At 46.0% G+C, this 132,690-nt stretch overlaps 1 protein-coding gene across 10 annotated transcripts; it reads right to left on the reverse strand.

Annotated features, from left to right (window-relative positions):
* Window positions 1-43,640: 43,640 nt before the first annotated feature.
* KTN1 (kinectin 1) lies at window positions 43,641-121,684 on the reverse strand. Of its 10 annotated transcripts, none has more exons than XM_037394862.1 (44): window positions 121,527-121,683; window positions 97,235-97,688; window positions 95,381-95,518; window positions 92,745-92,912; window positions 90,268-90,398; window positions 88,079-88,195; window positions 85,414-85,554; window positions 83,201-83,307; window positions 81,485-81,617; window positions 80,378-80,465; window positions 79,917-80,083; window positions 79,205-79,273; window positions 77,343-77,380; window positions 76,650-76,740; window positions 76,239-76,307; window positions 75,469-75,506; window positions 75,262-75,352; window positions 72,854-72,922; window positions 71,489-71,523; window positions 71,267-71,357; window positions 70,309-70,377; window positions 69,378-69,415; window positions 68,658-68,748; window positions 68,429-68,497; window positions 66,785-66,822; window positions 66,033-66,123; window positions 65,853-65,930; window positions 64,912-64,949; window positions 63,781-63,871; window positions 63,609-63,677; window positions 63,149-63,186; window positions 62,125-62,215; window positions 59,895-59,981; window positions 57,995-58,084; window positions 56,776-56,856; window positions 56,244-56,333; window positions 56,063-56,155; window positions 54,663-54,734; window positions 54,119-54,202; window positions 53,846-53,929; window positions 51,376-51,459; window positions 49,949-50,041; window positions 45,346-45,469; window positions 43,641-44,162 (listed from the first exon to the last, which is right to left on the reverse strand). In XM_037394862.1, the coding sequence occupies exons 2-44, from the start codon at window positions 97,647-97,649 to the stop codon at window positions 44,158-44,160; spliced, it is 3,984 nt and encodes a 1,327-aa protein (XP_037250759.1). In that variant the 5' UTR covers window positions 97,650-97,688; window positions 121,527-121,683; the 3' UTR covers window positions 43,641-44,157. The 10 variants fall into 10 exon arrangements, with proteins under 10 accessions (XP_037250759.1, XP_037250753.1, XP_037250754.1 ...); XM_037394856.1 differs by having other exon boundaries at window positions 97,130-97,688; XM_037394857.1 differs by lacking the exon at window positions 121,527-121,683 and adding an exon at window positions 101,228-101,320 and having other exon boundaries at window positions 97,130-97,688.
* Between the last annotated feature and the right edge of the window lie 11,006 nt (window positions 121,685-132,690).

Consider the following 132,690-nt stretch of genomic DNA (forward strand, 5'->3'; position numbering starts at 1 on the left):
ACTCCTGTTCAAAGGTTTTCTACAGTGCAGCACTCGGGGCTGTTGCACAACCCTGGTGTCTTCCTTGCACAACAGCAGCTATGAAGGAAGGCTGGAATAAAGATAATCCAAGTGGATGGGGAGAAGAAACCCAGATTTCCCAGAAAAGGGACCCTGCTAGGAGCATGGTGCTGACACCACCTTGGTTTGGTCCTCTCCTCACCTCTGCGTTTCCAGACACATGGTTCCCCTCCTCGAAGGTGTGCATCCCCACCACCCTCATGTCAGAGAGTTCTGCACTTGCCGGGGATGTCCTGCACCCACCACACTTCTGCATTTGCTTGTCATGGATGTTGTCACCAGAACATCTCCTCCTGTCCAGCCAGTCTACACAACTGCCTGCTCAGACCATTTCCACCACCCATGAGCTACATCCATGTCTGGGATCCTGCTTTTCTACCAAACCCACTCCCAACTTCTCCCCTCTTGCTGTCATCAACCCCCTTTCTATGCAAAAGCTGGGGGCTTTCTAGCCCAGCTTGGGGTGACTTTCTGTGGCCAAGAAGGAGGCAGGATAGGCACAGCTTAGCCCAGGACAACCTGCAGCCTGCCTGGCTCTGGGACCACTCAGTCCCTCTGCAAGGATGCCTCTGCTTCCCATCCACCAGCTGCTGGGAGTGGTGATGCAGGGTTTTAAACCAAAATCCAGGACTCCCTTGCACACAGAGTGCTGCAGACGGCACAGGTTCAGGGCCAGCATGAGCGGTGATCCCTTGCATTGGCATCCCCCTTTTTGCAGAGTTGAACAGAGGTCAGCATTCAATCAGTGCCTCAAGCACCTTCAGCAGCAGCCCCGGGCTGGTGCAGCACAGCCTCGCCAGCTCCACGGGAGATGTTTGCCAGGAAGAGCACGGCAGGCTCAGTTTGTTTTGTCTGAACTGGTAAGTCTGGGAGATCAGCTCAAAGCGTTCCAGTTCGGAGGCCTATTTTTCATAAGCTCCTAAAGCCCTTTTCTTCCAGCCTAACCCAATCCAACACATTTGTTACTAGGCCACGATCCAGCAAAGAGTTCCATTTTGAATGCCAACAGCAAATTTTTATGACCACAAAATAAACCTTGAAATATCATATGTTTAGATAAGCGACGGGAATGCTAAGAGACTTTCAGTGAATTGAATCAAGAGGTGTGAACAGTCCTGCTTAAAGAACATTCAAAAATAATGGAACCGGGGCTGTGCTGTAACTTCCAGGAGGAAACAAGCTAGAGGCAACAGTCAGCAGATCATAATAGTGCTCGTTTGAATTATGGCTCTGCAAAGACATGCTACACAGGAGCAAGAGGAGGTGCATTATGATCAGGCCTGAAGCAACGACGAGGTCCCAGGGAGTTCAGCCCCTGAAGACATGGCCCAAACCTGCCTCCGCAGAGCTTCTTCCAAAGCTACCACATGGCACAACTGGTTGCATCGTGGCTGCCTCCTGTCACACAGGGAGAGAAACCTTCCCCTGCACATCCACATCAAAGTGGCCTTACATGTCCTACTTTTTTTCCAAGCATTGGCATTCCCATGCTTCTAGATTAAATGCTCAGCCCACTCCAGTGCTTGACCTGCTCACCACCACTGCCCACATCACTACCACCAAAGTAGTCAGTGTTGGACAAGATCAGCTCCTGTCTGAAGGTAAAACTGAGAAGTAGAGATCATTTCGGTCCCTGGATATCCACTAAGCATGTGTGCTGTGTAGCTAGCTTGGAAGGGGTACAACATACCTCAGACGGCATAGGTGGATGGTGCATGTGGGCTGCCCAGGGCTCCTCAAAAGTCTGGGGCTACAGCATTCTTCTCTAGGTGCCACGTAGTCCAGGCATAGCCAGACGCATCCAGGATTTCTGGGCATAGAGCAGCCCTCAAAAAAACCACAGTGCTATTGTGGGTTCTCACTGCTAATGCAAAACTCCACAAATACTAAAGATTACAGCTGAATATTTAAAAATACGCAGAATCTGCCCAGAAGATATTTCCTGGTGGAAACAGAAATCTTTTGCACCATGTAGCCCTAGATGAAGCAGTTCCAAGGGAGGAAGAGCCTGCAGCTGTTTGCACAGTCAGGATATCGCTGGCTCCTGATTTCCCATCAATGATGAACTCAGCCACCATGGCAGCACCCTGCAACGGTTCCCATCATACTGATGAGCAACCACCCTGCCCAGACAGGCAGACAATGACCTGTCCTCAGGCAAACTTCTCGCCAGCTCAGGGCTGAATTGCAGCTGTGGCACAGACCCAAGCCCAAGCCATCAGCAATTTGGAACCCCCAGGGAACTAGGGATGTTGCAGCTCATGTCCTCAATCCTGTCCTGTCCTCCCCTCTCAGTACATTCTTCCCCTGGGGATTCTGGGTAACCCTCTTGATCTTTGAAGCACCCCATAGTCAGGTTCCAGACCAGCTGAACAAACTAGTAACAAGCTAAATTGTTTGCCAGTGATGTTGCTGGCAGAAGGGCAGAGCTCAGCTGTGCATTAGCAGTGCTTTCTCAGGGGAGTCATTGGCGATGGGGATGAACTCCTCCAGGAACCATCACAGACCTCCCCATCGCGTGCAAAGGGCATTTGCTTACCTCAGCAAGGCAAAACAACACATTCTCAAATTAACAGAAACAAAACAACACGAGTGACTGCTCCTCTCACTCCCAGAGGAGAGGATAACACGACAAACATGGAGCAGATGTTGGCCACCTGGCTCCAGGCATGACGTGGAGACACTCTGATGTGGTGCACCAGCCTGTGAAACAAAACGTGAGCTCTGACAGTCCAGTACTTTCCCTTAACGTTGACATTACCAAAGGCATTGAGGAAACAGGACTCAGTGTCACCTACCCTCCAACTGAGGTGCAAGTCTCATCATGGTTGATATCATAATTTAAGCCCCAGGTTTTGGAGTCAACGTGATAATGGAGATGGCTCCACTCTACATTCCAACCCATTTTAGCCCTCAATGCCTGCCCTGAAGCTGGAGACTCAATTTCTTAAATATTTTAACAAATCTGTATTTTGAACTCAGCCCCAAGGGCAAGCTGGAAGCCACCCTAACGAGCTGTATTCAATCAGCCGGGCCCCATGCATGGCTCCAAGACATATCAGGTATCCTGCCCTGGCACTGAGACCCTGCCTGGGTGCCTTGAGCCTTGTGTTAGCTTTCATTGTGAATTTTTCAGAAGAATGAACCCAAGCCTGGGACTCCTTTCTATTTTTATCATGTTCCATCAGTCCCAGCAAGAACCAGACAAACAATCCCAAGAAATGCCTCAGAAAGTCTGGAGGACAAAAATAAATGCCCAGACTGTGGTTAGAGGGGCTGAGCTTGGCTGAGCCAGCTTGGGCTGGAAAACAAGCAAGCTGTTTTCTTTTAAAATAACACTGATGCCCAGAGAGGCTGGAACACCATCCTGCGGGATCAGGGCAGCACGGATCTGTGAGGTGGGAGAGAAGGACACGTCTGGAGAACCCTGGCCTCAACATGCCCAGAGAGTAAAACTCCCGTAATCCCGATGTTATATTAAACAGCTTCTTTCTCTCCCTTTCTGCCTCTTCCTTTCCCTCCACCTCTCAGCCAAGCCTACATCTGGATGCACCAAAAATAGTCTTGGAAATCCTATTTTCACCCAGCTTCAGCCACCCACAGGCAGGGCTGGAGAGCAGATGTGGGGCATGGTGGCTTTGCAATACTGTAACCCAGAGAAGACCTGGGTTTAGTCTCCTGCTTCACCGCAGAGCTTCCGTGCAGCCCTGGGTGGGTGAGCATGATCCATCACCCTTTGGAACATCTCTTCCCTTGCATGGAGATGGCAGCGCCATCTCTTTGGGCAATAAGAACCACCTTATTGTCCCAGTTGCTGAAATTTTGCAGGCTGAAATAGAGAAATTTGATATGAAAAAGACAATAAAGTAAAACTTGTGATTTCTCCAGACCCAATGGAGGCAAAAAATTGCCCCACCAATGCCCTACAAGCCAGTACACTGAATTAAGCAGCCCATGGCCAGAGCCAGGCTCAGGGAAGGAGAGACACACAGACCTGTGCAGGGCATAGGGAGCTTTCCAGAAATAGCTTCATCCTTTCAGGGTGAGAAACCCAGGTATGTGGGTGGGATGTAACCCAGGAAGAGGTTTTCTAGAAGCTGAGATCAAGAGCAGAGAGAGGAGGCACCAACATCTCTTTAGCAAGGAACAAATGCCTTTCTAAGTTAGGAGGGTACTAAAGTCCCTGGTAAATCCCCTGCTGCACACAGGATCGATCCAGAGCTCTTCTTGCGAGCATGGAAAGTGCCTTGAACAGGGATGGGAACGGGGCTCCCAGGTATCTACCCACCCCTAAATACTATCCTGTCCAGGACTCTGGGCCACATGGGGATCTTAGTAAAGGATCCAGGATGCTGGCTCTGAGCCCAGGTTACCCCTCCAGCTGGCCTTGCTGGCAAAGCAAAACCCTCCTGCTCTTTATCTATCATAAATAAAGATGCAGCCTATCTCAAGTCTTCTGTATTCTTGGTGGCTTTTAAGAAACTCATGCAATCCTTAGTAGTCAAAATAATGAGATTGTGTCCTAATGTGAGATTTCCTTTGCAGGATAAAGTACACCTAAGGGCTGCTGATGTAATTCTCTCATGCTAAGCTGATTAAATGCTGAGGAGTTAGAGCCTTTTATAATTTTATTACATTAGATTCCAGAGATGAAATGAATAGAAATGACCAGACACTGAAGGAGGCAGAAATCCGTGTCCACAGATTTTAGAGACTATAAATTACATTCGGCCAATATAGCTAGGTGTAATATAGCAAGAATAAATCTAATAATAGAGTATCCGTCTGTTCGACAATATGGATAAACTTGGGCTATCGGTATTGTACAATATTAAAAGGAGAATTACAAGCAGGACCATAGAGAACAAGTAAAGGTCGTCGTATCCCAAGGATTCATGCCATCCCTTTGAGGAAGATCAGCAGCCATTAGTACTGCTTAGCAACTGACTGCAGGATATTATTACCACTGCTAATTATTTGTAGTGAGAGATGAAGGTTTGCCGGACTGGACTGCGGCTGCGACATGATAACTCCTTCATCCATGCCCAAAAGGTCTGAACTGCACCCAGCTGGATCATACCTGTCTACGGAACCTAGTAAAGTCCTAGATTTGGCTGACTTTCAAGAGAAATAAGGATTGCAGACACGCCTGAAGAAGCACAGATAACTCTCAAAATCAAGGCAGAAACAGCAAAATGCTTCAAGGTGCAAATTGAGATGTGGCATTGACTTTGGGTTAATTGACTCATTTCAGCCACCCCAGCACAAAACCCTTCACACCACTAGACTCTGGCTTAGACGAGTCAGCTGGGGACACAGATTACAAATGTGGCATCTGCTTGTTGAGCTCCTTCCCGTTTTCCTTCACAGGGAAAGCTCAATTTATAAGCAGCTTCCGACCAGGTCTTCCTGCCCACTCTTGGGTCTTGTTGGCCGTATTGGCCACATGGCCCAGTTTGCAGTTGCCCAACTGGGTGATTTATGCAACTCATCAACAAAGCAGCCAGTGTCAGCCAGGCAACCTAATGTGAAATTCAAGGGATATTCATGCACTGATGTTTTACATTTTCCTCCGGGCACCGCTGTCAGCAAAATGCTCCAATATTCAGATGAGGGTCCTATAAAAGGTCAAACTGAAATTTGCTTGCATATCTGAACAAATATTTGTGAACAATTTTCCCCATTATTCTCTCAGCTTTACATGCGGCCCGTTCAGCTGAGAAGCATGGCCCTTTATAAAATATTGCTAGAGACTGCAATGACTTTAAAACTGCCTGAAAGCAATTAAGAAACTGACTATTCAAATGTATTTTCTGCAAACAAAAGTTTATTTGCTATGTATAGATAAATGCTGTCAGTGGGCTAATTTGGAAGCGTTGTTGATTACCCATTGTAATGAGGCCTATTACATAATTAAAAGAGTTTTCTCCTAACTGCTTTTCCTGCTAATTAACATTTTATGCCATCTACAATGGACACTTTGGGCTGCATCAAAGACATTATTATGCAATTTTATCCTAAGAGCAGTCTATGAATTATTAATTAATATCAAATCTCTTGATTAAAGGGTAATTTGTAAGTAAGCCAGTCAGAGCTAGGAACATGCTTTGCCCATCAGTATTCCCCTGAAACATGGTCCCAAATAATATGGACTAAACAAAAGGTAGAAGAACATTGGGAGTGTGAAATACGGGAGACTGGGATAATTTATGAGAACCTCTGATGTTTTTCCAGAAATTCCAGTTGTTGGTGTTTTAATTAAATAGCATCTTCTAAAACGCTCTATCATGTCCCAGCAGGATTCACAAAGTGAAAATGGTAGAGCCCTCCCTCTTTGGCGCAAGTCAAACAACAACAGAAACCTACTGTACAAATTCACCGTGACCTGGAAGTCCAGACCAAAAAATACCCAGGCAGGAGGGTGGGGAGCAAAAGGTGGAGGCAGAGACTGGAGAACATCTACAGAAATGTTTTTACCACAGTATAACCTCAAAAAATTAAATGTGGGCCAGACCAAGGCTGCAGTATGGACGTGGGGAGGGTTGCCTTCCCGCTGGTCACTTATACAAGTGCATTTGTCTAAATATAGGTTCAGTTGGCCAAACCAAGCTGTCAGTTACTGGGCAAAGTCTTGGTTTACTGGGGTTGAGAGCAGACTCCCTTCAACATGAGTCAATTCATCAACCAAATAGCCCACCATGGGCGATAATGTGCACCTGGTCCCCTAACATCGCATCCAGCCCAGCTGCACCCCCTGCACCTCATCTGTAATGAATCAGGGTCTCTGGAGGCCAGCATTAGCCACTGGGCTTCCCGAACTGCCAGCTAGGAGCCACAGCCACCCCAAAATGTCAAACCCTGAGGCTTCATCAAAGACCAGGCATCTTGTAGAACCAGAGCAGAAGGCTGAGGGGCACCCACCCACCCCACGCTGCTCGACTGCTGTGGAGTCAGGGCTCATTAATCACTCGAACCAGGACACAGCATCATTCCAGCTTTCAAAGATGAAGGCACTGCCCGATGCGCCCTCCCTCAGTCCCAGCATCTGCTCACTGCTGCAGCAGCTCATTTCTGCTCTGTGCTCAGGCTCAAATTGGCTGCAGCAGCTCCTCCTGAGGTCAGGAATGGTGGTAGAATAATAATAATAATAATAATAATAGTAGTAGTAGTAGTAGTAGTGATTTTAATATTTATTACATTTATTATCATTGGTGTTGCTACTGTAATCGCCAATAATAATAATCAGCCTGATGTGCATGCTATAGCTGGAGATACCTGAAATGCTCTCCACATGCTGCACAGAATGCATCTGGGCATGGAGAGGTAACCAGACTGATTTTCTCCAGCAAATGCCTGTTGGGGAAAGCTACTTGTAGCAGTCCTGTTTACTAGCACGAGCAGGCTACTGGAGTGCTGTGTGTTACTACAATGGGTATGCTACTATCAGGCTTTGTGATTCAATTATAATAGGGGAAGGGGAGAGGGAAGCACTGGGGGAGATGGTGGTGTTTGCAGTGTGGTACAGCCCCAACTGTGCAGTAGCTCACAATGTGTCTCACACTCAATGTGACCAGAATGGCACATGACTCGGGCGAGAAAAATAGCAAAACGAGTCATAAATAGAAAAATAGGTCAAGCAAACAGCCATGCTTCAGGTCATGGACATCTGCAGATGTCTTGGATGGAAAGGGCATTTCTGAAAGCTAAAGGGGTGTCCATGACACCGCTCCCTCAAGACCAGTTCTAACATATTCCCACCCCCAAAAAGGTGAAAATCTCCCCAGATTCCCCATCCCCAACCCCAGAGGTGAAAGTCCTCTTCCTTCTCATTGCAACAGCCACTTCTATGGACTCGCCCTCTGCAAGCCTGTGCCCGCACACAGCCTGGCCAGAGGCATGTTGCTGGCTCCTGTGGTACCCAGGAGCCATAACAAAACCCAGGACCAATTAGTCGTTGTCCTCCTCCCAAGAAAAGTACACAAAGAAAATAATTGTTGGAATTCATAAGACCTTGGATACAGCAATGATTAATGAGAGCAGCTAACTATAGAGACCTGTAGAAAGGCACAGCTATGTTTACATCAGCTGCCTTCATTATGTTTTTCTCCTTTTGACTTCTCCCATTATTTTGGAAGACATAATGAAGAGCTCCTTCAGTCATGCAAAAATGAAGCCAGGCAGTTCCTGAGGTTCACAGTTCCTAGGTTCCAGAGAGGATCTGGAATACTTTTCTTTACAAGCCTGGGTTATTTTGAATGCAGACTGAAGGAAAGGGGTGATCACATCATTTCTTTACACTGTATGTAGTTCATCTCACCTTTAGCCAGTTTTGCATTTTGGGTTAGCTGACAGGTCCTACCTCAAGTGAAAACCCCAGTGCAGAAGATATTGGTGATAGCAGGTCTCCCAGGTTTGGGTGCTTTTCCTTGGTCCCCAGCGCCTAAAGCCCTGATGTACCACAAAAACAAGGAGGTGCTCCCCAAAACTAAAGGGATGTTCACCCGTTCCCCTCAGTGCCACACCAGCACTCATGGTTTCTTTGTGAGTACCGCACCATCTGGGGCCATGTGAAGAAGACATCTTCTCTTCTAACACATTTCTGGCCATCAGAACTGCAGAAGAAAGCATGAAAACATTAACTGGGTGCAAACAAAGGCTCGGATGCTGGGAAAAGAGCCCCTTCGTTACTCTTTTTCTCAGATTTTAAAAGCAGTGTCTCACCTGGCTGATTTATGCTCTTTAACTACAAGAAGTTGGAGAGTATTGGAGTCCTCCATTTACCATCCAGTGTCACTCCAGCCTCAGCATTTCCCCTCCTCACTGATCAGTCTCACAGTGAAACCAGCCCATTCATTTTTAAAGCCATGAAAATGCAGACAACAGCCACCTCTCCCATCCTGGTTAGCTCTCCATGTAGTTAAAGCCATGCCGTATTTCCTGCTTCAACCAGACTAAGCTATGGACTTTTTGACCCTGGCCATTGGCAGAAAGCCAGGCTATCCTATGGACTACATTTAAAAAAAAAAAAATATGTTTCACATATGAAAGCCTATAAATATCCAAGCAATTTACTGCAGATTTACCACTCTCCATTTTTCTGATCTCAGCTATGGTGCTCAAAGTTCAGCCCCAATTCAAATTAATACACAGCAGTAACTTTGCATGTCAATTAGAGGGAGAAGGTTATTTTCTGGCCCGACCTCTGAGATCAAGTGCTAATGCACTACAGAAAAATGCAGTGATCTATCATCCAAACTCCAGCCAGGACCACTTATTTCTATGAGAAGGACTTGCAGTAACGTACTCGACACCATCAGTCATTTCTTGGCTGTCCTCTCGGGGGCATTCCCGGTGTTACATCCAAGTGCTGCAGGACCAGGAGTTTTCAGCCCCAGACACTGATTAAACACGACACCTTATTATTCATTTTACGGTACCCAGGTCATGGAGCAAGCCCCAGCCGTGGAGAACAGCAGACCTCCCGCCCGGAGACTTTGCAGTTTGAGGATATGCTGTGTTTTGATGGTGGTGCAATAAACACTCCTCCCTATGGAAGGGTTGCTGGAAAGGGCAGCGTTAAAGGAAGGAAAAGTGAACTGGTAATGAATTATGTCTGGAAGGGGTCAAACCCCAATGTTTTTAAGCACTCCACCTCTTTGTGTCATGCATATTGGAAATCACCGTCCAATCTGTCTTCCTGCACAGACCAAGTGGGGAGGCAGCATCAAATGATCCCTCAGACCACAGAGATGAAGCTGTGCCCCCAAAGAACGAGCTGGCCATGGGGCCACAAGGAGAAGGGAGGGGGCATTCATCACTGCCATCTCTTCACCTTCCTTTTGCCCTCCTCCTCTTCCTCCTTCAGCCCCAAACCCCGCGCTGCCCCCATGGCTTAGCAAAGACCTGTGACTCTGCTCTCCTGCTCTACCGCAGCCCCTTGTCTCACTGGTGAGCCCAAGCCCATGCCTGTGCGTGGCTGGGACAGGCAGTGGCTGTCAAGATTCTGCCATCAGCCTCCCCTGAGATATAGAACAGTTTCCACCCAGGTCCCATGCACACATGGGAGATTTGCCCTTGCCTTCCCGGGTCAGGAGCTGGCTTGCTGGCGAGCGGTGGCTGGGCTCACTGGAGGCCAGCACAGAGCACGGCTAGGCTGATGTCCCATAGCTGCAAGGATGAGCTTTCAAAAGACCTGCTGGAGCCCAGCATAGCTCAGGATATTCTTTCAAAAGGAATATTTGAGGGGGAAAAAAAGAAAAAAAGGAACAATTTTCTCCCATAATGACCTTTGCTTTCCTGCTTTTCCACCCATTCCCTCCTCCTTTCCCAGCTTTTAGGCTGTGAACAGGTGAAGAGCTAGAAAGTCTTCCTCCCAGCACAGTAGCCAACACTGAGAACCGATGGCATCCTGTCCCTGTGGGTAACATGAGCTGGGAAGGGTGCCAAAAACCTGGGAAATATTTCCAAATACCTGCTGCACTGTGCAGTCTGTGCATCCTCAGACTAAAACAAATCTGTTCATCAGAGATGCTCCTGTGAAAGCAGTGGTGGGAGACGGTTTGCAGGGAAGGAAGGACTTCTCTGAACAGAATGGTCCCTAACGCTGCTGCAGCTGGGAAAGGCAGCACGTGCCCCTTCGCTTTCAGGAGCAAAGTGCCATCCCAGGTGTCCTTCAGGGTGGCTCAGAGCCTTGTTTGCCTTATTTCCCCAACTGCATATTCATCTGCTTAGTTTGTAAATCCCTGGAGCCTCATTTGTCCAATTAGTGCTTGCTGAGTCTCTTGCTACTGGCAAATAAGAGGCTCTTCCATACGCTATTGCATTACCCAAAAGAAAATTACTTGGCAGCTAAGAACTGAGGTGTCTTAGTGCCATGAGGAATTGAAGGGAAGAGATGCAGCTCCTGCACCTTAACTGGCCCTGACGTAAGCCCTGCATGGACAGGAGGGCTCAGCCTCAACCCTCATGGGGACGTGAGGTCATTTTGGTGCTGTTTTGGTATTCCAGGATTTGAGAAAACCTTGCCTGATCCCTCCATATACAAACTGCTTTAACTTCACACCTCTTAGCCTTCCCATCACAGGCGCTGTAGCATCCCACAGCTCCTTAACGGTTCCTTGCTTTGCTCCCCGTTACAGCTCACTGTTGGTGAAAGTTAATCCGGGAGCCTCCCCTCCAGCCAGACCTTTTGCAGAAGAATAAACCATTTGAGTGGGTTAAAAAAAGATTCCCAAGCATTTGAAGAATGAGAACATATTTTTAGCAACAACAACAACAAAAACCCAAAACTTTTTTCTTCCCCCCTCCTTCTGTTGGCGCAGTTAATCACTCAGCAAGAAGGCTGTTACCACCACCAACACCCAGGCCCCTCCAGCCCACCGGACAGGTGGCTGCTCCCTGTCTGCTGAGTGCAACGTTAGCGTGAGACTGCAGAAAATCAAATTAAACCCTAACAGACTGCCCTGCCTCACCTTGAGCAGATCATCCTACTTTACTTACCTAAATCTCTCCAAATCTGGTCCATGCATTTCTGGGTACCCCCTGCGGCAGAACTGAACGCACCAACATCAATGTCAGAAACACGGGTGGAAATTAAGCAGCAGACCTTGACAATTGGGAGCTGGGGCACCTGACTTGACAGGAGGGCATCTTGCTAGAGACCTGCCACTTAGTTTCTTAGCAGGGGAAAAAGAAGGGGCAAAAAAGCAGCATCCAGACACAAGAGCAGAGAGGGTGGGAGATAACTAATTAAATCAGCCATGCTGGGAGATAGCAGGAACACATTGCTCAGGCTTTCTTTCCCCTAGCCTGACATTTAGGCTAGACATATATATTCCTTGACAGAAGTTTGTGAGCAATTTGACCTGTGATAATTCTTTACCCCCAGCTGGGAGAGAGCCACACACCAGAAATCAATCTGTCTTGCCTCGATTTCTTGTCCAGCTGCATGCAGTTCCTTAGAAAGAGGCAAGCGTGTCCTTCCCTGATTTATCATACAACTTTAATAAGTGCATTTTATAGTTTAGGTCATATCCTTTCATGAGTCTCATTATTTCAGACAGGTTTTGTGGCAACAAAAATGTGCCATAAAAGTGTCTTTCTGCAGTGGAGTCAACCAGCCCTTCAGTTTAAGCCCCACTTGTGACTTGGAAAGAAAGAGTTTTGTTTGACAGTGTTGAATAAGACACCAAGATGACAATACGAGTGCCTAAAAAGGTGTGAAAAGTAATTGTGGCTGCAGTTGGAGTCTATTGAGTGTGGCTGTAATATCGCTTGCTCCCCCAGGAGGGGTTTGGATGTGCTGCCTATTTACAGCTTGCCAAATCCTGTCCCTGGAGAAGGCTCTATGCCTGGAGGACTGTTCTTCCTTTGGCTCAATTTTGGCTTTACAGAGGGGTAAAGGAGAGCAGGTTTGGGCTTGGATCTGCTGGCAGACTGTCTGCCCACAGGCCAGCCTGGTATCAAGTGAATTCCAAGCTCCATCAGACTTCAGCAGGCATTGGGTCAGACCCTTAGCTCTTCTCCAACTAAAACCAACATTAAAATGGGAAATAAGCCAAAATCAGAAATACTTGACCAAATTTCAGAATAAGCTGAGTCTGAACCCGGTTCCTAAAACCAGGACTTCAAACTAAAGCAGGGATTGAACTGAGAATAAACTCCAGATCAAATCCACCTGGATTTTAGGGACAGCTTGGCAGTTAACCCCACCACGTGGCCTCCTTGCTAGGCAAAAACAAGACGGAAAGTCAGACTGTCCTTACCTGGCTTTTGCAGGGGCCGATGACTTCCCCACGTTGCTCCCTTAGCCATCGCTCTCCTAACAGACCAAGTACCTCAGACTGAAACCAAAACCAAACTGAAATTCACGTCTCCACAGACGTGGGGGAGAAATCAGCACATCCTTGGCCGGTGGTGTTTGACAAAGTCCGGATATTAGGACTCAGCCTTCCACCTTTACTTATTTCTGCTAAAATCTGTGCATCCCCAGTCTTTCTCTACCTGTATGACCATGCTTTGTGCTCTCCAGGTGCGTTTAGTAGGATCTTCTGTCTCACCTTAAACTAAGTAAGTTTAAATCTGGGCTTCCAGATTTGGAGGTTCTTATTTGGGACAGCAAACTCTGAATATGACAGAGGTGTTCCCCGTCACTTTTTGCTTTCTTCCAGGGCCAGGGATCAGCCCTGACCACTGTTTAGCACCGGTGGAAGAAGCACATGATGCATATGAGGTATCTGACCCTACATCTCTTAAAATGGGTGTGACACTAGTGAAGGGAGGGAGGAAAAAACACATACAACTCTGAGTGGAGCTGGATCAGAAGCTGCAGAGGACTGGAGGACATAGAGCAGTGAGCCACAGCCTCCAGAAGAGCAAACCTGCAGGAGGTCCATGAGTGCAGCCCCCAGGCTCCCACCCCAGCACTGAGCCCCATCCTCCTCCAGCCAGAGCACCACCACAGCCCACCAGCATGTCGCAGACATTTCAGGAGGCCATTCTGCCCCGAGGCGGGATTGCATGCTGGGGCACCAGGGAGAGACGCAGGACCTTTCAAGCAAGAGACCATGGCATGAGATGGGGATAACCCCATCCTCTTTTGAAACCATGTTTCCAGCTGGACAGACAGAGAGGAAACAGCCCTAAATTTAAAAAGACATCCCATATTACCAAACCTGAACCAAGCCAGACTGAAGGATTGAATAAAATAAGACAAAGGCTCACAGTGTCTGTTAACCTGCTCAAGGCAGAGTAAATATTTGCATGCTAGGTCTGTTCTGCTCTTCCAGCACACACCCCCCTGTCAGCACATAAGCCAGGAGATTTTGTCACTCAGAGCATGCTCAGACATCTACCTCCACCACAAGGCCTTCATGTGGATCCTGCCTCCCTCTTATCTTTGCCTTACTCCAGAAAGAAATGAAAACCCACCTGCAAAGGACACATTTCCTCCATTTTCTGCACCCTGGTGTCAGCATGGCTAATGGGGCCAGTGAGTCACAGGCTGAGCCCTCCCCATCCACCCATGGATCTCCTTGAGGAAGCATTTGGTGGTCTCCATCCCACTCATTCAAAGATCCCTTTGCAAGCAGAAGATGAAACCCACAGGAAGGTGTGTTTGCTCCTTCACATTGGAAGTTTCACATCACCTATGTTTCTCGCAAGCACAAAAGCTGAAAATCTGCATTTCTAGTCAACTGCCACCCAAAACTCTTCAGCAAATAACTGAGAACATAGGCTCCCCTTCAATTAAAAAGCAGCCAAGCTCGTAATAGACATAACGTTTACTGAGCTCTACCTGAATTCCTCGCTGGGACTCAAGCCACTGGTCCCAGGCTGCACCTGCCTTTGTGAGGCTCCAGATGATGTCCTCTCTCCTGGCTGAGCTTCCTCCATCTTCTGCAAGGGGAGCTGTAGAGCAGAGGGTGGAGAAGAGTTGAGCAGGTGTTTATGGACAGGATTTTCCTACTGAAGAAGCAGCTGGAGGAGTATCTGGCATTAATGCACTTTCAAAAGCACTAGGGTGTTTTTCTTTGAGATCCTGCTATGTTCGCTGGGAGCACCACCAGGAGCGGCAGGGATTGACTGAGTTGGCACTGACCCCCTCAGGTGGGGCATGTTCTGCCATGCAGTGGACACCCTTGCATGACACAGTGAATACAGCAAACAGGAGCGATCTCTGGCCCCAGGGAATGAAAACATACAGCTGGGTCATGGCAACAGTGCCTGCAGATGGTTCTGCAGATGCTGGGTGAAACTTCATCCTTGATCTGACACAGATAAAGCTATCGGAGATGGCCACTCACCTGTATTGAAAAGATGCTGCCTGTGACAACTGGTGTTTAAGGGTCCTTGCTCCACAACAGCACTAAGACAGCCTTTCCCAGGCAGTGGGAAAAACCCCACTATTGCTTTTGCAGACAGAAAGGAGACACCTTGTGTTATTTCTATAGTCACATAGGAGAGGAAACAGGCAATAAAAATTTCCGATGTGAACTAATAGGGTATACATAGAGTCAATCCCAAACACTCTCCCTTTAGCAAAAAAACAAGAGATCTACCTTTGAACCACACATTCAGCATCACATGACAACTATTCCTCATGAGCCTAAAGAACCAAGTGAGTCACAGCACCATTGTGGAGTCGGCTTTGCTCTATTTTGCAAATATTTGCTCTTGAGCAATACCGTTACTTTTGTCACACCTGCAGACTGGCTCCTTTGTGGAAGGCATCTGGTTGCAGGCCAGAAGATAGCTGCTAAACTAGAGAGGGACAAAAGACCTCAACAAGTGAGCACACACCTATGGGGAGTGGTCCAGGCCGTGCTGTGCTGGCTGCTCTGCGCTTGCAAATCACATGCTGCATCCCAGCACGAAGCACTGATGAGCAAAACTCTCAAGGACCGCTGTTCTCTCTCTGGAGGTCTTCTTCGAGCTCAAGCTTTGAATTAGGTGGGTTAAATACTGTTGCCTCCACAGCCACACTGTTGCCATCTGCCTCCGTTCTGGTAGCAGAGGAGGAGAGGCCGAGTCCACCCGAGTTGGATCTAATTGTCGGTTGATGTCACGAGCCCATAATATACTCTAGACGCAGATCCCAAGATGTCAGACACTGGTTTAGGCACCAAAATGCTTGGAGAAGTAACTGCTCCGTGAAATCATGGGTTTCAAGTCTGTGCATAACGGGTGTTTCAGCACCATGTTCTCGACTCCGAGCTTTTGGGAAGATGAGCTGAAGCCATGGCTTTTGGGAAGATGAGCTGAGCTCATGGCTGGATCAGCTCTTGGCTCTGTGGGAAAGGCTGCATCCCAGATGTTGTGCCTTCATCCCATGATGCCATATTCTCCCCTCACACACGGCCGTATTCCTCCATGCCTGGAAAATAGCAGCTCCCCTTTCCTTCCTTTCCAGCTACGTTCAGACCCACAAAGTGCCCCACATGGACCTAGGGAAGTCTGAAACATGAACCACATGGAACTAGGGAAGGACCCACACAGGACCTCACTGGTGCCATCACAGACCCTCTGGCAGGGCTGGTCCGGGTCCATTGTGCACCGGCATGTCCCCTGTCTGTGGCAAATTGCTTTAGGAATAAAAAAAAATCACCCAGTTTGTGCTAAGAACAGAGAGCTCCTGTTCCTAACGCCGCATTAAAATGCTTAGCTCAGTGCCGTAACAGGTCTCAAACATTTCAGGCTCTGTTAAAATATTCTAATAACACTGATAATATTTATCATGTGGTTAGGGATGTTTGGGCTAGAACAAGACGTAACTCCAGCTGGCAGAAACCCCAGGACCCAAATAACTCTCTCTCCATGGTGAGCTGACGTCCCTTGCTCGCATGCTCCCCAGCCCGTCCCCAGTGACGGGAAGCAGCACTAAACCCTTGGGGAAAAGCTTTTTTAATGGCCTAAATGACTTAGGCTCATAAGACCACACAAAGCCAAGCAGGCTTAAAGCCAGATGTTTTAAAGCGATTTCGGGGTGTACCAAAGCAAACATTCCCATGAGGGTTTGAACCGAGCCCCTGGGAATTACCTGGCAGGAAAAGGTGTGACAGATCCTGGGGCATCACCTGGAGCAGGCACTGAGTGGGATGGAGAGGAGGTGCCAGATTCAGAGAAGCCGCCAGGTTCAGAGAAGCCATCGTGGCCACTGAATGCCACCACCCCACTCGCTGAGAGCAGGTGCTCCTGCTCCGGTGGCTGCAGCGATTTCCTACATCTCTTATCCTGCCAGTACTTCGCCAAAAAGCCTTATATTAATAATTACTTATTAGGACAACTATTTCAGCTCCCTAGGAGATCTCACTCAAATGGTAGCAACGCTTGTTGGAACATACAGCTTGCCGGTGGAGAGTGGGGGTTTAGGTAAACAGGATATTCCCTGTGGACAGCACTTGCAGCTACATCCCCCAGCAAGCAGGAAAGAGGCGGATTCCTGGAGCAGAGTATTTTCCACTCACTGATAGAAATAGGTGGACAGAGCCTCAGGCTATTCTTTTCCTGTTATGTGATCAAAGTTTTAGGTGGTTTTTGGGGGTGGGTGGTTTTTTTTTCCATTGCTTTCAGACATTCCAGATCTATTTTGTGGATTCAGTGGAACATCTAAGTGTGCCACACCTATTTATTGGGATTTTCACCCTGGCTTCAGGATGTATGATGTCTATATATCTGCTTGTGCACGTACATCAGACCAGGATGATTTTCACACTACGTGAAAAGTGCTCACTGGTTAGGAAGGACTCCCAGCAAAGACATCAGCATGGCTCCATGTGGTGGAGGAAATACCACCAAATAGAAAATTGTCAGCTGAAATCTTAGGTCACATAAACAACCACACATACATCCCCCTTTTTTTCTGGACCATTAGTTAGGGATTCACTCACAGGGCATAAGCAGCATCAGTTGGCTGTGTGCAAACCCATTCACTTGCCATCTTCACCTGTATTTCTAATTTGTAGTCCGACTGCTGCCAGGGCCCTGAGCCCAAAAGAGAAAGCTTGATAAAAGCACAGCCCATCACCCAGGTTCCTGCTAAAACCATCCCACTGGCCCCAGTGCCAGCTCCTAGGGGCAATCCAGGCTGGTGGTGCTACTCCTGATTCCCATGGGGTTGCAGGAGATAAGCCAAGGGGAGAGGTCAGCTCTACAATCAGGTCTCCTGCAAGGTGCCGCAGCATCTTAACCGTATGGTGCTCCTCTGGTGGCTGTGCATGCTATAATTAAGCCATAAGGCAATCAGGAGAACAGGCTTATTAGGAGATGATCACAGTCCCAGGACATCAGCAGGCTGTAGGCCTGCCCAGGGGGATCCAACCCCTTGGGAAGGAGATTAGCAGCTGCTAAACAGGCCTGCAGCAATTTACCTGTTTGCACGGTAACCAAACTGGGAGGAGATGGAGAGGGGAGTTAGGGGGCTGAGGGTAATGTCTGCCATCACATTTAGCCATGTGCGTGATGCACTTGAAACATCTCCTAGAGCAAAACACAGCAAAGCTCGGGTTAAGCCACTGATTTTTTTTTTTTTTTTTTTCCTATAAAAGCAGGGACATTCCACAATGGATTATAGGACCTTAGCAAGCATGTACCGTACAGTGTCTGTGGAGGGAATGAATTCAGCAGGAAGGGGAGAGACAGGAGGTTGAGTACCAGGAGTTAGAGCCTCGACTGGTCTAAAATTGGCTTTGGTAGAGCCGAAAATCTGAGCTGAGATGGGAAGGAGCAGCCAGCAGAGAGGCATGGAAAAACTTCCCTGCTAGAGGCTGCTGCAGTTTTGGAACAGGGGCCCAGGGTGGCATGTCCCTCTCTGGGCGTTTTCAGGGCTCAGCTAAATAAACAACAGAAACCAGCAAAATCCCATTTCAAGGAACAAGCTGGACTACAGACACACCCCCTGACACCCCTCCCCACCAGCACTGGTGTGATCCATGATTGTGTATGTGGTTTGCTCTTGAAGGACACAATATAAAGTGACTTCTTCCCTGTTATCTTGTCCCCAGCCACCCCATGGTACCAACCCAACGTGGCAGCACATTCCTGTTGCATGTGCTAAAATTCTTCCTGAGATGTTGTTGACATATCCAGACCAGCCACCCATCCTGGGTCTCCTTTTTGCCAGGCCCAACCATGTGAACTGTCCCCTCATCAAGGCAGAGACCCCTGTGGTCCTTCAGCAAGCCCCGGTGTGACCACTGATCCTGGAATCTGCTGCCACACCAGTTATTATCAATAACAAACCCAACAACAAGCTGATGGATGGTGCAAAGCACACCGAGGGGCTTTCACCCCACTTTCAGTGAGATGCAAGGAGCAGAGATGGGGTCCCATGGGCAATGCAAATCCCAGCACAGCCAGGGAATGCAGGCACTCGGTGTTTGCAGCTGCAAAACAGCTTCAGAAAAGCTGATGGCTCAGCAGACCCACTCCGGCTCTTCTGGCCCCTGTGCAGCAGCACTCTGCACCCTCCAGGCTGAGCTTTTTGGAAGACGCAGCTCCTCAGCCAGCGCCAGAGGCTGCAATGCTGAAAGGAATCTGAAGCAGCATTGAATTTCAACAGGATCTGAGCCCCATCTGCCTCAGGTCCCTTTCCAAACCCCCAGCCAGCAGAAGCAAACACAGTCCTGGGAGAGCAGCGTCACTTTATCATCAGCAACTCCTCTTACAGATCGGTGCTGGCCCCCCAGATCCATGCACCTCAAAATACTCTGCTCCCAGGGCAGCCAGCTCCAGCAGGACATCTTTCCACTGTGGGTCCGTGTACCGATGGACCTGATGCTGCTAATTACCCTTGATATTAGTGCTGTCAAGAGCTCATAAGCCTGTAATTAGAAGCAAAAGGAGGTGATGGATTGGTGACGGGGGAAGACTGGGAAGCAGGAGATGCTGCAGGTCAGCAGGCAGACTGGAGAACATGTGCAACAAGAGACCTCCGTGGGCATCATTAATCTGGATCTTTTAACTGGGAGATTGGAAGAAGCCTTTTCCATCTGTCTTTAAAGGAGGGCCAGAGCTGGCCCGAGGAGGCTGGAACAGAATGACTAGCAGCCCCTGCAAGGCTGGCATCAGCTCTCATGCAATGATTTCCGTCTTCCCTCGCTGAGAGCAGCCTCCTGGACTAGAGACACGTCACAACATGTCCCTGGCCCTTTCCCTCTCCTGTGCCTGCTCAGCCCTGCAGCCCCAGGGGAGGATGAATTTCCATTACTGCTTTCAAGTCTTGCTGCTGGTTATTGCTTACCACTATATCAGCCATCAAAGTTCCCATGAAAACACTGAATAGGACACAAATTGCAAATTAGGCTTTAATTAGAAGCTGGCACCTGCTTTCTGACCAAGAAATACAATGAAGATGTCTATATGTTGCTATGGCAGTCCAGAAACATAGATTTCTGTTTCAGGACCCTTTGAAGACAAATTTACTCAGCACTATAAACTTGTATGCCAAAGTGATTAACACTTTAATGCTAATATCAAGCTGGACCAGTTACACACATTTTATTCATTAGAAGGCATCATTTTTCAACTGTGTCTTATCAGTATGTAAATGAGATTTTGACTCAGTCGTTGTCTGCTCCCAAAAGCGCAGCCAAAGTGAATTCAATTAATGCGATTTACATACCAATGTGACACATGAGGCTGTGTGGGGCTTGATAAGGCAGCCAGATGGGAGCTGGGCTCCCGGCACAGCCGTGCCGTAGCCCTCCGCCTCCTCCTGGCTCCCCGTCTCTGCTGGGCACCCCCAAAACAAAGACACGTGGGCCAACTGCAACCCAAACCGGATTGTCCCCTCCTTGATGCTCTTACCGGCATGGGACATTCTGTCTCCTGCCACCACCCTGCTGCTGGAGCCATTGAAAGGGCACTGAAGCCACCGGTGCCAGCCCACGATCACTTCACAGTAACAGAGGACAAACTCCAGCCTTTCTTCTCAGCTCAGGCAAGCCCTGCAGATGTGCAAAACAGCTGGTTAAGCAGATTCTACGGCAATGATAGACTCTCAAGAGATCCTAGCTCCCCCCTTAAAAATCCCTCTAGTTTTTCCCTGATTTGGGCCAAAATCCTGCTTTTGCTTACACCAGGGCCAGACCAGAGGAAGGCTGCTGCTTCTGGCACTATACCAGGCACCAGCCACAGATTGTGGTGTAAACACCAAGGTAGGAGTGATGTACACAGGCTTGGGCACTGCTCAGCTGAGCTAATGGGAGAAAGACACTTATTATCAACCCTGACACTGTACAGCATCGTTACACATGGTCATTTTAGCCAGAAACCTGAGTTTCATCTCATAGCTCAGGATTTTTCTACGGGCCCCATGGCTCTTGACGCCTATTTGGCCAGAGCTGGCTCAGAAGCAGGGAAAGCACAGGCAATCCCCTCCTGAGGACGGCCTCATGGACATTTTGCCAGTGCCTGGTCAAAATGGGATGTGATTCAGTCTAAGAGTTATCTCAAAGCCCTGAAAACAAGGCTCGGTGCCTGCTCTTAATGCAAAATGCAGTAATTTTCCCAAAATTGCTACTGATATGTCATGGTGTATGCAAGAACACGTACCCAAAAGCCTGGGAGGAAAAAAAAAAGAGAAGAGCCTTTTCCTTAAGTGACTGAGCTTCATCTAAAAATTAAATAGGTATTCCTGCCCCTGCTCATGCCAGGACACTGCCCAGACATTGCATGGAGGCACCTCCTTGGCTGGAGGGCTGAAGGGCTGGGTACAAGGCTGAAAGCCATCAACACGTTACTCACCAGGCCAACCTGCGCACATTTTCTTCTGAGGGAATAAGCCCTTGCTAACCTTTCCAAAGCAGGAATTATTTATTGTGTGGTGTTTATATGAAATGCTGCTTGTATCCGGGTACAGCATTGGCATCTCTCCTGACCCCAAAGCTGGCCCCGACCCTGATCCGCGCTTTGCCCACCACCGCGGATGCTTGCATTTGAGCGCAGGGTGAGTCCCCAATGTAAATCCAACACGTGGCTCTGAGCGGGCACCCATCCTGAGCTGGCAGCTCCAGCCTGGCTGGGAAACACAGCGGTCACAAAGCCCACACGTCCATGACAGCTAATTAATCCAGGGAACGTGCAGCCCCGCTCTCGGGGAAAACGCAACGCTTGGCTGCACAGGAGGAGGCAGGAGAGCAAAGTGGTGTTCAGCTGATGCTGTAACAAGAGCTGTTCGCCCTCTGTTCACAGTTCTGCAGGGAGCTGGATTTGTCCCCAGCATCCCCGAGCTCACCCTGCTGCACCCTCCGTCCCGCCAGGGTTACTCTCCCTGCCTCTCCTCTCTCAGTCCCAAAAAAGCTTTGCATTTCTTGCGGCTGCATAGCTCATTTTCACGATTGCACAGTGCAAGATGGGAAAGGTTTTCCAGGCACCTCCCTGCCCTACTGCTCCACTTCAGCTCCCACCCAAGCACAGATGCTCATCCCCTGCCTCCCAATACTCCCTGGCCAATTTCCACCTCCCCCATCCCCACAGCCCCTTCCCCATCACCACCCCAATGCACCTGGCTCCCCCCCAGCAATCACCCCACCATCAGGGATCCATCCCAGCCCAATTTGATTTCCAGGCATGGATTTTGATGGGCACACCCAGTGCGCTGAGCACAGGGGCAGGGAGCTTCCATTAATTCATGGCATGCCACTCTGCAGCCAGCCAGCACTTCGTTATCTCACCTGTGAGCAAGGTTAACATTTTCCACAAATAAAACTTTCCACAATAATTATTCACTTTAAGAGAGTGATTGCGGAGGGAAGCAAAGAGGAAAAGACATTTCTAAAGAGGCAAACTCTGCCTGGGAGCTGGAGCAGTCCTCATGACCCCAAACACAAAGTCAATTGTTGCTCAAAATCTTCCTTTGTAGGGTTCAAAGGACAGGCAATAAGCAAGCTCAAATTATTGCCGGGCCTTAATGAAGTTGCATTCAGCCTGAGCAGAATTGCCTGCTTATTCATGCAAATTCACTGTAACCAGCTTACGCACATTATCCAGCACCAGGACCTGTGGGAGATCCTAGTTGCCTGGAGGAGATTAGGAGAGAAAACTCAGGACCTTGTATCAGCGTGAGCAGCTAAGGTGCTTCCAAATATCCCAATTAATTCCCAGATTGGCCCCGCATTAAGGCAGTATAATAGGCCCTTATTGTCCAAGTGCATATGACTGTTAATGATGGGCAAAATCCCCGAGCGCTTGGGACAGCCTCCAGCTGAGCAGCACTGTGCACCTGACCGGGGAAAACCAGCACTGCATTGATCAGCCGCTGCCCGAGCCTTAATCAATACTTGCTTTGACTACGTGGAAATGCTCATTTATCTGTCGCGTGCAGATAATAATGAGATTGTTGAGGTGGCCGGCTGAAATAAATGCCGGAGGATGGTAACAATCCCCGCGGTACCGACATCAGCGGGAATTCTCATTTCTCATTCCCGCATGGCTGCAGATTTTAGATACAAAACCTCAGTGGCACCACAAGCACCGCTTACCAGAGCACGCAGGGGCAGGACCGTGTTTTGCACAGACCAGGCAGGCTCCCAGGGGTTGCTTTAGAGAAATTTAGGCACCTGGCACCAGCGACCCTCACACCCAAGTACCCTCCCAAGCACAGCTGCACCTCTGCCTTTGGGAGGAAACCTGCATAAATCGCGGCAATTTCATATCAGTGAGTCCAGAGCCCGCCCTGCAGTCATCCAGGTGGGACCAACCTCATCCAAGGCAGACTTCTCCCCCAGTGCTGGCCACCAAGGCCATGCCTGCCCCGGAGGGAACGGGCGCTGCTCACCTTGTGCTAAGACAGAGGTGCAAAATGGGTCAAGCGAACCCGACGAGGGTTCATCTTTCATCAACGGGATGAGCCAACCATGGAGATTTACATGCAGGTACTCGAGGGGGGGGTCCTCCTCTGGTGGCCATGAGTCCAGAGACACCTGCAAGAGCAAAGGGAGTTACTCCAGCTGCAAGGGCCACAGTTTAGCATCGGCTTTTAGTTACTGCAGGGTAAATCCAGAGTGACCCAAGCGCACACCACCACTCGCGTGCATCTGCAGCCTTGCAAGTGATGGCAGTTAGGCCTCGCTGGTGAAGCCCTGTAGGAAGAAGCAGCTAGAGGCTGCCCGGGACTCGGGGGATGGAGGAAAGAGTGAACAACATTGGGCTGGGAACTTCACAAACCTCCTTAAACTTCACATCTGGTATAAAAAAAAAAAAAAAAGCCAACAAAAAAGGGAGATGAAAGCACATTTAGCTCAAGGCTGGGGTTGAAGAACGAGAAGAGACAGGGCAAAGGAAACCCTGGGGCACAGCACAAGGGGCAGCAGCCAGCACAGACCATTTGCTCCCCAGTTAGCCCCGTTCCACCACCAACTTTTCAGAACAGACAGCACAAGTCTCCAAGTGGTGCCAGGGTGTTCCCGGCCAGCCTGTTCACCAGGGAAAAGCCTCATTCCTTACAAAATAGATGACCAATGCTTGCTCCTGCGTGGCAGGAGAAGAGCCAGCCAAAGCAATTCTTTTGTAGCTTCAGGAAAGAGGGGTACCTTCAGAAACGTGTTATTTTCCTATTTAATTAGGCTGTTGCAGGGATGAAAATATCAACTTCCTTTTCCTTATCAGCTGGGGGGGTGGGAAATAACAGGCTGCTGACCCCAGTTAACTCCTTCCACCAGCGGTGGGGTGCTGGACGCGCACTGGCTGCATCCCCTGGGGTCAGTGGGTTACAGCTCTTCCCAAGGGTGTCCATTTCAAATGCACAAAATATCTCCGGCTGCCACAAAACAACAGCTGAAGGGGAAAGGGGGGCTGGTTTTTAACTGAGCCCGTTAAAACTGTTGGGTGTCGTGAAAGTAAGAGCGGTGTATTTCCAGAAGCAGCTTTGTGGACCTCATAACTCAAAACTGGCTCAGATTGAAGAGGCTAATGTCTTCTTGCAGGCTGTCTCATAACCAGCACGGATAGAAGGATGGGCAAGGAAAACTCGTAGTGCTTTGTAAGAGAAAGCTAGAGAAATGTTACTAAATCATCCGGACTCGTCCCACTAGTTTTCTCCTGTTTCACTGGCATGTAGTGTGCCACAGCCCACCCAAAATCCACCCTCTTCCACTAAACACCTTCAAACACCCTGAAAACTGCAGGGCCAGGGTGTTGACTGTTTAAAGACGTGAAAGGCTGGACAGAAGATGGGTAGGATGGCCAAGGCCTTCCTTCACTACAGCACTGCTCTAGGCTGTCCAGGGGATGGTGGGATCACCATCATTGGGAGTGGTTTATGGTTTTCAAGACCCTACAATACTCCATCCCCATTGCATTCACCTTTCCTCCATGGAAATGTTTCAGTCACACAGTTTGTGTCCCTCCCAACAGCCCAGAACCAACAGCCAAGCTAAACTCTGCCACGGCCCAGGCAAGTCCCACAAGGAATTTCTTGCAGCCAAGGCCAAACTCCAGCTAATCTAACAGAATGACCAGGCTGCAAAACATACATGTGTGGGTATAACCCTAGAAAGCCAGAGTTAATTAAGCCTCTCACTGGCAAAAGCTTTTAATTGCATATCAACAGCCTGGCTGGAGGCTGGGCGACTTGTGCGTACCTGCAGGGAGACTTTCCATGCTCAGCCTGCCGTGGCACACAAACCCATCCATCCCCTGTGCCAGAGAGCCCAAAGCAGCAGAGGAGGCAACTGCCACACAGAGGTAGACCTAGAGCCAAGGGTCTGACCCCTCTCCCCAGGCTAACCTGCATCTCCAGCCCCTGGTTCAGGTGAAACCCTGGAAAGGTTTGCAACCCTGACTTCTCTCACTGGCCTTGAGCAACCTCCCTCCAGGAGGACGGGTAAGAGACCTCCTCTGTCCCTTCTCACCCCAAAATACTGCTCCTGCATGGCTGGCATCAAACCCATTGCTCTTCCCTCCTTGTGTCTTTAGGACTGGACCCACAGAAATGTTTAAGCCCACCCAGGATGGAAGCGCTGGGTGAGACCAAAGGTCCCTGTGGGTGCAGACCAAATCTCTGCTGGCGCCCAAAAACTCAGCGCCGAAGGAAAAGCATGATGGCAGTGTTCCTGCTGGTGCCATAAACCACTGCCCCACACTCTGCTGTGCCTAAAATCCCCATCTTCCCCCACTCCAGAGCTGGGAGCTGCTCTCGCTCCACTCCCTGACCAGGCCACCCCATCTCCAGGTTCGCACAAGCAAGATGTACTGAACCCTCACACCTGTATGCTACAGGGAAACACAGAATCCCTGTCCCTTTAGCCCTCTCATTTTCAAGTGCCTGCTTAAAGATTAAGCCATGTTAACCCCTCGCCATGTCTGTCTGCCATGACCTCCCCAGCTCATTCCCACCGTCCCTTCCTAATTACCTCCAGTGCCTGGACTTGTTCAGTTCAGCCCTTGCGGTGGCTTGTGGCTGTGATTATCTGCAGCTCTTTTAAATCCCTGCATAGCTGCAAGGCTGGTCCCTATCCAGGGAGAGGAGAGGGGAGCAGATCCCAGACAGCTTATGGCCAGCAAACATGACCTCAGGGTGGCATAATGAGGGTTATTAAGAAACGAGACACTGGGACTTATCAGCTGGGAACAGGGAAAAGGAGATTCTCCAGTGGTGGAGTTGAGGGAGAAGCAAGATGCTGCTGGGTCAGCTGAAAACCTGAGGCCACTGGTCACCAGCTACAGGCTCAGGCACCAGCTGACCCTGTGCCCAGTGCCTTCCCCCTTGGCTGCCAAGTCCAACGCTCTATCTGTCCCAGAGAACCCACTGCTCCTGAAACATGGATGATGGAGCAAACTCTGTTTTTCAGAGCCCATACAGAGGAAAAGGAGGAGTTGGCATGTCTGGATGCTCTCCTTCCCACGGGGAGGCATGGGAGAGATGGAGATACAGGGATGCAGCTCCATGAGACTGGAAGCACCAGTATGGAAGACCAGTAGGGTCATCCCAGACACGCTCCCTTCCCAGCCAGGTCATGTGCATGGAGATCCCAGCCTGCTCAGCCAAAACTAGCCACCAGCGCCCCATCCCTACATCTCCTTTTGCCACGTGGTTTTGGGTCCCTTCCCCCAGCCCTAATGCTACAGGGTGAAATTCAGTCCGTGCCTGCCTCCGAGCTCCGAGAAGATTTCCAAAGGGTACCACAGCATCGCGCTGGGGGCCAGCTCCAACGCACAGCTGCCTCTCACCCGAGATGCCACTCACCACCCAGCTCCTCCAGTGTAACAAAAACAGCCTCCATCCCCCAAAACAAATGCAACCACATCCGATGCCCGCTCCACTCTTCTCCCCCTGATAACCAGTGCTGCAGCCAGTGGGGACAGTGCTGCTCCTCTGGGACTGTCACCACCTCCCTGCAGCACCCTGGCTACATCATGCACAGACCAAAAAGAAGCAGTGTAAGTTGGGCATCAGTCTGTGGTATTAAAACCTTTCCGGGGTCACCATTGATGAGTGCATTGATAAAAAAGGGAGATGGTGGGAGCAAGTCTTTCTGCTCTAGTTTTCGCAAAGAAGCAGAAATAACATCAGTTTATGGGCAACACCAAATCAAAGAGGAACATGTTTTTGCCTACAGGCCAATGCTGCCTGCTAAGAAACCCACTGCTACACCGTAATCTGCCTTTTCCAGCTTTCGGGGATTTTACTGTAGGCAAGATGTAATGGCAAATCCAATGGGAAAAGGAGCCGGGCAGCTGGGACACTTCCCTGGCCCATCCACACAGCCTGAAGGCAGATACTAAACAAGTCCCTTTGCAGAGGTTAACTTTGTACATCCCTGAAGGCAGGCAGCACCATCATCCCTCATCTTCCTCGGCCCCACTGACCCTCCCCACTCTTGACCCCTTCCCCAGCACCCGCCTCCAGTCCCAGCCCACCATACGTTCAGATCTCCATCCCTCTGCAAATCCCACAAGGATTTTACATCCTGAAGCGACAAAATACCTCTGTTTTAGAGAAAGAAAGAAACAAACAAACAAACAAAAAAAAAAAAATTAAAAACTCAGTGCTTACGTGACAGGCAAGAACAGGCCAAGCTCAAAGCACGAGCGCTTTCTCCGGCATCCTTCCTTTCCAGCGGCAGCGGCTGGACCTGGTGCTCCATTGAGGCTCCATCACAGCTTAAAGCTAAGGCAACCCAATGCCTCTCTGCACGTGAAAACCAAAAGCCACAAGGCAACGCAGAGTCCAGCATGGTGAGAAAGGCAATGCTGAGCCCTACAAACACTGAATGTGCGGCTGGTGGCTGCCACAGGGCTCAGGCTCACATCAGCTCCTCTGCCCTGAGTAGCAGCCCAGCAGCACCATCCCAACCAGCAGGAACCTGCTGCTTTAGATAAATAAGCCAGTTCAGGTCCAGCACGAAATAAATAAGCCGGCTCAGGTCCTGCAGACAGCATCCTCGGGGAGGGTGAACCTGCTGCGGTCCCACTGATCCACCGCTCTCAGTGGAAGACTAGGAGGGCTTGCTCCCATCTAAAATGCCTGTTGCAAGGAGGTTGTTTTGGGTTTGGTTTTTTCTTTTTTTAGTCGTGGGTTTGGACTTTTTTTCCTCCTTATTTCCTTCTATGCTTTCCATTCAAAAATAAATGCACTAACAGATCTTTTTAGAAGCGGAGAACAAAAGAACTGTAAAATTAGGCAACTGCATCTGAAAAGCTGCTGTCTGTGTTGTCTGGGCGCTCGGCAGCACCCCTGCTTCCCTTTTGAAGTGTTCTTGTAAAACCCCATTATTCCTCACTCAAACACACAAAACAACTGCAGCCAGGCCCCTGTTGAAAGAACAGTATTTTTGCTTTCCTGCCAGCACCTTGCCACTAACGTTTTATTGCTTTTAAAGCACCTCACAGCCTCCCTTTCCCGTGTGTTCCCCCTTTTTGTGTACCAAGACATTTTGCAACTTCCAGAGGTGAGCATGTGGGCTACAGCCCACCTGCCGGCCAGCCCTCGATCCTCCCTGGCCAGCGAGCTGAGCCTTTACAGGGGCTTGGCATGAAGCAAGACTGCTCAGCCTGTCACAGGACCAAGGCTTTAGTAGATAGAAGACCAAAAGGCAGCTCCTGGGGAAATCATTCCTCTGATTTCCAGCAGTTCCTGGGTTGAATTCAGCTCCCCTGCTCTAAACAACCAGCAGTAGCAAGCCCAAGCCTCGCTCTCCCCACCACTCCAGAGATGGCAGGATGGCTTTAGCCTGCATTGATTCCCCATGTATTTTTCCAGTGTTTTCCAAAGGCAAATAAATCTTTTTTCCCCAAGGGAAAGACTGGGAGAAGATTACCCAGGGAAATCTTGGAGCAGTTGCATGCAGGGACCTACCGTAGGACAGGCTGCCCACCCCCAGCGACACCCAGCCCAGCCCTGCTTCCTCGCATCACCCATCCAGCTGAAAAGTCACCAAGGTTTCCCTTCTAAAGGCAAAATAAAATGCAAATATTTCTTAATGGAGCAATAGCATTAACCAAAACCACCATTGGCGTGGGATAACACTATCTCTGACTCCCCATAAATGCGGGGAGGGGCAAGTTATTTATTTCCAAGGCAGAAGAAATGAATCCTCCAAACACTTCTGTCACTGTGACATAATTTACATTATACCCTGCAACCGCCGGAGATGTAATCATGTCACTTGATGGATGGCAGTGTTACAAGGGCGGCGATTGCGTTATTGACCTGCTGAGTCTGGGCTGCTCCCAAGCATCGCATGCCTTGGCCAAGGAGGGACAGGAGCAGGAACATCTTACCCACCCAAGCACATGCTGCAGGTGCACAAGGCTCTTTCAAGCCTGTTTCTTTTCACGGCAGCAGTCCTGCCGGCCGGGCCCCAGCTATTTTAACACCCTGTTAAAACGCGCCGTTTCTGAAAGGACATGTGGCAGGCAAGAAATTGCAAATGAGGTTGTTGCCACCTGCTCCCACACAATGCAAACCCTATTAATGCAGGGCAAGGGGGCACCTCGGCTGCAGCTGCTGCCCACCTGCCGGCCACGCTGCCGCGAGCCCGTCGGCTGACCCAGCGCTGCACCCATGCCCTTCCCACCCGGCCAGGCTGGGGGACGCGCACCGCACCCACACACGTCAGGTCCTGCTGGGATCACCCTGCAGGTCGTCCTTCCGTGGGATGCAAAACGAACGTCCTGCTTGCTTGGGCAATTAAAAAAAAAAAAATCATTAGCCACAAAGAAAAAGAACTACGAAACCCCAACAAACAAGCCGTTTATATGGCAATGATATTGCTCTTGTTGCTGTCAGAGCGGGTGGTGTAGCCATGGCAGGGCTGCCTCCCCCAGGCACTGAGCGGGGCAGTCAGCACCCGACTGCCCTCTGCCAAGCCCTACAAGCAGGCAAGGCATTCGGGTGCTTTTTAAACCCCTCATTTATGACTGCTGCGCAGTCAGGGAACGCGGAGGGGAGGTGGCTGTTTCCAGGGAAGGAAAGAAAGTCCCGCTCATTACGTGGGCACGCCAGCGGACCTCGTCTCTGAGCAGGGCTCAGCCTCCCCTCCTGCAAACCATCCATCCAGCAGCACGTGGGGCCTCTGCCCAAATTTTTCCGGCCAGCCAAAGTCCATCACCCACTTCTCATCCACCCCCTCAAAGAGGAGAAAGAGCTGACAGCGACCTGCGCCCCCGGGCTGCGCCAGTCACGTGCAGGGGGCAGAAAAATGCAAAGCACAGTAATTATCTGTTACAGAGCCCTGTTAATGATTAAGTTTGGGAGACGCTAACAATCAAGCCTATTGAAAAGACTACAAGGGTTTCAAAGTGTTTCCTCTGAACCATGTGACGGCAAATTGTTCAGAGTAGACGGCTCTTAATTCAAATGCTCGTTGTCATGGGGACAGGATAACACCCCTCCTATTCAAGGATGCCACACAAGAAGCCTACTATTTGCTACAATAGGCTTTTTAGTTCAAGCTACACTTTATAAATAGCCAAAAAAAAAAAAAAAAGAAAAAAAAAAGAAACCCAGAGACTAATATCATGCTCACCTTTCCTAGCACAGCAGTTGAAAGGCCAGAGCTGTGGGCACACGGATGGACGGACATTCGTGGGACGCAGGTCACTGTGGCCCGTGCCCTCACGGTGTTGATGGGGCTCAGCCACGCGTGTGTGGGCGTGGAGTTTCTTTTTAATCCCCAAATGTCACTGGCGAAGTCGCCTCCACCTCGCGCTGGACACGGCCAGGCACTGGCAGAGGCAGGCTCCCGCAGACATTGGGAGGGCAGGAGCCCAGCTGTGGCAGCGGCCAGGAAACCCGATTGTCACCAAGGACCCCGGATCTGGCACAACCTCCCGTAAGGGTGTTTGTACCGGCATAGCCCGTCTCACACACGGAAGCAGCGTGGGTCCTGCTGATAAAACCCTCTGCTCTGACCAGTGTTATGGATGGGAGCAGAAGCCCCAAAGTGGAAGAAGGTGGCTTCACAGTACAAGAGGAGGAAGAGGAAAAGGAGGAGGAAGAGGAAGAGAAGGATTGGATGTCCCCAGCACCACCTTGATGCACTAGACAGCCACCCCAGATGTTGCTCCAGCCTCTCTGTGGACACATCGCTTGTCTCAACCCTCTGTGCACAACACAGGGCAGCAGGACCAAGAGCCCCTGTGGCCACCCCTCTGCCAATTCCCCCCCTCTGCCAATTCCCCTTAATCCCACCTCACCCTGGCCCCACAAAACAGCAGGGGACTCATCGGCTCCAGCTACTACCCACCACGAGCAGAGCTCCAGGAGGCCCCAGCAGCATCTGCAGCAGGATACCACATACCACTGCCCAAAACAAGGGCTGTGGGGGTAAAAGTGGGAGGCACCAGCTCATGTGTTGGGGAAGTTTAAGGCTAAGCTGAATGAGAGAGGCCATCACCGAGGGTAGAAATGTTGCCTTCACACAGAACTGGGATTACACCAAAGAAGTTCCTGAGAAAGTCAAAGGAAAAACAACAGCCAAGAGCATCTTTTACGGTATCCTGAGCAAGACGGCCCCTGGGCCTGCTGGAGTTGCATGTGACACATGTTTCTATCAAGCCACCTTGCAGCCCCAGTCCCTCTGCAGAGTCTACCGTACCCCTCGCTTCACAGGGATGACATCTCTGCCATGGGTCACAGCCAGGCACCAACCACAGAGTACTAGAAAATTCCAGGATGGGGCCAAGGAAAACCGCTGCCAGTCAACATTTAAAGGAAAGGCAGTTTTCCTCCTCATTACTCCCATGCATGGGAGGACAGAGACCCACCTTATTTCCCTTCCCTGAGTCCAAACCGGGCTATTGCACTATCTGAAACTGCCACCAGCCTCCCTTTCTAGCCCCTGCCCTCCTCCAGGCTCCCCCAACTTCTGACACCCTTCTTTCTCCAAAACCCTGGAGTGACAACCACTTGTCCTAAAGACATGAAGGAACAGTCTTGGCTTCTCCCAGAGCCAAGCACCATCAGACTAGCTGCAGCATCACCCATCCTGTTCCATCCCTTCCCACGCAGGTACCTTTGGAGGGCTCTCCAATAGCTTACGAGAAGCCACCAGGCTTTGCTACTTCACCCAACACCTATAATCACCGGGCTAACTGATTGAAGCAGCACACGTGAACCTTGAGAAGATGCTAAATCTGGTTTCTTGATGTCTGCTAATGACAACCTGCTTCAAACTACTGGAACCCAGACTGGTGTCTGAACCTGGCTCTTACCAAGGAAAAGAGCAGCACCCAAATCACACTCCGCCACGGGGAGGGGGATTAGAAAGCTGAAGCCTTTTGGCAGACTCTGCTCATTTGCTTAGAGTTGCTGAATTTGGGGCTAAAAATCAGCTGCGGCACCAGCAGCTGCTGCATGAGTCGTTCGCTCACCTTCTGCTCACAGGGGCCGTGGAAACATTCATACTAAATATGAAATAAGTTCCCAAGAGCTGCTAAAACACGCTAGGAATTTCTGGAACAAATCTTGCAGGCTTTAAGAGCTTTGTTCATGTTTGGGGTTGCAAACGCAGGACCAACAGTTGCATAGGATTTAATGATGGATCCCTACAAGTGCATGTGTTTAATCAGTGGATCTCCTTGCCTCGGGACACCAAAGTTAAGTGGGCTCCGAGGAGACTGGGTAAGTTCATGGATGGTTACCCAAATACATGGAAACCATATCCCATGCTGCAGGTCACCAGCAGCTGGGGGAGCATCGCTACAACCCTGCCCAGCCCCCGGGCTCTGCCCTGTGCTGGTGGCTGTTGGAGATGGTCGAGGGGCTTGCAGGGCTTCGGTTCTCACCCTGCCTGAAAAGCCTTTTCTTTCTTCTCCCCCACCTCTTAGGGGAAGCACAAAACCACAAATCACCCTGCTGTCTGGGAGGTATGCATGGTGGGGGGGAAGGGGGGGGCCACACTGCTCTCACCAAAAGGTCCCGACCCACTCTCGCTGAAGACATCTCTGAAAGCAACTGGAGCTTCATACCGTAGGAGACAACAGGCTATGACAGCTTTATTGTTTCCCCTGATGAGGAAGGAGGAGAACCACCACCTTCTCGCGTGGGAGCAGAGCTGAAGGGGGAGAAGCGACCTGCTAGACGGATGACTCATTTCCATTGCCACCTCCTCCTCCAGTGCTAAGCGTCCTCTAGAAAAGAACAGGAAGCAATCCTTCCCCTTCAGGCTCCCTCTTTGCCTATAAGAGCACAAAAAGAACCTTAGAGAAGCAGCCAAAACCCCATCCCTGCAGCCACAAAGGACGCTTGCTGCTCCCCAGGTTCAGCAACAATGAAGTAAAAGCTCTCAGAGCATCACCCGTACCCATCAGCATCATCCCTGGGTGCAGACTCAGACCACATCAGCAGCCACCCACAAAAGTGATTTCCCAGCCCAATGTTCCCCCTGCAGCAGCATCCTGAACCAAAAGGACAAAGAGGACAACCCTGCTCATGAGTGGCCGCATGCCCCAGCCCCCCAAAACCAGCTCCTTGCAGGCACGTGCAGCATCAGGCCACTGCAGGCCCCATGCTGGGAGGCATCTCCAGCTGCTGCGGGCTGGCTGTCGAAGAGGAAAGTCTCTATCCTTGTTACCGAAACAACTGGAAAAGGCCAGAAGGAGCATCACACATCTCCCAGGGGCTCTACCGCTCGCTCCCACCTTGGGAGAGCAGTGAGGGACAGCTCACACCTCTCCCAAATTTCCTTCCAGGCTGCTGCAAATCAACCAGGTGGATGGCTGTCTTACCTTGCAGCTCCAAGCCACCAAGAGCAGACATGACTGTGGAGGCAAAAGGCTCCTGCAAAGCCAAGACTGCCTCCACCATGTGCTCCTGCCTTTGGTAACCAAGCAACTTAAAGCCAGGTAGGAAGAGAGGCGAATCATCCAATCCCACTTAAAACTGGCAGGACACACACCATCAGCCCTACCATTGCTCTATGCAATGTGTAAATATTTCAGAAAATTAATTAAGATGCTCTGTTAAGCATCTACGCTGCAGCTCTGGGAGGCAGAGGTAGGCAGCTGTGCAATGGTGGTGCCGCGTTTTTAATTGACCAGCCCACAGGATCAATCAAGAGCCACTATGGAAAGGAAAACTGCGTGTCCAGAGTTGAGAACGTTTTCTTCTGTCAAATACCAACCCGTTTTAAAAGTTCCTACCTACAAGGTATCTCATTCTCCCCAGTCAGCAGCAACAAGACAAGACTCAGGGGTTTCACATAAAAGAGTGGGTGGGGGGGGGAGAAAACTGATGAAAATAGGAGAAAAATAGAGTGGAAAACACTGAATAAAATCAGGATGCATCAGTTCAAAGCCATTGTGTGGTTGTTGGTCTGTGTAAGCTGCTTTAACCTGAGCCCTCGTCTCCATTTCATAAGATGCCCATTGCTGTGCTCACAATGTACACAGTGCATTTGTTATGCAGCCAGTGAGCAAATGGTAACAGAATATTTTAATCAGATTTTAACAGAATTAAAGTCCATGCAACCTGAGTGGCAGAGTAAGGTAAACACCAGAAAGGAAGGCTTAATGCACCTTTTATTCCCACTAACTTCAGGCGTGCTACGTGAACAAGCGGTGCTAACTCTGCTCCTGCTTCGACAGCAAAACAACGCAGCCCCGTGCCCTTGCCACTGCGTCGCTCACTATTATTCCACCCTAACGAAGGCGTTTGGTGATGGTGGACAGGTGGAAGCAGAGGCGGAGCCTCCCATTTCCAGAGGGACTGATTAATGAAAGGTTTTTCTATTACCAGGTTATCGCTCCCCATTTTTTGTAATTGAGGTGGTGCACCTCCATCCTCTAAACTTCAAGGATGGCAATAATTAGCACAGCTAGTCTTTATTACTCTCATCATCTCTCCCCTTCAGGAAGTACAAGATCTAACACACCAGCAATGAATATGAAAACCGGCTTTGCAAAGCGCACGCTTGCAGACCTTGCAAGCCGCCCTGCGATCTTGTAATGAGCGGATTAGCACAGAATACATATGTGGCCCTTTAAAAGAGGATATTTATTAAAAATACATCAATATATCACTGCTGGGGTGCACATAGAGCTTATTAACAAGAGACCCCCCTCTTGAGCTGGCTTTTGTCAGCAGCAAACAGAGCTGTGGAGATAAACAGCAGCTCCCGTAATTAAGAGTAGCCCCCTCGTTAATGCCGGCTGCTGTTACAGCAGCCTATTGCTGGCCGCGGGGCCAGGAGAGCCGAGACAACAGCAAAGGCTGACCCCGAAGTGTGGATTTAGGTTGTAAAAGATGAGCCTATAATCCAGATCTTAAGCAAAAGGTAAAAAAAAAATCACGCTTGGAATTAGCGCCCTTGGGCAACATTAACTGCAAATTAGGAGCTAGTGTTCCTAGCCTTATGGGTTAAACACCCATATGTGATGCATATGTATATATATATATGATGTATACGCATGTATATATATCAGATCAGAACCCCAGTTGGCACAAGACATGTGAAACACAGTCACAGGGGGACCCCCAGTCCCATAGGAGTCACCCCTTTACCCAGCTATAAGGGATGAAATTGTTTCAGCTTCCAAAAGGAGCCAAGATACTGGTTACACAGCCCTGCAAACAAACTTGCCAAAAACCATCAAATACCGCAAGATTTAGGATAAACTCACCCCAACTGGCAACAACCGGAACCCCTGAGCTAAGAAAACCTGGAGACAGTTTGTCTTTCTGCCAGTACGGCCCCTCCAGCCCCCGAGCGCCCGGGAGCAACACGCGTAGATGTGTTTAAGATACACCTGTGTGCTGCACAGCTCTTCCAAAGCCACCTCTCCTCGAGTGGGCACACCAGGCACAGGGACACGGCTGCAGAGCCCCGCACCCGCCCCGCATCCCCCAGCATCAGCACAGAGCCCAGCTGCCCTCCCCGGCAATGTAACGGGAAGAGGAGGTGGCAGGGGTGCATATATGCATATATATGTGTATACAATACATATAAATCAACTATATTATATGCATATATACGCACAGATGTATATACAAGTTTCCGTTCCCCAAGAGTCCCATTTTCAGGCTTTTTCCCCTACAAACACTTATTAAAGAAAGGCGCTGGGTTCTCTCCCCGCACCAACAAGAGGTTGCTCTTGCTGTTTCCCCTCATCGGGTTTGAAAAGCACTTTGAAAGAAGAGAGGTATCAGTTTCTCCTTATTTCAGCTGGTGAAACGTGAAGCTTACGGTAACAAAACGGCTTGCAGGGTTGGGAGCGGGGCCTGACCCCCTGCTGTCGGCGCAGCCAGCAGCTTGCCCAGCCTCCTGAATCCGGGACTCCATCCCAGGAGCCCGAGAGCTGGAGATTTAGGACAGACAGCCCATAGAGGGCAACTTACTGTTTGAGAGTCTAAGTCCTGCTGCACGCCGCTTTATAAAACCAGTGACCAAGGGCATAGGCCCAGGCGTTAGCAAAAACAACTGCGTTTTTTTGCAATTTATAACTGGCTGAAGGCTGGGGGTCCCACTCAGACTTGCTGAAGACCCAGCAAACTGTCTCAGCAATGCAGGAGGAAGCAGCACTTGTAATTTCGGCTGTTGTGCTTCCTCAGCCAATTTACAACTGCATCCATTGAATTCATAATAGCCAGCCAGGACTGGCATTGCTAATACAAACCTGCTCCCTCTGCTCCTGAAATATTTATTGATTTTAAAGAATCATATCCCAACGCCTGATGCAGCTCAGGTTGTTTTCAACAGGGTTGGATTAGGACAAGCCTGTTTGCTTAAGCAAGAGATCAGGTCTCCAAGGATGGCCCCAGACGCGTTAACATACCACAGAAACACGGCTGGCTCTGGATATAAGCTCTGAGATGGTCTCGGGCTACTTCTTCACTGTGCTTTAATCCTGGTCCTGGTGGTGATGGGTCTTTTATCCTAATAGGTCCTGCAAGAACATCACAAGGGTAAAGCCCATGAACCTTCATCCATCTCATGGTTTTTGGTTCCACAGCAATACAAATGGGACCCATGGCTGTATTTGATGGTGACTTTGTCAATGTAAAGACTTGCTGATGGCCAGCCTGGAGTGAAAAAGCCCATCAGGACCCCTTGGCACATCTGAGCTGGACACTAACCCTAGACCTCTGGAAATTAATAGGATGAAATTTATAATAGCCTAAGCTGCTGGCCCAGGCCCCTGTCCCTTGTCCAGCTGTGTATCGAAGGGGACGGTGGCCAACGTTGCTCATGGGGTCGTGCAACCATTATGGTGGGGCTGAAGCTGAAGTTCAGGGGGTAGAGGCGGCAGAGCTGCACAAAAGCAAGGTTAATGCCCAGGCACCTGGGCTGTGAACTTGCCTTTCCTGCAGAGGAAGGGTCAACATCTGGCTCTGGCCCGTGCAGTGCAAGAAGAATGTGGATCATTGCAAGAAGGAGAACAAAAAAAAAAAATTAAAATCTTCAGCAACAGAGAACAGGCCCTGCTCAAGGGCCTGCGTTTTTCCCCAGTTTCATTAGCTCCTCAACGATGCAGAGCCAGCTTCCCCAGGAGCCTAAAGATGTATTTTTAGGTGCAACTGCTCCAAAAATAGAAGTGTCCCCGCAGGAAGCTGCCAGCAGCCGTTGAGGAGCCACGCGCAGGCTGCACCATGGATGCTTCAGCTGAAAACACACCCTGCATCCATCCCACATGGAGGGGAGGTCAAAACAGGCTCCCCTCGGGCAGGGACCTCAGCAACTTCCCAAACATGCACTTACAAAAAAATAAAACCAAACAAAAACGGAAACATAAAAATGAAAACAATCAGTCTTTCATAGGGATCCGTGCCACACCTCACCTGATCCACCCCAGGAGGACCACAGTTTCTCCTGGTTCCACAGCAACGGTTCTCCTGGTTCCTTTGCTGGAGCAGAGGTGAAGTGCCCCAACGCCACGCACCAGCGGCAGCAGCTGCCCGGCAAAGGCGATGGGCAGCAGGACATCCCCCATCTCCGGGAATGTGGAGACGGGCTTAAAGAAGAAAACACTCAGGGCTGTCAGGTCCGGGTTGTTGGGCAAAACCATTCCCAAGCTGTTATAAATTGTCATTGCAAGTATTTCAGAAGGAAGGTGTTTTGTTTTCTTTTCTAGAACGAACATCAGACCAAAAGGAAAAAAAAAGATATATATATCACTTTTTTCTTCCTCTTCCAACTGAAAAAGGGGAATTCAGTGCTTTGAAGGGTTGGGGGTGATCTGGGTGTTCTGGCAGATTCACTTTTCACATACAGCTGTTTTCAATTGACTTCATCAAGGCCAAGTGCAAGGTCCCACACGTGGGTGGGGGCAATCCCAAGCACAGACACAGGCTGGGCAGAGAACGGATCGAGAGCAGCCCTGAGGAAGGCTCGGGGGTGTTGGTGGACGAGGAGCTCAGCATGGCCCAGCCCGGAAAGCCAACCGTACCCTGCGCTGCATCACCAGCGGCGTGGCCAGCGGGTCCAGGGAGGGGATTCTGCCCCTCTGCTCCGCTCTGGTGAGACCCCTCCTGCAGTGCTGTGTCCAGTCTGGGGCCCCCGGCATCAGGGGGACATGGACCTGCTGGAGCGAGTCCAGAGGAGGCCACGGAGATGCTCAGAGGGCTGGAGCCCCTCTGCTGTGGAGACAGGCTGAGGGAGTTGGGGCTGCTCAGCCTGGAGAAGAGAAGGCTGCGGGGAGACCTGACAGCACCTGCCAGTACCCAAAGGGGCCGACATGGAAGCTGGGGAGGGGCTTTTTACAGGGGCATGGAGTGGCAGGACAAGGGGGAATGGTTTTACATTGAAAAAGGGCAGATTTAGGTTAGACAGTAGGAAGAAATTCTTTACTGTGAGGGCGGCGAGGCGCTGGCACAGGCTGCCCAGAGCAGCTGTGGATGCCCCATCCCTGGGAGTGCTCAGGGCCAGGCTGGATGGGGCTGGGAGCAACCTGGGCTGGTGGGAGGTGTCCCTGCCCGTGGCAGGGGGCTGGAACTGGATGGTCTTTAAGGTCCCTTCCAAGCCAAGCCATTTTGTGATTTTTTCATTAAAAAAAGAGCCTCATCTTGGCGTAAAAAAACACAAGGGCCAGTTCTTTGGTCCTGACTCTGGCTTTTGTTTTTTCCATTAAAAATAAAAAATAATAATTAAAAAAAAAACAAAACAAAAAAAAAACCCAAAGAAACTAAAAGGTTTTTTTGAGGAGACAACAGTTTCAGAGGAAAAACAAAACCAAATGGAAAAACCACCCACATTCCATCAGGCTGGCATGATTTCTTTCCCAGCTGTTGAGACCAGGGATGCCTGCAACACCTGCCCCTTGCAAAGATTTTGTCACTGGTTTGGTGACCTGTGCTTGGTTTGGGGGAATAGCTGGTGGCTGGGAGCGAGGAGAGGTAGGTTTTGAAAGCGAGCGCACCACAGGTGACCTCCCCCAGTGGTCACCCAAGCAAGTCTTGGCATTCCCATGGGCTATCCCTGTATTCCTGGTCTCTTATATAGACTTAGGGAACTCCTCAAGGTCTTTACTGACCTGTTTGCTTTGGTCGAGTCTTGCAGAGGACAAAGTCCAGATGAAGCTCAGACTGGCTGAGGCCACCTCTTGGGTCTCTAGTCCTGCCCCTGTGACAGGCAGAGCCCTCAGCAAAACCAGCACGATCTGTACCTTCAGAAAGCTAGTCCAGGCTTATTTTAAGCAAGACTAGGGGAGAAAATGCTCCCCATGAAGATACTTGGCTAAACCTCCCTCCAAGGAGCACCCCTCACCCATCGCTCCCCCCAGCCACCCCAGGATGCTGTGGCAGGGGAGCCCAGCCAGGGCTGACAAGGGATCCAAGGGATCTGTCAGAGCAAGCTAGATCTGTGAGAGAAGGTGAAAGAAAACTACTACTTTTCCAGCATTCAAGCTATCTCCGTTTTATTTTGAAGCTTTTGGAGAGTTAGCGTCCCATAGCATTGCCAGAGACCCTTTCTCCCCAAGGCGTTTCCTCTCCAGCTCTGGACCCACAGAGAAGAGTTTACTGGAAGACGACGTTTAACCAAACAAATCTGAGTCTATTGAAGGGTCCAGGTGGTGAAGGGAAGCTGCTGTGTGGTGCTGTCCACACTCACCTCGGAGTGGATTACCTCCTGACTTGGTATCCTGGCTAAGTTTAGCCAAGATATTGAAGCCAACACAGCAGGCAGACACGACGTTTCTCACCTCTGGATGCTCCCTTAGGAACTCCCACTTGGCCAGCAGCAGCACTCCTCACTCACAGCTTCCACCAAGATCTGCAGAAGAGCCCCCCAGTATAACCCCACCGTCCGAGGCGAAAGGCAGAGCCCTGCCAACACCAGACTGGCAAGAGCCTTGGTGGCCAGTAAATCATTCAAGGAAATTCACAGCTGACTACAAACAGCACTGCAAGTGCTGCAGAAAAAGGCTAAGGTCACACGCTGAGCAAGGGGGACACGGGGACCACGGTGGGATGGGGCAACACAGGGACCACCAGTGCCCCCCATGGCACCAGCTGCCCTAGGGGGAAAATACAGCCATGTCATTGCAAAGGGGTTTTATGGCAAAATGATTTGAATTATTTGAGTTAAAGTTGCATGAGATTTCTTTTTTTAATCGCAATAATAAATAGCCAAGTGAGTCACGGCCCGAGAACACCCAACAGCAGCTGCTAGCGAGCTGCTGCCACGTCTGCTGGGCACAGCCGGGAAAGGGTGGGAGGTTGGTGCCTGGGGACGAAGAGGAGGCAGCACAACTTTAACGAGAGTAAACAGACAGCGCACAGCCTTCCCCGGCATTTCTCAGTTCCATTTTGAAGAGCTGATAAAGAACAGAAAGCAAGAGAAGCCCGTTTTGTACACAAACCAGGCTCAGCAACACTCAATAGCCAGCACCACGCTGAAAGCGCTCAGCACCACACTGCACGCAGCTTACGGTGCGCAGCTTCTGCTAGTGCCAGTCACCCCGGCCTTGCAATTAACAATAAATCCATTGCCGGCATCTGAACATCCCTATTTGGGCTTTTTCCAAGAAAAGCATCTCTGTATCCATTAGCTATTGTCTCCCTCTAGCGCGGGCAGAGACTGACCTGCCTCCCGCCGCGGCTGCAGCTCCCAGCCTGGCTGGAAACCAAGGGCTGAATCTCTGCAGAGAACTGGGAAAACACACCAAGTACCAGCTCCACCTTTGCACTGATGAATCAGCTTCTCACACACTTTTGTTTGGGGATTTGTTGTCTTTACATTTTATCTCAGCAGATGCTCAGAGCAGGAGGAATTTCTTAGTGACCGAATAGGGAAGCTAGAGCCTTCCACATTTGAGATGAGTGCCAGCAACCGGGTTTTATCAAGGGCTGGAGAGGACACAGAGATGAAACAGCATCCATCCCCCTTCCCACTGCTCCTGGGGAGCCATCCTAACCTCTTCACCCTTCAGAGTGGATTAGGGTTTGCTCAGTTAGGCCTTTCAGAGGATCTTTTTACAGCTGCCTTTAACACCTCCGTACATCTCCTAAAGCAAAATAAAAAACCACACTTAAATTTCAAAATGAAAGGTCTCACATACTCTCCTGGGAGGATTTCTGCCAAGAGAGAAAGGGAATGATGCTGCAAATCTCTCCCCTTCTAAACTAAGCACTGCAGCAGTAACTTCACCCCCTGCTCTGCAGCATAACCCAACAGAAAACCCAGTGCCTGGAGACAGCCAGGTTTCCACCTCCACATGAAGACCACCTTCACCTCCAGCGGCTGCATCCAGAGGCTCTCCAGGCACTACTGTCCCTTCCAGGAATGCCTCTTCCTCAAACAAGGCACCATCGGCATTTGCAAAAGCATCTTTTTGAGGAAAGAGAGACATCGCTTCACCTGGAGATCCCCAGGAGCACTGGAGAGGGAGGCAGGTAAGATAGCAGCTCCTCAGCCTGCTCTGCCCTCCCAGCACCACACTGGGCACAGATACAGGCAGATCAACCCTGCTCCACCTGGTACCCGTGCAACCTGCGTCTCACCACCAGCCTTCCCAGGGTCTGGCAAAGCAGCCGCCCCACCTGAACACAGGGAAGCAGGCTCACGATGGAGGGAATTCACCGGTGCCCATCCCTGCACCCTCACTAACCAGCAGTGCACGTGGCAAGGCACGCAGGAAGATTCTGAGCACCCCTGGACTAGTTACCCACATATACTGGGAGAATTGTCACCTGGTAAGCCCAAGGAGGATGGGAAACAGGTCCTCATGAAGATTCCCTGCTGTCCATTGCCCTTATGGATAATGGGAAAGGAGAGGAAGAAAAAAAAAACCCCAAAAAACACAACACAGCCAAGACACAGATGTGTGGAGGAGCCAGAGGAGAGTATCAGATCCAGGTTGAGCTTCCACCTAACCCCAGCCCAAAACAGCATCACTGAACGTTGTGGGTTTATGTCAATTGTTTTGAAACAGTCAAACCTGCACAGATCCATTAAACTGCTACTTACACCCCCTCCCCCCCCCCCAAAAAAAAAAAAAAAACAAAAAACCAAAACCAAACAAAACCCCAAAATGTTCTCTAGACATCTGCCAAATGATCAGCCTCTGACCATAACCTGGGCAACTGTGGAGACCCTCCAGGGTTCAGGTTTTCCTTACATCTAGTTGCAGAGGGTGTCCCTGGCTCCAGAAACGCTTTCTGCTTCCCCTACAGAACAGTCAGGCTAACAGCATTTCAGTTTTTACTCAATGAAATAACATTTCCAAGGAACATGACAGTTGAACCGTTACAGTTGAAACCCAAGGGTAGCTTTTGTGAAGAAACAGGTTTTTCAGTTTTCTACCCCTCTTCTGAGCTATTTCATAGCTCTCAATAGGACTTGCATCATTCAGGAAACCACTGGGTCCACATAAGGAAAAACTTCTTCATTTCAGCTCCTATCTCGTCAAGGAGGTGTGTGTGTGTGTGACAAAGACCCAAAACATTAACAACAAATATCTCGCAAAGGCAAGAGTGTGAAAAGCTCGGAGTAAGCAGTTTGAACCATTTTAACTCAGCAATTAATTCACTTTGGCCCCTGTTCTTTTGCCTTCCCTCAGATAATCATGTCCTCAAGTGTAACCAAGAACTAAGCAACACCTCGCTTACTGAAGCATCTCCCACAGAACTGAAGGGTTCCTCTAAGAAACACTTAAAAATCCAAAGCGGAGGAGAACCAACTGATCTCTCCATGCCCCCAAATGAATCCCTGTCCCATCAAAGACCCTCCCCAGATCTGTTCCCAACAAAGCACCCAAGAGCATCCAAGCCCGGAACAACTCCTTCCACCACAGGCTCCCATCCAGGAGGCAAGTCTAGGGCAAAGAGAGATACTCTGCGCACCACTGGCAGCCAAGCAGGCTTGTCTGACCCTCCCACCACAGCTGGCTTTGCCATACGATCTGATGTTTCCAACCGTTCCTCCCCCTTGTGCTCCCTGATTTTTCCCCAAGACTATATATGACATGGAACCACATTTTGCATGATGGTTTGCTGGGGATTTCCTGTATTTTTTAAAACCTGAGTACCTTTTCTTACTTTCAGTCTGGAAGCACTCGTGGTTGCTTCTTTTCAAGCTTGCGCCTCCTCCTCTGCCCAAAACCAAGTACACCAAGTGCAGCCTGATGCTTGTTTCAGGGAGGGGAGAGGTGGAAATCTCACCCGAGTCACCCACTTTCAGTTAAAAGAGAGCGGCAACACTTTGAATAACAGCATCCCTTTATTTGGTGACACCATTACAAAAACTGATTACATTAGCAACCAAAAAAAAAAAAAAAACCCCAAGAGAAAAAAAAAAAAGAAGTGTTTACTTGAGGTTGAAGTCAGAGGCAGCTAATCCCAAAAATGTAATTAAGTATAACAGTGTACAACATCAGTATTAAAATGTTATATCCCACTGGTGACTTTACCATGTTGGAGTTTTCTGAACAAGTTTTATTCAGCAAAACAAGATAAAAGATTATGTGTTTACTGTCTCTCCAGGAATGTAAAGGTCTAATTATCCAAACAGGTTTGTTTTTATTATAAAACTAAACTCTGGAGGTGTCTACAGAGTTGGGTTTTTTCTTTAAATCAGTAGTCTAACAAGGATTAGAAAAGACAAAACTCTGTTCAGTGCTTCTGACAAAGTAGAAAGGGTGAAAACATAAATAAGGCTTTAATTTGGCAAAATATAATACAATGCCTTCTGCTATCCTCAAATTAACGATTCCCCCGTGACTTCATTCTGCAAAAGAAACACAAAACACCACGTCAGCCAAGCAGTTTCCAAAGGGCAGCGTACAAGCAAATCTGTGCCTTGCCAGCACTTCAGCGGCTCACGCCAGCCACTTCGTTAGCACCTGCCCTTGATGAAGCCCACAGGATCAAACCAGGGTGGTGGCGATCAAGCCAGAACAGCCTCCCAGAGCAGAGGCCAAGGTGCAGGTAGCACCTTCCCCCCATGTGCACCAGGCTCATCCTATGAGACCAGGTTTACCCCACTGTGAACATCTTGTCACCAGCCTTTAAGACCAGCTCTGCTGCCCACGCTGTATTACGGAGGCAGGAGCAGGAAAAAAAAAAAAAAAAACCCACACCACACTAAAACCCACACCTAAATTAGGAAGCAAAAAACCACTTCCCCATGCTCAGTAGACAAGAGGGAGTTCTGACACTCCTTGCAGCAGCTCGTTCAGTGCCAAGGCTTCGCTGCCTCCCAAACCGAACAGTTCACAACCCGCCTTCAGACCCAGCTCACAGCACATTAGCAGAGGCTCACAAGCTGCATCAGCTTCCTGAGAAAGTTTAAGCGTCTCGACTTTATCCAACCATTAGCTAACTTTTGGTTATTTAAGAAGTTTACCAGCATGATGCAGTCAACCATAAAGGCCCAGGTTTCCAAGCTGGCTCTATATGAAAATAGAGAGTCTTGTTTGTGTCTATAATTGGATGAAGAGTTCATGCCAGACCGATGCTTCCGATGCTCATATCCCCGTGACCACAGCAAGCCACTGCTATTAACTCACTGAAAGCCCTGTGGGTTACTTTATATCCTCCATCCCAAATCAATCGGAACATGGAAGTGCAGACATTTTTCTTGTGCAGCTGGGATGAAGGAAACAAGGCACAGGCACAACAAAACCTTGGCAACCTGCTACATGAAGTAGCAGGTAGTGGAAGGGAGGGATAAAAGAGTTACATGCCTAGAGAGGGACGCAGGGGTGTGAGATTAGTCCCAGCTCACTGAGATACGTATCCAGGGAGGAACAACTTGGTTACCTACTAACAGCTTTTGATGATTTGCACCTAGAAAGTCTCAGATTTTGACATCTGACTTCTTAAATCTGAACAGGGTCCCACCATCAGACCAGTGTTCTTCCTGACAGCCACCCCACCGGTTCAACTAGACTGCCACCAGCTGTACCTACCTACTAGCTGGTAGTGTTCTCGTCCCTTTGACAGCATTTGGCTTACTGACACAAGCAGCTTCTTGAGATGACCTACATCCTGGTTAAGATTCACTGCCACATTTAGTCTTTCATCAGTCAATTCCTGGAAGAGGAAAAAAAAAAATCATTAAAAACTCATTTACAATCTCATTACCAAGAAAGCCTAGAATTAGATCTTCCCTATAAAATTACAACTCCTTGCACAGATGGGAACATCTCTTGTAAGTCAGAGGGTTATGGCCACATTTAAAGAGAACACGGTTCAAAGTCATAAAGCTATTTCCTGTTCCAGTGAATTACCTGCACACACCGAATGCCAGCGAGAGCATCACGGAGCTCTGGCTCCCACCCTGCCTGCCCAGGACTCCACTTACTCACTGCTTCCAGGAACTGTGCTTGTAACCACAGCTGATCCAGCCTCAGAAGTTACTACCCCACAGGCCTGGCTGAAAACCCCATGCAGATGAAAGCATATGGTTTAAAATACAGGCTGCTAAGCACAGGGATGGCTTCTGATCCCCTCAGCTGTAACAACAAGGCTCCTGGACCACCAAGGACTTGGTCTGTAAGAGGATCTGCGGGGTGGTGTCCTCAGCTATATGTAATGGCCAATCCAGCTGTAAAACCACTTGAAAGAGCTGGCTGGAGAAACACACCTTTCCCCACCCACACCACAGCACCAGCGCTCCTCTCCAGGCTCAGGACATGGGCTGCTGCCCAGCAGCTGCCCTACTGGTTCATCCTCTGCTCCGAGCCCCTGAGAAATTCCTGCTTGCCAGTGACACCCACACTTGGATGAGGACTTCACAAAGCAGTCTGAGCACCAGTTAACATGGAGAAAAGGAAAAAAAGCTACCAAGAGATAGAAAACTGGTTTCTTGTGCTGAAATGAAAATGCTGAGCTTGCTTTTTTAAAACAAGTGCTGCTTTTCTTTTTTTTTTTTTAAGGCGTTCAACAGTTTATGAATAGGGAAGTGTCACAACTCAAAATGGACTCTTCCCCTCTTACCTGTCCCCCTCTCCAAAGTCAGTCTTGCTAAGCTAACAGTGATATACCACCTGTTTTATTACCTTTATTGATTAGCTCCTTCAGAGACACAGAAAGAACTCCACCTCTAACATGCACGTTTACTACTTCTTATTCAGCTCATAATATGGACACGCAGATAACCTGCAGGACAGCTTTCCTTCGCAATTTAACAGCTAAAAATAAACAACTCTGCCCTGGTGTCAGTGATACAGAAGTACGCAGCTCTCAACATGAGCACAGAGGTGCTCACAAGCACTCAGCATCAGCCAACACCACTCCAACTGAAAGCAGCTTTACTAACAGAATGAGACTGATGCATAATGCTGTTGCAAATCTCTCCCCAGAGTTTCAGAGAAATCAGAGCGAGTTCAGAGAGGGCCACTTTCCCAGCTCCCATTTGGCTGGAAATGCCGCTAGACTAGCTGTAACGCAGGGCGGGAAGTAAATCAAACTCAACCACCTGCACCATTATAGACACTACTCCAGGCTCAGGCAAGAGAACAAAGCAATATATTGCAAAGCTTTTACTTGATGCAACTGGTAAACATTTCTCTATTGTAAAAAAAAAAAAAAAAAATCATCGGGAATCCATAATAGGGTAGCCTTAACCTGTTTTACCCTTATTAAAGTAGAAAATCAGGTCTGTCAAGACTGAGACTTCACTTAGCAGTCTCGTGCAGATTGATGAAAGTGCAGAGGCAAATGCAATTAGCATCCCAGCAAATGAATGAATTGCAGCACTGACTAATAGTACTGGGTATGAAAGTGCACGTGCACTAGCATGGAAACCATCACAAGCAGTGAAGAAGCCTTTCAATTCGCTCTCCGTTCATCTCTGGGAACGGCTCTACTCTTCCCCTACTTGCTTCCTCTCCCTTCTGTTCTGTGACTTCACTGATCTCAGGAGATATTTACCCACAAACATCCCCAACCCTCTGGGGCCAATCCTGACCAGGTCCCGATGGACTCGGGCTGAGCACAGCCATACTGCAGCTTCTGCCAACCCAGGAGTGCAAGGCTGCCCTTATGCAGTCACTGCTGTGCCCCAGCCCCATGCTCTCTGTGACTCAGGGGAAAGCATGTCCTTGGTGTATGGGGATGAAGAGAGAAAGACGATGGTAGTAGTGAACCCCCTGCGATCACAGAGCTGGTGCTGAACTGACAGATTCCCCTCCACCGTGCTTTACACACACGGTATTTCCAGTTTTCAGTGATGGAGTGTTTTATATTGAGATCTGGGGGGGAAAGCACATTAGATTTCATAAGCCTCAAAATAAGTATACCGCCTAAGCCAGCTGCTGAATATAAATGACTTCCTTAAAGCATACTAAAAGGCGCCCTTTAGTCATCATCTAGTCCTATAAGTGACAAGGAAGCTGATTAGAAAAACCAAATGGTCTATTTTTAAATAGAAAGAAAAGGAAAGAAAACACACAGAATGTGTTTGAGGGTTTAGGCGAGCATCATTTCTCAATTTTGTGGGTTGAGTTCCAGTCCCCAGAAGGAACAAATATGCTCATTTTCAAGCACGTGTTTTCAGGTCCTTCTTAAAAAAGGAAAGAGAGAGACTGTTGCTAGGTGGAAGTGGCTGGAAGACTTTCTTTTTTAATCCGAAAGCTATTTTAAGCTGCGTTTTTAGGCTTCTGGGGAGAGGTTTGTGGGGTTTTTTTCTCCCTAAAAAAAATGCAGTAAGAAGAGCTTGGGGAAGAAGATAAAGAAAATATTCTAATTTCAGCCTCTGCCAATGGCTACCTGTCAAGAGCACTGTTTAGACAATTTACATATTTTTACTAATGAAGGCTTAATTACAGGTTTATTATGACTGTTTTTCCACACCCCTCTTTAGAATAAAGTGATGGATATTCTGGAGGAAACCTGGTTAGGGTTCCACAGCGTGCCCACGCAGCTACAACAGAACAACGCATGATCCAGAGGGATTATGCAAGTTAAGGCTAAAACGATTAAACCTAACTAGCATACTTGGGCCACCACAGGGCACATTTAATGACACCCAGCGCAGGAGGTCTCACCAGTGTCACCAGCCACAAAATGCCACAGCTGATGGCATTGCTTAGGTAAGGTGTAGCAGAGAGCAAGCAGTTTGGCACTGGTTTGAGAAGAGCTTTTCTTCTCCTGCCTGCTGCGGAGACATAGAGCACCCAATTGTCACCATCACAGCTGGCTTCTTGCTGGGAACACAGGAGAGGGCTCACCAGACCTACCATCACTCCCAGGCAACCAGCTCACAGGGGTGGGACATCCACAGTCTCACTGCATCTCCGGCTCAGACAGGATGAGCCCACAACTCAAGTGTGATTAGTCGTGGATGCTGACTGACTCTGGAAAAGCCATTCCATTTCTGCTAATGACTACAAAGACAAAGGCTTTTTGGCAGTGCTCCTCAGAAGACTCAACATGAATTATTTGTCCTATCAGCAAGTGCTCTGCTTCAACAAGAGTGTTTCCTTCCACTCTATCACAGGTAGTGAGTTCCGCTGACCCCATTTAGCTGTGTACAGTGTGCTGGGAAAGCATCTGCTTTAGCCTTTCCCTTCCCAACCGCCTTCTGGAAAGCTGACCTGACACTATTTTGAAGCTGGTGTGAAAGCTCTCGTTTCCAGAGATGGAGAAGTCCAGTTACAAAGCCACAAATCAACTGCTTGTACAGGTGGTGTGTTTTTAGGGGAGCACTCCGAGTACCAGCTACACAAGCAGTTCTGCAATCATCCGTGCTAAGAGTAACCCACAGGCTCAGGTGAGTTACCTGTAAGTGTGAAAACAGGCCACCCCAGACAGAGTCCGCACAATTCCAGACTGTGCAATTGCAATGCCATTACTGGAGAACACAAAAACACCATCGGTCTGGAGAGTTGCCCATCCACAGCACAAGGCAGTGCTCAAGCCTGTAGCTTACTGAAGCACAGCCTCGCAAGAATTTGCTGCTGGACCACCTCAAGGTCAGCACAAACTCCCAGGAGCCAGGACTAGGCTGAAGTTGAATTCTGACACCTACCAGTGTCTAAGGACAGGCTCTGGCCCACAGCTGCAGAGGACCAGAAGGGTCAACGTTCTGGCAAAAGACATTCTCTGCCACGGTGTCACAGGGCACACAAGACTGCCTTCTTTGGAGTTACAGATGGCAGCAAGCACCAACCCAAAAGTTAGTATTTTAAGCTCATTTAGTTATCAGCAGATTTATTTTTAGCTTCCCTTCAAGAAGGGACAAGGCTGGGATCTTCCCACTTTTGCCCAAACCAACAACCCATCAGAAGCACAGATCTCCTGTCCAGAATCTCTCCCCTTCTTCCTCCTTGCAAATTTGAGCCATGGGAAAGAGGTCACAATCCAGATGACAGCAAAAGTCCCAATGCAACCGTGGGATCCAGCTGCAGGACACCACCCCAACAAGCTGTAGGACAGGAAATCTCATCAAGCCTTAATTTACCATCAGCAGCACATAACCTGTTTCTTTGCTGGACCTCGCTTCCGTAAGATCATACTTTGTATGATATTTGCATTGCCCTTGAGTGTGGGCTCAAAAGAAACACTCACCGACTCTGTGCAAACATCGCTGTTTTCAATAACATTGGCATCCCCAACAACTTTTCCAATTTCTCTCTCAAGAGATGCCAAAGACTCCTGGGCCTGTAGGGAAAGAAAAAAAAAACCCAAACCAAAACAAAACACAAAACAGGAGAGAGACAACAACTAGCAAAGGCTGAGAAGCAAACCCCCACTTCTCCAAGAGCACTAGACACACAGAAATCACTGTTCAGGAGGAAATCTGTTTTATGCCAGATTTGCTCAGGGGACCAACACATGTGCCAAGACTGACATGTCTCCTTACAATTAGTATGTTGCACATCAGCCCACTTACATTTGAGAGCAATTCTACAGGGAAGCTTTAATAGTCTCACGTAAGGTTATTACATAAAAATTGTGCCGCAAATTTTTTTGTGCAAGAGGTTTTTTTTTGTAGCAAGTGCGGGCAGGTCTCCAAAAACCTGATCATAGATCCACATTTATACAGATTATACCATGAACCACAGACACCTGCACAGCTCACTTCGTATGTCAACATCCAACAATCGTCCTAAGCAAAATGTTTTAACCACCTTCTTATTACAGCAGGTCTCCTTTAGCTTCTCACCTCCTGGCAGTGCTTTTCCATGTGTCCCTGTCCCAAGACAAGCCTTGCCCCACCAACAGCTCTCCCCACTCCAGCGCTGCAAAAACACAGCCCCATATCCTTACTATGCATCTACCACGGAAGGAAAAAGGCATTATACAGTCTGGAGCCAGAGCTCAGCTGCTCTACAGGCTATTCTTGTCTCCATTTATCAGTTCTCCTGTGAGAGGTCCGTTTCTAGGTTGACGGACAGCACTGGGACCTCTCATGCGTAAAGACTGCCCACTCCAATCCATCTTGCCAGAGAGGCCATTGAGGAAGAGCAGAGGTAACCCACCTGCTTGTCTCATCAGGCTTGCACAGAGCTAACTCTAAAGATTCGCAGTGTCCTAGGTTATAGCCTATTTGTAACCAAGTGCAAACGGGCAGATGGCTTGTAAACCAACTTGTAACCCACTGCCATTTGAGACTGGATTTAAAAGCTTCAGGCTGTGGTGTGGGCTCTTTGTTAGGCTGGGTTTCTTTAAATAAAGAGTTATTTGTCAATCCCAAATCACCACTTATTCCCACTGGCGTAAGATTATCATGAACAAGAGACTCTTTCAAGAAGGCTAATTAAGTAGAGCTGTTAGTTGCATTTTTATCATTTCAACAGACATGCAGATAGCTTGCATGAGCTACTCCTGCAGCCCCAGTCACCCAGGGAACCAGCAAGTGGAGTAAGCCACCCCACCAAGAAGGCAGTCTCCTCAAGCCACTCAAATCAGCACATTTTCCAGGACTGCAAAACTACAGATCTTGAGGGTTTCAATTACACTTAGATCTGTAACCGTTAAGGGTCTCTGCTTACCTTGGGCAGGTCACCAGCTACCTTCTGTCTCTCATTCTGATCAACTTTGAGTTTCGATAATGTTTCATTTAGCTGTGTTTTCAGCTGCAAAACAGTAACAAAGAAAATCAGTTTCCTTCACACATAGATGGATTTCATCTGTCTGTCCCACAGATTAACCCAGTGCACACTGACTGCAAATGGACTAAGATTACTAACAATTATTGCACAGACCGGATTAGTCAACATGTATGATGAGATTTACAATGACAGTCAAGGAAAAGAGACTCCATCTGTAAAGATAAACGTAAAGAAAGGAAACTACAGAAGAAGAGACATGGCTGGCATCAGCTTCGTTACACACTGTTTCAACTTCTAAACTCCATCGCCAGTAGGAATATTAGCAGTACTAACAGTACATCAGCCTCTCCAGCACTCTTACACAAAAGTCAGCCCAGACTCCAGCTTAATTCATAGCAAATATGCAAAAACGTAGAGTCATCTTCCTAATTCAGGCAAAACAGTCACTTTACTGATGAATAAACTAAAAAGCTCTACTTGTCATCTTCATAAAGAACCACTTACTACAACTATGTTGACTTAACCAGTCTGTTAATGTCACATCGAGGCATGAATCACTGACAAGGGTATATTAAGCTGTCAATTGTGTTTAGATTCAATCCAAAAAAAGTGAAACTATTTCAGTCAAGAGGGATGAATACTTCGTACTAGCTGCCCTTAAACTACAGCCTTCCAAAGGATATAAACATTTTTTAAAGAATATTTCCATTGCTCTTCAACGCAGCACACAGAACCAGTCACAGCACTTAAGGCTTGAGCCTCAAACAGGAGCGCTAACAAGAAGCTCGAGTGCCAATTTGGTTGGATTTGTGCCTCTGAAGTGCAGTGTGCTAATGTTCACTATTTCTGCTGTCAGTCTTCTTGGGAGCCAGCAGGGGATTAAAGAAGTGAACAATAGCCTACTCAGAGCCCTGAATTCTCACCGATTCCAAACCTTTGCACTGTATTTGTCTCACCCCTGGAAAGTTTCCTCCTTTGGAGCACCTGGGCTGATGGATGCTAGTTTTCTACATTTTGGGGAAGCACTGTTGAGCTCCTCTGCAGTTTCAGCTTCTCACCTTGCTCACCTTATAAATTAGTAGGAAACATCCTGAAATCCCATCGCTTCCACTCCTCAACCTCCTGCCTACAGCAAAAAAACCCACCCTCATATACACTGGACAGCATTCCTGAGCCATTTTCGTGAAGGTAGTTGTTTACCACCTCCTCATGCTCCTACCAGCACAGCATCACCAGATTGCAGAGTCAAGCTGCCCTAGCAGGGAGCTCAGCCTTTCAAGCTGCTGTTGTTACAGACATAATGGATTGTTGCCTCTTATATTCAAGAGGTTGGCGTTTACTGATTAACTCTAAGATATGCATTCAATTCCCATTTCCCTTGCTTTCAAAAGGAGAGGCTTTGGTTGCTGAGGCAGGATGCTAATCAATGCTGTACTAGACTTGCCAAGCATACCATTAACTTAAGCGGATTGTTATTGTGGTGGTGGGTTCCGTTTTATTTTTTAAAATCAACTATTTTAAGCCAGTTACGTTAGCGGCAGTACCCTGGTGAGATCAGCAGCTCAGCCTGCAGTGACAGATTGTCCCATCAACTACTCCAAAACCCAACAAAGACATAGTGACAGAGACAACCTTCCCCGATCCTGGCTCAAAAGCAAGAAAGCACTGTTCAAGCACATGCAGAGGAAGGATCCAGTGCTCCTGCAGCCTTAAAAAACACATCACTGAAACAAGTGAGAAATGAAAGGGCTTAATCCAGGAAGCCATGCATCTCCGGGTATACAGGTCTGGCCTCAGTTAATCCAACTCCTTGAGAAAACTTGGTATAGGAGCATTATTGGCTGGAGAGCATTCCTAGCCAAACACACCGTAACACAGTGCATGCCCCAAGCCAGCGCAGCTATTCAGCCACATCAGGATGCCAGCCGCTGAATGGCTGGACACTATGAGTTAATCCAACATCGGTTTGGGCCAATTTCTGTACATACAGAGGAGGATGGAAAAGGCTCTGCACAGCCAAACACAGATACCACAGTTGCATCCTCAAAAGCTTTGGAAAAAAAACCACCAGAGAATAATCCTCACATGAAACTGATGGGAGCACAGCTTCTGTTGCTCTAAGGACATTATATTTGCTGTTGCCCATGTCTACCACTGTAAAACGTTGATTCTCAAGAAGTTTCAGGAATGAAAGTCTTACAGACTTTGGAAAAAGTCTTAAGAACCAGACAGGCTATTGTTAGGAGCAGAGAAAGAGACAAATTGTAAAAGTCAGACTACATAAATGATTGCAATGGACAAAAATATCAAGCTGAAGAGGTTAGCAGAACAGACAGGATTTGAAATAAGTCTCCGCTTCATAAGTATGCTGGGAGCCTATTTTGTGCCCAGCGGAGAACAAGCTTCTTACCAAATTTAACTCTTCATTCTGTCTTACTGCTTCAGAATATGAATCATCAAGTTTTTTCTGCAATTCAGTCAACAGATCTTTGAGCTGAAATGAAGTTTAGAGTTTTAGGATTTGTCTCCTTAGGATGCCCACTTTTCTTCTGCTCAGTGAGTGTTGCTCTACCCTAAGGTCACAAGCATACAAACTCCTCAGCCACAGGGGCTAAGCATTAGATTAGTTTGTCAGCCAACTGGTAATCAAAAGAAAAATAACAGTTTGGTCAATTATGTTTACCTCTCTGACTTCTGAAACATAAGTAGATCGCTCTATTTCTGCCTTTTCTAGTTCACTTTCCAAATGTTCTCTCTCTTTTTTAAGCTAGAAACAGAAAAACAGAGTTAAAACAGATGTTTTCAATGCTTTCTCGCAGTATCATTTTCTTGATTTATAATTAGCTATAAATGTCTATCAAATATTCCATGACATTTAGAAAGCATTTGAAACCCAGTGAAGGCAAAGCACAGATTTAAACTGTTATACTTCAAAAAGATGAAAAGATAAAGAACCAAGCCCCAGATCATCACCAGGCAGTAAACTGCTCAGTCTCACAAGGCAAGAGTCCCAGTGGGTGAATACAGATGTACAAAACAGGACAGTTTCCAGCACCCAGCTTCTTTGCTTCTTAAAAACATTGGCCAAAAGATTCAGTTTAGACTGCAGCACAGGCTGTACTACTTCCAGGAGAGAAGTCCCAGTAAGTTCAGACTTCCAGCATAAGCCTAAATCATGTTTAAGTAACAGACAGCTTCAAAGACAAAAAAAAGCCACCTGCACGTACAGTTTCAACTTCTTTGCTTTCTTCCTTTAATCTCTCTACTTCATGCTCCAAAGCAATGACTGAAGAACGCATCTGCAGTTTTCAAGAAAGATAAACATATTTAGTTGGGTTGGTTGAAGACAAACTCTATATACACACAAGCCTGCATCTACAATTTAAAAATATTAGGGATGAAATCAGACTGATTGAACAAAATAGGATGCTGACTCAAATAACTCAATATACTGAGTCTGCATTAAGGACACCTTTCCTACCTTCTCCCAACACAAATCATTCTTTGACATATTCAGAGCCTAGATGCCTGAAAGATTTGAAATATAAGGACTAAGCCAGTTGCCCATTAGCCACGATAAGGGAAATACCTGTCCTAGACAGGGAAGACCATCTCCATCCACATACTGTATGTAGTAAACCCATATTAATAAAGCCTTATTAGAAGCTTTATTAAGCGTGGCAGATGGTAGCACATCTATAGTTCAAGATCCAACAGCCTTTTGTCCCTCAAGAAGATGTTTACAAGTCATCTATCCTTTTGCTTCGGACTCACACATGGCACTCAAATTTACTAAGTAGTACTTTAGAAATGAAAAGCAGTTTGACCTGCTTGAACTGTAGATCAGGAAAGAAATATAAAATGCTTTTTTCTTTTTTTCTTACCATTTTTGCTAGCAACAGAGCCTTCCTAAAAGGGAAAGCTTTGCAGGCAATTTCAATCTAATTAATTGACCACAATTGATTAAGCAGTATTTCAACAGCTTCCAAAAATTGTTATTGATACTTAAATTTTAGCACAAAGAGATTGTGTCTGTTCACAAATGCACACTGGAAAAAAATCAGGTGCTCAACAGCAATATAGTTTGAGTTGCCAGGATCAGAAAAACATACATTCCTGGGCATATTAATAGGACACATACACCTTCCTGAATCTTCAGCTTCCCATCCTGTCAGCATTAGTATTACTACGTGCTATTTGGCTGCCTCCTGCATCACCTGTAAAAGACTGACCATCATGACAAATCTGTGTCACAAAGATCTTATACCTGGGCTGTTCACTTATTCTTGCTTCGCTGAAGAAGGCAACAGGCATAGCCACACAAATCTAAAGCAGCAACAATTGCTCGACTTTTTAGGGTTTTTTTAAATGGAAATGTGCTCCTCAAAAATAAAAGTCACTCTTGGCATGAAACTAAGGATCAGAGCACCAAAAATACGATTGTTATAAGGAGGGATCATTCCTATTATAGTGGTTGCAGACTTCACCTTTTTCATCCGTTGGGCACACACACATCAAACCAGGCAGCCAGGGCTGTTCTACACCTGCCTTCACAGCGCTCAAACACCCTCTGCAACTTCAAGCAGAAACTGCCTGGCTGCCACAAAAAGCAGCTCGTCAGAAATACCTGTTTAAGTTCCTTCTGTGATTCTTCAACTTTTATCTTCCATTTGCTTTCTTCCTCTTCCACGCTCCTCTGTAGCCTTTGAAAAATTGTCTCCTAAGAAGAGAGCAGGGTTTGAAAGCTTGCAGCAAAAGAAAGGCAGCTTGCAACATCACAGGCACAGGTGACCAGGCATCCTGCTTACCGTCTCCGTCAGAACAGATTTGTATTTCTCACACTCCAGTTGCAGCAGTATGTGCATTTCCTCGGCCTCCTTCAACTTCTGCTCCATTGCCTGGCAAGAGAAAAGGGACCAGAAGAGTCACATCTCAGCTGATGGATTTGAGTTTATTATTTAACTTATTTCAGCAAGCAAGCTGGTATCATTCACTGGCAGGTCTGTCTTTCCAACCCACGCAAAGACAACAGCAAGTGCAACGGTCACCTACAACTCTCAACCACAAACTTCATTTGAGCTACAGCCGTAATTCTGAGTTGCCTGAAAAAAACAGCTACTTGGAAGAGGGAACAGGTATTTTGAATTTCATGAATGTTTGCACAACTCCACAAGGTGCTTTTTGAAGATGCAAATACCTTCCTGATTTACAAGATGCAAATATTTATAAAACTATTTTCTTGTCACCTGTTTGCCAATTTTAACTTCACAATTTGCAAGATTTATACTTGAAAAATACACTATGCCACACACAAGGAAGCTGTCCACCGTTTGTGCCTACCTTCACATCTTCAGATCCTGAAGCCTCTCTCAAGTATTCTTCAGCCATCTTTTCAAACCCACGCATCCATTCACTGTGGCTCTGTTGGGAAATGCATCCAGTTAAAGCTGAGGAAAAACCTCAGTCAAACTACCTTCAGGACATTTGCCTCCCAAGTACAGGTTTAACAGAGCAGCGTTTCCATTCCTTAATTCCCTGGAGCTAACACAGCCTGACAGCAGTGGTTCAGCTAGTACTGCCTATGCAGCTGAGCGAGCTGACAGTCAGCAGGCAGCAATCCAGGAGCACGAGGCTGAGACACACAAGGTTCACAGGGGCTTGGAAGTGCTGAAATACAACTGGGTGACAGAGGTCTCCCTGCAAGTGTCAGGGCTCTACAAGAAGTATCTGAAGGCTTAAGGGAATCTCTTCCAAAATCCCTAAGCAGTTAAAGCAGACACTTGCTTCGTAATTCGGGGGAGCTCACTAGGAAGACTGTTTTATAACCTTACAGAAACAGCCTTCCTAAAGACTATTTCTAGTTCATCAGATTAACTTTAGCACATTTGAGAATAATTTTAAATATGAGTAATGAAAACCTCTAGACCTTACAGATGAAATGCAGACCCCTTATTTCCAGCCTCACTTCACATCACTCGCACAACCCAAACCACACGAACCCAGTGCACTTCCCTTGCAAACAACTGAAAACCACCAAGAATATAGAAGTTGGAAATCGGTGCTTTTCAAAGCAACTCTGGGAACAAAACAAACCCTCTTGAACTATATTAACTGGCACTGAGGCAGCACAGCCCTCTGGAAAGGGGGGCCAGCCATTATCTGCGCAGCTGATGCAAGAGATATGGATCCACATCATGCCAGACACTGAGAAAACACACGGCAGACCTTATCCAGCCCTGAAAATTTACTATCTTGGTTAGACACAAGATAACGCAGGCAGATTAATCAGATGTTGGGGCGGTAAAAAACAAAAAAAAAAAAGAAAAGACAAGATAACGATAACTTTTTTGTTTTAACACTTTTCTTGAAATAACAGACTACAGTTTTGCCTCTGCCGCTGGCAAGTCCAGGTATTTATTACCAGAAGACGCTACTCACATCCCACTGCAAAAGCCCTGGGGCAGAGGGGACTGCAGGGAAACGCTCCAGACTGCCCAGTGCAGCAGAACCAGAGCTCCCCAGCCCCCAGTAGCGGGGTAGGAAGGGTCACTTCTCTTACCACATTAGAAGGAAGAGAGACTTTGGGGAACAGCTTCTGGAGTAGTTCACGTGTCTCCGCCTCAGCAGCTTCCAAATGCTGCTGCTTCTCCTAAACCAAGAGAAAGGCTCACATGAAACTGGGCAACACACTTCAAGAACCTTGCAATAGCCTCTTTTGTGCCTGAAGTAAAATACTTAACCCAGAAAGTATTTTTTTCAAGTGAGAAAGGCACTATAGTCTCCAAAATTGCCAGTGAATGCTTCAAAAATTCACAATTAATTGCTTCAGAATTTGGCCTTTGCATTTGTTCATGCTTAACCTTTTATTTTCTTAAGTTCTCCTCCAATCTAGCCTGTCTGTACAGAAATTACACCATCATTCACTGGTTCCCAACAAACTACACTGTGCCGAGTACTGCATCCACAGATCACACCAACCCTGCCACTCAGGCTGAGCTATCTCAAAAACAAGAAGTTTGATCAACAATTTTTTTGAAATCCATACTTATTTTAAACACTTTTAGGTGGGGGGAAAAATTACCATAAATTAATATCACCACAACAAAAATACAATTAAAGTCAAAAGGAAACTTTGTGTTAATGCACATTTGAACCAGGCCAAGAAAGCAAGACTGTAGCTTCGAAGTATTATTTTTAGGTACTCGAGAGGGAGACCCTTACATCCTCCTTCCCGAAGCTTGGATGCAATGGGAAATAATTATTAGAGCTGTGTGACAATCTCCAGGTTTTCTTTGTCATAGCTCTGCAAATGTGAATACACAGAGCCAAGGCACCACAGATTTATTGTTCCTTTTACTTAACGTTAAAAGCAGACCAGCCACAAGACGTTTGCTTGCTGTGCTTGTGGCAGATTGGTTTAATTTAGCCATATGATGCTCAGGCTCCCATATAAGTTTAAATGCAGAAAGCCTGAAACCCTGCACAGAAGGCAGCTTTCAGCAAAAATCCTTCACTAATATTCAGGTTTGGTTTTTTCCTTTGACATCAGTGCTACTGCGCCTTGCTGCTCTGAGTTCCTCTGCTGCAAGAGATCGGTGGCATTAGTAGGTTGAGATTCAGAGACAGAAACGGACAGGAGACATCGGGTTGTGAAGGTGTGCTAAGTGTGTTAGTTTTCAGCAATATAGGAACGACTGAAAAGTGGCAAATGGCTGTTTGATGAAGTCTTCCAACTGCAAGAGAAAGCAGGCAAGCGTTAGCACACAGCAAAAGCAGGTACACAACTTCTTTGAACACGGGGCCAAGCAAAGAGTGGACACATCTCCAACACAGATGCACAATCCCAAATCAGAGCTCCTCTGCTTCTAGCTACTTGACTTGTGTTTTTAAAGTTATTTTGATGCTTTTTTGAATTCTGCACAATGGCAATTAACACCAAATCAGGCTCATAAACGCAAGCACCTTTCAGAGCGCTTCACACCCCATATCATTTTGAACATTGGCTCTGACGGTACCTGTCGAGCTTCATATGCTTTCAAGGAGGAAATTCACAGTTGTGGTGACACAGTTTTCCTGAAAAGTTCCCAGTTTTTTCAATACCAATTTAGTCCTTCAGAGGTCCAATAAATTTGTTCAAGCACCGTGAAAGCCCAGTAGAAGAAAGCAGGTTGCTCACCAGCAGTTTTTATTCCAGAGCTCCCCACAACAATTCACAACAGCTCTAACAATTATGCAAACAGAAATCAAAAATCAGCATGCCCACAAACTAAGGATAAAAAAAAAATAATAAAAGAAACCTAAAGACAACAGGAAGCAGAGGTGAAAGTATATGAATGATCACTCAGAACAGACTATATTTAAATTGCAGTAAAAGTTAATGCCTCCATTTCATTTAAAGAAAACCAGCTGCAGATCTGCTTCTAGCTTAATGCATCATTTCTAGCAGTTAACATTACAACCTTGGCAGTCTTGTTCACTTTGTCCTGCAGCAATTTTTCAGTTGATGCCAATGCTTCCATTGCTTTCCAGTTTTTCTCCCGAAGGTCCTAATCATTTTTAGAAAAAATTATTTCAGTTCAGCCAATATTCAAACTGTTTCCGCTTTTACTTCAGAGATATATTCTGCATTACATTCCACCATTTGCATTTAAATGCTGGTTACTGCAAGATGATTTTGCTTGGCAAGATGACATACACTAGCAAAAGTAAGTGTTATGTTCAAAGAGTTTGAATGAAAAGGGGGGGAAAATGCCAATTTCTGCCCAACCTGCCCCCATGTCCAAAACCGATCCAAGTGTTACTGCAGAGCGTTATTGCTACAGCGACCCCACACTTTGACTGCACTTGTAAGAAGAAAGAGGGAAGTTTTCAAAAGTAGTGAGGAACACAGACACCAAACCACAGATTACACAACAGAGTGTTAGGCATGTCGCGTTGCAGAACCCAGCATGGACCCAAGTATACATAGAGGTGTACACATTTATGCCCCTGATCTTGCAGCCAGATTTAGCTGCGTAGCCTTGGGCCTCGGCCCAAACCTACCGTGCCAGGGCCGATTTTAGAAACACAAAGCTCACAGCCTTGGTTTGCAGCATTTATCCGTACAGCTCTCTCCACTGTACCCAAATAAAACTGGTTTGCTGCTCACCAGCCCTCCTGGGAGGTTTTGGGATTTCACCAGTGGCGAGCACACCCAGATCCACATGGAAACACCACTGTGCCGTGCTGCGCTCCTGCATCTTTCTTGGCGAGGTCATCAAACGTGTACTCCACAAGATGTCAACATGCAAGCTCAGTTAGGAGGCTGAGAGCTCTTATAAAAAGAGCCTCACCTCTCTTATCTAGGAAGGATGGTACATCTTGTGGGGAGGAGATTATGGTGCTTGGGATTTCAATTTTTTTTTCCCCAACCCTCAGAGCAATCAGCTTTAGCAAAGGACTATTTTTGAAAGGCTGTATTTTTTAAATTCGCCACGCAAAGTGGCATCCGAATACCAGCATGTACCTACACTGGTTTTACTTTACGACTTCCATTTGCCTGCTTTCCTGTAAGGGCTGTTTCACAGGACATACAAACAAGACTGGATAAAATTGCAATGTGGAAAGCTGGGACTTACAGGCATGGTCTGCCATTAGCAGTTGTCAGATTTCTGCTTACACCACGAAGGGTACTTAGACCTTGCAATTCCCCAGGAAACAGGCATGCATATGTTCTACCTGTCCAGCTCATCTGTCTTCTGAGGTTATCCAGCCACTTTCCCCTCTATCTCAGGTCTTAAGCAACACTACTTGCTCAAAAGCTCACATTCTCCATATTCTCCTTGTGCATCTTCCTTATATCGTCCCACTTTTAAGCAATAAAGCTCATTGCACAGTATACCAACTCTACAGGTTATCAAGGAGAGACAGCAGAGCTAAAACCCCTGTATTTTAACAGCTTTCTCCCCCATAACTTAAAATATGTCATTCTCTTGCCCTGCACAGGTAATGTATTGCAAGGAGGTAACTTCACAGCTCTGTGATGGAAGATACAGTCTTTACTTCCAGCCACAGACAACCCATACTGCACCATCAGCAGCTGCTGTAAAGGAAGGCTTTTGTCCTTCACCTCCTTCAGAAGACCAGAATTAGTCACTCTTAGGGATGGCCAGAGCCAGATCCAAGAGCCCTGAAGGTAATGCCTCCTCCCATGTCCAAGCACAAGGACCGCAACTCGGTCAGAGCACAGCACCTTACCTGCTCCCACCCTCCCTCCCCAAACTCCCTCTTCTTCCCTTGGCAAAGGACATGTTGCTGAACTGGGTTACCAAGGCTTGAGTCCAAGTCAGAAAACTGGCTGCAGGATGTGTCCCCTAGCAAGTCCCCTCACTCACATCAAATCCACAACATGTCAAAGAGCTGACAAAACTTTCAGCAGTAAAGTAAGGTATGCTTAACCACTGTCAAGAAAAGAGGGGAGGAGTGTCCAGGGGACACAATACAGCAGACAACCATCAGAAACATGTTCTCAGCAGAACGTCCTATGCATAAAGGAGCGCTGTGCACACACGTTTGGTTGTTCTTTGGGTTTCGTTGTTTTGGTTTTAGTTTTCTTGTGGGTTTTTTTATTGGGTTTTGGGTTGGGTTGTTTTTTGGTGGTTGGGGGGGGGGGGGCGGGGCAGGCACAGGCAGAGGGGAGAATCTCCTTACGTTGTTCTTTTTCCTCTGTTGCTCAAAAGCATTTCTCTGAGAGGCAAGCTCATTTTGGAGACTGGTGATTTCCTTCTCTTTTCCTGCAACCCTGAATTAGTAAAAAAAATCATAAACAAGTCATGAGAAATTTGAGAAATTTCAAGTGAGGCACTGACACCTTTTTCACATACACAACTTGCCTTCCCTTCCAGCAACACACTTGGAAAAGCTGCTCTCATTGACTTGGCAGTAGCGTTTGTTTCCTACTGCTCTGTGAACTGCAGGCTGCCAGAGAAAAGCCCATTGTGAAGCTCTTGTTTGCCTACAACAGGCATCTGCACACATTTATCAAGGCCACAGAAAGGCAATGCATTAGACGAGGGTAAGTCAGTCAGCCCACGCTAGTACACCACCACAAAACAGGCGCTGCCTGCTGGATAAGAGCATTCTTTTTCAAGCACCTAGTCCACAATTTAAGTCATTTAACTTAAAAGAAAAATAATTCAGCCAGCCAAAAACGCATGACAGCAGCAATTTGTGCAGAATAGTATAAGCCAGTATGGCATTATCTTCCACAAAGAGCTGAAGCACACTTAAGAACTAAGTCATAACACAATTCTACCCCTAGGATTTTCCCTGGGAAGAGATTTCCACCAAACAATTTCATAACATGAACAACCCTCTACTAAACTGAGGTTCCAAGAAAAAGCCTGTCACTTTTGCTTGAAACACCAACATTTAACTCTTCAGACATACAGATGAGCTAGCATGCATTTAAAATTAAATCAGTCATGGCTTGCTTACATTGGGGGCACAACATACTGAAAGCACTGTCTGCAGAAGTTTGCAGCTGAGGATTATAAGTGTGAGCAGAACCTCTATGTTCAAGTTTTATTAGATTGTAAAGATTTATTTTTTTTTACTGGCCACTTCTCACACACCAATATTGTACTTTTAGCATTTATTTAATCTTTTAAATTTTCTGAGCAACAAGTGAAATGAAGCACTTATCTATCGCATCCAGGTTTTGGGCAGTACTCACACTTGCAGAAGCTCCTCACTCTGGACAGCCAGAGATGCCTGCAAACAGATCAGAAACACATCAGAAGCAGATCAGCCACAAAGACTGGTGCAGAGGGCATGATGTGCCTTGTTAACCAGGCACTGCTGCAACACTAAGCAGCTGCACTCTTGGCCTTCAAGGGAGTTGCATCCAGCCTCCTTTGGCCAGAAACCTGGCTGCACTACAGCACATAAAGACTGGTGGAAAGCCAGATGAGAATGCAGCAGGTCTAAGAAACAGCATACAGCTGCAAATCTACACAATAAAGGGAAGCAGCAACAGATATGCAAGTCAGAAAAGCCGGCTTAGTCAATCCAACCCTGAAGTTGTCCCTAGATTTGCATGGTCAGTACAGCTACTGGTTTCCCTTGCCACCCATATAAGTTACCACCACCCCCTTTTGACTTCACGCAGTGACACCTGAAGTGGGAAGTTGTACCTGTTTGCAGTTCTCCTGCTTTAATTCTTGAATTTGAACTTTAAAAGATTCATTTTCCTTTTGCACATCCTGTTGAAAGAAAAGAAGCAATATATACACATGTATACATATAGATATAAATTCACAGTACATACACTCCTTACAACACAAGGCACTTCTATCAAAGCTTTACCTGCAACTGTTTTACTTGGCTTGCAATTTCTCGCTCCTTTTCTTCCACTACAGCTTTCAGCTTCTTCATTTGCTCTTCTTCTGCTTTCAATCTGCAGACATGGTTTATAAAGTTAAAAAAAATGGTTAAAGAAAGAATTTAGGCTAAAAAGGGACAGATGCTCTAGCTAGGATGGTTTTCAGCAGGAGAAGGTAAATAAATTCTGTATGCTATATATAATAATCAGAAAAGGAGACCACACACACGGAGAAGAAACCATTGCACTACAGCTCCAAATCAAGAGAACTAACAAAAAGACATGCCAGCTGCAACAGCATTTATTGCACACACTTACCTGCTAAGAACTGGCCTGAAGCGAGCTAGTCATTTCACATGTCAATCAGCAAACACATGTAGCCATAGCTGATCTCAGTAACACTCAGAGCCAGAGTGGGAGAGAAGCAATTGATCATCTGAGCACATCCTGCAAGTCAGCTGACTCTGAAGGTGCCAGGGACAGTCTCGTAAAGGTGAGGCTGCCTTAGATACCACATACAGGCTATACCAGAGCTCTGCTGGGAGGGTAGCACACTATGAGAGCTGCATTAAAGCTGGAGCCCTTTTTGGCACAGCCTCGTACAACCTTCCTCTGACTTACAGCAGCCAGACAAAGCAGAGTCAAAACAGAGGAAAGTCTGGCAGCGTTTCTCCATGACAAGGGAGCTGGAGAATTGGCTATTGCATCTCAGACTGAATATGGCAAACTATCTGTTCATTGCTTTTACTAAGAGCCACAGGCACTTAAATCCCCACTCTTTTAAACACGCTAAACAGAAGGAGGAATTATCACTAGACACAAGAAGCAGCAGCAATTTCACTAGTTAGTAGAGCCCTGGGCGATCAGTCACTTTTGCAACGTGTATGAGCACTACTACTTAGGCACGCCAGGCAGGAACACCAGACACTTGCTATTATACACAGCAGCAGACACAGTAGAGCTGGCTGCTCTACGTCCATCAGCACCAACAGCTTATTTTAGCGAAGCCCACAAAATTCTTAAAGCCAATTCATACATTCTAGTTTAAGATAAACACCCGCACTGAATACATATTATCAGCAGGCACTTGAGAAACTGCTACTAAGCATACTCACAGGCTCTCTAGGTCCTGGACTTGGGATGCAGCAGGCACCTGAAAAACAAAGTTGATTTCCAACCTCATTCTGATGGCACAGTAAAGCTTTCAAATCGACAGCAACTCCTTGCATGAGCAGAGGCACCACACAGTTCGCAAGATACTCGCCAAAGAAATACCAGGAATTTTGCATCAGACATTGCTCCGACAACATCCAAACACATCATGGATTTCAGAAGCACAGCTTACACCATCCTAATTCACACCAGCCAATTTCTCTCCATTCTACCCTTCCCTGAGAATAAATGCCTGTCTCGACATCCACCCAAAATAAGACTGCAACTCAGTTTCTCCCTTCTACCATCAACAAAAATCCGAACTGAACTAGAATACGACTTTATTGGAAAAATTCTTCCATTAAGTTACACCTGGCTTCAAGGATGTCCAGTTGGCTGTTCTCAAGTCCAGTGCAAGAAATCAAAAGCCAAAATATTCCAGGCAGTTGCAATTTCTGCTGCAGGTAAAGGCAGGAGGGAATCACAGACAAGCCTGACCACCTCAACAGGAGCTGCTACATTCAGCTATGGCAAAGGCTCCTCCATAACCACAGCCCTACAGAGACGCTGCTTCAGTCTGGCAAGGAGGTACTTACGACACAGCTATGATTTTTGTCTGTGAGTTTCACAGTTTTCAGACCACCAGAGCTACTCATTATTCACAGTATCATCCAGGTTAAAGAAAAGCTCTCAGAACTTGCTATCCATGTGAAACCTGTTTCGGATGAACACAGTTGAACTAGTGGGCTCCTTGCACTGTACACTACCGGTTTAGTCAAGTGGGATTGAAAATAGCTCTGTAGGTTCAGGCCAATGCAAGTCCTTTGTGAGAGACGGGGGACAAAAACATCTTCCAGTTCAACTATGCAGCACTCCCAAACCACATCCACTCGGCAGGACATACCTGTTGGAGCTGTTGCAGGTTCTGTTGTTCCAATTCCTGAACTTTACTGGTTAATTGTGCAATTGTATCCTTCTGACCCTTAGGACAAAAAAAGAAGTTTAAAAGTGTAAATATAACATTTCCACAGCCAGAAATACTGCAACAGAACTTATTTCCCTTTAGAATACCTAGGAAGCTTACCTGCAGCCGTTCTCCTCTGTTACCAATCTCTTTCTCCTTCTCTTCCAATAAGGCCTCCATGGTTTTCACCTGCTTTTCCTTCCCCTTCAACCTGTACCATTAAACACACACAGACACAAAGCATAAACCCTTGCTCTTTTATCCATCTGAAAAATAAACAAAGGGACATCCTATGCTTTGCAGCATATAAAAGCAGCATATGTGATCAAAGGCACAAACTCCATTCATCCGCTAAAGATCAATGTGTGAACACTTACACTTCAGTCTGGGTTGGCAGAAGATGCCCTTAATCAATGGTAATGCTCATTAAGTGACAGCAGACAAATGCTGCACTGACATATATTGCAGGGATTTTACACTCCTTACCTAAAAATACTTACTTCCCCCTCCCCAGCTGGGGACACAAGGGACTGATGACCATGGTGGCTCAATTCTCATTTATCCACCCAGCTACAGCACAGGTATTATCAAAGTAAGTTTGCCATAGTGCCTTGCCCTACACCCTTCCACCCCAACTTGAATTTTACCCCTTGTAGTTTAACTGGGGCTCATGAGGCCATGCAGCACTTCATCTTGTTTGCCATCTCAGGCCTAGGTATTTCTAATAAGGACACATGTCTAGTAAGACAAGTGTTAATAGCCTGGAACATTTCACGCGAAGTGCAGACACCAGGCAAGAACATTTTAGAGTGAGGCAGGGAAGCAAGGGGTGCAGCACAGGGCAGATCCAACATGTTAACAACTGTACTTACAGAGTCTGAAGTTCTTTGACTTGTGATGTAATCGACACCTAAAGAAAATAATAACTACTTCAGTTCAATGCACATGGAAGAGACAGATAAATGCTATAAACAGCTCTAAGGAGAAACAGGGGGAAAATCCATTAGAAATTATTAGAATAGGCACTGTTACAGTTGTGTAAGCACGAACTTTTTTTTTTGTAGGGGAAAATAAATTATGAGAAATCAAGTGTGTTCACTATTTACTTTTTCCACATTTAAAATGTGACTTCCAGAGCAGAAAAGAAAACCGTGCGAACAGGAACACAAGCAGGCCCAATGGAGCACACTCCCACCATGAGAGACAAAGAAGCAAACACTGATGAAGACAACCACCTCAGTAGCAACTACAGCTCACATCAGAGACCACCCCTGGTCATTTAGACCTTTGCACAAGCAGGTGCTTCTTAGATGCTCTCTGCAATGTCAGCACTCCCTTAAATTCCCATTCTAAAGCTGAACATGGATCAAAGAAATACCATTTAATGGGAACACTTCCTTTCAATTTTGTATAAAAGCCTGACAGTGACTATCTGTGTTGATACTGGCTGTCCAAACCACCTGCTTAGTTTAGTCCTCTACCACAAAATGACGGGAGTTTCAGACATTCCCAAAAATCTCTATTCTGCTTGCAGGAGAACAAAAGGTGCATAATACACCACCTCTGGAGCAAGCACCCCTCATAGGTAGCCTTCTGGAGATAGTAACTCTAAACTGCATTTTGTTCTGGGCTCCGTGTCAGTTCCAGGGAAGGAAAACACACACAAATGCCTCCAGTTCCTAAGAATTTGCTTTGGAGGAAAAGCCCAAGATGGAAACATATTCTATAAAGCTTTGCCTAAAAAGGACAAAATTTGAACACTCAGGAAAGAAGAAAAGTGCATGAAATTGGAATGTAGTGAGAAAGAGTGAAGAAAGTACAGACATAAAAACCCACGACCCACACACAAACAAGTAAGCAAACTTCCTGACAGCACAAATGGATTAAGCTGCCTGCAGAATGGCCTCCCTAAGGAAACACAGGTTCCCTTTGTGGTGGATGCTAGACAGCAAGCATGCCAAAAAAGCCAGTACTCTTCCACTTCTGCGTTCCTGATAGCTAGAGTAAAACTTACTCCGCCAAGACAAGCTTTCTTTGAACACTGGAAAGAAAACAGTCTTAGCTTTACCTGGGAACCAGATACTATTTGGGCCTGTAGTATTTTTCTAGCAACACAGAAAGGCCAACAAAAGGAGAACTCGCACCTTCAGCACTTGAGATTTCTGAGTTGCTGGCCTCAAAGGATGCCCCAGGGTTGCATGTTTACTACAGGGACAATATGCAACATGCCCAGCCAGAACTAATGCTACAATGCTTTAAGTTATAGCAATTCTTGCCAAATTTCATACTGAAAGTTCAAAAAGCTCAGGCATCCAGAGGAATGTGGTTTTTGAAGGACAGTAGTAGTTATACTACGTATTTACAGCTTTGTACCCAAGAATAGCATAGCTCTACCATTAAGATGTTCCCTTTCCCAACGACATTCACCAGTGAAACAAAACACACTAGAACAGAAATGAGTGAGCAGCACATCCACGGCAAGGCTGTTTCACACTTCTGGTACTAAGGTATTTTACCTGTTTTTCCATCTCAAGCTGGGAATTTCCTACTTCTTCTTTCAGAGCCTCTATTTCCTGTGTCAAAGCCTTTTCAATGACAAAACAGACAGGATTGGACAATGGAAACACAAAAATGCCACAAAAAGGGACGCTACAAAATCATCACTATAGAATGCCATGCAGTAACAAATAAATGGTAGTCAGTGGCATAGACACAAAAAGGAAGGTAGGTATTGCAGAGAGATACCTGAACAGCCTTCTCCTTGCTTGCTACTTTAAGGATTTCAGCTTGTAGGAGTTCCTCCACTGATTTTATTTTTCCATCCTTCTCATGGATCCTTAAAGAGATTAGACAAACATTAGTTGGCTGAACAAATGCGCTACTCAAGCAAATACACAAGCTTTGGTTCTGCTATTCCATCATGTTGCCAGCCTCTGGGATCCACAGAGGGACTACGCAGAATAAACAAAAAGGAGGAATAGGACTGGGAATAATGCAGAACAATCTGGCTTTATATAACCAGTAGTTCACATGCTAAATAGATACTATTACTGTCTAAAAATGCAGATTAAGGTATCAATAGTCCCTGGAATGACATACACTTAACTTCAGCCTTCACTGAACATGCCCAAGTATTTATCAACTTCAAATACACACACAGAGCATAAACAAGCCCACTCCTTTCAGAGTGCCTACTGAAAAAAAAAGCAAACACCAACGATTATCTGACAGTCTATCCTTGTCTAGTCAGTTAGGCTTATGAAGTTAATTGCTTAGCAGAGAAGGAACTGGATTTTCAAAAGTTACTCATGTGATATGTTCTCTAAAGTGATAATGCTCCCTGCCACACAAACATACTTCACCCAGTTAAAAGCAAATCATTTCAGGGAAGCATAACACTTAGAAGTCTTGGAATAACAACAGACAGAAGTAACAATCAGAAATGAAATCTGTGCAGTAACTTACACTTTCTGGAGTTCTTCCACCAGTGATTGGAAGGAAACCTGTTCAAAACAGAGCTTCAGAAGACAGCAAAACAATCTGCAGGTGTTGAGGGGTTTGGAGTAGAGCTTGAGCACTCTGGCACTGGATAAACTATGTAGCACCTTAACGATTTGATCTATCTGGCTGCTCTTGAGGAAGATTAACTGTTGGTCTCCAGTTCCCGGCAAATCAGTAAATACTAAGTCTGCCACGGGTTCCAAGAAAAAAAAAAAAAGCAAACCCACACCATCTTTACCAGGAGAGGCTGAGGTTCAGGACCAGCATTTGATTAGCCAAATTTTTCACACTGGCACTACTGTACAGCTCTCCACAGTTATTGTGCCTACCCTCTCCCATAAGTGGCTTTCAAGAAACTAAGTGCCCTCCTGAGTGGTCCAAGCAGAGCTGGATGTCAAGGAAAGGCACTTCCTGGTCAGCACCAAGTATACATCAAAAACAGCAATCCTGGTTTTGCGTCACTGAACAGAGACAAACCAAAGGGGGCTGTCACACCTGCGCAAGTGTGTATTAACATTAAAAAGTTCAAATATGCATAATGAAGCTGATGCAGTATCATCTGCCTGCCAGCCATGCTTGCTGCATTGGGCTTCTGGAGGGGGGGGGGGGGGGGGGGTGCAAAATCAACCCAAAGCCATTTCAGTGCGTGCAAACTCACACCAACCCAGAACCATTGCCAAGTGGAACCTTTACATTTGCCATGTTTCTGACATTTATGCAAAGGAAGTATTTGACAAGAGTATCAGCTTCCAGACCAATGCTGGAAGAAAACAGGATTGTTTGCCAGCAGGCTTCAAAAGACATCTTCACCTTTTTCCCTTGACTTTTGCAACCACAGCAAGATTCTTTTAGATTTAGTTTAGGTGTAATAAAAGTTTTAGATGAAAAGCGCTACCTGCTCCGATTGCTGAATTTGCAGACTTTGAAGTTCTTTTCTCAAGGATGAATTTTCCGTCCGCAGTGCCTTTGAAAGCAGACACACAGATAATGAAAGACTCATTTGTTGGAGGAAAAGCGTTAAGCTTGACAGAAAAGTCGCTTATTTTAGAACAAGTGAAAGACTTGTAAAGTCTGAAAGAGACCCTCCTCTGCAGCAAGTTGGAGCCAAAGTATTCAAGGGACTAATTAGTCACTATGGACAACTCTGACTGGACTTCAATCTATAGGAAGCTGAAGTCCAGGGGAACATTACGGTGATGTGCTCATATATTTGGCTGTTTAGTAAGTAACCTATTTGCTAGTGTGCAATGCCTTCCCAGTACAGGGGTGTCATCGATACACTTGGAATGTAGGAACATTAAGAGACTGAGCATTGTCTTGGCTATGTCCAGGTAGACAGGACATAGCTTTCCAGTAAAACCCAGTTGAAAACAAACAGGAATTTTTGTACTGGCTTTCCAGACTTCTCATCACTAGCTCCTTTATAAACAGAAGAGAAAGGAAATACCTTTATCATCATTCCAGAAGTGTCACCAGTTTATAATCTGTTTAACCCTTCAGATTATCAACTAAGCAAAAAGATGCAAGACTCCCAAACACCCTTTCCTAAAGAAAGATTTGTTGCACGTTAGGCCAAACATACTGCTCTGGAGATACTCACTTCATTCTGAAAGACACCAGGTACACATCCTAGTTAAATCTACTCTAGACTAAGCAGAGTAAGCATGTGCGTTGATGGCATACATTAAGTGCTTCTCTATCTCATCAAAAAGGTTTCAACCTTGTCTCCAATGAGATGCTTTTCCTATCAAAGGGAATGACCTCAGACTTCACTATGAGCACTCAAACATACACTTTGCACAAGAGCACTTAATCTCTACTTCCCCATAAAAAGACAGTATGAGAGATTTTACCTTCAGCTCCTCTTCTTTATTAGCCACCTGTATGAGTCCTGCCTCAAGCAGCTCTTCAACTGTCTTTATTTTGTCATCCCTCTCTCTCATGCTGAGAAATCAAAAGTGAGATTTAGGAAAGAGTTAATCTTCGAAGGCAGTTCAGCTATCAACAGTAACTTTGCTGCCAACAAAACCAGGCCTTTGTTTTAGCCGATGATTCGAAAGAAAAGTATTTCTTACCTTCTTTCCATCTGCTCTAGCAAGTCTTTGTTTGCCTATAAAAAACACAATAGGGCGATCATTAATTGGATCAATAATGGGTTGGGATTTTAAAGCCAGAAATAACTAGAGAGCATCAACTTAACCAGAAGCTTAGTTACCACACTAATCCAGAAGGGAAAACAAAGTAGGGGGAGAATAACCTCATGGCACGTGCATCTAATATTGATGCTGGAAAGATTTCAGTCCTTCGAGGTGGTACACATCTAGCCGAAATGCCTTTGTGATTTTACAGTGATAAGACTACAGGAGTTCTGGTGACAAGATGCTGTGGGACATAAGACCCCAGTGATCCTAGGGAGCATCAAGCATGACAAGCACTGTGCAGCGGCATCTAATCTGTAGCAGCTAGCTCAGCACCTGAAAAATCTACTTGAGTGTTTATCAAAACCACAAGCTCCACCTGAGGCTCACGCAGCAGAACATCTATGATTTCTCAACAACATATTGTGAGAGACCACACGAACATAAGCCAGTTACCAAGAAAAATCAGCCCCACAATTTCAGACAGGACAGCAAATCAGGCAGACCCAGGGGAATAAGGCTGCAAATCTGGTTGTCTGCCAGAAGAAACTGAGCTGCTCCAGACAGGGAGCTGCTGGCTAGCAGACACAAGTGCAGAAAAGGAAACAAGTTTCCTGTCCTGCAAGTCTTCTTCCTGTGTTTCAGGAAGTTCTCTCATTCCACACTGATACAAAGTCAGGGGCGTTCACAAGAGCTATCCCATCCCAGGCAATACCTGCAAAGGAGATGGGGCTGAGCAACACAACAGCTTATCCAGCCCGAGTACCAGTCAGGATGGCTGCAAACAGGTGTGCCATGGGCAAAAATACAGAAGAGAAGGCAAAAAGACATCATGATACGAGAAGTTTTCCCGTTCCATTGGCCTGTTCTTTGGTTACTACCAGTTTGAGAATTCATTCCAGGATGGAAGAAAACAAGTACAGTAAAAATCCTACTCTGATCTCTCCACAGCACTGTAAGAAACCTTTCCCCTGGAAGGGCTGGCTGTTCATGGGAATTTTCTTTTATTCCCAAAAATTGCCAATAAAAGCGGGAGAGGTTGGAGAAGTCAGTCCTTGCTTGTGTTAGGCTAGCATTCTTCAGGGGAGGAAAAAACAACGTTTTGTTTGGACACTCTTGGCTAGGTCTAGCAGACAGTCACAACTGCCTTACTTGAACCCTCCATGGAAAACAAAATACCTAAAAAGCAACAGGCTTTGACACCAACCAGCTCAGCCTAGGGTCAGCCTAAGAAAAAAAACACTTAACAAGTTGAAAAGAACAGAAGATAGTTGATACAACCTCAGCAAACGCTGGCTATACCTGCTCTGACAGGAGAGTCTGCAGCTGCTGAACTTCACCTTGCAGAGTTGTGTTTTGATCCTTGAGAACCTGGAAGGAATTTAAACATTTTATCAGTTCAGAACTACAAACCCTAACTCCAGCATTTCATAACAGCAATGAGGTAATCAAATAGCACAGAACTCATTACAGTGAGTTCTTTGGAAGCTACTTTCCTGCTTTCTATTTCTTTCTATCCTTTCCCCTTCTTTCTTGCTTTTCTGTATAAATACTTTTGTCCTTATGTTCCCATGAGAAATTCAGCTGTTACCATCTTTATTCCCTGGCAGAAAAATCAGACAGTACCAAGTGTGACAGGCAAGAGAAACTGCATTTTCCTCCTAAAGCAGTATCAGCATCATGTCAAGATTTGATAGCTGCCTCTTACAAAACACTCATATGGCAAAGCAAATGATCCAGGATCACCTCTCTAGTTCTCTTCAGCTGAGGATGCACAGCAAGGAATTGACAGTCCAGCAAGCAGAGAGCTTTGCACAGCTCCTACACTTGGTCGGACTGCAGGCTGGAAAGAGGCAAATCAGGGAGAAGAACAAGCATACCGAGCACCTTGCCTCCACTCCTGCACTCCTGCTCCATACAAAAGACATGGCAGCCCTTAACAGACAGACTGTCTGTCTAGATTTCTCATATGTATTTCTAAATCCTCCTCTATTATTGTTTTTTGCTTTACAAAGTCTTTTTAAAGACCTGCTTGCTGCTTTAAAACAGTAAAAAGCAGGACACATGATCTGTGCTTCAGACCCAAAGCCTTTCAGGGACAATGTAAGCAGGAAAGGACAGCAAAGGCAAGGATTAAAAGAATTGCTCTGTTTTGAACCTGGCTTTTCCATCTTTCATGTGCATGGGAAAAAAGCAGTACTTCCTCAGGTGGAAACATTTAGCACAGAGCCGTCTGGCTTACGTTTGGGATCAAAGACAGGAGGAGAAGGAGACTAGAAGGCCCCATAATATTCATGTCGAGAGCTCTGGGGATTTCCACAGTATCACTATGATGACAATCTGTGTTCAGTTCTCTATTCACTTCCCAAGAACTGCCAGAAATTGCATCCAGGTGATTTTTGCCATTCCTTAGCACCAAGTTGATTTCAGCACATAACCATTCACAACACCTCTAAGGCTTTTTTCCTCAGTAGCAGTTACTTCAGGAACTAACACGCTAAAGGAAGTTCCGTTTATTCCTCCCCATACTCGTTTTCAGCATTTCACCTACCATCTTAAAATGTTCCACCATGCTGACAGCCCTGAGAACATCACTAACCTGAGACCTGCCAACTTGCTGAAGACTGCCACCTCTTCCCACTCCCCTTTCCAGACTGTTTATGCACCGATTGCCCAGCACACACACTGAAGATTCAGTCAATAGCTTTATTAGAAAAAACAACTGAAGCTGTACTTTGCTTCCTAATCTATTAACTGAGTAAACTTCTTCCCTCTTGCTCTCTGACAGCTTAGAGAAACTATGGAGCCTTGCTAGGGACCCTCATCAAAACCTCTTTGAAAGTGCCACTGTAATACGTGAATCAAGCTTACTACTTGCTTGCTAACACCTTCAAAGAGCTCCAGGAGACTCATGAAGCATGGCTTCCCCTACCAAAGCATGCTGCCTCTGCCACTACCCACCTACTGTTTCTCACTAGCAAACTTACCAACTTCCCACTCTGCATCTCATAATGTCTTTTCACCAGAAACATCAGAAGAGCAGCAGTACTCAACGTGGGCTTTAAAGGAGTTACAAAGATGAAGCCATCACCTTTCTCAGGAAGCAGGTCTATTTCTAACAGCTGAAGTTCAGAAGAAAAAGCCTAAGGTGGCAGAGGGCAAGGAGGAATTAAGTGCACACACCATCTAGAAACAAGTACCAGCTTTGCTGTGCAGACTCCAGATGTCAGAACTAAAAGCTTCAGCAATTTAGCTGCAGCCTTATGAGAAATAATTGGGAAGACAGCAGGAGAAAAATAAGCACTTTTACACCTACTCTGGGGGAGGGGCAGGGAGACAAAGACCTGACAACATGATAATCCAAAGGCTCACAACAAGAAGGCCTTGAGACTCAGAAGGTGGAATGCAGGAAAACCACAATAGTTTTTACTAAACAGCCTCCTTTTCCAGATTTCAAAGATCTCACTCTTCACAACTGCAGACACTGTGCTTGTGTTATGCCACCTCTTACTCTGCTGCACGGTTGTTGCTGCTACTGTGACATCCCACATCACTCTTGCCTTGTGAAGCGAATACTATAATTTACCTTAATACCCGAAACTCAGTTCTATTTCATACATCAACATTCAGTTGTATGAACTGCTCTGCAACCTCTGAAGTCTGGAAAACTTACTGTAAATAAGCACAAGAATAACTGTTCTGCATCTTACCTTGAATTCTTCTTTTGTGTTTGAAATCTGAGCAAGTTCTTCTCGAAGCTGATCTTCAAGTGTTCTTATTTTGTCATCTTTGATGTGAATGCTGAGACACAGCAGAACAGTTAAATACATTTCCTCACCCAAGTCTTACAAAAAGCATCAATTCAAAAGAACACAGAAGACTGACAAACATTGTTTATCAAATCCCGAGCTATTTACCTTTTCTGCATCCTTTCCAGCTCATGTACAGCAGCAGCCTAGATATAAAGAGGATTAACACAGACTTAGGATACATCACATGATTCAATCAACCTTTCATTCCACAATATTAAAAAGCTAGAACAAGTCATTTGGCCTCTCAGCACATGACTCGCCAGCAAGAGCGAAAGAGCTTTGTCTTCATGCACTTTTAGAAGACTGCTATGTAGCAGGCAAGCATGCAGTTAGAGGTCTTCTTCCCTTTGCCTAAGAGATTCATTTGACAACCAGGATTATCTCTAATTAAACACTTCATTTCCACCTCTATAATGAACAGGCCACATAGCAGTAACAGAGGGACAGCATTTGTGTTCGGTTCTAAAAAGGAACTTATGGTGAGGCAGAGAGGGGCTGTATGCTTTTGGGGTTTGAGGGATGCTCATGACCTTTATATGCAAATGCTGAAACTGCATATTCAAGCACAGTTGTCTTCACTCCTGTGAAGCATCCAGCACTCTGCACGCCTGCAAATCTACACCAACCAAGCTAACTGCTTCATTAACTTGGTTATTTAAGTAAGAAAGATTTTGCTGGTGAAGGACGGGTAAGAAGCAGGCCTCCCACCAGCTATAAGAATTCCAGGGAATCACGTATTAGCCCAATTCGGTAGCCTGATGTCTTTAATGTGCTTAAGCACAGCTCCCTTAAAGCCAACAGATCTGCATTTGCATTTATGACAGAATAGGTAGTGGAAGAGAACAAAGAAATATTTAATGAAATAATTATTTTACCTGTTCATTTGTCAGAGCCTGTAACTTCTGTACTTCTGATTTCAGAGATAGGTTCATATTCTGTAAAACCTTAAGGAAGGAGAAAAAAAAAATGTCTATCTGCACTTCGCATAGAGACAGTATTTCAGGCAAGTTCACCCTCCAGTGCAAAGTATTTCAGGTTACTTTTTGAAGGCTCTAGAGTTAAAACAAGGTAAAGGGGTAAAAAGCAAGGCAAAACCTCAAGCTTTCTTATCAACAGCTTCCCAACATCAAGCATTGGCCTTGCCTAGAACAGCAATCTCAGCAGACTCGTTGCTGAAAGAGTAGCTGCTGACTCAAAGGCAGCAGCCTTGCAAGTTTCATTTTGTACATGCAACCAACAAGCCTCTCCCTGTATCCACTGGCAGATGCACATGGCTGTTACTATACCTTGAGCTCTTCCTCCTTGCTGGTTAAGTTGGCACGTTCATTGCCTAACGAGTCCTCCATCTGCTTTATCTTTTTGTCCTTTTCTGCAATCCTGCACAAATGAGAAATGATGACACGTCAGTACTGAAAGGTCTTGGATGAAAGTGGTACATGAAGTGTCAGGCTAAACACAAAATACACGCTGGCCCCTAAGCCCAGCTCTTACTCTAACTCCTGCTGACAGTACACTTTGGGTCCAAAAGCTTTTCCATCCATTTTAAATGGTGTGTGCTTGCCAAAAATTTATGAGACATTTTCCAGCTCTGAAACACAACTACCCAATCTCCCAAAGGGAGAAGTCTCCTGGCACAGCCATATAGCCCAGATATTAACAGTTTTCATGGTCACACACATTCCTGCACACTGCACTGATCCCTAAACATAAGCAGTGACAAACAAGAGAGGAGACACTGCTTTCCGTGTAGCACAGAGCCACATACAACAGACTCCAAATCTGAGGCCAGCCACAGAAGGGAAATCCATAGGAAGCTGTTTCCCAGCTCCCAAGTCAATCTCATGGTGAGAGTTAAAAGCATAGGCAGCAACGTTTCCATCACCAGTCCCTCCCATACACACTGCACGTGTGTGGAGAAAAGGCAGCATGCATTAAAAGCCAGTAACACCTCCCAAATACCAGAGGAAATGAATGCTCACACTTTGTGCAGTTCTTCTGCCAGGACTGAAGCCGAGTTCTGCAGAAGAGGAGGGGAGGGGGGAAAAACACAACATAGCTGAAAGTAAAGCAAGTCAAAGAATCATCATCTACAGTGAGCCAGAAATAGCATTTGTAAGATTTGCCTAGTTATTTTGAACTGGCACAGGACACTTCCAACTATTTCCTGGCTAAGGAACACTGAAGTAATACCAGCACACACTTACGTCCCTTCCCCTTTGGCCTAAGGTGACATGAAGGGAAAACATGAACCATCTTATTTGCCCTTTACCAGATTCAAACAAGCCACAGGGATCACCAGCACTCATCTCTCAAGGGTTAAGTGCTTTACAGGACATTCTGCTGAAGCCACTCAAATTTAAAAAAACGAAAACCCTGCACAGGGCATCAGGACTTGTGTTAGGAACAGAAACAGCAGCATAAAATCAACAAGTGGCATTTTTTTCCCCCCTAGAAAAAGCCTATTCTCACGTGGTCACCCACAACAGCGTAGGGGAGACCCACCGCACTGGTTATCAAGGGACCTCTGCAGAATATTTCACATCCAGCTTGGTATCAGCTGTGGCAGAAATTTCACGTTCATTTGTGCTTCAGATACATGGTCCTCCTTACCCAGCCTTACCCTCCACCAGAATCCTGGCTCTTTCAGAGCTTGTGCCCATGGGACCCCTATAGCAATTCTTATACTGCCTTATCTGGACCATACCAGAGAGAACAGTACCACAGAAATAAATAAATAAAGGGAATAAAGAGTTCCAGTCCCAGAGGGTCACCTTAATGACCAAAACAGTTTCATCCATCCCAATGTGCTGAGAAGCACCCAGCCCAACTTCACCCCCCCAAAGCGCCATTTTTACAGCCAGCATCTGTAGCAGAAGAATGGCCCCGTGTTTCTATGGCCAGTGGGGCCACATGGAGACAGCACACATCTCCTTCCAACAGCCTCCCTGTGTCACCCAGAGCTAAGGAGTAAAATTTCCCTAGGGATGCATTTTCAAAGACCTTTAGAAGGACTGGGACGGAGAGGAGTAGGTCATGAAGACACTACAAATCCAGAGAGCCTCTTCCTTCTCTACTCTCGCTGCCCAATGGGTTAAAGCACTTTAAGCAAAACCAGATAACACATTTTCAGTCTGATGTTGAATTTAATCAAACTACATCAACCACGCCCATGATTAAAAGAACACAGCACCCAATTGCATAGGAACAGTCTCCATTTGCGCCTACAGAAGTCACGGCCTTCCTGAGCTGCTTTCTGTGGCCTAGCTCTACATGGAAGCAACTTCAGTGACCCTGGGGTTTTACATAGTGTTTACAACAGAAATAATTTCTCAGAGAGACAGTCAAATTAAAATTTTAGATATTAAAAAGATCGAGAAAGGTATTGTGCAGGTTTGCTGGGTTTTTTAGCTTTTTTTTTTTTCTTCTGCATAGAAATCACCACTGAAATGAACAAATAGCTTTGTATGGGTGCTCCCATAAGACACTGATGCAAAAGGGAAAAGCATGATCAGATGGTTCATAGGAGGAGTGCAAAAAGACCAGAAGAACCACAAGATAGGATTGTACGCATGCAAAGCTACAGAAAACAAACATTCAAAAAGGTAGTCTACCCTTTGGTTATAAATGAAAGCCACCAGAAGACTAAATAAGTGGATATTTCCCCCAAAAGGACAGCAGAAGCTTAAGTTTTAAATCAGTCTGAGAAACATTAGAAAAAAGGATGCTAACAAGTCTTTGCCTTCAGCATTACATATCTCATCCAGCTACAAAAAAAAAATCTGGCTTTTAATGAAAGTTCACAATTCATGACTACAAAAGAAAGTCTGAGAACATGCTGTACCTGGGCTGCCATTTTTGAATGAAACTTCTGAAGCTGAGCATTCAAAGCATTATTCTGCTCTATCAGCTCCTTGTAAGAGAGCACAGAAAGAAAAGCAGGCTGAGATCTGCAGCTAGTCAACTTTTGCTAGGATTAGCTCTTAGCCATGATTATGTTAGTAAGAACAGTTTAGCATTTACATTTCAGACACTTTTGAAAGACACTTTTTCTCCCCACTAAGATCAATCAGTTTGAGTGGAAGCACAACAACCTGTTCTGTATCAAAAGAAAAGCATACCCTGCCCCACTGCACACCGTTTGGTTTCCCTGAAGCCCTCAAGAGCTATGTCCACACTGCCTCTCACCACTTGATGCCAGGAAAACGGATCACTCCAGAAGAGCTCACACAAACATCAAAAGGTATATGGCTGCTCTTCGAGGGTGTTCCCCAGACCATAGCATCATTTCACAGCTTGGGAAGTCACCTGGCTCGGCACATTTCCCTGACTTGCCCAGAGTGCTGCTCAGGTCTGAGATGGCCCCAGACCTCCTCATAGCACCACATGCAAGGTCTCATTCATAAATTGCCAGATAACAGGCTGGACCAGTTTTCTCATTTGGTATTCAGTGGGAAAGCTTTACCAAAGCAGCACTTCAAGGATATTACTGCATTTCCATAGGCACAAAGTGGAAGGAAAAAAACCAAACCCTTAAGATACTTGAGCAATACTACCTGCACCTGCATTTGCAGGGAGTCCTCCGCAGTAGCTCTCTTTTGCTCAGCCTCCATTAACTGCAACATCCTCTGCTCCAGCTGCTGTTTTGACACCATTGTATCAGTAAGTTTACTGTGCAAGCTCTGGATTTCATTGTCTTTGGCCACAAGCTTATTCTGCACATCTGCAGCAGAAATGTCAGGATTTTAATTCAGAACTAAATATTTAACTTTGGGGGAAATAATTTTCACTGTAAACAGGCAGGCTGATTAGAAGCCTTATTCCAGAAAGCCAAGGTTCAGCTCTCCCATCAGCATTCAACTGGTATCACAACATATAATCTCCCCAGAGTGCTGAAGCAACACAGACTTCCACCTGAGCTTTACTCAAGCCATTTACTCAATAATGCCCTTCCTTCACAAACCACAACAGCCAGATCACTGCAGTAAACATTATTTGGAAATTTTGCTATACGTGCCTTGTTGTGCTGCTTCATGTTCTGCTGTTCTTTTCCTGAGATAAGCCTGGATTTCTTCCCATCTTCTCTCTGCTTCCTGCTGCTGAACCTTCACATTGAAGAGAGAGTTGATAAAAAGAAGTCTAACCTTTTTCATTTTTGAAGCATTCAGAGTGCATCTCTTTGGTGCTATTCCCAAAACATATGGCAAAGTAGTAAAACCATTTCTTGTTTCCATTAGGACACATCAGAGAGAAAAAGTGCCCTGTAATCCTCCTCCCAGAGTAGTTTAGCCCATTAATTTGAAAGGCAAATTGTGAACAGGAATTCATTATAGACTCTTAACAGGATGGTTTCTGTTATATGAAAGTGTAACATCTTTGCCCTGCAAGTTCAGCCTTAACACCAGAAGCCAGACTAGCCAGGCATCACACAAATCTGCATTTATAATTAAAATATGTCTCAACTCTAGGTACCAACTCTCCATCTGCAAGGGCTAGAGGCAGGGAGAACTTCTGGTAACTAAGACAATTCCAAGTAAGAAAAAAGTAGCATGCTCTGGATTGGCACTCTCACCCAAAAATGCTGTTTCTCTTCTGGGGAAAAAAAACAAACAAATAAAAAACCACACAAACAAAAGACCTTTTCTTCCGAAGAACAGGAAAGAGATGCATCCAGAAGCCAGTCCATTTACATTTTAACTCTTTAAAAAAAAAGTATATTTAAAAACTTAAACACTTAAGCAAAAGCATGTAGTTTCAAATAAAAATCACACAAGAACAGCACTATACGGATGAACAGCTCCAAAATACCAAGTCTTGCTGGAATTGTAAGCTCACAGAGAGCAGAATTCAGTATCACCAGTTAAACTTTTTAAAGATATTTACCTAGAAGGGTAAGTTTAAATTCAGTCAATCAAAATCCAGAGTACTGAATAAAAGCATTAAATAAGCCCATAGGCTGGCTCAGCCTATCTGAAAATAGATACTTGCACATATAAAGACGACAGAGATTTAGCAGCCAGGGAAATAGCTAAAGTGATTCTTGCACACCTCGCATCCCCCCGATTCAGAACTTGGCTCAGATAAAGCCTTGAATGCCACGACAGGCAGAGAAAATCCAAGTCACCTTTAGCTGAGCAAGGGCCTGCTCTGCATTCTTCTTCTGAAGCTCCTCTTGCTGCAGCTTACTGGTCTTCTCTCCCAGCTCATTCACCAGCCTAGCATAATCCTGGCGCAGTTTGTTCAGTTCAGCCGACTGCCTAAAAATAAACATTTTCAGGGGTTTGGTTTTGTTGTTTGTTTGAGGTTTTTTCCCCAAAAAGCACAGGCCACAACAACAGGTACTTAAGTCAACACCAAGTCTTGTATTTGCAGCCAGCAGGCTGTACTGGGCATGCTGTTTTTTCACAAGGCTTCATCCTAGGAAAGGGATGAGGGTCAGAGCACAGCAGCTACAACCCACTGAGTCAGAAACAAAAGGTCAGCAATAAGTCAGAAGCATCAGTTCCTTTAAAAGGTTTGCAAACTGATGGACACAATTTGGACAGGCTTATAGAAACTAAAGAGGCTCAGCATAAGCAAAGGTCTCACATCGAATTCACATTCCTTTCCCCTTCCCATAAAAGATCACTGATCTCAGACCTACTTAAGACTGTTCCTCCTAGACTACTGACTGCATGCACATCTTCAGACTACACAGTTGCCTCCTGGCCTCGATTTATATGTTAATTTACACGTTAATTTACAAAGATATCCAATTCACTCTCTCATTTAGGGAAAGAAGATGCATTTATATAGCCCAAGGGAAGAATTTTTTCACTTGGACACAAAGAGGAGCCTTTCAAAAAGCATTGTATTTTTGCCTTAAGTTTTCCTGAATTAAGGATTTTTCAAGATAACTTTTAAGAGATAATGATGCTTCATTTCTACAAACAGGACACCTAAAATCAGGGTACCAATACCCTTCTTGTTACATCAACCTGCCCTGGCAGAACATGCACAGGGAGCAGAACACACCTCTGCGAGGCTGCACTTGGCAGAGCAGAAGCTGTTAACAGGAAGGTCCACACAGAAGCTGCATCTCTGCAAGAACAGCATAGCCAGAGAAGAAAATAAAAAGCCCTTTCCAAGTCCTAACAGCGGTTTTAACATTCTAGCCTCCGACAGTAACTGCTGGAGTAACAAAAAAATCAAATATCTGAAAAAATGAAGTGTTGGTTTTGCTTTCTAGAGGCAGAAGCCTACTGGCAGCAATTCACCTGTCTGACTATACACCTTACCAGGGTGCTCAGCTTTTACCACAATACATACAGTCCTCTCTGCCAGCTCTGGAGCAGCCTAAGTCATAACTCACAAAAGACAAAACCTTGAGATGACTTTTTTGTTTCTCCAAACATGTGCAACAGCAGCAGATAAATTCAAGTGCCATCCCAGCAGTATCATTAACTGTGGGGTGTTGATATTTTTTTCTTATTGCAAGACTGATTTATAAATTTTAGAGCTGCTGTTTTCCCAAGAGGCCAGCATCAGCACGTCTCCTAAAGGCCCAAGGGAAAACATATATACCCTGCCAAAAACACCTACTGTGGCTGAGCACTTCTTTCTGCTCAGCACCTACTCCCTAAAAGCTCACTCAGGCTTTAAATTGATAAAAGACAGTTACCTATTTTGAAAGCATTGTTCTTAATTGAAATACTACCTCCCCAGCCCAAAATATGTGTGTTCGTAGTTTAACCACAAATTCAGAGACAGCCAAGGAGATGGAAACAAAAGGAGCAGAAGCCAGACAACTCTTCAGGGGAGACTTAAAAACACACAGAGCTCCAAGTAGCTGTTAACGTACTTGCTCTCCATTTGATTGGTAGAAGTACTGACAGCATCTCTCAGGATACCATTTTCCTGCTTCAGGTGGCTTATCTCTGCCTCCATCTGCTCACGGAGTTGCTGGAACTGATGGGGAAAGGAAGATCAATTCCAAAAAAGATTAAACTAAGGAGCAATGAAAAAACCCCAACAACTTGTAACAATAGAAAAGATATCACAATAGTTTAAGTAAATAAAACTAAGTGGATTTTTTGGGAGAGGGGCAGCTTTATATCCCTCTTCATACACCCACTCTTAATTTAAACTGTGCAACTCAGACCCTCTTGCTCAAGTAAACATTGGTTTCCTTTTATACCAGTGTATCAACCTATTTATCAAAGCAACATTTTTCATTTGTTTGTTTAAAAGACCACACAAGCGTTACTTAGGATACCAGCTGCTCAGCTGTGTAACTTTAGATACTTGTCAGTAACTGGATACCAATATTTTACTTCTCCAAAGGGAAATAAAGCAAGCTTGCTGTGAATTGACATTAGAAGTTTACAAAGCCTTTGAACAGAGCAGAAAAAACCTAAAACAAGTAACACACACAGATTATAGCATGTAAACTGCAAAAGGATGGTCCTCATCCAATATCCTGAAGTCAAAGACTATGAAACAGATCCTTTATTTAGTTGATAATATGCTCTGACTTCATTTTCAACATGGCTCCAAACTGAGGCAGAAAGAAGCCCTGATAACCTAAGGCTGCTTCAGAATACTGCAAAGAAAATCAAAAGACAGGATTCAAAGAAAAAAGCAGACTCTGCATATACTCTGCATATAAGAGCATAGCTGGTCTCACAGCCCAACAGTCTGCTTTGAAAAATCCTCAAGCTCATACAGCTATAATACTTGCTTCCTTTACCAGTGCCAGTTTGTAGATATGGCTGACACCGTTTCCAAGACCCAGTTTCACTGAATGGCTGACTGGCCAATGAAGATTTTCTATATAAAAAAAAGCAAACAAATATTTGCCTAACAGCCACAGCAGCAGACAGCAGCCCCTTGTAGGGCAGCCACCTCCAGCTCAGCACAACTACATGTAACAAGCTGGTCCTCAGATGTTTTTGGGGGACCTCTTTCCCTCCTCCCTCCCCCCTTTTTTTTTAATGCCAACAAATATACAAGATCCCAACAGAAGAGGGGCATAAAACGCATGTAACTGGAAGCTTTGACAAATTTCAGCTTCTCCGCAACGCTACAGCACATCAGCAGGGGGAGCAGAACCAGAGCGCTGGTTCCGCCGCACAACCTTTCTGCTGCTTTGCCTGTGCAGCGTTTGCACAAGCTACTCAGTCATGCCCCGATCTCCCTTCACCCTCCCCAGGCAGCAGTAAGACACTCTCGTTATACAGTTTTCTATACAGGGCTCAAAAAGAAGTTGTCTCTGCTCAGGAGAACGTAGTTCTGCTCCAAAACTGCCGAGATGCTACTCTCTGAAGTGCTGAGACAAAAGATTGGGTATCAAAGCTGGAAAGTTTCACATGCTGGGCTTGATGCTGTGACATTCATATAGGGGAAAAAAAATAATAGAATGTAAAATCTAAGCAGCAGTCAAGCTGGCATAAGAGGGGCCATTTTTCATAGAAAACTTCAAGTTAAAGTTTTTAATCTGATAAAACACACTCTTTCTGAGGTCACTCCATTACAATGCAATTTCAGGAGAGTAACAAGGGTCTTAAAAAAAAATTGTGTCCGCCCTTCAAATACTTTCAGCAGAGTACTCTCCCAAGCCATGGTATTTCTTGTATATTACATTATGTTGTCAACTCTCTATTGTAATTTTAAAAGTGAGATTTATCAAGCGGTAAATGATCATCAGCATTAGTGGCTCTCTTAAGTTGAGCATTTCAATTAGATTTTACACTGTAATTGAATAATACTACAGCAGAATACCACGAAGGAAGAGACTGGCTGCTTAGACAGCCCTGATTTACAGAGTACGAAACTCTGAGATCACCCTGTCTTTCTTCCGAGTCAGGAAACTGCCACAAAGTTTCCCCTCCCTCATGCAGATGCATTACACCACCAGCTACCTGCACACTGCATAAAAGGCCCCGAATTCACTAGTGAAGCCAATTTCTGTGTGAGCAAGTAAAAAATGCTGCACCCCAGCTAAAGCAATGGTTTCTCAGCACTGATCTGCTTGTGCATGAACGTCAGCTTTAACTGTTTTGGTAAAGCATTTACCTTTATCTTCATCTGCTGAGATTCTTGGTAACTAACATGTATTTTACTCTGAAAAGTGCCGTGCTCCTTTTCTAGCGTGATGATGTGCTCTCGCATTTTTGCTATAAGCAAGCCATTCCTCTCCTTTTCTGCAAGCAGCTCCTTGGGCAGGAAGTAAAAAAAGGGAAAGAAGTCATCTACTGCTCCTTTCTAGAGTCTAAAAGTTGGTGTTTTAAGACAACTAAAAATACAGCAAGTGTTCATCAAACTAAGATCAGCATCAATCTTCACTCAGAGAAATTCCAGCATTAGACCTGACCAAAACTCTAGCACCTTTATGAGGATTTAGGATCCACATCATTTCACATTTATTAAAAAGAGGTCTGCGAATTTAAACACCGATCTTCTGTTGTCCTAGAAGAGCTGGAATCTTATTTCTATCGAGTTTGGCCAAATTACAAAGTCCTAACAATTAAAAGCACCGGTATCACACAAGCCAGAGCTTAGATTTTCATCCCGAGTTTAGCAGAGCTGAAGAACAAAGGTAAAGAACTGTGACAAAACAACAGAGCATTTTGGAGCAAATACTTGCTTTGCAGCAGATTGCAAAGTCAACAGTTTTGCCCGAGGAGATAGGCTATATTCGTATCCAGCAACAGTCAGAGAAGCCCTGAATCCCACCAGCATGATGCCCTATTATAGCTTTCAAGTGAAAATACACATTGCTATTTAATCATTTATTAGCCCATAATTCAACACAGACACCCGAGAAATCCACGGAGCTGCTCCCGTGCAATAAAAATGCACTTGCAGTAGTAAGCAAAAATATTAAATGTAGCTTGCAACAAGCTCCCATCACAGAACAAGGTATTTGTAGCATGTAAGCTTCAGTATGCAGCTCCTTACAGTGCCAGGGAGCCTTGGCACATACTTTAAGTCTCTAAATTATTAGCCTGAATAACCTTCGCTCTTCAGAGCAATTCCAGCTTTTTCTGCATCCTAATTTAAATAAGAGCTATTCTGTTTCTTAGCTCCAACTTACTAGCTTCAGGAGGCTCTTCCCCCTGAACGAAGTAAGCGACACCAGTTCCCAAGCCCATGATCAGGGAAGAGTTTAGGAATTGAGTCACATCAAAAGTTTCAAGTCTGCAAATACATTGACAACAGCTTGACACAAACCTTTCTCCATCATCCACTAAGATGTAGCAAAAAGAAGGGCACCAGGACATATTGCAGTTTTCTTCTACCCCTCCATCAATTCCACCACCCGCCTGCAATCCTCGCTAACCCAGCTACCCTGTCAAGGCAGTGCCAGAGATCCTGGGAAGATTAACTTTCACCTAGCTTGTGTTTTGCCAAGGAACTCCAAGGTCATGCACCTCTTGCTCTCATTTATCCTCTCAAGTTACCATCTTTATCAACACCCCTGCAGGAACATCTCTGCACCCTAGAGTCCCTCCCTCCCAACCTGCTGGCAATGTTTTCAGAGAAACACATTAATTAGAAGATAAGAGCTTTTTGTCAGTCAAGCTGAGCTCTTTCCCTTGTTCATCCTGATACTTTAGCACCGCAGCAACTTTGCTTTTATCCATTTTTCTCCCAACTTCTCCCTTCCCTCCCCCAATACAGATGGCAAAAAAACCCATGACCCCTACTTCTCCGCAGCTCCTACCCTGCCTTCACAAGCGCCACTTTGCAAGCGTTTTTTCCCCAATCACATCAGCTTCCCTCACACCCAGGCTCCCTCATACATTCCCCTCTGCTTCCTCAGCAGGAGAGACCTCCCCTCTTTCATTCTGCAATGCTGAGCCAGCTTCTTTTTCCCCCCTGAACACATCAGAAGCCCTTTCTCCCTACAGCTACATATTGACAGTCCCAAACCTCTTGATCCCATCCAAATACACATCTCCCTGTGCCCTGCCAGAAGCTCACACAATACCCACGCCCTTCTTCCCTTCTCACCTGCCATGGCTCCCAACTCCCATGTCCTCGGGCCATTCTGCTCCCACCTTTGTCCCACTACATCACCTTCCTGAGCCTAACGCCCACATGCTTCCAAACTAGCCAAAACATTAAGAATTCTGCCCACAAAAGTCTCCAGTCACTCCATATCTGCCCAATTATTTGTTCTGCCATAACTGCTTTCCTCCAAAACCTTCACAAAAAAAGTCAAGTTTCATAAACTAGTCTTTGACAGTGGTGCATCAGCATCCCTGTAAATCTAAAGCAATCAGAATGGCAACTCAAGGGGCTAAGCAAGCATCTTCACTTTCTGTAGCCTCCTTCTTGAAGAAAACTGATGATTGTTGTGCCTAGAAGCACACAAGAATGTAAATGCTAGAATATGTACCTAACTAAAACTGCAATGCAGAAGAGGTGTTTAATATTTCCATCCCCAAAACAGTCTTATACTCATGACGGAAGTAGTTTTAAAGCAACCTTTTGAAAAGAAAAACAATCTTAGCAAATGAACTTTCCGAAAAAACTACTGGAAAATAACTGCATAAATACATTAATAGCATCATAAACACAAACATAGTATCTTGGTAAGCTTTCCCAATATAAAAAAATTCCACCTTTCAATTTATACTAAGCTCAATAAACCAGCAGTTGCTGGCTGCTAATCCTAGAACCCCTGCTCCTCTCCTACACCTCTCTCTATATGCATGAACCTCTTTACATTTACCTGGGTGAGCTGCTTGCACTGCTCCTTTGCAACAGCTGCCTCCTCCTTCATCGCAGCAAGCATTTTCTCCTTGTCTTGCAGCTGATGCACAGCTGCAGCCGACTCAGCCTTGCTAGCCTGCAGCAAAAGCACACCAAAATGATCATACATGCCAGAAGTACTTGCACAGCCCCCTAGCAAGCAGGAAACTTAAGAGGAAGAAACACTCCCCTCCTGCCCTCAAAACGTTCATCTGCAGGGCGTACATGGCACCACCGGTACCCAATTCTGCTTCTAGTGAACCCTGCAGTACAGATTTCCTAAGACAAGGAAATGCATTTTCAAATGCACTGAAACCAATTAAGAGAATAAATGGGCTCTTAAGGTGCTTCTGTGTTGAAAGAGAGCTGCTGTGGTGGCACTGGGGAAAACAAAGAACAGCCATTAGGAAAAATAAAGGATGAAGATGCAGAGATGCTGAATCATTCGATAATTGAGGTTGGAAGGGACTTCTAAGATCACCTGGTCCAACCCAGCTCAAAGCAGGTACGTTCTAATAGACTTAATCTCTTGAAGTATCTCACTACAAAGAGAAAAAGGCAATGCTGATCTGGTCTCTCCCTCCACTTCACAGGAAAGCTTCCAGTTGACATGATTATGTTTCTGCTGACACACTGACACACAGTTTCAGCGATACTACAGGGAACAGAACCAGAGGAACAATCCCCACCGTCCTGCCACTTGTATGCTGGTCTAAAAACAAAGGAACTGCAGTAAGGGGCAAACCTTCTAAATGCTTGTGCTCAGACTTCACTCAACGAATTCTCATAACAGAAACAGCAAAGAAGTGTCAGTTCCATAAATGCACTCTGAATTTGTTTGCAAGTTCTCCTTCAGTGGTATCATATACGTATGCAGTACAAAACACACTGTCAGTGTCTTGCACGAGCTACAAATAGAAAAATATTCACATTTTCATCTACAGAAACCTACATGTTTTGGTTTCATACAAGCCCAGGAACCCATTCTGATCCTAGAGTTTTAGGCTTAACACCCAACCTTCCTTTAAAATAAAAAAATACAGCAAGCAAGCTAGCTGCTGTTCCAAATCAAACAGGCAATACCACTGCAAGTGTACCACTACTGGGTGAAACAAGGGCCCAGAAAGAACACGAAGTCTCTGTCTTGGAGGCTTTCAAGACCCAGCTGCACACATCCCTGAGCAACTTACTCAAATTTGAAGCTGAGCCTGTTTGGATCAGGTAGTTGGATGACATGACCACCTGAAGTCCCTTCCAACCAGAATTGCATGATATACTTCTATAAAGTATTAACCGAATTGACACATACCCAGTTCTGCATTTCTGTTCTGGTACCATATCTGCAGAAGAATACAGAATTGCAAGACTTCAAGTGTGACAAACAGGATGTTACAAACTCGAAGCGACAATCCTAATGAGTCACGGGAGGCAGGAGTAGATACTTCTAAGATATTAGTGGTCACCATTCTCTACTGTCTTAATGCAAAAAGAGAGAACTGCTAAGCACTGGCACAGGTTGCCCAGAGACACCGTGCAGTCTCAGTCCCTGAGGGTTTCAAGCCAGACTGGATAAAGCCCTGAGCAGCTGGGCTGACCTCAGAGCTGGCCCTGCTTTGAGTATGAGGCTGGACAACAAACCACTCTGAGGTCCCTTCCAAATCTGAATTGTCCTACAATCCTATGAAAAATATCCAAAGAAGTCAGCAGAGCAGAATGCATAGACTTAAAAAATGGAGATACTTGAAACACACAGAAATCAGATGATAAGTGCACAGCCACAGCAGCTTTTCCTTAATTTCTTGTATAGTTTATCCTGTGTACACAGTTGTGAAAGATCACTCCCTGAAATTCACCAGATAGCCTTCCCCCACACACTTCAGCTGCAGAGCAGTCCTACTTTAGGTACCTTAATTCTCCATGGTTATGTCTGCTCTTTAAGAGCAGTCAAAAGCCATCAGCCTGTCTAGCCAGCCCATGGGATGGCAGATGGCAGCACACAGACATCTGACAACTGCTTCCTGCATGCAAAACAAGCACAGACCAGCTGGGAAAAGTCTTCCCAAGACAGAATGCAGGTATCACAATACTGCTATAGCAAATTTGACAGCATCTCTTTCCAGTTTCTGCTTATTTAAAAGTCTTCTCTCCCCCACTCCCACAGTTATTCACCTTTTGCAAGACATCATGAATTGCACTGGATTTTTCCTTTAACACCTCCACTATGCAACGGGCCTCATCTTCAGTGAAGATCATATTCTTCATGGCCATTACAAAGTCTTTGAATTTTACTTCGGCATTCTCTGCAATACAGAAGGGAGGATGTATTTACTTTGGACACCATACAGAACTATTTATTTTGCCTCAAAACAGCATGTGATGGGGTATCGTTATGCATTATATTTAATTTCAGTCTGAAATGTCAAGAAGCAAGAGGTCATGAACATTCAGCAAAACCATCATCTCTCCAATTTAAATCTGATAACAACCTGCCAGCTGATAGTTTTGGGAAAAAAATCCCACCACTTTGTTTGTACAGTGGGTAATATTTATAGTGTTGCTAGCAAGATGATAAAGCATAACACAGATTTTGGAGGGGAAAAAAATAGCACAAATGTGAAAACTTGAAGAATACCTTCTAGTGCATTGTGACAATAATTGAAACTGAGCTCTCACTTTAAAGAACAGCCTGGCTCTCTAAGCAATGCGCACATGACAAGTGAATGAATTTAGAAACTAGCACATTTCTGGTTACAATATATGGGAAGCAGAAAAATATTCCCTCAATCTATGTTTGGAAATGAACTGCTGCAGAAGGAGTTTAGCAGCAGGAAGGTAAATCTGTAAGATCCCTCTTAATTGCTGACTAAATGTTTAAAAAGACACAAACAAAGAAACACAATTCAACCAAACTATGCTCTAATAGGAATAAAAATCATTGTTCATATAAAAACTGGCTGCACATACATAGGTCATTAGGTGGCCCCCTAACTTCAGGGAATGGAAGCACAAGACCAAGGCATACAGCATCTCTGTCAGACATTCACCAGTGCACAAAAGTACGTGAAGGAATGGGAGGAAAAAGGAAAAGCTTAAAAGTAATGCTTGGTTCAGGAGGCGTCCCAAAGATCATGGAGAAGGGTCCACGTTTCTCACCACAGGTGCTGAACATACCATTGAAACCAAGATACACATCAAACCCAACCCCCTACAGAGTTTAAAAAAAAAAAAAAAACGAACAAAAAAGTAGTAGTGACATTAAGTCCCTAAGAGACATTATCGAGCATAAAAATAAACCACTGAAACACAGAGTGAAAGCTGGGGGTGGGGGAGAAGGACTGAGAAGTTCTAGCACATTCTGTCCTAGTCCTACACGCAACTTAGTCTTGGCCACAGACATCAGATCACGTCATTGCTGCACTGACATCGATGATGCTGTTACCAGCAGTATGCCAAAATCCTGAGACAACAGTCCAGTTAGCCAACAGTTTATAGCAGCTTGTCCCAGACTGGTCCGAACCCTGTGCTCCCCGAAGACAGGAAGACCTTGCCCTTGCATCCAAGAAGCTTACAACCAGAATAGGGGAAGATTTCTATATTGGGAGGGCAAATCCCAGCTGACACAGAAGAATTAGGAGCTCATATAGAAGGTTACAGCTTGCAAAGGAAATGAGAATGGACAGGTGCACGTAGGAAGCTTTGATGTTGCAGGGCAGTGATGTGCTTCTATCTCAATAGCTGCATAAGAGAGCCTCAGGCAAGTGGGAATCCAATCTAGATACCACAAAGTTGCCAGGAAGCTTTCAAGCAAGCATTTTGGAAGACAAGTCTAAAAAGTTTCCAAAGAGTGCAACGAGTGACCAGGCAGACAATGCTGGAGAGCCAGGCTTCTGCACAAACCTGAGCAGAGAATCACTGCTCAGTCACTTGGCTTCTCCTCTCCAGCTGCCCACAAATTTGAGGGTCCTACCTCATGGCTCAGTATGTTTGGCATGCTTCGAACAGGTCAGTGGCCTACTTAAAGTTATAGGGTGGGACACAATGCTCATGAATCACTCCAGGCCTCTATGGGGGAATATGAAGAAAGAAAGTCTCCTGTCCCAATCAATTCCAACTACATTGAAAGGAAAATTCAAAGTTTTCCTGGAAACTGCCAGACTATCTCCACTGGCAATTTGCTTCTGAGTGCAACACGGAATCACCAGAGGTACACACTGGCTGGTTGGCCCCAGCTAGCTCAATGAACAGCACTAGAGCATAGAGGGTGCACCCCAAACTCAGGCAGACTGCAAGAGCCCATGCTGAAAGGTCTCGGTTTAGAGTCCATCACTTTTAGCAATGCCTGAGCTACCTACTGTAAAACTAGCTCACATGCATCTGTGTGGTCTGCAATCACCCGTTTGCTCACTGTGAGGACACAAAAGCCTACAGTCAGCATTAAAAGGTTTGGATAGCGCAAAGCCCTTTCAACAGTGCCAAAGACAGGGGAGAAACGAGCACAGACAAGAACAAACACTGTCCTGCAGCCACAAATGTTTTCCGCAAATCACTTCTTCCTAACTAATAAAAGAGGATTCACCTCCACACACACACAGCATGTTTTACCTGTTCAGGTATGCCAGAGACAGACCACATTATCTGTTTCCTACCTTTATCAGTTTCATTCTTCAGTTTCTTGCCCCTGCTCTTCTGGATCCCCTCATTCACATTTTGTTTTGCTACTTCAACTGCTTCTCGCTTCTCCAACGTGCCAGCATCAGAATTATCCATCAAAGGAATATAAGTAGTTGCTTGAATAAGAGGTTCATCCACCAAAACTGTAATCAGAAGTCCACAGGATGGGTCAAAGCTTTGTAATAACTAGCATCAACATTTTTAAAAGAGGTACACAACATTTATGAGAGCTGGACTACAGCACCTCTAACCTCAATAGTTAGTTATACTCTCTAGTTCTATCATCCTTCACAGCTTAACTCATTAAAGCTCTTCAGGTAAGTTCATTAAATAAAGGTCTAATAGCTTCAATTAAATTTCTATTTCCAAAGCTGCCTTTTAGCATTTTAACAAGTAACAGAGAAGAACCTTTACATTTTGACTTTCATTTCACTTTAATGAGAAAGCTGCACATGGCATCAATGAGACTGGTTTACCTGTGGCTGCATACGAAATCATTCAGCATCCCTGAAGTACAAGTACAGCAGTCTTTTGTCCCTATTCTGTTAAAAGCTGGTACCTCACTGCTAGCATTTTCACCCAGATTAGATCATTACACCACCTGTGAACTAAACCATTTAAACAGAACATGCAGTAGGGACAGCAATCAAGCTTATTTCACATGCAGACTCAACTGCACTTAATGAAGATATCTCATCTGTCAGAGGAGGCTTTAGGCATCATTATTATTCAGAGAGGTACCCAGAGGTACTGACCAACCTCCGGTCTCCATTCACACAGCACTGTATAAACATGGTGAGGATCAGCCTCTGTCCAAAGAACTTTTCAGACTGCGGAGAGAAAAGCCGGGGAGGGGAGAGGAAGAGCAACAGACCAGGGACAACAGATACAGCCAGGAACAGAGCTGAATTTGATGTCTGCCCAGCTCCTGAGCTGCTGGTCCAGACCACCTAATGTATGCAAGATGTGTGCTGAGCCATGCCACAGCAGGAAAGCTCATTGACCCAGCCAGCCCAGGCTGAAAGGCGGGTGGTCAACAGATGCCACATGGCGGACCAGAGAGAGAAGGAACTGAGTGGGATGCAAAATTTCAGGCATCAGTGCAAGACAAATACGCATTCCTGGCTGCCAAGGAGCCAGTTATAAAATTATAAAACACTTCTGTATTCTGTGCTGTTAAGGAGCAGAATAGACCAGATGGACCTTTTGTGTCACCTGCTAGTCTTTGCACTTCAGCAGCCAGCAAACATCTGCAGTACGCTGCAAGTTCAGAAGTGAGGAGAGCTCTCCTCTAGCAGAAGTATCCACCACCTAATCCAGTTACCATCCTCACCTTTTCCCTTCCTCTCCTTAATTTCCTCTCCTCATTTTATTCCCCTCCTTTCAAAATTATTTAGTATCAACAAGACCTTTTGCAGTGCCAGCAACATCTGAAATCCCCATAATACTGTCTTGGCTAATCTGGATGCCCACCACAGCTAACTTTTGCTCTGTCATTCTGGAGACGTGGCTTTAAAAGAAAACAGCTTTCATTCAAATAATGCATGAGCTATTCCTGTGTAGCACTGACAGCTTAGCTTTAATGCTGGCTGAGCTAGTACTGACACTTATTTGCCACATACAGACAACACAGTTTGTGGTCCATAACATGGCCCCTCAAAAAAAGGCAATGGGTTTATCGGGAAAAGCAGAAGAATGTCCATAAAAGGCAAAGGCATCCCAGGTTCCCCATCAATAGGTTTCTTCCAGGAATCTTTTTTTTTTTTTTTTTTTTTTTTCCCCAGTTGTTACAACATACAGTAACCCTACACTTCTAAGAACCCCACCCTGGTCTGACCAGAGCCAGTGACTGATCTGGACCCCAATGACCTGACCAAAGTATAAAGGAAACTGTGACCAACACTGTCTGCGCTGGGAGCAGTCCACCAGCCACCAAGTTCTTTATAGCTGTCCCAGTAAAGAAGAGATCTGAGAAACGTTCTGAGAAACTAACAAGGTGGCCTCACAGAACTTCATGGTCACGCTCTTCCCAAAAGCTGCAGACAACAGCACTCATTGTAAAAAAAAAACCAAACACAGAGGCACGCTGAGCCAAGAGGAGACAAGCAGCAGCATCTTGGCAGAGAATGAGAGATGACAAACAGTAAAGGCCTTGACAGCAAAGACGAACAGTTTATGCTGGAGCAACAGCTAGATAACAAAAGGACAGTAAGAGAGCAAAATGGTCAAAGCAACCAGCTAAAAAAACTGCAGTCTTGTTTGGGGCAGATGACTGCAGCAGTTCCAGACATGCCTTGCTTACAGCAACTTAGAGCCTGCTCAGCTTATACTCCAAGTCAACACATTACTCATCAATTCAAGCATGGCTGTTTGGATCGAAAAGAGCACAGAAAGGTTCACAGCATCATCCCATGTTCAGTGGTACCAGATGTTCATAAAACCAAACAGCATCTCAGGCTGAGCAATCTTTCCTATCTGGAGTTCCTGCTTTTTCAAATTAAGAGAGTTACTCTCCTCCAAGATTCTTTTCCAAAGGAAGAGCAACTAAAGTATGTATGACAAAAGGTTTAACAGTCAGGTTTATCTGAACTAAGATGGTCTGTATTCTCACCATTATCAACTTTCTGCTTCTTTGCAGAGACTTTCTTCTTTCCCGATACATTTTCTTGCTTTATCTCCTGGTGGAGCAGCACTGGGTCTTGCTTTTTGGCAGGGGACACAACAGAATCAGTCTTAGTATCCTGATCATCTGTAACAGACAAATAAAGACAATATGCTCTTCTGTATAATCTCATCATTACTTTTAAATCAGTAAGTCTGTAATAACCATCAAATTCCACTCCCAGAAAAAAAACACTCATGTATTTTAAATCAGAACACGAAGTTATCTATATACATGCGTACACACACACACTCACAAACACATATGCTTCCCATATCAGATGAGACCCCAAAGCAATAGAAAGGTTTAGCAGAGTCAAGAGCCACAGCACCTAGTGTTTTGACAGACAGGAATCTTATCTGCAAGCAGAACATACGGCAATGCAAGTAACAGTTTAACATATCCAATCCAGGTTTTACTGCAACAGAGCAGACAGCATTTGTTACCCATACTAGTTTCTTATTTGCAAAAAGTATTCCACCATCACCACCACCACCACCACCCCCCATGGACCCACTTAGGTATTTTAAACACACACCCCCAATAGCTACTGGGACTGTGAGAAGCAGAAAATAAAGTGTTTTACATTAGGGAACTGTTCTTTTAAAAAGTTGTTTCTAGTGAGAAATTTTTTGGACAGCCTGTGCTATATAATACTCTTGTGAGAGCTGACACACACAACACATGGTTATGGTGTTAGCTCCTGTAATCAAGGATAAGAGTGAGTTGTGGCTGCCCTCAGAAAAGTGCTTGCAGACCACATTTTAACCACGCCACAGAGATTTTCAGAGAACACCCACAAACAAGACTTGGTACTTTTTTTGTTGGTAGTGGGTGGGTCTTTTTTCTCCCTTTTTTTCAGAAAAAGGAAAAATCCACCACATCAAGCAGCAATGTTGCTCTTTTTCCTCACTCCCTGTAGCAAACCTATTATGCCTGCATCTCAAAAGGGTGATCTACAAATACCTCAGGTTTCCACTTATTTCTGAAACTGTATTTTTATTCTTTTTTAAGTTCAATTCATAGTCTGACAACCATGCTGAGACATGTCAACTCCTGCTAAGGATATGGTCGAAACAGTCACAGGCAATTCTAGGTACTGTTTTTGGTCTGCTCCAGGTCAGATGTTTCAGTTACAACAGCTGGACCAGTTTTCTTTTAGCATCAGTTCCATTCAGTTATAGAGGTGTAGCAGGTGGGAAGCAGCTGTAAGTGCTTCTTTCCATGAGTCAGCCACCAAATACCTCTTTGTACATTAAGCCTGCACATAACCAGTGATTTATTTTGCACAGTCTGCTATGAGGTTTCTCTAGACGCCCTTCTTCATCTGAGCAACTACTCTTAGGATTCCACTTTTTTCATAGCTTGACATCAGAATGCACACAGCAAATGTCTAATGACTTCTTTCAAGTAATCAAAATTTTGACAGCTTGAGAGGAAAGCAGAGATATGAGCTACTCTATTACACTCAACAATCTTTAGCAGAAGAAAGCAAGGATGGGAGGAGGAAAACCAGAGCACTGCTGCCAGATGAAAATCGGGGGGGGAAAGCAGTAACTCGTAAAAAGGGAAAGGTTAGAAGTGAGCTTTGCCCCATAGAGATAGGCAGAATAGTTGAGAGACACACTCTGTGGCCTTGCAAAAAAGCAGAACACTGTTTTGGCGTTCTGTGCAAGAAGCATATGCAACATCAGATACCCATTCCATTTTTCTGCTTCTTCTGCCCAGGCTTCTTCTTATATGCTGCTGATTCAGATGGTGGAGTGGGCTGTTTTGTAACAGGGACTGGATCTACTTTCTTGCCTGAAGACTTGGATCCTTCCGAATCCTTAGTTACGTGATCATCTTGAACGACCTTATGCTGCTTCTTCTTCTTCCGTTCTCTAACGCCAGTAGATGCTTCGGACACACTCAGGGGAACAGAAGCGACATGCTCTTCATCTGTACTCAGGGCATCAGACAGCTTAAAGTCCCAAGGTGTACTTTCAGAGTCAGACTCGTGGATGTTCCCATTCTGAGCTTCTTTCTTCTTGTTCTTCTTCTTCTCTGTTTTCTTTTTATCAGTCTTGGTAGGTGGAAACTTTAGGTTCCTTTTCTGTTTTGCAAGGACTTCATCATACAAAGTTTCTTTCATGAAAAGCCAGAAGAAGAGAAAGATGACTGTAACAACCACAGAAGGAATGAGGATAATACAGTAGGTAAACTCATAAAACTCCATTGTGCTTTTTCTTAGCTATATTTAAAAAAAACAAAACACCTATGGGGGGAAAAAAAAAAAAAGTTAGGTTTTGAACAGGTTTCCTTCGATATTATTTCCTCCACCAATTATAATAATAAAAGAAGCTTTCTCATTGTTTTACAGAAGCCTTAAAACAGCTTTTAATAAAATTACCAAACTATATCAATCATGGAACTACTTCTGGAATCATTTACCACTTGCTTCAAAGCCGTTAGCCCAGATAGGAAGCAACTGCAGTTTCCAAGACTGCTGATCTTGGAAGACTGCAGTTCTCTTTCCTTTCTTTTCATCTTCCTCATTCTCCCCTCCCAAGTGAATTTCATAAAGTTAAAGCTTTTGATTTCAGAAATCAAAATACAGCACTTTCAGAGGCTGTGAAATAAGGACCAGTACATGCAGAGCAACACTTTTTTTTTTTTTCTGTAAATCAAATTTAACAAATTAAGATTTTTATCTTGGCAAGTGGGAGTTAAATTTCAACTTCCTTTTGTTCCCAGATTTATGACAGCTTCAGAAGTGGAATGAGGGGAATGAGGGAAAGAAGGGAGAGCACCCTAAATTTTAGTCAACCACAAAGAACCAAGTATTTTCAGAACTGCCTTTTGAAGTTTAAAACCCAGCTTTAAACTCATGAAAAATCTACACATTTACAGGAACACAGGATGATCTGTTACTTATTTTGCACATGTAATGGTGTACAACTTCCAGGGCACTAACAGACCAGAAGTCTCCAGGATAATTTGCTAAAAACACTACTTATGCCCCAAGCATTATTGTTTTTTTTTAAAAGCAGGAACCACAGAGTAGAAGTCAGAATGAAGCTAAAAAAACCTAACTTTGGGGCCAAGACAAGCCAGATTTTCCCACTTCACAACTAATCGCTACAAACAGACAAGGATTTTTGCAGGAAGAATGCAAATCTTTTCCAGATTGTTTGTTCCAAGTTAAAAAAGAAGCAACCATTAAAAAAACCCACATTCAAAACTCTAAGCAAGTGCAATTCCTGATTCACCAACTCGGTTAAAAAGTCACCAGAGAAAGCATGACCTTCAATACATTTTCCTCTACACAAGAAAAGACAACTAACTCAACTGTCCCTTGAAAGACCCATTATCTTGGGAATGAAAGGCAAGGGATCTTGGGATAACCCCAAAAACTGTAGGGGGGACTGCCCCACACCTTAAAGCAATATTGCTTGAGGTATTTCCACTGCCACTTACAAAATAGGTGTGCCTACTGAGCGCAGAGTGCACAAAGTCCATGTAGAAGTTGCATGATGCAGGGAGAGGACAGGCTCTCCTTGCTTCTGGACCGACAGAGGATTACTCTTTAAATACCACATAGTACTATTACATTTAAGGCTGTTTCACCTCAACTCCTGGCTGTGCTGGAAACCGCTATCGTAAGCTGGCTTGCCATCCTGCCACATTGGCAAGGGCTTGGTTTGGAGCCTGGCTCTAGCTCAAGAGGGAAGAGTTGTTATATGTAATAGTTCCCAGACACAGAAGAGTCGCTGTGATAATGTATTTGTATAGTGCATTGAGCAGCACAGAAAGCAAGGGTTGAGAAATCTAATTTGGCTATTAAGTTATCCAAATAAAAGACTAACATTTCAATACACTAATTATTCATCAGTTGTCTTAATGTTAAGTCTCCTCCCAGTTTGTATTTATTTTCTGTTGAGCACACAGATTATTGAAAAAGCTTGGGTCTAGAATTACATCCAGCACAGAACATTTCAGAATGGTTTGAGAGGGATGTGAGAAAAATCTTGTCTTTCAGGGAGAAAAAGCACAGAGGCTCAAAACTAAGCTGGAGCATTCAGAATGATTAGTTACAGCTACTTGATAAAACCAGCTTCTTGCACTAAGTGATCTAGTATTAGTCATCTCTTGAAGGAAGCAGAACTTGAAAATTTGCCTCAGCCAAAGTCAATATTGAGTGCTTATGGGAGAAGCTAATCCCCAAAGTAAATATGTAATTAAGCAGATTTTTCACAAGTGTAATTAAGTTGATCATTACAATACATTACTACAACAACTACAATACCTAACCACAAAGAGACCAAACAGCCCACCTCAGCCTTGCTGATACAGAAGCATGCAGCTATCCACAAATTCATCCCACTGCTTTGGCCAAGCTGGAAAGCTCACACCCTGCAGTCATCCCTACACATTTCCCAGCACCTGACAGCAAACACTCAGGTCAAATCACTTCCTCAGCAAAACATGTTATAAAGGCTCCAGACATCAGTGTCAGGAGACACAACGCTCATCAAGGCAAGACCAAGTATTAGCAGGAAATGACTATTGCTTTGAGACCAAAGAGGCCAGACACATCTAAAAGCTTCAGCTGCTTGAAGAGGAGCCATAAATAAATAATTAGAACAGCTAGTCCAAGTGAGGAATATGTGCTGGACTACATGAGATCTGATCTCTGAGCTGGCCAAGCAACACAAGCTCTGCTGAGGCTCCATCCACCACCCAGCTCCCCCCTCTCTGCGCTTCCCTCCACTTGGGCAACGGGATCATTTCACCCTACACAAGATTCACAGCCTCAACGGACTCAGGTCCTGCTCCTGTCCTCCTCTCAGTCATCAGGCAAAGCGGAGCATGAGTCACATGAACGCTTCCACCCCAAACACTGTGATCAGAGGTACACAGATTTCATCTCCAAAGTCCAGCAGGGAATTTCACATACAAATCCAACCTTTCATGTGGAAGCAGGATTTAAAAAAAAAAAAAAAAAAAAAAAAGCCTCATGGTGTAACTATAATTGATTAAGCACAACTGGGAACAGCAAACGAGCTCTGCTCTGATGGTAATGCACATGCTGGGCTGAGATGGAAAATTAGTGTGGGAAATGGATGGAAAATGCCCTCATTTAAAAGTACCTTCTAGGAGGATACCATTGCTGCTGGCTTGCGTGCAGAATGACAAGATTACATCCTTCACCATCCACTCCTTGTCAAGATGTCTTTATAAAGTGGTATTCTTGCCATGGGGGGTAAATAGGCAGCATTTTGGCTCACAGTTTCCAGTTGTCCTCTGACAATCTACAATTACCAAAAAAGCTTCTCCACTTCCATTTATACTTCCATATTACATTGACAAACCATATCAGAAAAAACAGAAGCAATTTATAGGGAAGAAAAATCCCATGCCATACAAAAAGGAACAGGACAAAGCAGCTCCTTTATTAAACCGGGGAAAATGGTACATTAACTTTTACACACCCTCACATACCAGCTTAAGAGCTCCTCAGGGTTTAGTTTTACCATCCCTCCTATTCCTGTTAGCTACAGAAACAGAAGACACCCTCACAAAAATGTTATTTCTCCCCCCTAGAAGGTGCTGCAAGTGGCCTTCTATCATTTGCAGCCCGCCCTTGGACAACTTTCCAGGGTGGCTGCATCAGCTCTCTACCCACTCCAAGCTGCAATCCCCAGACAAGGCACACCCAGTAGAAATGGCACACACACCCCCTCACTGCTGCCAACCAGAGGCACAGCAACTTCAGCTATGTTTAAATAGCGAGGTATTCTGTTAAATACTCACCTTTCATCTGTATTTGATATTGAACCTAATACCCATCAGGCACACTTCTTAGAGCCTAGCTGCCCAGCACTTGTGCCAGGCTCCCCACTTGCAAGCACGCTCCCCTCTCGATTGTAAATTCAAGAACTCACAACATCCCTTTAGTCATTCTGAAAGAGGGGAACAAACCGCATCTGTCCCGGTCTGCGTACAGACTCTGTTACTGTTCCCATCCTGCATTTAACAAAAGAATTGCACTTTTGTTCCCCTAAACAGAGCCCATGCCACAGAAAAAATAACTAATTTCTGAACTCCATTGCAGTATCATTGCTTGCACCTGATTTCCTCCACTAGTTAACATTGCCCTGGATTTTGTAACACACCCTTTGCTTTTGCATTTAAATCTCAAGTTTCACCCTGCACAGATACCACATTTCATGGGCTATTCATTCAGTTTAGGTCCAGGGGATTAGCTTACTTAAGAAGACAGAAATAAATTATAGCTCCATCTGGCTAATGAGTGACTCATAGCTTAGCCCCAGCACATTAGAGGCATTGCCTCTGTAAATGCTTGGGTCCCAAGATGCGCGTATCTCCAGGGATTTGTGCCTCTCTGAAAAACTAACATTAAGAGGGCAAAATGTAAGTGCCAAGGTGATTATTTTTTTCTTTTTAAATACTAAGCAGTTTAAGAGATGCCACGTATGATTTAGCTACAGCAACAGTTCCTTTAATTGGGGTATTTTCCCTGGGATTTTCTCAAGCTGGCAAACGTAAGAGAAAGCCCTCACATGCAACAGTCACTAGGAACACAGCAAGAAGTCTCAAGAGTATCTGTATTCAATAAACCCCTCAAACAGGTAACACGATTTTTTCTCCTTAATCTGCCACACACTCCACATCAGCCAGCTGCAAAGAGGATCCTCTCACAGAGGTTCACTCCCAAGCCAATCTTCCCCCAGAGCTCTGCAGCAGAGGATGCCCTGCAACTGGGGCTAAACAAGGCAACTAAACCCAGGTCCACCACAGGTAAAACACGAAATTAAACAAGATGTTTAGCCACTTCATGCCTTTTCCTCATTCATACAGCAGGAGCAACCAGTTCCCTGTGACTATGTATTAACAAACTAAAGCACTGCTGGGCTCAAGTTCCAGTGAGGAGGGCTGCCAGAAAAACCTAATGGTAGTTCATTTAACATCAGCATTGCTATATGATAAGAAAAAAATCAAGAGTTAGAACCTAGGTTGGCGTAGTTTGGGTTTTTTAAGCAGCCTTGTATGTCACTGAAAACACAAGGTGTTCTTCACACCCCAAGACAAGACACAGAAGACAGCAAAGCTTCTGTGATGTGACACTAAGAGGCAGAGTGTGAAAGCTGAGCTGTCAAAGCACACAGGGATTTCAGGCCATCAAACTTCCTCCGACTTCATTAACACCTGGCTAACTTCAGCAGGTGAGCAGCACTGGGAACAAAGGGAGCCCTTGCAACAACTCAGCACCCTCCTCAGTGTTCCCTTTCAAGGGTTACCCATTCCCAAAAAACACACTGCTCTGAGAACATCAGCAAGGAGACAACTTCACCTGGACACTGTTTTTTAAGACAGGACAGTAAGATACTACATACAAATCTCATCTGCCACCTACAATAAGGAAAAAGGTGCAGCTTCCAGTAAGGTCATGCACAATCTTCCCACAGGTCACTTAAAACTGTACAACTTTAGGCATGCACAAAGCACCCACCACCTAGAAAAGCTGAAGGTCTAAATGGCCCTGCCAGTTTTGACCCCGATGGCAAAGTTTAACCTACTTTTTTGCATTCTTTTTAAACTCCACTTTTATATCTATATTTCCTTGCTCTGTTTACAGAAGTCCTCTCACAACTAAGGGGGGGAAGCATAATAAACAGCAGTTCAAGCTATGGGTTTCTTTCATTTAAATACTTGCCCTGACAGCACGATTTTTGCAGCAACACAAGCAAGCTGCAGATACTTGAAATTACAGACTAAGAATTCATGTATTAAAGTTACTCTTCTCCAGGAAGGAGACCTGTTCAAGTGAAGCTCAACAGTGCTTGACACCCCCTACAAGCCGCTAACAGCAAGAGGAGAATAAGACTTGTCAATAAATCTTGCTCTTCTTCACTTTATTACACTGATACAATTAAGCCATTTGCAGAGCACAATCTCAGTGCCTTCAAATACCCTCTAGGTAAATATTTTCCATTCCAAACATGCCACTGTTTGTACCATCTGTTGGGCTCTGCCTGCTCTCAGTTGCTTGATGTTAGTTAACACAGACACGTTATTTGTTAAATTCCAGAAAAGAGCAGATTTGCTTCGACAAAAACCTTTACTTTTAGGGCGTTGGGGTTTTTTAATACCTTTTTAGAGCCAACACCTGACAAAACACAGCAGTGCTGAGAGCAAGCCAGAAACACAATACAGCTACATGACACTGCCACCACTATCTGGCAGATGACCTTGCTCTTGTCCGAGTGCCAGCAGCAGTGAGCGCCCCAGGTCCTCCCGCAAGGGTTTGCCAGGAGCACACAGGAGATTTCCACCACAGCCCGGCAGTCCAGGCAAGTTCATACAGGATAAGGCAGGCAGGGATTCACTGTCGTGCAGCAGCTGACGCCCTGAAATCACCTGGGCCACAGGATAAAGCCCAGAGTTGGAATTTGCACCAGTGAAAGTAGAACTAGCAACCTCACATTTATCCAGGGATAAAAGCATACACACCTGTTGTTGGCACAGAGCAAGGAACAAGCTGGAAAACCATGCTCTGCACTCCTGCCCAGCAGCTTACCCAAATACCCCAAAACTGCACAGACCCTGTCACAGCAGCAACCCACAGCATTCACCAAAGCATGAGCACAAAGACTCTTGAGAGCAGAAACTGCAGCCAGCAGGGCTGGGGGCAGTGACCGTCCCCCTGCCCTGGGCACTGGGGGGGCTGCACCTCGAGCCCTGGGCTCAGCGTTGGGCCCCTCAGCACCAGACAGACCCCGAGGGGCTGGAGCGTGTCCAGAGCCGGGCAGGGGCTGGGGCACAAGGCTGATGGGGGCGGCTGAGGGAGCTGGGGGGGTCAGCCTGGAGGGAAGGGGCTCAGGGGGGACCTTATTGCTCCCTACAGCTGCCTGAAAGGAGGGCGTAGCGAGGTGCGGTTGGTCTCTGCTCCCAGGTAACAAGCCATAGGACAAGAAGAAGAGGGCTCCAGCTACACCAGAGCAGATTTAGATTGAATACAAGGAAAAATATTTTACTAAAAGGGTTGTCAAGCTCTGGAACAGGCTGCCCAGGGAGGTGGTTGGTAGGTATTTAAGAGGTGTGTAGATGTGGCACTTAAGGATGTCATTCAGTGGTGGGCTTGGCAGGGCCAGGTTAAGAGTCAGAGTCAATCTTAAAGCTCCTATCCAACCTCAACAATTCTATGTCGTTCAGGACTGAAGTCTCAGGAAATCAGAATGCTTCTTGCAGTATTTGTGAGGAGATGTTATTTGGGATAAAAGCTGACCTGCATTAGGACGAGAGGAAAGCCTCCTTGGCCTCGCCAGACTCCAGAAACCGCAAGTTTTCCCTTAAAAATCACTAACTTCTAACACACACACCCCTACTATCTCCAAAGTCAGAAGATAACAGGTCATCTGTACACCACCTTCTTCCAAAATGCCTGTAAAGGATCAAAGGTTTCTTTCTTCCAGCAGGAGAGGGCCAGGCCAGGACTACACACCAAGAGGGCTCTCAGCTTTACTCAGCAAGTCTGCACCTTCCATCGCTGTTTCCAGGGAGCCCCTGAGGCTTCCCCAGCTCCTTCCTTCACACACTCATGTACAGGCATGCTCTGCCCAACCACCATGAACTATTCACGAGGCTCACAGTCTTGGGTAAGCAAGCGCTTCCCTTTTCCCTGCTCTCCTTGCAAGGAGAGACCAGATCTGACACTTGCTCTTCAATCACCACTCACTTCTGTGCGCACGGAACTGGGAAATGCTAATTCTCAAAATATGAAGGAAAAAACGTTGGCTGTGTTTTTCTCACCAAGGACCAAAGCACAGCAAAACCCAAACTAAAGGCTGAACATAGACACCAATTTTCTCAGCTTGTGGTTTTGCTCACATCCCAAACGGGCAGCAACAGTAGCCAAGATCACTCACACAGAAGCTCCAAACAGCCAGAAGATCCCCCACTAGATCAGACAGCACAGTTCAACAGCAAGAAAAGCTGTACGAGTAGCCATACGAATGCACCAGCAGGAACAACTCTGCTGGTGTTAAGGCAAGGGAAGGTATCGGTACAGCCGCTCAGAGAGGCACCTCCTCTGCAAGCTGGGCAGCAGACAACTCTCACTTCATCTCCAAAGCTGCCAGATAAAGCCAACAAACTCAGCCAGCAAGGCAGCTGTACCTTTCAGCCATGTTTTAGAAAAGAACTAAGTTTACATTTCTAATCGTCTCAACATAACAAGTTGATTAAAAACAACTTTCACTGTTCTTACCACGGCATTGCCCAGCTGCATTGCAACGCATGGCTTTCACAGGTTTGCTCAAGGAATAATTGCAATTTGCTCATTGCAATAAGCCCAACATTGATTAACACATCAGTTCTGGCTTTGCAGGTAATAAGAGAACCTGGGGTTTTGCCAAAGCCTTATTTTCAGTGTGCAATCCTGCATTAATAAGAGAGAAAGTTAGCAGATTAATGGCCACAGTTGAGTTTAGATCACTAGTCTCAGCAGCAGTTCCCCACATTATGTAGTTCTCAAGCATCAAGGGGTCTCCTGCAACACAAAACCACCCAGCAGCAGGAGTCTGGTACAAATTTACACCAAGACTCCCGGGGCAGCCAGGCAGAAGCATCAAACACACACAATGACACCTGAAATCTGTTTCTGCCCAGCACCTAGATGGCAGGGAGGAATCAGGCCATGCCTGTTTTGTTGTTCCAGTTAGGTGTCTGAAAAGTTAAGGGAGATCTGTACAAGCCAAGTTGATGTGACAGTCCATAACAGCTCGAGTTTACCACACGCAAGTGCCATTTACACAAGATCAAAGCCACTATGCACCTCAACAAAGGACTTTAGACATCTGTTTTCATCTGTTCTATAAATATATAGTCATGGTATACACTTCACTGCAGATACACAGAAAGCCTCAGAGAGCAGCTACTATCCCCTAAAGCCAGGGGCAGGCACTATACAGTAACTCCGATGCTGAGCACTGCACAGCCCAGCTGGGTTTGCTCGGGCTTTTGCCATGGCTCGCTCAGCTAGCACAGCACCCTGTCCTAGGACACCGGGTTTTGCATCACCAGCACAACTATTTGAACATCCTTCAGCTGGGGTCACAAAGCTGCCCATCACCCATCTTATCCCCTGCTGCATCTGTTGACATAACCACACACAGTGTCATTCCCAGAGTTGACTGCCAAAACAAGGCCAGGTGAAGGGTATCAGGCTATCTTACTCCAACATGGCTTAATCCTTTCTAAACACAGGAGTAAGTTGCACTAGCATAAGTTTATTTATTCTGAGACTTCTGCACCTACCCTTGCCATGCTCTATTATTCTAACTTGATTAAAACAAGCTCTACAGCACCCACAGCAATTACAGAGTTGGCTTCCCCCTGGTCACAAACGAGGCAGAGCCTCAAACTCCAAGCAAAAAAACTGAAAGAACATCGGTTGAGAAATGTGGGGCTGCTACAGCCCTTTCATCTCTTTACATCCAATTCAGTTTCTGCAAGCATGGAAGGACAGAGGGAAGCAGGTACAAGCAGTAACTTCTCAGTACTCAAATTCCTCTCATACTTTCACAGCAATGTGCAAAGAAAAACAGCTGGAATGAAACATTTTCTGTTCCCCAGCGTATATAGTAAATTAACTATCTAAATATGCATTCTTGTATTATGAATTCTTGTTTAGGTTTTAAAAAGTAAATGTAAAATAAGAGGAGACAGAAACAAAAGAAGGAAAGGCCTTTGGTCCATGTTGTGGTTTAACCCAGCAGGCAGCTAAACACCACAAAGCTCACTCCTCCCTACTTCATGGGATGGGGTAGGGAACTGCATAGAAAAAAAAATGTAAAATTCATGGGTTGCTACAAAGACAGTTTAATAAGACAGAAAAGGAACAGAAAATAAAATAACTAGAATATACAAAATAAGTGATGCACCATGCAATTGCTCACCACCTGCTGAAAGCTGCCCAGCCAGTTCCCAAGCAGCGGCTCCGGCCAGCCTTCCCCATTTATGTACTGGGCATAACATATGGTATGGAATATCTAACTATAGTCAGTGTGTTATCAACATTTTTCTTATCCTAAATTCAAAACACAGCACTATACCATCTACTAGGGGGAAAAAAAAAAAAAAAAAAAAAAATCACTCCATCCCAGCCAGAACCAGGACAGTTCAGCTTTTTTTTTTTTTCCCTCTTAGCAGATTGGTGTGAAAGTATGAATGGCATCAGAGGCCAGGAGGCTAATTCTCATTAAAAAAACAACCCAGGTTTTCATATACAAGAGCTACAAATAGTCAAGTCTATTATCTGCCTATCTGCCTATGCATCCCAGAAGAAGTAATTACCTCCCTTGTGCCTCACACAGCCCCACCAACGCTTTTTTTCCTCAAGCTGCCTGGCAGGAGCAGCACTGCTGCCCATGCCTCACCTCCTCAGGCAGGCACAAGCTGTCCTCCACTTTGAATCCAGGGCAAAGCAGATATCCTCAGAGCCAGAATGACAGGAAAACCATGACAGATTGCAAATGAGGATGGCATTTTTAGAGGATGTATTTCTGAAGTTTGTACATACCTATGAAGAGGTCTGTCTTAATTTACTGCTCAATTCTTCAAATTCCTACTCAACTTTGCCCTTAACCATATTGGTCAGATGACGCCTACTCACTTGAATTTCTCCAGACACACAAGCAAGTTTTAAACCTACCACTTGTTCTGTGGGTCTCCAGGCAACTCAGTGCTAAAACTTTTCTCCAAATTTCTCACCAAAGCAGCAGCAATGGAGAAGCAAAAAATAACCAGCCTTTAAGTGCTAGCAAGTCAGTCAGAGCAACGTTTAAGCAGGTCCATATAGCTTAATACATTAACCTTTGTACCTCTGCACCATTGCCAAAACTATCCTACAACTGAGCCATGCACAGCCTAACAGTGTCACACTGGTGCTTTCACCAATTCTCTGCCCACACCAAACACAGTCTCACAGGAACTCGGGAAGTGGGGTGCATGCATGCACAGAGGCAACAGTGCAGAAGGAAGACAAGAAACCTTGAAATAAATGAGAGAATTTGGAAATTTTCCTATAGCAACGCATCACTGAAGTTTTCTTGCAAGAATATATTAAATTCATAGTAGAATTATTAGCCTTTAGAATGTCTTTCCCTTACAAAACATAAATCAGGCAACAAAGATATTCTTAGTATGAACACTATAAAAGTTACTTTATCCAGACTTACTTTTAAATGTGTATTTAACAGATGAGAATAGAAGTCTTCTGCCAACAAAGACACGTATTAACCCAGGAGAATCTAGCTTCAGACTTCCTAACCATACAAGATTCTACTGAGGTACGCACCCACAGTCCTTTACCCTGTTGCAAAAGGAACAAAGGAAGAGGAAATGACTAATCAAAGCATCAGCACATTAATATATTTTGGTATGGGAAAAGGGAAAATTGTAGTGGGTATTTTTAACACTCCCAACAAGAGAAGGCATTACTATACATATATCAGCCGCCATGGAGGCTCAGCAGCTCCCAGGAGGGTTAAAAAAGGAGTGTCCCACAGAGGAGTTCTGTATTTTCCATTTCCCAGCATGAGCTCTGCTGGAAGCAAAGCACACCACAGTGAAAGTGCGGTTTATCAATTCCGTGATGATGTCTTCGCCTAACAATAAGCCTGGAAAGGAGGCATAGCTTGGGCAAACAGCAATGCCTCAATAATAATGGGTGCACTTTGACTTGAACTGCAGGGGAAGCCCAGCCTGGAGAGATGCTCTGGGGGCAAAAGGTGAGAGTTTCTTAGATCCCTGACACCAATAGGAACTCCTGCAAGTCCCCATGCCACCCAGCTCTGCTGGGCAAGGGATGGTCTCACCCACAGGCTGATCAGAGATAGGGGAAGAGAAGTCTCTCCCTGCCACAGGTGGCATCTGGCAAGTCACAGCTCACCCACATGCCACAGAGCACAATCCCATCCTGTACCTTCCCAAGCTCAATTCCCCCAAACTTCTCAAAGCTCTCCATCGCCTGCCTGCACATGCAAAGGGGTCAGGCTGCCAGCAAAACACTGCATCTTCAAGTCCTTCCTGGCAGTTACTTTGCCACTGCACCTACACAAGCCAAGCCACCAATGTCCCAGTACAACTGGATTTAGTAACTGGTTTCTAGTCCCATGCTCCCCCTTGTCAGCTGCCTCCATGGGAAGCTCTTTGGGACAGCCACAGTAACAGATTTGCTCAGAGCAAAAGGGCAGAAGCCTGAAGGACCACTGTGATAACCCCAAAATTAGAGCTTTCAAACCCCTTCCTAAAAGAGATCAAAACGAATCAATCTAGCAACAGCCCGCTACAGTCATTTGTGCAGTGGGATGGCACAGAACAAAAGCATTGCTCACCCAGTAAGAGAGGAGCTGGACTGCTGCCTGTCTGTCCGGCTGCAATTGCTCCCGCACTTCATAATTAAGGGCTACAATTCACCCTTTTTCTAATGCCAAATCCCAAAAGACTCATCGTAACAAAAGCATTTTAAATACTAAATGGGAAGCTATTGCTAAACCAACTGTAATGGTTCAGATCCCCCTAGCTCCAACTCTGTTGAATGCAAAAGATACAGAGAAACTAATATTTAATGTTCTTGCAGAGGGATTTGTAATCAGCCACCCCGTACACAGCCAGAAGCCTGAAGCTTAAGCAGGTCTTTACCCTAGTATTGCAAAATGACAATCTCAGTCATTCCACCAACAAGATTTTCCCATTATTTCTGTTCAGTGTGCTGTTCCACACAACTATACAAAGAGATTGGACCACTGACAAAAAAAAAAAAAAAAAAAAAAAAAAAGTGCTTCATTAACCTCTTGGTGACTCAACAATCCTATTGTTAAGCAGCAATGGACAAAAAGAGATGGATGCTCTTGTCTATTTGAATTCCTAAAGGAAAAAAGAGACAGACCCACTCTTGAACCAGGCTGCAAGTTAAGGAGAGTTAACTCATACAGGGAAACCAAAACTCTTAAGTGATTGTGAATCATATTAGATGTAGATGCTTTCATGTGATTTCTCCTAACTACCTGAAGCTTTAAGATATTTTTTACTACACAGATTATGTCTAAGTATTTGAGTGACCTCCCTTTAGAGAAAAGGGAAAGAAAGTGTGATTACTCCATCAAAATTCCTGTAAAGTGGCACAGACCTAGCTAAATGAGAGCATCAGAAAGCAGCATTTGAAACAAGATTGCTGTACCCCATTATCAGGCTAAGTCTTAATAATTCTTCAGCTAAAAAAGGGAGATGAAATCAACAGGCAAGATTTTTCTCTGTTTTTACCGAATAGAGTATAGTGGGGGAAAAGGTGGGAAAAAGTATCCATTAGTTAAACAATCGAAGTTCAGAACCGTAATAAATTTTAAAATATGTCTAGAGTTTAAAACTCAGGAATATGCAGTTAGTTCTCAACCCCGAGATTTTAAAGGGGCAACTTTGGTTTAGGCTAGATAGGAGAAATGCAGGCTCAACATACAGAAGTCAAAGTTCCTATAAGTTGACAGAGGCATCATAGAGTTATTATCAACACGCCCAGCACAACCACCTAACTAGGACTTAGGAAGTATGAGTACTACAAGCCTCCCCAGGAATTGCTTCCTCTTCAGCTTACACAGCTGTGCAAGCACTGCATCACCATGCCTATTTTTGCTTTTAATACTGTATACCACAGTCATAGTTCAGAAAGACACAAAAACATCGGAAAAATCCCAACAGCCAGGCATGAGCAGGCATTACTCTCTACCCTTGCTTCCCCCTGTGCACGTACAGCTATGCTGCTGTGAACTACACCCAAGCAAACAGGGGCCAGACCCACAGCTCGGCTTCCTCCCACTCATACCTTGCAGGGTGGGGTTCAAGACAGAGGACAATGCTGGCGTAGGAACAAGTGGGTAGTAACGGGCCATGAATGCATTTCTGACTGCAAATCAGACTGACAATTGAGACAGTTTTTCCCACAAGGCGCTCAGTGCTGTAATGATGAATATGCAACCTCCATACAGAGCATGGGTGCCGTGTTTTATTTCACCTGGCCATACAGCAGCAGCCTCCTACTCACAACTCCTGCCACTTAGGTACAGAAGCAAACTAAAGCCCTAGGACTGCAGGGAACAAGTTTTAACTGATACAAGAGGCATCTACCACTCTTCTGCTAGTAACAATCAGTGAGTTTTAATCTGCATCCACATTAGGAACAGCACCTGCAAAAGAGGGTTGCATTGTAACTGTACATTAAATTTAAAATTACTTGCCAGATTAAAACATTGTTCATGCTCTATCTATAAAAGTCTTCAAACACAGGGGAAGTTTAGACATACATTCAGGACTCAGTTTGGACCTCAGAAGCTTGGGCTTCCTACAACACTGATGTTTTGACTTTCTGCTCCAGCACAAATCTGTACCAGCTGAAGGATGAACAGACTCCCACCACCAAGCCTTCCACAGCAGATACGAGTTAGTTGGACTGCTCCACAGCGAAGCTGTCCTTCAGCATTCATCCTAAATTATGTCATCACACAGGCATAAAGAGAGTGTTTCTATATACAAGCCAGATTCCTTACGCTGTAGAACATTGTACTGTTAATAATCTTAGAAACAGTTTCAAAATGGTTAAGGAACAAAAGAGGCTTTTGAAGTAATCCCTACAGGATCGGCAACATACAAGTTACCCCAGTGTATTTCAAAGTATAAACTGCATTATGAGCTGGAACTTTTAACTCAAAAGCACAATGTGAAATTTAAGAAATTGCTGAACTGTGGTCATTTCCCTACTGAGACTGGTGAAGTGTTAAGGTCCCTCTCCACTCTCTTTTGAGATACTGCATATAGCCTATTTATCAAGAGCAGCACTAAGGGCTCACTTCACCATCTGTCCAGAACACCTCCTGCTCTACAACAAGGACCTCACTGGCTATAGCTCCACCAAGATACCATGCTTTCAACTTCCACTCCAAGGATATGTGCTCCTAAACTGTAGCATCACACATCCCTCTCCATAAGGTTTTGTTTCACCCTTTTAACCTCTCTGTGCTTCATTTAAGAGTCTGCTGAAGGCACTCACACATGAAGAAGTGATACACAGTTAGCATCATTTCAGTGCAGGGACCCTTTAGGATCTGGACAGGCAGCTTAAGAAGGTCACGTACTCAACTCATGTGCAGTATTACGGCAAAGTCCAATGCAATATTTGCATCTTGTCTTAAAACACTCAGAGCAAAAGACTAAACTCCCCTCCAGTGCCAGGGAAAAGGCTCCAGCTCCTCCATAGACTGGCTTAATACATCTGAATTACACCTGGGCCATGTGGTGACAGAGCTTTCTTTTACCACCTTCCTTGTGTAGCTGTTGATTCCCCAGGTGAGCGATGCTGAGGCTTGCCAATGTTCCTCCAAGCAGCAGCAGCCCAGCAGACCCTGCAACACTCCTTAGCCACACTGGCCCCACTTCCACAATACAGTGCACTGCCTAACTCCGGATACAGAGAGATGTTGGGAGCTGGATGACAACACACAAGAACCCACCAAAGAATGCATTTGAAGATGCATTCAAAGTGCATCTCTAAGGGTTTCTCGGCTTTCCCCACTTGCGACCATAAGGACCAAGCTTGTAATAGCTTCCTAAAGGGACCTCAAATACACATTTCACTGTTTTCAGAATTCTAAATTCAAGTCAATAGCCCAACATCCCAGAGTTCTCCCCCAGAAACAGCCTCATAACACATGCGTGCACACTCAACTTTACTGATCAGCACAGCACTGACCTGAACTCAAGAACAGGCCAAGTTGTTTAAAAGGCCTAAAAACACTCAGCAACAGAAACGCAGAGTATTGAGATAATTTCTCTCATGCTTCTCTGGGTTCTCACTCCCCTTGCTTTAGTGTCCCACAATCTGCTCGCTCCTCCTTTGGCATGCAAAGACCAACCTAGCACTCCACTGCAACCAGACAGATCTAAACTTACTTGCCTCCAACTTTGGAGTAATAGTCTGAGGTGTAACCAATAGCCTGTATGTGGAGCAGGGATTAAGAAATCTACTTAGAAATAAGCACACCAGATCTTAAGCCAAGAAATTCTTTTGGCACACAAACAGCGTGGGAAAAAAGGTAGAAACAGGGAGATCGAGTAAGAGGGGGCTGAAAAGGCAGGCTTGTAATGGAAATATCTGACCAAGAATCTTCACAAGCCTTTATAAATTCTGAAACCTAACCTCTTTGCTAGCACTTTTCACATGCCTCAGACTGCAGACCATGTTACACACAAGTCATAACTGTGCCTCTGCAACCTTCCCTCCCACCCACAGTGCTCCACAGCTTACTGAATCCATGTGTTGAAGTCCACTGAGGTGGACAAGAAGCATACCTGTTCCTCCCACAACTGGCCTGCTGTACTGCCACTTGTGCAGAGAAAGCCTAGCTTTGTAGTACATCTTGAACTAGGTTCTAACTCATTAAAAGCTACTTTAAAAAAAAAATAAAATCTGGTTTTACATATGCAAACACTAAGCTGTAAAGAGGTTTACTAAATTTCGCATGCAACCCAATCCTAGCAGTGGCACAGCACAGGCTGGAGATATGGAAGTGAGCTTAGGTGAAGGTAACAAGGGAGAACTGTCAGTACTCCCATTCAGCTGCCACGGGAAAGCCCAGTAAAATCCTATCACAGCCTCCATAAATCCTCCGTGCAGCTTGGCGGTTTCCAAGATTTTGAGATGCTACCTCTGCCTCTCTCCTGGACAATGCTGCTCATTGTCCACGCTAGGACAGGCTTGGTGAGGACACCTTCTCAGCAAACATGGCAAACAGCTCCTCCTCAGTCAGAGTCTGAGCTCAGAGAAGCAAAGCTTTGTGGTCCTCCACCACCATCACTGTAAATACAAAACAGGGCAGCGTAAAGAGAAAAAGCAGCACACTCCTTTATCAGTCCATCGCAACTGAAGCCACACATGCTGCCAACAGGTATTTACACAAGCAAAGGTCAGTAGGTGTGACACGGGATACAGCATTCACCCATAAGTCCATTTTCTGCCAGCTTCCCAGCACCACACCCCACCGAGAACTGCAGATGCTGCCTGATCCAAGAGAACGACATGCCGAGTCTCCCCGGAGGACAGCAAGTTAAAGGAGGCAGAAACGTTCCTGCCTAGCCCCGGCGGAAAGGGCCCTTCCTGGCACAGCACTACTAAACTCTGGTAACTTCTCAGATGTGAGAATGCCCTGTCAAAGATCTGTTGGTTATGATCTGCTGTAGCTGAGGTGCTGCTCTCAGGTATACCTGGAGCTGAAACAGGGAAGAGCAAAAGAGATGCTGCAACTGGTTTCACATACCTGTTTAGCACAGCGTTAAGAAAAAGGCAATGCCTACATGAAAGCCAAGCTCAGATGTCCCCAGACAACATAAGCAATGACTTAGCAGACAAAGCAGCACTAATCATCAGAGCAGCCTTTCAAACCAGTTTGGAAGCCAGGAAGAAACATCACTTTCTGGGACCAGGTTTGGCCTCCCACCCACGCTGCAGCAGAGACCCCAAAAAGAAGACGCATAGGGGAACAGCCTTGGTCACTGCAGAGGAGTGGTTTCCCACTCACCCACCAGGCAACTGCCAGCACAGCAGAGCTGGGACTGTATGCCCTAGGGGCCAGGTCACAAACAGGATCAAGAGAACAGCATCAGCTGCTGGTGTCCTCTTGACATCCTCAGCTGCAGGTGCATAGCCTCTGCTTTCCCTTCTGTTAAATGGGAAGGTAAGCACCTCCATCCCACATGCACACCAGGGCAGGTGGAAGGTGCTGTGCAAGAGCCTAGCAGCAGCACAAGGCAGGCACCTGGGGGAGAGACATCCATATGAGCCAAATGCAAGTCATGAACTTTAGACACTCCTGTCACCCAGCAGCCCCCACCAGAGACTCAGGAACCATTCGCTTCCTGCAATAAACTGGACTTTTTTCCTTTGTACTCACAGAGTACAGACTTTTCAACTTAAAATCCCACAGCAAATAGGCTGAGAAAAAAGTAGTCATAGCCAGTGGTCAGATTAAACCACTAACAATATGAATTATCATCTGACTGATATTATAGGCTCTTTTATCAGTCAGTCACAATGCAGTCCAATCCTGGCACACTCCCTGAAGAGCTGCACCTACCTTGTGCAATAGCTTAGTCATCATCTTCCTTGACAGCTACGCACATGCAAATGGATTATGAGTCCACTCACATTTTCCCATGAAAATTTTCCCCTCCGCCCTACTACAAGCAGGACAGGAGCAAAGTGCTGCTGAGCAGAGGCAGCTTGCCCCCTCTTAGGGGAAAAGATAGCACTTATCTCCTGGGCTCAACAACTTCCTGTGCAGCTGCAGGCAGACAAAAGACACCTTTTCACATCACAGACAGCAACGAGATGTACCAAGATTTGTCACATCCCTGAAATAAGATACCCTGCTTACCATTTCCAGTCCATACCAGAGAGCGTCAAGCAGAATTAAGCTCGCAAGAAACACCTTGCAGGGTGGGATTCACAAGCAAAAGAATAAGGAGCCCAAAATAACTCAGGTTCAGCTTATATTGCTCAGGCAGGCAACAGCTAAATGAAAGATGATAACACTGGAGCGAGAGTACTTCCCCTCCACAGGATGAGAGCTGGATCGTTTTTGGAAGCACCATGAATCACGGGCATAAATATACCAGGCTTTAAAAGCCTTCAACACACATATAATTCTGAGCTCAAGCTTTATTTTCCCTGGGTTATTCAACACATCTTGATGAGCTGGACACCAGACAGGCAGGCTGAGAAGGTTAGCTATTCAATTAATATGTGCAATCCAAAAAATGAGAACTTGTGTTTTGCTGGACAACATCAACACACCTGACAAAGAAAAAGCCCTCCCTGATGCTCAGTTAGTCATTCAACTACAGCTTGAAGGAAACCAGGAGTTTTGCTCTATTTCCTCAACCTTACAGCCTAAAAGGGCTTCAAGATGTTTCCTGCAGCACAGGAGCTGTTAGCAATGTACCTGCTGTTCTCAAGCAAAGTAGTGATTTGCAGGATTGTCTGGCTGCAAGCAAATCCAGACAGGGCAGCACAGGCAGCAGGATCAGCCAGGAGGGAGAGTGCCCAATGGGAAGAGCAAAAACCTGCAAGAAGTGCTGCTTCAGGTACTTTATTACCACTGAAAATCCTGCACACCTGACAGTGACAGCAGCAGGGAACTGTTAATACTAGTGGAGGACAAAGTTATTTATAAATACAGATTATTAGTGCAAGAAAATTAGGTACTTGACAACATTACTAATATACAGACACACTTTCTCCAAGCTATAAAGCAGCCTCAGTGATCTACAAGCAAAGATGAAGTTTCTTTTGAAAAAGAAAAAAATACCATTCTTGTAATTAAGAAAAAGGGAAGGAACCTCATCTACTTCTCTTCAGTAACAGGAATTTAGGGCTGTGAATGTTGATAAGCAGCGTAGCCACAAAGTGCTAAAAAAAAAACAAAGAACACTGCAGAAAACGAGAAAGCTGCATGAAGTAACTATTCCACTTCTGATTAACCCACAAACCTGACAGTTCCTGTCCCTCTTCTCTCCCTCCCATCCTACACACACTGCAAAGGAAAATTCAAGGCTTGAAACTCCTAAACCATTTCTCTGCATCACATAGTTACAAGAAGACAATATTCTTTATTTGCATTAGAAGGAGTCTGAGAAGCAGCTTTCCAGAGTTTTCACATGCATAGGTGCAACACAAACTACTTATTTTTCCCCATTTTCAACAGTATCCAGGAGACCGACTTAAAAAAAAAGAAAAATCACCTTCAGTTAAATGGGAAGCATTTAAAAGGATCATGAGATTTGCATTCTTTACCATTGCAAATTATTAGTTTCCATAGCCATGACTTCCCCTTCCAACTCCCCACCAAGCTTCAATTAAAGAATGCTCAAGTACGAGTGGATTTTGACATTTATCATATCAAGACACTGGAACATCCAGGCCAACAAGATGGCAAGGCAGCAGAATTTACGCATTCCCAGGAGATCTCTGTTTCATTTTGCTGCATGCATAGACACTGCACCAAGCCTGCACTCTGCCCATTACCTATACTTAGGGACTGAGTTGACCCGACAGTGCCCCCATAAGCTCATTTATTAAGATTCACTTATTCATTCTAATATAATCTAATTAGACTGCAGCACTCCTGCACACAGGCATGACAGCGACCAAGGGGATGAGTTCAAAAGTAGGTAACCTGGCACAGATGCTGCTTTAGTTCTCACATGGCTGGCAGGGGTGTGCGTGTGTGCATGCAGGGAACACTTGCAGAAGAATGGCAGGAATTGCGGATGCATGCATACCGTCTCCCTGCCCTGAGAAGCACCTGGATCCTCTCTGCTCCTCTCCCATCAACAGCTAAAGACCAATTCTTCAATTGCAGCAGAGTCCAAATCAACATGTGGTGCTTATGGATGCAAAGGCTGCTGCTCCCGCTCTGAACTCATTGGAAATAACTGCCACCATTAAGTGCCATGGGGGCAAAAAAAAAAAAACCAAACCAGGAATCCAAGTCTCTCAGGCAGTGCCCACACCCACCAGCAGGCACAGTTGTGTTCCCAAACTAGAGACCACAGGCATCAGCCTGGAAGAAGTGCCAACAAGTCCACATTGTACCAAATTATTTTAAAGGCTCCATTCTGGCAAGAAATTGGAAGTTTTCAAAGCTCAGAAGTACCCCCTATCTCCTGTAAGCAGCTATAGTTCAGGCATGCTAACAGAAAGAAGCTTTTACATTTCTAAAAACATAAATAAATACTATTTTTTTTACAAGGCATCATGTGTTTTATTTGCTTGGACATCTTGTATAACCATGAGAAGAGAAACAGATTCCTAAGAGTCATGAGCTGGTAATTCTCCAATCTATCATCTCCATAGTTTATGCACAGTCATTAACAAGAAGTGATTTGTCTGGGATAGATTTGATCCAGCAACTCCCTGTCTCATTAGCCTAAAACAATCACCCACGGAATGTCAAAAAAGTTTGAGAGTTCAGTGCAGCAAGTAGCCCCCCCAGAAAATACTTTTTTTTTTTTTTTTTTAAATGTCCAATCCTGCTGCTTTGCCAACACAGAGCAGAAAGCTTAAGAGCTAAACACAGATTAATAAAATTCCCTGTATATTAAAAAGGTTTTGATGGGTAAAGGCAAAAGGTTTTCACTGACAAGGAAATCCTGAGAATATCGACAGGAGACTTAAAGACTTTGACTTGTTTAACCTATCAAAACAAGTGGTCAAGAGGGTATCTGATTGCTCTCTCTAATTACATCAGGGAGGGAAAACAACCATTTAAACCAAATGGCAATGCTAGAACAAAACCTAATTATACCAAGAGGCCATAAACACTATGAGGATGGAAATTCAGTGACTGCTGTGAGGCTTAGAGGAGGCTCTCCAACAGCTCTCCCACAGAGATGGGGGCAAAGAATAAACCGATCAAGTTTCACCCTAAAAGCAGTTATCTACTAGAGGCAACCCCAGCACGCATGGGTGCTATAAACAGGGAAACTAAACTTGATCGGGGGCTCTCTTCCACTCTCAGGTTCTTATCAGCCTGCTTGCTGCCACAGCTTTTGGAGCAGATAGCAGGAACGAAAAATCACCCCCTTCCTGCCACTCTGTCTTCTGCTTCTTCCCAGCCCTCCAGGACAGCACAGGGGTATTCACACTATTTGCTCAGGCACATAATTGGGGTATGATCAGGGAACTAAACTTGGGAGCTGAAGCTCTCACAAAGTCAATGGCGAGAGGTGGGTGTCTTGGCAGCAGCGGGGGAAGGGATTAGGAGCAACCAAGTTTGATGCTTAAAATAAAACACACGTCCTCTCCCCCCATGTCCTTAGATTTAAGGGTCTTGGTCAAAAATGTATTTAATCTATACCCATCACCTCTGAAAGTCAGTGGAAACTTCATTTTCTGAGGGATTTTGTTAACCCTGGGTTTACAGTATCGATGGTCAAGCAGTGATTTGACACTTCTGAGTCATAACCATCTAGTCTCCAGCAGTAAGAGTGGATGATGCAAGTGAAAGCTGTTACATGGCTAACCAGATTTTATACAGGCTTGAGCAAATCTTTCCCTCTTTTTCAAGGGGTTTCAAAAACAAAGTAGTTAGCAAAGTTATCCGTAGTAAGGGTTTACAATAGTGGGGGATAGAGGATCAAATTAAACTGTGTTCTTCATATCATACTGCTGCAACCTCTGAAAGCAGAAAGCGTCTTCTTGAGACTGGCTAGACAAGGAATGGGCAGAAAAAAATTAACAAAAACAGTATTTGGTAATAACTCTAACAGATAATTATGTTTCTATCCAAACCCCAAACTTTTCCTGCTGTAGTTACACACAAAAGATATTTTAATCACAGTATGCAGAAAGCAGCATCAGCATATGAGGCAAGAGAAAAAATATGTGGTAAAGCAAGTTGCATAGCCTGTTCGTGGACAGAAATTACAGTGCAGTTATAGGGAAGAGGTCCACAAGGCAGAGAAACGCTTCCAGCCCAAAGCAAGCAGGAAGACATTAGTGATCCACCAAGAGAATAGGCAAGAAAATACTTGAAAGAAGGTGGCGCAGGGGGAACTGAATCCCCTTTCAAGTTTTGCAGCAATCAATTCAGACTTTCCAGCGAGGGATTTTTGCCTTGTCATACATAAAGTGAAGTTAAATAGAACTTGTCAGTTAAGTCTGCTAAATACCATGTGTGTTGTTGGACAGAGGCAGCAAGAGAAACACTAAGGAAAAAAGTAATTTTAAACAGAAAAGAACTACAGTAGAGCATCAGCTCAGCTCCTCTTCCACAACTCACTTCCAAAAAGCAAGAAATGATCTTCAATTTTTTCTTACAGTGACCTCAAAATACACAGAGCCTCTGAAAACCAAAAAAGTTATAAACTGAAAAACCAAAAGCACGCATGTATGCACATCACTAGGTAGCATTTAGTATTGCCCGCTGCAGAAGAGATGCTATGCTGCATTATTCTTATTAACCACTGACATAATTAAAATACTTCATCAATCAAAATTAGTTGGGTACAAAAGACACAGCTTTTCCACCTTAACTTTCCTTCCCCCTGCCATACACCCAACCTCAACCTGTAGATCAGAGGAAGGCTTCCATCAAGGGAGTAAGCCTTGAGTAGAGGAGGCAGCAGGAGAGGCATTAACACCTCCAGGGTTAATCCAGCTGGACGCAACCCGTACCGGTGCTGTACCAAAGGACACAGACGATTTTCAAAAAATAAGATACCCCGGACCAACGTAACCCAGGAACACAGGAAAAAGCAGCATATTTCACCGTGCGCCGCTCGCACCACCACAGGAATACGAAATGGGCCAGCCTGAGCCGGCGAAGCGCAGCGCTTCATTAAAGTTTGCAAGGCCACCCGGGCGCTGCAGCATTCGGTTCACGCCAACCTCACCCAGGGGCCCGGGAGCACGGGGAACTCTTAAAAACCCTATTTTGGGGGTAAATTCCGGCTCTGCCGCTCTGCATAGGCCTGTGCCCCAGGCAGCCGGCAGGTAACAAGGCAAACCTACGGAAGACGAGCGATAAATTTTTTTTCCTACCCGTTTTTACCTCTTAACTTAGCTTCAGGAAGGTTACCCGGAGCTGTGCTCGGGCGGCACCGAGCCCCCCCGGCCCCGCCGGGGCCGCGCCGCCCCGAAGCGGCGGCGGGCCCCCGGCAGCAGCCACCCCACCGCCCCAGGACCGCGGGTGGGAGCGGCTGCTGCCCCCCCGAGCGGGGCCGGCCGAGCAGCCCCCGCCCGCTGCCCCCCTCAGCCGGCACCGGGGAAGGGCAGCGGGGGCCGCGCCGCCGGAGCCCCCCGGCCGGGCCGCAGCCCCGGGGCCCGCCCCGCCGCCCACCTGCCGGCGCTGCCCGCGCCCCGCGGCCCAGCCACGCCGCGGCCTAGGCCCACCGCCCCTCACCGGGCAGGCCGCGGGCAGGCCCCGGGCCCGGGCCGGCCCCTCCGCGCCGCCGGGCCGGGCGCTCCCCGGGTGGGACTCACCGTGAGGCGCGGCGGGCCGAGCCGGGCCAGGCCGTGCGGAGCTGGGCGGCGGGGACGGCGCGGCGGCGAGCCGGTGCCTGCGCGGCGCTGGCGGGCAGGAAGGGCGGGCGGGCGGCAGGAGGCGGCACCGCACGTCCGCCGCGTCTGCCGGCCCCCCCGGCCGTTACACGCGCGACGCCGCCTCCGCCGCGCGCCGCCCCGCGCCGCCCCCCCTCCTGTCCCGCGCGCGGAGCCACCCCTGGCCGGAGCCCGTCCCGGGGGTCCCCACGGGTACCCCCGGAGCGGGGATCGCCCACCCGCGCGTCCCGGGAGCCTCCCACCCTGGATGTACCCGCCGCCTTCCCGGGCGCCTGGGGATCGCCCCCCAGGCGGAGATGCCCAGAGATCTCCTCACCCATGCGTGGGGACCGCCCCCCAAGCCAGACCTGCCCCATGCAGGGACCCCGCTGCCCAGACCCCCCGCGCACTGGGGTCCCCCTGCCCAGACCCCCCCAACCTCCCTAATTAACCCCCCTGTGCCAGCCGTCCCACAGCACCCCTCTCCACCCCCGGCCCGGGGGCCTGGCAGGGTGGCCAGGCAAGGGGACCCCACGGGCCCGGGCCAAGCAGGCACAGCGCACCCCGGGGCCTCCCGCAGCACACGAAGGCCACCAGGACACCTCCCCATGACCAGAAGCACGGCTGGCCCCTAAACTTCCCTCAATTGCCTTAAAACCACGTGGGTCTGCAGGGAGGAGCGCAGCATGCCATGTACCAGGGGCTTGTTCAATCATGGCCCTGCCAGTCTGCAATCGGGGAGCTTTTCAGCTCTGACTTCTTCAAGCCCTGACTTTTTCCTCCCTCTGACATGGATCCTCCCCGCAGTGCTCACGGGGCAGATTTTTTTCACCTTAAACATCACAACAGCTCGCGCACGAGATCAACAGCTGACCATGGATCTGTGGGTACCCACAGGGATCAAAACCGATGCTCTGCCATGTAGTTACTTGGGGACAACAGAACAGCCCAAGAAGCCACCAAGGGCACCCATCCAGCTCCATCGCTGGGGGACTGACATCAGTTCTCAGTGTCCCAAACATTGATGGGAAAAAGCAGACTCCTGCACTCAAGAACATTCACCTTTTCAGGCAGCAGGAGTGATGACAAGGACCACTGAGCCAGCGATGGGTGTGGGTCAGTGCCAGCACTGGTCAGGACCAGCATCCCGAGCCCGGCTGTGGAATCCACAGTGGCTGGCCACTCTGCAGCCAGGAGGCAGTCAGCAAAAGGGAGTTATCCCAGCATAGCAGGGAGGCTGGCATCGCCCCAGGGCTTTGCATGTACCCTCCCTTCATTTCTCCAGACCTCTGGCAATGAAGAGTCTGGTTTAACTTCCAGGCTCTGTTGCTCACAGCAAGCAATGTATTTGTCCCAAAGCATCTTTGAGAAATCAACTGCTCCACAAGCATTCAATATCAAAGGACAATTTGCATCGAGCTGTGCTAAGAGCTCACCATTACCCTCTTCGCCAGCCAGCCCTGTGTGTCACTCACCTGCAGGCTACCACCGCATTTCCAAACTATCTGGAGCAAACAAAGGCGGCAGTGCAAGGCTGACACTGGCAGAAGCTGTGCCTTTGCATGCAAGGCTAAGCGAGTCCAGGAGGCAAGGCCATGGTGGCAGCTTTGTCCACGGGGATGTGCAGGAGACGGCCACTTTGAAAGCGGGACTGGCCATCAGCTGGCGAGGCAGAGTTTTGCTGCTTCATCCCAGAGCTTCCCTAGCTCAGCATATCCCAGCTGGTCACTCTGCTCTTGCAGGACCGTTGCTGAGTGCAGCACATGAGCCAGCCAAAGGCAGTATCTGCACCCTGCACTTGCAAGGTGAAAATTTAAGGCCAAATTTTGCTTATATTAGCCATTTAAGTAGCTGCAGTTGTTGTGGTGGGGCTCGGCAGCAGCAGATTTTGCCGATGTTTAATTGCTTTTGTCCACAGCAGAGTTTTCCAGCTGGCATCAGAACCAAATCACCATTTCCCAAGAGTGGGAACAGATTTGCTGCCACACAGACAGGGGAGGGGGGTCCTGCCAACAGGAGGAGAAAAGTTGGGGCCAAGAGCCAGGGAAGAGCGTAGGAGGGGCCAGAAGCTGAGCAGCAACAGAAGAGCAGAGAGTGCAAATTCAGCTGCTTACAGCTACAGATCTTTCTCAAAGGCAACTGCCCTGCTCTCTGGTCACTTACTACCAGCTCAGAAATTTCAGGTCCTTCACGTCTTATACATTTGCCACAACATCACAGTATAAGGCATGATATAAGGACCTGAAAATGCTTTTACTTCGTATGTTGTGTACCAGTGCCCAACACCTAAGGCAATAAACTATCTAGATTATGTGGACTGGGAAACCTGGTGGAAAAACTCACTGGAGAGCTACTGCTGTGCAGATTAGCCAGCCAGGGTAATGATGCTGAATATCCCCAACTGCAGGGAGGAAATAATGCAAACAGTCACTGAAATCCCAGTCACATTAGGCAGCCACTCATGGGGAAAAAGAAAAGGTTTAAAAATGCCGCAGGAGCCCTAAGTCATTAGCTTTGTCAGGAATTTTGCTTTCTCACATCACAGGGAAAAAGCCTTCAGATCTGTGGATACAGAGAAGGCCTGAGAGAAAGGCACGCTATGCGCTTAGCAGGGCTGTAAGTCATGAAAGCTGATTATTGTTAATTTAGCATTTTATATAAGAACGTGAGAGATCCTTATCAATGCCGGAAACAAATGCCCTGCAAGTTTCAACAGCTCGCTGATTCCAGTTAGGAAAATAAGAACATGACCAAATGCTGGATTTTTCTCTCTATTTGCGCTAGATTTTTTATACATTTTACAAGCATGAATTCCTACAACTGCTACGAAGTGGAAATTAATAGATAATGCGCACATGTGCCAAAAAAGTTTTCAACTGCTGCTAAAGAAGGTGACAAAAATTACTACAATTTTCTTCTCATGGTAGTAAATGAAGAGTAGCTCCACTGCAGAAATTTGAGCTACACAGAAAAAGACGTTTGATCAAATCCAGTTGTAAGGAAATAAAAATACATCTGTCCTAAGCAGAATCTGTCATCAGAAATGACATTGGAAACTCTTGCAAGAAGAATAAAAGTTCCTAATAAAAACCAGCAGTTTAAACCATGACACTGTGTGTGATCAGTGTGAAAATCCATCAGGCTAATACAAGTCTCCACATAATTCACATGCTATCACAACATACATATGTTTCTAATTAAGCTGTGATGATCACAGTCTCATTTTGTACTGCCGAAAATCCAGCTAATAACATGAATTATTAGAAGCTGTTTCAGAGCTCACTGAAAAAAATTATTTATAAACTATATCCACCCTCCATTTCTGGATTTCACCATTGTAATAGAGCACTGGAAAGCCCAAAACGGGGTTTAAGCTTGTGCTGTTCAATTCTATCATGTTCAACAGAGGACCAACTGTAAGCAGCACAATTAAAGACACCCAGACAGCTCAGTGCCCATCTCGGTGACTGATGTTTTCAGAGTGATCAGACTTAAATTAGGACTTCAGGCTCTTCAGTCCTAACCTCCTTATACAGATCCTCCTAATACAGACCTGGGATTAGTCACTCTCAGCTTTTGCATTTGCAAAATAAAATGGAAATCCCAATAGGAACCCTCTTGCCTTCCCTCCTCAGGCTGCTGTTCCCATACCAGACACCCAAGCCGCAAATGTCTGCTCCCGAAACACTGTGGTTTATATCTAGCGTGGAAGCAATTGGGTAAGCACTGCATCTCACCTGGCTGTCCAGACTGCACAGCTCATCACCTCTGGCCGTGCCACGGCCACCCTAAATCCATGCCAGCCCAAGACAGAGCCCTTCTGACCATCCTATGCACCAACACAGGCAAGCAGACTAAAACAAGCACCTAAATCCCTGCAAACTCAAGGCCTGCCATCAGTCTGAATAATCTCTGCTAATTTTCAAGTCACTAATTATTCTTACACCTGTATCGGATGGCTTTATCTTTTCTTCCCAAAAGAGTTCAATTTTGACTGAAAAGCAACAGCTTTAGCTGGAAGAGCTCACTTTAAAGGAAAACCGATTTGCTGTGACTCCAGTGGGTCATCAGGTCTGAGCCACAAAGGTGGAATTTAATTTCTAATCTGGAGATTTCAAGCCTTCAGTATCAGATATAGCTAAAGGGATCACAGTGAAGCTGGACAGAAAAGCAGCTTTCCGAGCAGCACAATAATAACCATGCTTTGAATTCACATTCGAGTACTGTTTCAAAGCAAGTTTCAAATATTCTTCCTCTTTCTTGGTAGCATCCTAGCAGAAGATGATTTTTTCAAGATTGGATGGGTATTGTTAAGCAAAGCAAATGAAGAAATGACACAGAAAATACCTTGTCTCCTGTAAAACACTCCCTTGTGTGGAATCACAGTGACAGTTCAAATTCATTCTCCCATTCATCATTCATAGTACCAGTTGTTATTTATGCTATTCTACATTAATCATTAGCAGGTTTGAAATTAATACTCTGCTTCATCAATACCTATAGAATGAAGATATTTTCCTTTGCAAAAAAACAAAACACCAACGCAACGCTCCTCCTAAGCACAGACCCATAATTCACCTGAAACGTAGCAGGATGGGTAGCAGAGAGAAACAATATGCAGTGACAGAGAGGGAGGAAAAAAAGAAATGGAAAGTCAGACAGACCTTCTGCTCCAAGGGCTCTTTCAATATGAGGGTAAGGTATCCCACCGCTGAAGCAGCCTGCAAGGCTGGCTCAGCATGTTTTCCTCCCGCAGCCAGGGAAGGACATTGATTGAGCTCTGCGAGGCATCACGGGAACAGCGTGTGTTAGGCTGTGACAAACTTCTAACGAAATGTGCAGCAAACAGGCTTATAGCCTGTCTGGATAAATCAAAGAGTGCAGGAAGCATCCCAGCTGTTCATGCCACCAGAGAGTAAGTTAATATTAAGTATTTTGTCTGTGGCTACTAGAGGGATGCAGCCACCTGCCTGGTGTAGTAAGTGTCATGCCAGAGGGGATCTTTGTTCTTTGGTCCCCAGTTTGCCACCTTGCCATGCACCCGTGTCCCAAGGGTGGCTGCAGACTTGGAAAGGTTTGCAAATCCTCGGGTCCAAGGAGATGTCCTGTGAACAGTGCAAGGATCACTGGTGCCCCAGGAGACCCAGTGACAATTCCCAGCAGCGTCACAAACTCCACACACATCCCTCTGTGCGTTGCTGTTTAGCTCCTCATACTTAAAATAAGCAAATATTCTTCTCTTCAGCTATATAGCCAATCGTTTTAGATAGTGACAAGCCTCTCCCTAGTGACCCTACCATTTGCCTATGTTGTGTCTAAGGGTTTCTATCACACCATTCGTAAGGACAGAAAGGGTTAAGAACCAACTCGGATTCTCTAGGGAAAATAGAAAGGCACCAGAAAAGAAACCAATTGAACTGATTATAACCAAAGGGACAAAAGGAGGTTTAGAAGGTGCTTTATAATACAGAGAAAAGCATTATTGTCCTACAGGGAAAAACATGCCCATTAACAAATTAGGTGAGAGTCCAGTGAGATGTAAGAGGTCTGAAACAGCTGCATTCCTCAACGCCTTTAAACTATCTGTCTTCACATGCTTCATTTATTTTGGCTAGCAGCACTGCCCATGCCAATCTGGGAGTAAAGGGGACTGTAAAAATACCTGGGGATAAATGTGAGTATTTTTAATGTTAATAGGCAAAACCTAATTGATCTGAGAAACACAATTTGGGTTTTAGAAAACAGCCAACTTAGGACACTCCCAAACACAGGCCCATCTGGGTTCCTCATTTTCCTCAAAGCATTGCTGAGCGTACCTTAGCAACTCTACCTGAGCGGAAACAGAGCTCAGGGGAGCTACTCTTGTATTTATGAGTTGGTTAAATGCCCATTGAAGGGAGGCCAAAGCAATCACAGCATGTAATTACTCCTGACAAGTTGCAGATAAGTAAACTGGGGGGGGGGGGGGGGGGGGGGGTCCAAGAGGAAAAAATTACACCTTCATAAGGAGGGGCACTGTGACAAGTTAGCTTCTTCCACAGCCTGCAGACACCAAAAATACACTAAAATATTCCATAATAGTATCTTGGATTGTATGGGGGAAATTAACTCATATTCCACTTCTATACACTGACCATAAAAGCTAAGGTGTAAGAAAGCATGATGTCCATAGTCTAATGCCATAGCCTGTTCAAGGGAAAACTTACTAACAACAGAAACTGCAAAGACAGCAAGGAGGAGTGGGGAAGATCCAAATGGAGGGATGAGGCTGTACCAAAAGGGATCTCACACTGGATTCCTGCCTGGCTGGGATGAGCATGGAAATGAGATGAAGCACAAGAAGTGCACATGACGGCAGAGCTGGGTATGGACTCCTTCATCACGGCTAAGCTAACTGCATTTATTGGCAGACCACAGGCGAAGGCCTAGAGTGATAGAAACATGACTGCATTAACAGTTAATTATGTGTGTTAAAAGTTAAAAAAAAAGACAGGGCGGCGGGATTGGAGCTTCTGCTGACATCTGGCAGCATTTTGGGGATCTAGCTTCTCCTGAGGTCTTCATTGACTCAGAAGCACTGATTTGCTTGCTGTTAACTGGAGGAAGAGGCAATGAGAACTGACTAATCACCGAGTTGTGCACCCTGCGGACTCATTCTGGTGTCAGTCATTATATCTGGCTGATCACTGAGACAAAACCAAGTTTTACGGGGATTTCAGTGACTGGTCAGCACCCATCCCTGGCTCATTGTGTTTGCACAGTATTTAGTTGTCCTCCCCTGTACAAGAAGCTAGTAAAAATCTAGTGGTGGCGTAACTTTGCTGACGCAGCAGTGAAGGCGTCACAGTATATGCTCTAATTCCTGGAGAGCTTGCACTGAAGGTCCTAGACGTGCTAATGTCATTGCTCACGTCTTCAACGTTACTACAGCCTCTGTAAACTAAATTAACAGAGGTCTGTTAGCATCTGCTCTGCTTTTCTGTGCAAACACACGAGTGCTATTACTATATTGTTTTTCCAGATAAGGCTTAAAGGATCAATATTTAATTGCAGCAGTAGGTTCAAGGTATGAGACAGTGTTTGCATTAGAGCGATTTGTCACAAAACTTGGAGGGAAACAGCAGCAGTCAGATGAACTATCGCACATTCACCTCATTTAAATGCAATTCAATTTAGACAGACCATTTGGCACAAAAATTAGCAAGATGACTTAACAAAAAGCACAGAAGAATACTTCTGAACCCAGGTGTCAGATACATTTGTGCATGATGTTCATGGAGGAGCTGCCCAAGAAAGCCTGTAGCCATTAATTGCTATGTTGGCAGCCAATGTTTAAAGCCCCCCTCTTCCCCCCTTTTCTAGCCATATTTAAATGCAATACAGAACGAGAAATAAAAATAGACTGATGTGTTCTCCCACACACAGCAGTACAAGGCTTAAGAGCACAGCTGGGCCAGGACGAGTGGATTTCTGTGCAAACGACATACAGAATGCTTTCATTTAATCACTTTGCACAGATAGGAAAATTAAAAGAAGCTAACTGTATAGTTTTAAAGTCACCATTCAGCCTTTCAGTTGAGACAGATGACTTTTACTTACAGTGCTTCCTCTGGCATTCAGTGGAAGATTTGGCAATCCTCTCTGGGTCTGGTTCTCAGCTATTCTCTGACACAGGGGTAGTTACGTGTTGTCATTACACATAATAGTGCTGTAGAAGCCAGAAAAATGGCTCTTTTCTAGCCAGTTTACCCCTTTTCCATCTGATAGAAGTGACTTTCTTTCCTGATCCAGAAGTCAATGTATGCTGAGCATTGACCTCACGCTGGCCTCTGCCAGCAAGCATGTAAAGCACATGCATTAGCAGACAAATGCTGAGAGTCTGCTAATGTTTGAAAAAAGTACCAAATCCCCCATTACTGTCCTTCTCAGGGAATAAGAGCACCTAGTTTAACTGGGGCAAAGAAGCAGCAGCCTTACCACTGTGTGACCTGGGCTGCATTATCCGATGCAGGGAGGGACACATGGCACTAGGGGGTAAATGGGAACTTAAAGTCCTTCTTCCCATCACCCAATAAACTTGGAAAATTAAACTAGATTCTGACCCAATTTCAAATCATTATAACCTCACTTCTGTAAGAGGGTTACTCTTGATTTGCACAGGGGCAACTCACAGCCAAATATCAAATCTAATGGATTTAATTCTCTTTACACCAGCATAATCTAATGATGATACACTTAGTAATTCACACTTAAAAGTCACATTACTCACTGCTACTCAGTGAATAGTCATGATGGCTTCTTTCCTTCCCTGGCAATAAATCCAGTTTCTACTGACACTGACAAGCATTGATCAGGTCTAGAATGGAATATTACAGGACAAGTAAGTATGAGAGAGTGATGGTCACACTTGTCAGACCAAAGGCACTCCAGCATCTCTGTCCAAGTTGCCTTTTGGGCTGCAGTTGCTTCTCGAGAGCCTTGCCAGCTCCATGCAGGTCTTTTGCTCCTACAGAGCCTGCTAACCTCACTGCAGCTCATCTACTTCTCTCTCTGACCCCCTTCTGGGGTCCTCACTCTATCTATAACCCTGGCAAGAAGGCAATCAAGGCATAGGGACCAAAACAGGGCTAAACCAAACAGAAGGAATCACCTTCACAACAAGACTTGGATTCTGCCATTGATAGAGAAGCATAGAGTCCTGGGGCATTCGGAGACATCTTGTGCATAATATATTGCTCTTGGAATGCGATCCTGCTCTCACTTGCTCTTCTACCCCTTCCAAAGGCAAGGCTTTAACATTGCAGGCAGCAAGAGTACCAGGAGACGGAGCTACACCTGAGACAAGCTACACACTTCTGAGACAATTACAGCTATAAAAGTTTAGCATAAAGCTCAGGACAGCAGACAGCAGAACACTGTCAGTCACGAGCTTTTAATTCTCAATTCTCAAACTGGCTCCTCAAAAAGATAAGATAAAGCCAAAGCAGATTAACCAACTTCAAAGCAAGCCGCAAGGCATTTACAGCATGCTAGAATAGAAGGCAGTTGTTGAGAGCACTAATGAATAAAACAGGTAGCGCTTCCTTACTGAATTACTCCTTGTCCCTTCCAGGTTTTTGGAAGTCTACTGTGACTAGTCCCATCCCATAACCAGACTACAGCATCCAGGTAATGAGGGAATGTCTGCTACAGGAACATTAAGAGACCGATACAGGAATGCTTAGCAGAAGCTCTGTGAAATAGTCTTCTCCAATTAGTTATCCAAGGGAGAATGATACTGAATGACTCTTACAAAGAATGCACAAGGCACTTATTGTTCTACTAACCATCAACTTTCTAAGTAAAATTAACCAATTTGCTAATTAAGACTCATGACAATTCATCATTGCAGTAACTAGGCGCATCAGATGATTCATTGCCCTGTAACTGGCTCCAGCCGCTCCAGGAAGTGCGTAATGGCTGCCTCCACCATGCAGAAGGGAGCGTGGCTCCCTCCCTGCTCGGAACAGTCCTGCTCATGAGTCACCTTAGCCTGGCTCTGGGCAGCTGCTGCTTTCAAAAGGGAATTAAAAAAAAAAACCCAAACAAACAGGGGGTTGCGGGGGGGAGAAGGTAGCTTGAGATAGAAATAATTTTTTCAAGTTGGGATGGGAAAAATAGCTGCCCTTTCTAATGTTATTTGACCTGGATGATTAGAAACTGAGCAGGTAAGTCTCACAAGTTCCAAGCTTTAAATTTACATGTGTCCAACTGATGACAGGGGTCAGAGTCTCCTGCGCAAGAAGGAAGGAAAAACACTACCTCACAGCAGAGAGAGAATGATGCCTCTGATGACTAAGAAGGGGAGACCCAGAGAGTGGGAAACTTGGTGGCGGGGAAGCCCAGGGACTCACTGCATTGCCACTCTCCGGATGTCCCCCTACCTGGGCCTCCACTCGCTGGGTTTCCCCAGCTCTGGGCATCCCACACACTGAGCCTCCTGCACATTGGGCACCCTGAGTGAATACCCAGCCTTGAGGAAGAGAGTGTCAGCACAGAGCCTTCCCGAGGCACAGCCATGCCTCCCCTCCCTTGGGCAGCAGCCAGAAGACCCTTCCCCTACATCAAAGCAACTTAGCTTGAGTTGCCCACACAATATGACTCTAGACTCCTTTGATGATCTTTCAGCTTTCTAAACATCTTTCCTTCTTCTCTACCTCAAGATGGGTAAACAATCTTACACCCATTTAGCAGGAGAGGCACCAAACTCTGTGACTTACCCAAAGTCACATCGCCTTCCACTGGTGCCCTTGCCATTTGCAGGGTGCCCCTATCCAAGGCAAGAAGCAACACCAATATTAAGAGATTTGTATTTTAAGTTGATCTCTGATCATCTCAGGCTCACAAAATGCAAATCAGTCCCCAGGAGCTGTAAGATTAACATATCTCATCTCCAGGGGGTTCTGCAGTGCAACGAAGGATTAATTAGTTGAGGAAACTAATAGCACCACAGCTGCAATGCTACAGACAAGGCCACACCAAGGAAACACCATGACCACCTCGATAATCTAGCTTCCCAACTAAAGCACAGAAGTAGTGTTCACAGGCTGGGGGAGTGCCAATCTCCTGTCCCTGTGAGATGTCACTGTGAGGACAAAACAAATTCAGCACAACCCCTGCATTGAATTCAATGATACCTTGTCATTGTGGGCAATGCAGGCCCACACTGTCATAAAGAAGCCCGTGAGGGCTGTGTTTGCCACTGCTGGTGGGAGCACGACCCCCACCACAGCCCTTGGTACTGGCAATTGTGTTGACAAAAGCAGCTCAGGCTATGGAGCTGTCTAGAACCACCCCAATCACCCCCCAGCCCCAAACAGGATGTTTTAGTTTTAACCATCCTGAACTGGTCCGAGCTAGCTCCACCAGCCTTGGTAACTCAGGTGTAATGTCTCAGAGAGCCCTCTCCTTGCTTTGCTGCTCGGCTTGCCTCCTGAGTGCTCCAGGACAGGCTTGTGATGTAAATCAACTTGCTTGAGGCTGAATTTTTCCAGAGCCAGAGGGATTTGGCACCTGTAAAGCACTGGGGCAAGGTAAGCCCTAGAAATACCACGAAACCAGCCCAGCA

This window comes from Falco rusticolus, chromosome 7 (genome assembly GCF_015220075.1).
Source record: "Falco rusticolus isolate bFalRus1 chromosome 7, bFalRus1.pri, whole genome shotgun sequence".
NCBI lineage: Eukaryota > Metazoa > Chordata > Aves > Falconiformes > Falconidae > Falco > Falco rusticolus.

Excerpts from the sequence above, each read along its gene's own strand:
- KTN1 (XM_037394856.1), bottom strand. The coding sequence starts at position 97,649 with ATGGAGTTTTATGAGTTTACCTACTGTATTATCCTCATTCCTTCTGTG. Across the intron at positions 81,618-83,200 it reads ACCAATCAAATGGAGAGCAA|GCAGTCGGCTGAACTGAACA; the intron begins GTACGTTAACAG and ends GTTTATTTTTAG. Across the intron at positions 80,466-81,484 it reads AGGCCCTTGCTCAGCTAAAG|GTTCAGCAGCAGGAAGCAGA; the intron begins GTGACTTGGATT and ends TTCAATGTGAAG.